The 121,896-nt window shown below is 50.3% G+C and overlaps 6 protein-coding genes across 10 annotated transcripts; 2 read left to right on the top strand and 4 right to left on the bottom strand.

The window, feature by feature from the left end:
* Positions 1-638: 638 nt before the first annotated feature.
* On the bottom strand, positions 639-4,647 carry LOC134558084 (uncharacterized). 3 transcript variants are annotated; one of them, XM_063411582.1, is made up of 3 exons: positions 4,540-4,647; positions 3,376-3,615; positions 639-3,269 (listed from the first exon to the last, which is right to left on the bottom strand). In XM_063411582.1, the coding sequence occupies exon 3, from the start codon at positions 3,046-3,048 to the stop codon at positions 2,140-2,142; it is 909 nt and encodes a 302-aa protein (XP_063267652.1). In that variant the 5' UTR covers positions 3,049-3,269; positions 3,376-3,615; positions 4,540-4,647; the 3' UTR covers positions 639-2,139. The 3 variants fall into 3 exon arrangements, with proteins under 3 accessions (XP_063267652.1, XP_063267655.1, XP_063267654.1); XM_063411585.1 differs by having other exon boundaries at positions 639-3,615; XM_063411584.1 differs by having other exon boundaries at positions 3,376-4,611.
* Positions 4,648-16,034: 11,387 nt separating this feature from the next.
* GLYCTK (glycerate kinase) lies at positions 16,035-33,352 on the bottom strand. 3 transcript variants are annotated; one of them, XM_063411467.1, is made up of 5 exons: positions 33,210-33,352; positions 22,454-22,849; positions 21,938-22,089; positions 19,943-20,118; positions 16,035-19,329 (listed from the first exon to the last, which is right to left on the bottom strand). In XM_063411467.1, the coding sequence occupies exons 2-5, from the start codon at positions 22,738-22,740 to the stop codon at positions 18,424-18,426; spliced, it is 1,521 nt and encodes a 506-aa protein (XP_063267537.1). In that variant the 5' UTR covers positions 22,741-22,849; positions 33,210-33,352; the 3' UTR covers positions 16,035-18,423. The 3 variants fall into 3 exon arrangements, with proteins under 3 accessions (XP_063267537.1, XP_063267539.1, XP_063267538.1); XM_063411469.1 differs by lacking the exon at positions 33,210-33,352 and adding an exon at positions 32,748-33,063; XM_063411468.1 differs by lacking the exon at positions 33,210-33,352 and adding an exon at positions 32,375-32,723.
* Positions 33,353-33,412: 60 nt separating this feature from the next.
* Positions 33,413-50,548, top strand: WDR82 (WD repeat domain 82). Its single transcript, XM_063411472.1, has 9 exons — positions 33,413-33,798; positions 38,631-38,728; positions 41,552-41,618; positions 41,808-41,907; positions 43,904-44,020; positions 44,771-44,926; positions 45,048-45,117; positions 46,831-46,973; positions 47,149-50,548. Exons 1-9 carry the CDS (start codon positions 33,638-33,640, stop codon positions 47,176-47,178), a joined length of 942 nt encoding a protein of 313 aa, XP_063267542.1. The 5' UTR covers positions 33,413-33,637; the 3' UTR covers positions 47,179-50,548.
* Positions 50,549-51,300: 752 nt separating this feature from the next.
* PPM1M (protein phosphatase, Mg2+/Mn2+ dependent 1M) lies at positions 51,301-58,956 on the bottom strand. Its single transcript, XM_063411470.1, has 10 exons — positions 58,696-58,956; positions 57,675-57,798; positions 56,794-57,048; positions 56,190-56,302; positions 55,110-55,194; positions 54,669-54,787; positions 54,196-54,259; positions 53,224-53,331; positions 52,867-53,015; positions 51,301-52,590 (listed from the first exon to the last, which is right to left on the bottom strand). The coding sequence occupies exons 1-10, from the start codon at positions 58,908-58,910 to the stop codon at positions 52,446-52,448; spliced, it is 1,377 nt and encodes a 458-aa protein (XP_063267540.1). The 5' UTR covers positions 58,911-58,956; the 3' UTR covers positions 51,301-52,445.
* Positions 58,946-88,721, top strand: TWF2 (twinfilin actin binding protein 2). Its single transcript, XM_063411471.1, has 9 exons — positions 58,946-59,099; positions 69,222-69,299; positions 78,772-78,950; positions 80,249-80,344; positions 81,088-81,192; positions 86,279-86,404; positions 86,498-86,648; positions 87,023-87,144; positions 87,308-88,721. Exons 1-9 carry the CDS (start codon positions 59,075-59,077, stop codon positions 87,473-87,475), a joined length of 1,050 nt encoding a protein of 349 aa, XP_063267541.1. The 5' UTR covers positions 58,946-59,074; the 3' UTR covers positions 87,476-88,721.
* A 4,351-nt stretch (positions 88,722-93,072) lies between these two features.
* On the bottom strand, positions 93,073-100,231 carry ALAS1 (5'-aminolevulinate synthase 1). Its single transcript, XM_063411531.1, has 10 exons — positions 99,940-100,231; positions 99,006-99,212; positions 97,888-98,037; positions 97,587-97,809; positions 96,948-97,132; positions 96,212-96,391; positions 95,878-96,042; positions 94,519-94,787; positions 93,872-94,034; positions 93,073-93,354 (listed from the first exon to the last, which is right to left on the bottom strand). The coding sequence occupies exons 1-10, from the start codon at positions 100,133-100,135 to the stop codon at positions 93,194-93,196; spliced, it is 1,899 nt and encodes a 632-aa protein (XP_063267601.1). The 5' UTR covers positions 100,136-100,231; the 3' UTR covers positions 93,073-93,193.
* Between the last annotated feature and the right edge of the window lie 21,665 nt (positions 100,232-121,896).

Genomic DNA, 121,896 nt, shown 5'->3' with positions numbered 1-121,896 from the left:
AGCCACGTGCCGGTTCGACGGCGGCTGGACAGCGTCTGGCTCATCCAGACAAACTGCTGTGGGAAAAGGTGGAATTCAGCCCCAGAAATAATGGTGGAGGAGGAATGCCCTCACCCTGAGCCCAACCGGCTGGATCCCACCTATAGGACCTGCCAGCAGGACCTGCTTTGTGGCCCTTAATTAGGCTGTAATTTAGGTGGTAGCTCCGTTTAGAGGAGCGAGGACAAATTTCCACCTTGTACAAATCGGTGGTGTAGGGCCGGTGCCAGCCCCCGCCTGTCCCCTCCTGCTCTCTCACGGGTGGTGCTCGGGGTGGGAGGCTGCTGTGCCAGCTCTGGGCTGGCTGAGCCGCGGGGCCAGCCCTGGCACTCAGGAATCTGCCGCCTCGTGGGGCTTCGACTAATGTGACTTGCATCTGTAATTTACTTTTAAAAGGGGATTCTTGCTTTCTCTCTCTCCACACTGCCTGCTGGCTGCTCCTGGATTTTCCAAGCAAAGGGAAGGGGAAGAGGGGTATGAATAAAATATCATCATGACAGCTTTTATATATATATACATGAACCCACTCTGTCAGGCTGCGAGCTTCATTTTTAAATAAGAAGCTCAGTTCCATTCCCAAGAGGCCGGGAGAACGCAGCGGGCTTTTAAGAGAAGGGACCAAAACAGAAGAGCATTTTCCTCTTCCATCACATCAGACTGGAGCTGGGTTAATTACGCTTCTCTGTCCTGATTTAAGCACGGGAGCTTATTCAGTACAACTGTTCCTTTATTAATGAATTGCAACCCAATTTTAACCGGAGGAAGCTGGCGAGGAGGAAAAAAAATTGGAAACCCTTTTGCCAGCATGCTCTGTTTGCCGCTGCCTTTCATTTACATAACTTCAAAGTGATGCATTTTTTAAACCAACCTATTTTCAGGTCTGGCTGGACTGCATGGGTGCATGGACATCCATGTGCATGTGGCATTTCTCTGTGTACGCCCACAGCTGCTGCAGGGTGCAACAGCTCCTGGGCAGGGCTGGGATCCACCATCCTGCTGGGCTGGGACATGGCTCTCCACACTCTGCTGCTGCCCGAGATGCTGTTGGCTCTGGGTGAAAGTCACCATGAGCTTATGGCCTGGTGCCAGCCAGTCCCTACAACGTATCCTGGGGTTCTGATCCTGCCCTGGCCCATCCTCCCTAGGGTGGACCAAGGGGTTCATGGAGGATGCCCCAGGGAGCAGGGATTCATGCTGCCCCAGTCCTGTGCTGGCCCTGCAGGGCGTCACTGGCACCCCGGGGTCCCTCTGTGCCTCCCCGCAGCTTCGGGGGAGTGGCGGGCATCGGCGCCGCCACCACGCGCCAGGGATCCAGGGACATATGCTGCTTTTTCACGCCGCAGAAACACCACCTGCTCGGCTTCCTGCTCAGCCCCAGGCAGGAAGGGAGGGGAGCCCATCACCCCGGTGCCCCCCGGTGTGTCCCCACAGCCTCCTGCACCCAGCAGGGCTTGGCCTCTCCCTCCTAGCTGTGGGCAACCATGAGTGGCCTGAGCTCTGGAGTGCCATGGGATGGTGCAGCTGATCCCCAATGCTCTGCAAGCAGAGAGAGCTGAGAGAGCTGAGAGAGCTGAGAGAGCTGAGAGAGCTTCCCAGCCCCGTGGTGTGCCAGGACCCAGCCCGGTGCCAGCACCCACCACTGACACCCTCCATCAGCTCACTCCACACATGGGAGAGGTGCTGGGGTAGGGGGGAGCCTCATGGATATTCATGAGCAGAGGGTTTGCTGATCAAAAGGCGCAATCCTGTTTTCCTTTATAATATATCTGGTTAATACAGACCTAATGAACAAATGAATAATAAATTAGACCAATTTTGTTTTCTTTCTTCTTGGAAAGGCGGACGCGAAGGGGGACTCAGTGCAGGTTTGATTGATAGCAGGGGCTTGCTGGGAGATCTGCTCCTCAAACCCTTATTAAATATGAAACAAATAATGGTGCAATTGGTTTAATCTTGTTGCAGCAGTGGATGCTGGCTGGGCAGGGAGAAGAGGAGGAGGGTGGGGAGGAAGAGGGATTTTCAACTGCCTTCACCCCACACCAAGGCAAGGTACAGGTCTCTGGGCAGGGTGCTGGGCACCTTAGTGGTGAGGTTGCACCACTAACCAGAGCACAGTGTGGGCACAAGCTGCAGGAAGCAGCCGGCACCGCACGGCACCGTCGTGGCACATGGCCCAGGGTGATGCAAAGGCATCGTGAGGGAATGGAGCAACAACATCATTGCAGCAGCTGAATCAACACAGGGTCTTCTGAGCTCAGCAGGGTGATGTCTGGGGAGCTGCCACCAGAAGGATGAGATGACAAGCTCCATCAGGGAGATGAGTTGTGGCCACCCCGTCACAGCTGCGAGCCTGGGATGGCAAGGGGCCGTGGGTCCCTGTGTGGCAGCACAGCTCCCTGAGCCAGCGCTGCCTCCGCTGGCACGGCTCACTGCAGCCTCTGGGGCCGTGTCACGCCCACCTCCCGATGTGAAGCACTGGAGGAGGTGTTGAGTCACGGGCCACTGGCGCATCCTCTGCCTGGTAGGACTGGTGGGAAGGCAGCTGCCCGGGGCAGCCCAGGGTGTTTCCCTAGGGAGCACTGGGGCTGACATGCAGGTCTCCAGAAGTACAAATCCCTTCAGAAACACCCTCCTGGCCTCCAATAGGTTCCAGGGTCTGGGCTTCATCCTGGTCTGTCTCCACAATGCCCCACTGAGATGCCTGAACCACCTGGACTTCCTGCAGAGCCACTGATGGGAGCATCCTCTTGCCCTAGGACCACAGCGTCCCCCTCTCCCTACACAAGGGTGCTGGGCCCCTTGCAGGGTGATGGATGTGGGTGTCATGGGTGGCTTTCCCATGCCCAGCACCCCTCTGTCCTGCCAGGAGAGCCAGGCAGTGAGTGACTCCAGGTGGGTGCCAGCACCCCAAACCACCCAGTGATGCCTGGGGGCACACAGCCTCCAGCAGTGCAGCAGGCACTTGTTGTGGAAGCTGCTCCTCTCCAGGTAGCTTCCCACTGCCATCATTTCAATAGAAAAAAGAGAAGGAATTCCCAGCTGCTGTGAGCTTAGCGCCGCTTCAGCTGCCTTGGCCCAGCCTTGCTGCTTTTCTTTGAGGCTCAGAGCCCCTCACTGGAGTCCCGGCCGTGATGGGAAGCTGGGCTGGCGATAAAAGTGCCGCTTACCTGCTTACTTCTGCTCCAGCGCCCAACGAGCAGCAACACATGGATTACCAAAAATAATTCCCCCTAGAAAAGGAGGGGGGAAAGGGAAGGGAAAGAAAAAAAAGAAGGAAAAAAACGAAAAGAAAGCCTGTGCTGTGGGAACAGCCAGCTAACCTCGAAAGCCTCTTACCTGGCCAGATTTAACTGCCTTTGTTGCTGCATCAGCCTGAAAAATCCCCTCTTGCATCGTGTCAGTGCTGCTGGCAGCTCCGAGCCGCTTCCCGGCCCTTTGTAATGAAAGGCAGCTCTGTGCAGCAGCCACGGCTCCGCTCTCCCCGCTCCGGCTCCTCTCCCGAGACACCCAGCTCATCTCTCACACTGCTTTTCTTTGCGGGCCTGTGCTCGGTGTGCACGGGGCTCCAGAAGTGGCCTGGGGAGGAATTGCCTGTATTAAACACTGGCACTGGCATTAACTTATCTTCTGCCTCCTTGAACCTGCTTATCGCTGTGATCCCAATTGCAGCACTTCAGCTTGCTCCAAAGTGGCATTTCTGAACCGTATCTCCAATCTATAATTAATGGCTTTATTAACACTAGAGGAATGGCACAGGTTACGACGGGGGGCATGAAGGGCACAGGAGCTTGGGTGAATCCAAAGTGCTAAGTTGGAGCCTGAAGCTGTCTGCAGGAGTTGGTACTGGTAGGACACAGCTCCCACACACACCCATCCCCTCCTTCTCCGGGGCAAGCCCCAAGGCCACCTCTGCCACCATGGCTCAGAGCCTGGCATCTGTGCCACGCTCCAGCCAGCAGCACTGTGGGGCTGGGAGTGAGCAGGGGATGAATGGGACCAAGCCTGGGTGCCATCTATGCTTTCCCCTTGTATTTTTCTGCCACCTTAGCACCAGCCCTCAGAGATGAAGAGGGAGCCAAATCAACTGTGAGGCATCAAAGGGGGACATGTGTATGTGGATAGTAACACCAGCCCTGATGTCCCCTTGGAGCTGGTGTCACCCACGATGGTGGGTGACAGCCACTTTGCTTAGGAGCACTGGGCAGAGGTGGCAGTACCCAGCTGGAGGACACAGAGGGGTGTTCGTATGTGTGTGGTTTGCGGGACCTGAGAGCACCTCAGGGCCCAGAGCTGCATCACCAGTGCAGCATGCACCTGCAGCACCCCATTGCCATGTGTGTGAGGACAGTCACAGCCTCTTCCCTGGACCTGCCACTGCTCAGTGGAAGTGAACGAGAAAGAGGACGGTGACGATGCTCCATCCTGCCAGGGCTGTTTTGGTCTGTCTCCCAGGGCGGGCATCCCTGTCCCGTGCTCCCTGTGCCTCCCAGGCCCACATACCGGCTGTGACCTCCATTGCGGGCTGTGTCCCCATCCCGGGCTGGGCTCCTCCCGTGCTCGGAGCGGCCCCGGGAGTGCGGGGTCCCGAGGGGATGTCGGGCGGTGGCGGGGGGGAGGGTAAGGCAGGGGAGGCTGCGGAGGGGGCGGGGAGCCCCGGCCGGACTGGGGGCCGGTGCCGGGCAGGGCCGGGGGCGGGGAGGGGGCGCTCGCCCCCCCTTCCCGCTGCCCGCCCCCGCGGCAGCGCGAGTCGGCGGCGGCTGCAGACGGGGACGGCGGCGCCGCGCAGGTAGGACCGACACCGGCAGCGGCACCGGCGGCGCGGCCGATCCGGGGGAGCTCAGCGCGGGGCAGGAGCGGGCGGCGGAGCAGGTGCGCCAGCCTCGGTTCGGCTGGAGCGGCGGGGAGCGGCCCCGGGGATGGGAGCGGCGGAGCCCGGGGCGGGGGTGTCCCCGCTGCTGCCGCTGGCCGGGGGCGCTGGGCCGGAGCTGGGGTTGGATCCTGCCGGGAGGGAGGCGGCTGCCCAGCCAGCCGAGGCGGAAGGGCTCCGGGATGGAGGATCGGTGTCCTGGGGGCCGCTCGGGGTGATGGGGCATCTCGGGTGCCCACGGAGAACGAGGCCGAGGGTGCCGGGGGCTGGCGTGGGCGTGGGTCGGGCGCCGGCTGCCTGGTGGCCGGTGGATCCGGGGGAAGGACACCTCGGGGGTCCCCTTGGCAGCTCGCTGTGGCCCCCGTTTACCCCGTGATCACTGCTCTGGCCACCTTGGTGGGGCCGGGGAGTCTGGGGGAGAGCCCACTCGAGCGGGGGGCACCCTGGGAGGCAGGAGTCATGTCCTGAGGGGCCGAGCCCTTGTCTCCTCTCCCCGCAGAGCCCCGGCCCGCGAGAGACTGACTCCCTGTAGGTTCACTGCATCGTCCCGGGTGGCCTCGGTGGGCTGTCGGGGTGGCCGGTGGCTCTCCGGGGATGTGATACATGTGACACGGCTGAGCTCCCTGCTCCGTTCCCGGCTGCCGCCTCTTCCCTCTGCAATTTTTTATCCTCCCATCTCTACGTCTACCTCTGCAGCCTCTGGTTTCTTTTTTATCCTTCCCTCTTGTTTCAAGATCCGTGGGTTTGTGTGGACTTTTTTTCCAGCCCACTCTTCCCCCCCCCCGCCTCCTGTTTTCTCATCCGTGCTCTCGCTCGCTCGAGCCTTCGTCTTTGTTTCAGCTGGGAAAAGAAAAAAAAAAAAAAAAAAAAAAGAAAGAAAGAAAAAAATTGCTTCCCTTGTAAAGTTGGCCCTAGCAGAGCGAGCCCCTGGAGAGCGATGCTGCCCGGGTGGCGCGGGAGCCAATGGCAGCCCCTGCCGCCCTCCAGCCGCGGTCCCCAGCGCGGGGGGACAGCCACTCGCCCCAATAAATACCTGTCACCTCCCAGGCAGGGCGGTGTTGGGATGGCCCGCGGTTGGGGCCACTAGCGGCCTGACACAGGTACCTCCACGGAGCTGCTTTCCCCAGGGTGGGTTTTTCTCCCGGCATGATTTTGGTCACGGGCCCCGTGTCTCGGTTTGGGCATCTCTGACACTCAGGTCTGTGTGTGGTGCTGGTCCCCGGCGGTCCCGTGGGGCTGGGGGGCCCTCAGCCTGGCCTGGGGTCTCAGGGGGCTTGGGATCTCAGGGGCTTGTGTTTCAGGTGTGTGCTGCTATGCCCAGGTCTGCCTTTGTTTGGAGCAGGGACGGGAATGAGGGACGGGGGGAGGCGGGGGGGAAGGTTGGTCTTTTATTTTCCCTTTTGCATGTGTCTTTGATACCGTCCCCAGGCGGGGATCCCATTTCCCCGAGCCGCCTTTGCTCTGCAGGCTCCTCCTGCGCTGCTGGGATTCACAGCAGCCCCAGGTAAACGGAGAAGCCGAGAGCGCTCTGTGCTCCCCGCTCCCCATCCCGCGGGCAGGCTGCCGGATCCCGGCGGCGATCCCTGCGTGGAGCCGCTTTGTGCCTGGGTTTGGCCTCGCTGGCTCGGGTATCGCCTGCCGGATGCTGGCGGCAGAATCTGGCCCCTTGTTTATAAGCGAGGGAGTAGTTTTGTCCTTATCTCCATCTGCTTCGGAGGCCGGAGCTAAAATTTCAGTGGGATGCCGTGGATCACCCCGGGCGGCAGCCGGCGTGGGTGCTGCGCCCAGGGGATGGGGTGCCCAGGGGAAGGTGCGGGCACCCCGAGGGGACAGAGCAGCGATGCGGTCTGTTGAGCCCAGAGCTGGGCTCTTAGGAGCACGGCTTTAGCCATGGATTTATTGTCTGGTGTCTGTGTCTCCCCTCTGCTCTGTCTGGTTCCTTCCTCATCGCTAGGCTGGCTCTGGAAGGCAGGGAAGAGGTGATGCTCGGGGTGGGCAGTTCACAGAAGGCGTGCGGGGTGTTTCGGGGGGCACGCACACAGGAGGGTCTACAGAACGCCCACTTCCTCGTCCCCAGGAAGTTGTTTTCACAGGATGCCCTTGTGGCTTTGGGCACCCGATGATTTTGATCAGCTAAACAAACCCGGCGGACGGGAGCGGGATGCGAGGGCACCGAGCCCGAGTGGAGCGCCGGCCGGGCCCCTCCGGCTCCCCGGTGCCGGTGCGGCAGCTCCAGGGGCTGTGTTTGGAGGAATGACGTGTGTGGTGACGGGAGGGAGGGACGGTGAGCAGGGGATGATCGGGAGCCCGAGCCTGGCCGCATCCTGGGGCTGGTGTGGACATCCACAGCAGGAACAGAGGGTCGGGGAGGGGGATGTAACAAGGGCTGGCGTCTTCCTCTGCGCTGCCCCTCCGCCTGTCTCCGCACTGCTGAGCCTCAGCACAGCCGCTGCGAGCCCCTGCTTGCCCCTGCCTGCCCTCTCGAAGCCGTTTGAACTCGGCCACAAGGAAAGAAGGCCGGGCGTAGGGTTTCCTCCCACCTCCCCCTGTTTTGTGTGTGCTTTTAGACATGAGACATTCCTGAGTGGACATTCGTTGCCGGGGCTGGGACACCTGCTGCCAGACAAAACTCGAGAATTAGGGGAACTGGTTTGGGTTTTTTTCTCGGGTGTTTGACCCTTTGAGTTTTTAAAAAGCCAGCTGCAGCTCAGCCCTGTACAGCGACTCCCATGTCTCCAGCCAGTCATTTTTGGTCTGTAGGTGGCTTGCAGAGAAGTCATTGTGAGTACAGGGGCAGCAGCTCACACTGTTGTGATTTCTGTGGCAGGTTACATGGTTTTGTCTCTATTTCCTCCCCTCCCTAGTTCAGATTTGTAATTATCAGAATCGTCAAAGTGTAAATTATAAAACAAAAAGCTGCTGTGACATAGCCATAACTCTGCTCTCAGTGAGGTCAGCCTTTGACGCTGGGAGGCCCAGAGGAGCACTCTGCCACTGTCTCGTCTCCTGGTCACTATCCCATCACCCACCTGCCCAGTGGCAGGGGGAGGAGAGGGGACATGCAGTTAGGCAGGCAGGGAGTGAGTGGGTGACCTTGTGAGGTCCCCTTCGTGCTGCTCTGCTCCACCACCTCTCCTTTTTGTCCGGGCACTCACTGTAGACATATCTGAAAGCTCTAATCTGCAAAGCCCTGGGGGGCTCCACACTTCGCTGGCTGCTATTATCCCCAAGACAAAGAGGGACAGGCAGGCAGATTACCTTGGCCTTTATTTTTTCAGCTGGCAGCAAAGAAAAACCTTAAATGAGCTTGCTGCTAGGGAGGGATTGATGGGACAGAGCCCCAAATGCCCTGCACTCCTTCCTCTCCCCAGATGCCGTGGGACCTCATTTCTCATCCCTCGAGCTGTCCTGTCACTCCCTGCCCTGCTGCAAAGCCCCAAGGCGAGGCAAGGTTTTGCCTCCAGGCTGGGCTCCACTGGGGCTCCCCTGCAGAACCCTCAGTGTCTCAGGCCGTGGTGCACCTGGGGCTGGTACGGCCAGAACAAACTGATGCTCACACCCATCTTGCATCCACCATCTCTGTACCTGGTGGTTACATTTCCCGGCTGGAGAGGTGATGGACTCCCCTGGTCTCATCCCGCACGGTTCAGGGGCTCCTCTCTGTGCCAGGGGCTGCATCCCATCCAGACCGGCCCTATGCCGAGACAGCACCGGCGCCGCCCCAGCGAGGGGCAGGTCCCCTCCATACGGTGCCCCTGGCCGGCTCCCAGCGCCGGGGCAGGTGCTCTTGTCGGGACTACACAAAACCCTATTGTCGGGGCCCGGAGGGCTTCCCTCCCCGGGCAGGGGCCCGCGCCAGCCTCCAGCACTGCCGGGCACACGGCTCAGCCTGGCCGGGCACGGCCACATCCTCCCCTGGGTGCCCTGCAGAGGATGCTCCCCACGCAGCCGGCGTCCCCCTGCTGTCCCCTCCGCCTGGTGCCCTCCCGAGCAGCCCCGCTGCCGACAGCCCGGGTGGGTGGGTTGTGTCACCCGGCCGCTGAGGCGCTGATGGTTTTATGCCTCGCACTTAATTATTCCCCCGATTGCCACCGCCATGTGCTGGCGAGCGGCGCTGGCTGTGACCCCGCCGAGCCTGCCGCCGCCGCTGCAGGCTGGGGAGCTAATGGCAGAAGCACACCACACGTGGAGTTTAATTATTGGCTTTCTTCCTTAACAGAGTACATTGGCTGACCTTAATGCAATTAATTAGTGCTTAATCAACTTCTGGTGGCTCAGCACAGCACACAGTGATGCCTGCCTTTCCAGGAGGGTTTATAAGAGGTTAAAGCGGTAGCAGGGGAGTGTGGTGCTGTTTGTGGGTTTTGTGAGGCTGTGCTGATGAGTTGAGTTAGTCAGGCGCTGGGGTGGCACTTGTGTCCTTCCAGGCTGGGCTTGTTGCTGGATGTGCTGGTAAAGGCAGGGAGAGGCGAGCTGGATTTGAAATCTGCACCTGAAGTGATGCTTCTGCACAGAAGTACTTGTGTTGCTTGTTTTTGGCGTCACACTGAGCTCAGGGTGGCTTGTGGTGGGACTGTGGTTGGGCTCTGCATTCAGCAGCTGCTGGTGGGTGGCTCTTAGGTTTGCACCCAGGGTACTGGAGGTGATATGTGGGGAGCTCCTTTGCCTCCCTGAGCAGCTGTCAGCCTTGGAGACAAGAAGTGTCAGTCACTGGCTATTCCTGAGCAACAGGGAGGCTCCTTCCCCTCCTTGCATAGAAGCATTTAATAATTAATAGTTGTCATTAATATTACAGAATGTATTCAGCACCCCTGGCATGGACCCTTGGCTCTGCACCCCATGACTCCTCTTGGTTTCCCTGCTGGCTGCCCTAAAAGCTTCTGAAGCCCCTAAAAAGGGGCTTAGACACAGATGTCCAGAATAAAGACATATTTGCACACCTTGTGTCTCCCGGTCTGAAGGTCTCCCAGCCAGCAGGCACCTGTTGGCATAGCTGGTGATGGAGTGCCCTGTCCTTGGGCTGCTGGCTTCACCTGGGGATGCAGTGACTCAACCTTGGCCTTGCAGAAAGCCCCTGGCAGGGGAGGTGGCCCTGTGCAAGTGGTGGCATGTCCTGGTGTCAGCTGTGGTGATGGTGGCTGAAACCATGGCATGTCCTGCTGCGTTTCTTCACATCCTGCACGCTTTGCATCCTCTCTGTGCCATCATCCCACAGCAGTCCCTGTCCCACAGTGGCACAGTGCCCCCCTCTGTTGCTGTTTCTTTGGGTCCCCATGTCCCTGAGTGTGCCACCAAGCGTCCTTGTGCCCGCTGCCCAGCGCTGGGACTGGGATGTGGCAGCAGGAGCTGTGCCAGGCACTGTTGCTGCCTTGTTTGCTTCAGAGCCAATTCATTAATATCAAAAAGCTAATTAGGTTTCCGCAGCTCTTCCCACCCAGCCCTGTCCTTTGGAGGCTGGAGGATACTTGTCTGCAGGATTTTGCTGCAGCCCTGTGTTCAAAGGACTCACCTCTGGTCTGTCCCATCCTGGTGCTTTGTGTCCCTCTCTCTGCTCCTGGCTAATGCATGTGGCTAAAGCCCCTCAAAGCCTGGCAAATGGGAAGTGATATTTGCCAATAATCCTGCTGCTCTCCTGGGCAGGCTTCTCATATTACAGGTTTATTAAAAAAAACAAAACCCAGGCAGCAATAACCGTGGCCCCAGGGAGAGCCCAAGCACGGATTGTTCCTGGTCAAACCCCACCTAACAGGAGGGCAGAGGCAGCACAAGTCCAGCCCCATCTCATGGAGCATCTCTAGGCAGAGCCCAGCCCCTCTTGCAAGCACAGAAGTAGTGAGCCACAATCCTCTTTCTCCCTAGGGAACAAGCAGGATTCCCATGAGTCACAGACTAAATCCAATTTCTGCCCTCAAAAGCTGTGGCATAAACCGTGGTATTGCTCACCAGGGCTCCCCATTCCGGTGCCACCACCCCCTGGCCTTGGCATCCTCCCCACTGCTGGGCTGGGCAGGAGCAGCTCCTGCACTGGCATCCTGCAGGGTCAGGACAGAGCCAGCACCACCTGCCCGGCACCTGCTAAGACCAACACAGACTCTACTGCTGATTTTTACCCTTTCTTTGCAAAGCTTTTGAGGAAACTTGCCCAGAATTAGGGATGCTGTTTGTTGTTTCTTCCAGGACAGGGTAGTGATGTTGCTCCATCCTTTACCCCTCTTGCCTCGTTGAGAATGGGTTTGTCCTGTGGGAAATTCAAATCACTAAATATGTGTAGTTGCAGATGGGTTTTTTAGGGTTTTTTTCTGTAAAAAATATCAATTTCCCCGCAAGGAGTCTCACTGCAGCTCGAAACATTTCATTGCATGGACTGGGGGTTTCCTTCTGGTTTAAAGTCAACATTTCCCCTCAAAATGTCACTCAGGGAAAGCTGCTTTTTTTTTTTACAGCAAAAGTCTGTGATGACATTTTAAGTGGAGAAGAAAATTGCTGCTTCGTTTCAAAATGTCAACTTTGAGTGGGGTGGGCTTAGAGTTTTGTGGTTTTGTTTGTTTTGTTTTTTTTTTCCTCACTCCAGTGTTTCCTAGGGGAAAAGCAAAATGGTTTCATTAGACTCAAGTAACTGTTGCCCCCCCATCATCTCAAAAATAAATGGTGGTGGGTTTTTGTTTTGTTTTGTTTTGTTTGTTTTCTTGTTTTGTTAACCTGTTTGCATTTTTGTAGCAGGGAAATTTTTGCCAAGAGAAGTTGTGCTCTGGTGGGATGCTGCCTTGGGAAACCTGAGCCCTCTCTGGCAAATTCTCTGCCACCAAACTGCAGTGAGGACCTGTGGAAGAGACTCCACTGCTGCCTGCTTCCCTTGGTTGCTGTGGGAAGGATTAACATCCAGGTTTTGAAGCTCTCCTCTTCCTGCTTTCCCTCTGTCTGGTGCTCCTGGTTTTATTTCATACAGCTCTCCTCGAAAATTGCTTGATCTAGATTAGGCTAGAGACTGGAGTTATCTTCCTTTTATTTATTAGGGTAATTATACCTAATGATTCACATGCTCGGGGAGAGTAATTGCTCCCAAATACAGCGCTGGCAGTGTTCTTACCTAGCCGGGGTGCAGTGATTCACAAACACATCTTTTCCTACAATTCATCAGCTGATGATCCCGTAATTGCTGACTTGGTTTGGAGGCAGTTGAGGAGCGATCGGAGCCGGCGTTGTGCTTACGGTGTCGGGTTCCCTCCGGTGGTGTGGTCACTTGGGAGTGTCCCCTCCCTGCCACCCTGATGCCCGGCACCATTTGCTTCCTGGGGGGGTTTCGCTGGGGATTTTGGTTGGGTCAAGCGCCTCAAACTGTGGGATTTGTGCCTTTTAAAGAGTCACGGTGCCTAATCTGGCAAATTCCGTGGCTGAGGGAAAGCCAGGGGTGTCCCCCTCGGCAGTGGGAGTGACCCCTGCGTCCTCCAAAAATGTGGCAGAGATGTGGTTTGAGGCTCACATCTTCACAGCTCTTGGAGCAGATGGGTGAGAGCCTTGGAAATACTGATGTGGAAAGTCAATCCCTCCAGGTTTTGCACTGAAAAAAGCTTCTGTGTGGATGGATTCCCCCTTCCTTGGGGGTCTGGCAGCCCCCTGCCTGCACTGCCCCAGGAAGGGCACATCTGGAGACCCCTGTCTCAGGACTCCTGCCTATCTACCATTCAGCATGGGCAGGGACATCCCACCAGGGATGATGTGCAGAGCCCACCCTTCTGCACAGCTCCAGCCCCTGGAGAAAGCTGGGCACTGGGGGTGGAGGAAGGCTTCTGGGAGTGTTTTGAAGTGGTGTTGTTCCCAGTCCTACCCTGTGGCATGGAAAAGCAGCCTGAGGCTTGAAATTCCTCCTGCTGGCTTAAGGGGAGCCCAGGGTGATGGCTCTGGGGTGGCTCAGCTCCTCTGGAGCTGCTTAAGACGACATTGTGGTGCTCAGCTGGGAGGCTGCTGGTTGGCTGTGCTGTCCTGGGCCAGCAAAAAGAGATTTTGGTGCTGTGTGGCAACCAGAGAGTATATTGCTACTTTGCTGTGGGGGGGTTTTGTTTGTTTTTTTGGGGGGGTGTGTGTGTGAGGAGGAGATTGTTTGTTTAGTTGGTTTGTTTGTTTTGCTTTGGTGGTGTTGGGTTTTTTTTAGCTGGAAGAGCCTTCCCTTCTCAGTCTGGGCTGCACTGCATGAGCCTGCACCCCACCACCCGTTCCCTCCTGCCCCGGGCACTGCTCCAGCTCTCCCATCCCATGGATGCCAGAGTCGCTGCCAGGATGTGAGCAGAAAGGCAGCAGGAGAGGAGGTGGCACAAACAGCCCTTTCTGCTGGCCACGTCTTGGCTTCATCCCCAGCGCTGCTTGGGTGGGCTCCCAGGGGAGCCTGCCCTGCTTGCCCCCCACCCCCAAACACAGGGTTGTGCCAGTGCTACTCCCTGAGTGTTCACTGGAGGAACAGCTCCCTGGTTTCCTTCCACCCACATCCACCTCCTTAGAGGAGGATCCACTCTTGTTCATGCTGGTGCCTGGCCCCCTGTCAAGAGCTCCTGCAGGCAGCCAGGAGTTGCTGCTAATGGCTGCCCGGGGATTTGGGTGCTGACAGCTCCCTGCAACTGCTTGCTCCAGCTGCTGGGCCCTCCTCTCCCTGGTCAGATGGAGAAGGATGCTCTGACCTCCACAGGAAGGAGGCTGGCTCCTTTTCCTCCCTTCCCCAGGAGTTTGTGATGGTGCTGGAGGGTTGTGGTACCCACTGCCTTGGTGGGGGTGCTAAAGCCTTGGGGAGCAGTGGTGCTACAAGCAGAGGGTTCCCAGGCTAGGGGAGCTCCTGCTGGGTGATGCTCCCAGATGGGTTTTGTGAGAGGGGAGGAGGTCTGGGTGTAGGACAGAGCAAGTCTTGTAACAGCTTCTGGCAGGGAGTTGGGATAGGAGGCCCTGGTTAGCTGGGAGAGCTGGGAGCAAGTGTTGACACCTTCTGGGGCTCACTCTCCAGCAGCTCCCGACCTTCCACGCTTTCTCCTGGCTGACACATCGCCTCTCTTCTCTGTTTGATGAAGGGCTCCTGTGTCTCCCCACAGACCCCATCCAGGGTCTGTGGGGAATCCTGGGGGCTCCCTGGGGTCCGGCTCCATCCCGGCGGGCGCCGTGGCAGCCACTGCAGAGGGACTGGCCCGTTGTCCTCCAGCATGGAGCATCTCACAGCCTCCCGTCTTGTATGGCTTTTTATTCCTATGTGATTATACATCCCACTTCATATAGGGATTGAAGCCGTGCAATACGCCGGGGTCCTACGGCGGAGAGCAGCCCGTGTGCCACAGGAGCCGGCCTCAGAGGAGCCACCAGAGCTGTGCCCTGGGGTGCTGGAGGAGGATTGCTGGCCTCAGCCTGGACTCCATCCTGCATCCCAGGCTCCTCAGCCCTCTTGGGATACAGTTGAGAGGTGCCAAGCTGCTTTGAGGTGAGGCCAGCACAAGCCCACTCCTTGCATTGCACCCCCTTGCAAGGGCTGGCCTGGTTCTGCACCACATTGGCTGTGGAGAGCCCAGGTGGCTGCACTGGTGGGCTCATCCCTGGGGAATCTGCTGCTTTGGTCTTGTCCCCAACTATCCTGGGACATGGGCGACAGCCTCTGGCAGCATCTGAGTGCAGGCACTGCCAGCAGCACAGGGGAGGAGGAAGAGGAAGAAGAGGAAAAAGATGCTGAGGAATGGCCACGACAGCAAGGGCTGCCCCAGGCACGATGCTCTTCAGGGTTTCTCAAGAGGCCTCAGCCACTCTTTCAAGGTTTGTGTTATATCTGTCACATTAGCGAAAATAGTGAAAATCATGGCTTGTGGAGGAGATGAAAAGGCAGCCCCTTACAACGCCTCCATAAAGGAAGGGTCCCATTAACACCTAGTGAATTATTGGCCATTAATCAGGCTCTGTGCAAAATAAAACCATCCACATTTATCATTATTGGATCCTTAATGAAGTGATAATGGGAATGCTGGGGAACTGTGATATTAATGTCTTCTAAGAGGCAAGAGCAGAGCCAAGGGCGGCAGCCAAGATTTTTAATTTACTGCCAAAAGCTCGTGCTGTTAATAACGCTGTTACTTCTCCTGGCCGTTAGCACTGTTTGGCTACGAGCTGCCGACTTCGGAGAGCAAATCAACCCTGAACATACCCAGACTTTGTTCACCTGCTCTCCCACCAAGCATCTGAGCACATTTTTCCCACCCACTGTCCCAGTGTCCCCTGCCCATGTGTAGGGATATGGCCTGGGAGCTGCTGCCCATCTTCACCCAACTCACACCTTCCTGAAGGCTGGCTGGTGTAGAAAGTTTTCTTTTCTAATAAAAAAGGAAGGGACTATAATCGTCAAGCCCCAGTGGCTCTTACTGTCCTCACTCTCTCTATGACTTTTCTCCTTAGGCACAAGCACCCCAGAGCCAGGGTGGCACGGAGCTGGTCCCAGCACAGCCTGCACACAGGGGCTGCTTGGTGTGACTGCAGCCACACTCTGGTTGTTTTATTTGCTTTACTCCCATGAGGCCAATATCCCATCCAGGACAGCACGGACAACTGCAAAGCCCTGCTCAGCTGTGGTGACTCACTTGAGTTCCCAGTGGGAAAGTCATTGCTCCTGCCAGGCCCTGCCAGCCCAGAGGCAAATCATTACTAGGCAGGTAAGCGATGCTCTCATGTCTTAAGATTTGTGTTATCTCACAAATCCGGCTAGACCTGACCAGTGTGGCCCAAATGTGTTGGCTCATGCGTGGGGCCTTTTTCCCTTTTGTGAAGGGACTGAAGGTCAGAGTGATCTGGCTTTGGGCTGCAGCAATAGCAGACAATTCCTGCTGAGCACGGTCCAGGGGAATAAGACGATGCTTGGCTATGAGGGCTGCGCACACTCCAATGCTCCTTTTGTCCCTAGGTAGAAGTTGCACAAGGTCCACCAAAGCAACCCCTTGGAAATGGAGCTTTGAACTATCGAGATAGAAGCATCAGAGAAGTATTTCTGTAGCCTGGGTGTTCTTGCTGAACCTCCCCCTGGCCTGTTATCTCCTCATTAGGAAAGAAAGGACAAGAACAAAATCCATATATGGCAGCCAAGCAAAGGTAGATGGGAAATGCACTTCAAACAGCTCCATCCTTTCAACAAACCTTTTATTAGACTTCTCTCCTCCCCAACACACATTCTTTAATCATTATGAAAAGCCACCATTCAGGAAGCAAGGACACTGCTCGGGCTACTTGGGGTAGGCATTTCCCAGAAGCCAGCCAGCACTAGCCCAAGGTCCTCTGAAACTGACTGGGAGGCAGCAACAAGCAACAGCTCCAAGTCCAGGGTGGTGCTCAGCAGTGTGGCAGAGCTGCGGGCAGGGGGTTATGGTGGCCCTTTGGCAGTGTGCCCAGGCTGGCACACTGGGCCACTGCTGAAGTGACCCTTGTACCAGGACCCCAGCCCGAAACCGGAGTCACTCCGCATTCCGCCGGAGCAGAACGGTCCAGGCAGCGTTCAGCACGCTGTGAGCCAGCTTTACCCAGTTATCCTGGCTGCAGCCCCTGCTTCTGGCTGTATCGCTGCCCCTGTTAGTGCCCCCGTGGAGTGCCCTGCTGGGCACGGAGCAGGCGACCCGCCAGCGACCTCCGGAGAAAAACACACAGCACAAAGCAGCTTCTCCTGCACCACCACCCCCTGACATTATGGGGGCACAGCGAGCTCTATAACGCTTGGCAGATTTTCCCCAGCAGATCTCAGAGCTGTTTGCCAGTGTGAGCAAGTTCAGGCATGTTACAGAAGACCTTCAGACTCCGAGGACAAATGAGATGCGTGGATGAGTTTAAACCACCGGGCAAGACTGGGGTTTTGAAATTCCCAGGGTTGTGCCTTATTCTGAGCCTGGACTGTAGCCCAGACAGTCCAGCTGCCAGCCTGGCATCGACACCAGGCCCCGTGATGGTCCTGCTGATATCCCTACTTGTTAGATATGGGCTTCAAAACCAAAATAGGAGGTTTTGCATCCTCCTCAGAACCCCACCCTCTGATCCACCTAGAAGTGGGGTGCAGAACGACTGACTGTTCAGTGAGACACCACAGGGTGTTGGCACAACGGTGTATTTATGTCACGAGATGAGATCAGCCACACGGAGTAGGTTGGTCTGTCTGGAAAGAGTCTGAGTCAAGCGTGTCCTATTACATTAGGGCTGGATTTTCAAAGGAGCTAGGCTCCCACTTGGGCTCTGTAACAAACAGACGGATATTCAAAAGGAGTTGGAGGTGCTGGGTTGTACTGGCTGCTGAGCTGAAGTCCTTTGAATATCCAGCCAAACTGTTGTGTGCCTGTTGCTGCAGGCAAAGCCCTCCTGAAATCCAGCCCCACTGTGAGCTCCATGTCCTGGGAAACCAAACTCAGCTCTGCTCTCTGCATATCACACCGCAGCAGGTGACAAAAAAGTGATAACCACCGTGTCCTCGTGCATGTGGGGGTAGAAGCTCCCTGTCAGAGCACAGCTCTGGCAGATTTGCCCTTTGATCAGCTCAGCAGCATGGGTCAGGAAAGCTGAGCATGAAGGTTTCCTTGCCTTTTGTTCTGTGGAATTAGCAGAGTTAATCAGAATGACAGCGACTTCTGCCTCAGTGCAGAGGAAAGGTCAGTGGTTCAGGCTGGATGCACCACAGTTTTCTAGACAGTTGGAAAACAACACCATGAAAGCTCACAGCATACATGCTGCTGGCACGGAGGCTCTCCCAACAGGGACCAGCGGGGAAGATGTTACTGTGGAGAGGAGGCTGGAGGAGGATTCCACACAGTCCAGCCAGACAGTGGCTTGGCACTGCACTTCATTCATCCCCATCCTTACACTGCACAGTGAAGGTACTCTATGTCACTGTGCACTGCTTATGTCACCCAGCCAGTGTCAAGAACTTCTCTCTGCCTACGTGCTTCCTAGCCACACTCCTGGGTGTGCAGCCTACTGGGCTTGGGGTCTTTGTCATCTCAGTACCCTGCTGTGGGAAGAGCTGTAAGGCACTGTGCTGGCATGGGGAGCGGGTGCTGGGTGTCCCTTCCCAGCACCTCCATGCTTCAGGTGAACAAGCCTTGCTGTTACTGCTTTTACATCCTTCAGCCACAGTCATTTGCTCCAGTGAACCCCTAAAACCCTGCTGCTGAGCTGCTCTTGAGCTGGGGGCACTGCAAGTGCAACAGTGCAGCAAGGGCTCTCCGTGGTAGCCCTGCCATGGCCTCAACTTGCCCAGATCTCTTAAATTAACTAGAGTTGAAGCAGTCACAAGTCTTAAATCCAGTTCCCTTGTCTGTAATGTGACCTCTTACCTTCCTCTGATCCCCCCAATTACAAGTGCTTATTTTTGCAGTGGACAGCCACTCATGTGTCTAATTAGTGGATTCTTTCTGTCAAAGACACTAGCTGCCTTGACAGTGAGCCTTAATTTGTTTGCATTTGTCCACAGCATTGGTGTTTTCATTTACTCCTGCTCCTAATTAAGTGGATCTGGATATCTGCAGAGGGAGCTCTCATGATCTCTCCATGGCTCTAATTAAAATGGCCTGGATGTCCATGACATTGGTGCCTGTCAAGCCTGTCACCAGCAGGTGATGCCCACCTTGGAACTGGCTGAAGAACGTGTAGGAGTCATTGTTCCTGAGAAAGGACTCCACATCCAGGCCTTCCTGAAGTGCCTCAACCACCAGCCCTGGGCTGCAGAAGGCTCCTGCTGCCTCCGTTGGCCCATCCTGCCCATCTGTTCCCCCACTGAGGAAGAGGATCTCACACCTCCCTTGGGGGCTGCTGGCTCCTGTGGCCTGAGCCTTGTGCATTCCCAGCCCCACACGCAGGGCCAGCTCCTGGTTTCTCCCTCCCTTGCCAGTTCCTTGGAGCTGGACTGTGGTTTCTCCCCCAGCCAGGATGCAGACTGGCCTGTCAGGCCCTAATCCTCTCAGGGCCTGTAGAAACTCATCCAGGTCCAAACCTGGGATCTGTAGCTCTGCTGCCAGCTGCAGGAGATTCCCCCTCAGCTCGTCACTCAGGGGCCCTTTTCCGAGGCTGGCCAAGCCCAGGCAGACCAGCTGGATCAGCTGGCAGTACAGAGTGGCAACACGGCCGACCTCCCCCTGGACTGCTGCACTCAGGACCAGAGCTGTGTAGCCCAGGCCCTCAGCCTGGCGTCTGGCCTCTTCCAAAGCCAGTGTGTTGGACCCAAGGATGAAGTTGGAAACATGGGAGTAGTTTTCCAGAGCCGTGGGCTTGGTGGGACAGCTGGAGAGGACCGTTTCCACGGACTTGGGCAGGTTGTGCAGCAGGTTGTACTTGGTGAGTATCTGAAGGCAGTCTTGGACACTGTGGGAGCTGGGAGCAGTGGGCCCGCTCGCTATGATGTCCAGGGGGTCACCTATCACATCAGACAGGATGAGACTCACCACCTATGGAAAGAAATGCCCACAGATTATCGCAGGAGGCAAAGACAGGTGACCACAAAAGAGCCCTGGCACAACCACTGCTCTGAGTGCCATCCCCACATCAAAGCAGATGGAAACAGGATAGGTCTGCCTGTTATTATTTTATGGACCTGAGTGTCATCTTGCCCTTCTCAAACCCACAGATTTACAGTCCCCTTTGAAGCTGGACTATCCTGTTGGAAGATGTAATCTGTGACATTGCACTTGTCAGGCCCAACCTACTGTGAGTTCAGCAATGGCACACGCTGAGAACAGCCCCCAGGGGAGCCAAGGGTAAGGGCCAGGCTTGAAAGCACTGTGCTGAAGCACCAACACTTGGAAGTGCCTGCTGGCTGTGGGCTGGGGTCTGCCGAGTGGCCTGATAGGATGGCTGATGTTTCCCAAGTCTGAATTTCCACTCTTCCATCTCTGTCTCCCTGAGAGTTTCGGTCCTCAGTGAAACGTCAGCCAGAGAGCCCCAAAACAGTGTGCAAAGTTGTTCACTTAGTATGGAAAAAAACCCTTGCAAGCTGATTAAACCTCTATTTTGAGGGTACATGGGTGATCTCTGGGCAAACAGGGGCTTTCCCTTGGTTACCCGTGCAGGATGTGCCAGCTGGGCCAGCCCTCCACCCTTCAGCATGGACAGAGTCTTCCGGACAATGTTCAGCTCCTGTATGGCAGCTCCTCGGGAAGCCAACATCTTTGTGAGTTTCTCCTTCTCCTTGAGGAGGATGGGAGGGATGGGAGCAGGCAGTAGGGCTGATCCACCCCCTAGGATGCAGAAGAGATGGCAAGGACATCAGGAGAGCAGGAAAAGGAGGACAAAGGAGAGCAAGGCTTTAGTCTTTTCCCTCACCAGTGTTTGCAGGGAAGGCAGAGGTGATTGGGGACCTAAGCTGACATCTCTGGAGAATTCAGTCATCTTCAACAATGGGTTTTAATCACTGCTGTCCTGCACTTCACCAAGGCAGTGTGAGCCTGGCTGGATGGGGGCACCACAAGCCTGCAGTATGGTGGGGATGACAGAAAAGGGACAACAACTTCCTTCACCTCTGCAGCGGGCTGCAAGTGGGTCCTCACACTGATATTCAAGGGTTACGTGGATGGGTGAGCAGGGAGCACGGCCTCCACAACTCACACAGCAGTCAGTGCTGTGCACATGTGGACACTGCCTGCTGTGGTGGCTCCATTTATTCAGGACAGTGTGTAAAAACACTGGTGAGGGATGCAGCAAGATTTGAAATGGCTGAACTGCACTCGTATAGGTCTGGGAGAAAAGAAAAAGGGGGACAGTAATGCAAAGGACAAAGCACACTCTGAGTCCAGGGTGATAGCTTCACTGATGAGAATTCTGTCTGATACAAGCAGGCATTGGAAGTGTGGAAAAGAAGGCAAGGTTCTGATGGAAAAGTGGAACGGATGGAAAATACAGAGGAGAAAAGAGCAAGGTCTGTGCAGAGAGTGAATATGCACAGAAGTACAGCTAAATGCTACTGTCAAAATGCAAAGCCTGCTCAGAGGTTTGAGACAAATCAGCATCAATAAAACATGATGAGCAAGAAAAACAAATGCAAATGCCTGTGTTTCAGTCAATAGCCAGGGATCTAGCTGAGAGGCAGGAGCAGTTGGGGACCGGCTGCTGTGTGGGAGTGCACATGCATAGGGAGTCACAGCCACAGGGAGATCCTGTACAGGCTCCCTGAAGGGCTGAGGAGTCTCTTGGAGATCCCTGCAGCCAAGACAGAAGGAAGCCCAGGGGAATCCCCAGAAAGCACAGCTAGCTTCCAGTCACTTGGGTGTTTGCCTAGTGGCACTGCTCTCTCTGTACTGGATCAGGCTTCAGTATGCACAGAGGAATAAACACTGAGCAGAGGAGACCACAGCCCTTCTGCAGAGCTGCTCCAAGCCCCTACATGCTTTTGCCCTGTGACACGCACTGGGCTCAGAATGAGGTGACATCACTGCTGCAGTCTGATGCATCTTCTTATGCAGTCCTGGATATGGGGACAGTCTGGGGGCCACCAGCCAGGCCCTGGGGGTGTGCAGGGCTGCCCCTGCAAGGCATGCAGCTTACTGTGTGGTACCTGGAGGCCTCATTTCCACTAGCTGGGAAGGAGCTAGTGACTCTGGGAAAGGTCAGTCCCAAATCTCAGCTTTCAGACTCACACTCTGCACAAGTGCAGAGAATGCAAGTCTACCAAGTGCTTGTTTCTCCAAGTTTGCATCCCCAAATGTAAGGAGGGAGCAAGAAGAAACTGTCTCCTTGCCAAGAGGTGAGAACAGCTGCCAGGCTGTGTCCAGAGGTGCCACTTCACTGTGGCAGCACAACCACAGGACCCAGCCTGTGCAGCACAGCCTCCTTCCAGTGCTGCGAGGCAGAGTATCCACTGCAGCAGCAGGAAGTCCTGTGCTCTCCCTTGCTGCATCCCTGGAGAAAGGACGGCAGAAGGGAGAGGAAAAATGAGAGGTGCAAGTGTCCATGCTGAAGGGGCTGGCACAGCACAGCCCAGCACTCCCTCACTGCATGTCAGGGGTAGGCAGACAGCTGGGGGCCCTCAGCCATTCCCATTCCCTGGGATCCCCACACTACCTGAGATGAGCACAAGGAGCAGGTCATCAGCAGTCAGACCCTCAGCCAGCTCCTGGATGGCAACTGCTCCCTTCAGAGCCTCCTCATCTGGGAGGTTGTTCTTGGCGCCTTCGATGACCTGGATTTTGCTGTGTGGCTTCAGCAGCATCTCCCTGTTGAGGTAAGAGGCAATTACAGCACGGATCTGTGCACCCACACAGGCAGCCAGGCTGTCACCTGCAGGTGCCTGGTGTACCACTGGCATACAGTGAGTGACCAGGACAGGCAGATGGCCTTTGCTGAATGTCTCTTCCCCACAGCTGGAGAGCACATCCAGCACAAGAGGTGGGCAGTGTCACTGGTGTCACTGGGATGTGATGGTTGAAGATGAGAGTGGTTGGGTCGATAGGCTGGGCAACAGAGCAAGGGCAGCTCAAAAGGACTTAAGGTGTTCACAGCAACATCCCACAGAGGACAAATCTGGCAGCCTACACCCCTCCTTCCTGCTCCCCAAAATTGTCCAGAAACAGTCCTTACTGCATTCCTGCTCGCTGCAAGCTCTCCTGGATCCCTAGCGGCACATTGATAATTCCCCGAGTGAGGTGGTCTCCCAGGATCTCTTCTGCTGCTGCGGCCATCCCCAGCACAGCTTTTCCAAAACCCACCAGGTACAGGTCCCTCTTCAGTGGAAAGGCCTGGCCTTTCACCAGCAGCTGAGGGCACCCATCCCCCTGGAGCTTCAGAGCCCTCTTCAGCATGGGAGCCGGGCGGACGGTGCCCACAGCACCACGGAACAGGGACAGCGCGTGCTCACGGAGGGACATGGTGCACAGGCTGGCAGGGCTGAGCCACTCTGCGTGCTGGGGTGGGCTGGTGCACTCTCTGCCAGCACTGGCAAGGCCTCAAGGGCTGAAACATCCAGCAGCCTCTGACCTGCAAGGGAAAGTGAACATTTTTGCTAGTAGAAGAGACAGGGCTGTCACAGAAAGAACAGAGAGGTCAAAACATGAACCGTGGAAGTCTAGCTCCTGTTTCCCCTAGATTAAGGTGCCATACGAGCAGCATTTTCTAACTTTACCCCAGGCAGGAAGAAGGGAAGGACAGTGTCACATTCAAACTATCTGTCAGCTTGTGATTCCCTTGCAATCTCATCACCTCCTGCAGGGAAGGTGAGCTCTGCCAGCCAGCTTCTCCATCACTGTAGATTTGCCACTGGCAAGCCATCATTTCTATTTGCTTAGTGTTTGACACCTTTCCAAACTGTGGAAGCTGCTCTCTGTCCTGGAGAGAGCAGGGCATCTGGGTGGAACATCTTTTCACTACATTAACTCCCTTCCTCATGCTAGCCAAAAGCTGATCTCATCCTCTGGCTGTGCATTGCCCCATGTTGTCCCTGCTGCACCTGACACGGACTGAGGAGAAACAACAGCCTTGCTGGCTGCCTCATCCCTTGCTGCTGGTGGCCACAGGGAGACCAGTAATGAGGATTCCTCACCAAACAGCAAATTCACACAAGGCTTCACTTACCTTTCTCTTTTAGTCCTCATTATCTGTCAAAATCACATCTAGAGCCCAAATAAGACTCATATCCAGGCAAAGTTGCCAGCTGTGTCTGTGAAAGCCCATTTGAGCTGCTCTCCACTGAGCATTAGCATTATATGCAACAGATCTGTGCATGGACTGCAAGATCTCAGCTGCTCAAGGGCAGATACTTGTCTTGACAGAGGAAAGGTGGCCCCTGACAGCACACACACATCTATTCCCTCCCAGCATTTCTCCTTCCTTCTGTTAACTGGCAGCAAGTTCACTGCTGGCTGCTGAGGATCAAAGATCCTTGTGATCTGCATCTCTCCTGCTCATGGCATTTAAGGCAGGGTGCCAGGAGGCTGAAGCAGCCAAGGCAACACACTTGATCACAGACCCATTGCAATTACCTGAGACAGTTAATCCTCTCTCTAGTAAGTGGATGTGTTTTGTGCAAGGGCTTCTTTTTGGAGAGCTCAGGAGTCCAGAGGTCTCTTTGTCCTAACACTCCCATAGCATTGCAAGGTGTTAATCATTAAGCTGGACAAGCTTTTCAACAGCTTCTCTCAGTCTAAATCTACCTTATTTTGCTGCAGGGACCCAAAGGATCTACAGAAAAAAGCTCTACACACCTTCTCAGGCACTGAAATTTGGGCACACACTGAAGTCTGGGGACAAGGGACTTATAGGTAAGGCTATATGGAGAATCAAAGTTTGTCAGAGAAAGAACCCCAGGAAGTGGGAAAAGACCCTTAAGAACAAGGCTAACAGTAAACGATTTATTGCTTAGGAGAAGCGATTTTAAAGCCAAAAGCCAAGGCAGATTAACTACCTATGTGTACTCCCTTTAGGTGCTGGTCAGAAGGACTGGCTTTTCAACCATGAGGAGACAGGAGAACAAAAGACAGGGTGCCCTGACCACTTTGTTACTAGACTCTTAAACTTCATGGCACTTGATGCTGCCAGCACTTTAAACCACTGACCTCACTTCAGTGAGGGCCAGAGTAACTGTGCTGACTGCAGTGTGTCAGCTGTGCGCCTCTCAGGAACTGAGATAAGCATCTCTGCTCCCAGCAGGTCTCTGATTCACCTGTGGGCACAGTGCAATCAGAGGAAGGTGCTACAAAGCAGAGGTGCATCACACCCCAGGTCACGTCCTCTGAGCTGCAATACAGGGTTTGCAGGAATGGCTGGAGAAGAAAAGCTTAAAGGGAGCCAGGGGAGTTTAAGAAAATAAAGTTCAAAGTTTTTAACTGGCTTTGTCTCTGCCTTGATGTTTCTGTGCACGGCTGACCCTGAAGCCCGGGGAAATTGAGCACAACCAGACCTGCAACTGTGGCTCCTGTCACACGTGCCCTCCTGGCAGCCCCACTCAGCTCCAGCTCCAGACATGACACAGCAGGCATGAGTTCTTTAGAAGCAATCTTCTCCTACTGGAGGTGGAAAAACTAAATACCAGCTTAATTCATCTGGCACTTGTGTACATATTGCTAATGCTTACTCTGGAAAGCACTTCAGGACAAAAGCAGGCATAAAATCTGTTTTCTGCACTCTGAACTCAGATTATATTTTAACCATCGAGGCCTGACTCAGAGCCTGTGGAAGTCAGCAGGCGCTGTTCTGTTGTGTCTCAGGATTTTGGGGTCCACTGCCTGACACTGATCTCACAGCACAGGTAAAGACAGAGTAAACACAGTGTGAAACCCCCTTGCAATCAGAGGTTATCCAACTTTATACCAGTGCACCAGAGGGCTGAATTTGGCACAGATCCATTTGCTTTGGATGTCTCAGTGCGTGACTCTGCTCCTTGTCAGCTCCGATTAGACACACAGGCTCACTGGAGTTTCCCCTTGGAATGGGGGTGCTGCTAATGATACCACAAATCTGTTTTTATGTTGTTTATTTATACAGTCTCAGGCACTGGGTACTAAATGTCATCAGGGAACAGCTATAAATCAGTGCTATGAAATCCACTGTAGATATTAACAAAAAATAAAACTCCTACTCATTTTACTAAGGCTTTAAAAACAAGATCAAGAGAACTGAATATCACCCCAAAACACAAGCAGTTGTGGAAGGAAAAATAACCCAAATGGCAGCTCTCAGGCTCCCTCCCCAGATGGTGGGTTTAGAAGTGGTGTAATTGCCTGTTAACTGCTACATATTGCACGAGGGGAAATTACACCCTCACATCCCTGTGTTTTCCTCTTCCCACTGCTGGCTGTGAGGAATCTGGGCTGGGAGAAGGGGCTGATGTTGTGACTCATATTACTTGATGCACTAATCTTAGTTTCCCAGTTTCTCATGAAAATCACTTAAGGATGAATGAGCCTTCTTGTATATTGATATAAGATGACAAGCTATAGGCACGAGAGAGGTTCAGGTGTCACACCTTCCCTTTGTCCCTGGTTGGGATAATTTGGAGTTGGGATATAGACAGTCTTTTGAAAAGTTTCCTGTAAGTTCGCACTAAGCTTAGGATGAAAATGATGCTAAGAATTGCCTGTTCCAAAGAGAGCTGGAGGATTGTAAGGGGTTTAGATTAATCCCCTTTAAATGAAAACTTCCTTAGCTTTCATTCATTTCAATCTACGCACTTATAATAATCTACACACACCATTATAAGCCCTTTCTTCAGAGGGCTTCTCCTAAGCCTGTAGAAATTTCCACTGTTAGCTCTCACACCAAAAAACCAGCAAAACCCCAGCTTCTCATTTTCACCTTCTCTGGGAAAGAGGGAGGGGAAGGAGCTGGACTGTGATAAAATACAGGCAAAACGCTCGTTTGCATTACCTTTCATTAACTTTTTAATTAAAGCAATTCTGCAGGCAAGGACCCAAAGTCAGAGGGAGACAGAAACAATGCAGCAGTAGGGGCAGAAATGTGGTAAAGCTGCCAAGAAAATTGGATGGTGGCAAGAGACCAAAAGCATGGACATAGCGGGGCAGCATCTGAGCCATAAACTTGGAGGCACACTGGGGAAGAAAACAGTGAACAAATGAGCTGGTCATGCCCATGCAGTGAGAAAAATGAGCCACACCTCACTCCGTGGCAGGTACTTGAAAGCCAGAAAAATACTCCTTTCCAGGGGCCAGTCTGCCATCACTGGGCAGAACTGAGTTGTTCCTGGTGCTGTGGTTGGGGGTTTGCTCAAGGATTTGCATCTTGGGCTTGTGGTTCTTTTGAAGTCGGGACAATTGAGCTTGTTGCAGACCAACCCAACCACACACACATCCTGAGCATTTCAGGTGCTCTTAGATCAGAGGATGCTGTGCCAGAATGTCTGATTTAACTGAGAACTTCAGGGACCTAAGTTACTTCATCTTCAGTGCTGTTAGGATGCCTCTGGATTTCCTCCAGGACTGATGACTGGCCCACCTTGTACAGAGTCGACCTCAAAATCCCTGAGGGGCTAGGAAAATATTTGAGATAGCACTGGATAAAACCCCAGTTGTTCAAGGATAATTTTGAGCTCAAGCTCTGAGACAGATTACAGTAGTAAACTCCCAGACACAGTAAGTTTTAGCAGTGTCTCTTGCTCCTCGTTTTTCTTGCTGTGTGACTTTTTTCTGGCCTTTCGGCATGTAAATTACTGACAGACTCACCAAGGCTCCCCGCTTCCATTTCTCCTGCATCACCAGGGGAATTTACCTATGCAGTACAACAGAGTGGAGATTTTACTGCCTAAACTCCCCCGTTCCCACTTACTGGCACATCTCCTCTATCGTTTGATATATCACCTTTAATTCGCCTGCTGAGCCCTGCTCAAACCCAAGCTTGCTGCTCCACATGGTCCCAAAAGCATTTCAAGAAATTTTTCCAGGAGATGCACTGAACCCAGGAGGGAAACAATGCAGTGAAGGCTTGTTCCAAGTGACTATTCTGGGAGGATTAGATGGGGGATTTTTCAAGACTAATCTCTTTAAATGAAAATTTCAGAATTTGATTAATTTTTTAATCTGCACATGGATTTGCATAAAATTACTGCACTGCTTCATTCACATTTGGCAAAAGAGAAAATGTCTGCAGCAAGGATGGGCAGCTATGAAGAGTCTGGTGCACAAGAGGGTGTGCAGGAACAGGGTGAGGGGTCCTTTGCCCCTCTCACTGCAGTGCTCCTGCATCCATAAGTGGGGAAAAGGATGAGGATGGTCAGCAGCAGTACAATGAGACCAGAGGGTTTGCCAGATAGGCAAGGGAGAAAGTAGGATGGAGCCTGGATACCTTTGTTTAAGAATATGCTGAGCTCTGGGAAACCCAGGAGTCCTAGTTTCCAGTACATGGCTTTCTATATGTTGCTTGGAAAAGAAATATGTTGCTCTCATGACTGATTTACTCACCAGGAAAGTGTCAACAGGGCCTTTTTGCCTTTGATGGGAAATGTGGCTTAAGGCCAAATACAGGGAAGATAAGTGTTCTATTCAGCATTTTATATATATAGATCAGTATCATTAACAAAAAAAAATTAACTGGATTTGACATATGCATCTTACTAGTTTTTCTAGGTCACACTCCCTTCACTCCCTATATACCTTTTGGAAATCATTTTCCCATGCTCTGGGGATTGCAAGGAAGAAAAACTTTGCACTAAAAATTCTTCTGTAGCTCAACACAGAACACTACTACCCTGAAGCCAAGCCCATGCCACGTCTACTTCCTTTCATGCTGTAATTTCTCAAACTCCCTATTCTGAGTCAACTTGCCATCAAAGATGAGAGTCATTTAAAATACAGGGAAAGATCACAGTATTCTAGAGAAGATGAAAAGCTGCGAGGCTGGAGGAGTGGAATAGTAGAAAGGAGTTGAAAATCAGTGCTGTGAAATACAAGGTCATGGTCTTTGGGATTAATAGCAGAAAATTATGAGCTCCTCAGCTGGAAATAACATAAGAGGAGAAAGAGCCAGGAATCTTAATCAGTCACAGGATGACAATTACAGCTGCCCTCTGGGCTGAGACAAGAGGCTGTGGGGAACATGGAAAGCAGCAGATGTGAACTGCCTGGACTTTGCTGAGGTTTTTGACATCATTTCTGTGAGCACGCTGGAGGGTGGGCTGGGCAATCACAGCCAGCCCCGCTGGAAACCAGCCTGGCCACTGGGCTCAGAGGGCACAGAGCAGTGGCCAGGGGTCCAGCTGCCATCTGGTAACCAACAGGGACTCCGCTGGGGTTTGTACCATCCCATGGCTTCATTAGTGACCCAGAGAGTAGAACAGAGTGCTTAATTTGGGGGAACTGCTGATGGAGGCGCCTTCCAGAGGAACCGTGATAAACTCAAGGTCAGGGCCCACAGAAACCTCAGGGCACTCAGTAGGGAGAAGTGTGAATTTTTGCTGCTGAGCAAGCACAAGTCCCTGTATTGTGCAGGTTCCAGTGGTATCTAATACAGAAATGCATAGGTAGAATAACTGCATTTGATCGATATTACTCAAACAGCAATTAAACGTTTTTTCCATTAACTAATTTTGCAGGGGCATTATCCATAATTCCTACTTAATATGACATTTTTCTAGGAGATCCAATTACCCTGCCAGCTAAATTCCAGCTTGGTATAAACTGACAAACTAAGTTCCAACGATTAGGAAGAAAGGCAGAAGAATAAAAAGGAAGTGACAAAATATCAAATCAACAACCCACGGTGTTATACAACTCTAAAACTTAGCTAAGTATTGTAGGTGTTTTGAAGTAAATTGTCTTATGATGTTATTGGTGAGTCACCTCTGGGGCCTGCAGGAGATAATCCAGGCTTTGATCCTGCAATTTAGAGTGTGCAGGAGGCAGAGGTTCCGAGCTTTTCTAAAACCTCCCACCACATGAAAATCAATTGTGGGTTTTGAACCGGCCTAACAAAGGGGCAGCTGACCCCGAGACCCTCAGGAGGAATTAGGGCATGTTTTGGTATCCCTGGACTCCAGTGTAAAAGTCTTGACTTTGTTTCAAAATAAAAAAGGTAAATTATTCTGAGGAGCCAATCCCACCGCAGCGTGAAAGGATGAGCCGGCTGAGATCTCTAAAGATGTGACACGGAGCTCCAGCAAGCAAACAGCAAGGGCAAGGACTCTGGGAAAAGAAATACTGAACTAAATCAGACACGCACACAAAATAATTCAGCCTGCTTGAAGGATGTGCAGAGCTTTAGCAGTCCCTGGACTTGCTGAGGTTTGACCACAGGAGGGCAACAGGATGCAAAAGGAAAATCAAACTATTCTGGACACTTTGGAAGGAAATGCAATTAACGTTCAGGAAGGCATCTACAGTTAATTTTTTTTCTTTTGATTGAGTTTCTGGGGGACCGAAGTGACAAGATCTACGAGTTTCTAAATTTAAAACAGCAGAAAACTTCATGGGGTGAGATTCTCACAGCTACTCTTATACTCCCAAGAACAGCTTTTTAAGGTAAGAAATACACAAAAACATGCACACTGAGCCTGTCATCAGGATTTGCAATAGAAAAAAGCAGTTGCAAGGTGTGTGTAGTGGAGCAGCATCCTCAAAAGCCATGGTGTGTTTCTCAAAGGCTTAAGTGTGTGCTGCCCACCTTTACCTGAGAGCTGATGTGGTGTAGAAGCACGGTGCTACAGCTGTGGTGTTGCTGTTGTTGCAAACAAGTTTTTAAAGGAATAAAAATTACTGGGAAATAAAAATGTGCAATAGCTGGACTGAAAGTAGGAAGGGAAGGGTGATGTAATAAATGTAGCGGGTTAATTCATGTTTTTTGGGGATAATAAGATAATAAAATCATGGTTTGGTAAAATATAAAATGAATTGTAACTTAAATTCCAGCCAGCCATGGAATTAGAATTCCTAGGCGGCACCACCCAGTAACTACCATTCAGGGGGATAGGGAACTGGAGATGAGAAGATTGGCATCTGAAAGAAGGACACATTAAGATAAGCAATCAGTTCTCCTCCCGTGGGCAGCAGAGCCATCAGTGCCCCATCATCACCCGATCCCCGGAGAAGAACGCCCTTCCATTCATAAACTTCAGTTTCCATTCACCCACGGGACGCCCGGAATTGACACCTCGCAGTACCGGAGGAAAATCTTTTCAGCCGACCCGGAGACGCCCATGAGTTCGAATAACCGGTCCCGGGAACAAAGAGACTGTGGGGAAATCTTGTGCCGGGGGCAAAATAAAGTGTATAAAACCTGAGCCCCAACGAGGCAAATGTGTTAACTTTGGGGGGCAGCAGTGTGCCAGACACTGCGTCCCAGTTCTCCCTTTGACGATCTCCCGGGTCATCGTCAACGTAACTCCGCTGGGGGGGGGGGGGTGGGTTTACCGAAATTCTGTCATTTGATCTTTTAATAAACTAAATTATATTTTAATTGGACTATTGGATTGGCATTTATAACAGGTGAGAAAGTCATCACAGTGTATTTCAAAGGCGGGGGAGTTTGCTGCTCCCTGGTCACGCTAGGCTGCCCAGAGGCTGTTCCTGCTGGGCTCTGCCAAGATGCCAGCACAGCACATGCACCCCATAAACGATTTCACACAAGCACAGAATCAACTGTGTTGGAAAAAAACCCTGAGACATCGAGTCCAACCTATGACCCAACACCACAGACCACGGCACCGAGTGCCACATCCAGCCTTTCTCTGAACACCCCCAGGGACAGTGACTCCACACCTCCCTGAACTGTCCATTCCAATGTCTAAGCACCCTTGCTGTGAATAAACTCTTCCGGATTGTGACAAATAACATGGATAATTTGTGTTTATTGTATATATAAAATATAAAATAAGAAATGTTCTGTAAAATAAATGAGAAAGTCAGTCGGGCTTGGGGCAGAGGGATTTTTAGGATGGACAACTGCCTCTGCGAGGAATTTGGGATGAACAATACCTCCCTCGAGAAAGTGGGAAATACAAAATTAGCAGAAGAAAAGAAGGTGGACCCGGAGAAAGATGTGAAACTGTGAACGGTCCAGCTATCAGGACTGATAAGGATCTCGCTTCTCCATTGGAGAATGCCTCTCCATTCACGATTCTGAGAAATGAATTAATATTCATTCTCCCTTGGAAAAACCCATTCAACAGACAGAAGAAACAGGCAGAAAGAAACTCCTATGAATATGAAGGAAAAGATGAAAGACAAAGAAGATGTGGGGAAATACTCTGCCCCTGCTAAATAAACTGTATATAAGGAAGCCCTGAGAAGACTGGACTTGTGAACGGGGAGAGTTACGGGTAGCTAAGGTTCACCCAGTGCCGATCCCGGGACTCGACACTGAACTTCCGATTCTTGGCTTATTCTAAATTTTGTTAATTCCTGATAATTAATACAAGTATTTATTAATTTGGAATTGGCTTAACGTTTATAACATGATGTCCAACCTAAACCTCCCGGGGCACAGCTTGAGGCTCCATCCTCTTGTCCTGTCAGTGGTTAGCCGGCCAAGTCCCACCAGGCTACTGAGACACTAATTTTGAAGCTTTGAGAAAAGCTAAGGTTACAGTTAACAATAGATGTTGTTGATTTAGCTGAAATGAATGGATAAGATTTGCTGAAATCAGTTAAAAGTTAGAGGATGGTTAAAAGAAAACAGATTTAAGATAAGCTACCCCGGATTTAATAACTCATTGCTTGTCAAACAGAGAAACTAATCAATACAACACCAGACCTCCTGTTTCCAGAAACCCACTGAAATAGTCCTGCAAAAGTGGAAACAGGGAGTTCTACCATCCATCAATCACATCTGCATTGAAAAGGTTGAAAGTTTAGAACAAGGAAGACTCATTTTACTTCCTCCTTTTGGTGACCACTCCTCACAAAAGGACCACCGACCCATTTCGGGGAACAAACTACGCATGCTTAATAGCCTTTGTGTCAATTAGCACACGAAGTGGAGAAGAGGAAGAGACAGGGGTATGAACATGCATTTGTACTTTGTATATTCCACATTTTTGTAAATAAAAGGCTTTGTAATTACCTGTGATCTTTGCAGTGCACATTAGGGCGCTATCCCACGCGCTGCCCGGCGCCGCAATAAACATACACTTTCTAACTTTAACTGTTAGAGAGTCTTTTGTCCGTCACAGTTGAATATTGATATAAGATCAACATTCATATTTTAATAAATCACTACAACCTCCTTTCAGGGAGTTGTAGAGAGTGCTAAGGTCATCCCTGAGCCTCCTTTTCTCCAGCGTAAATCCCCGCAGCTGCCTCAGCCGCTCCTCACACGACTTGTGCTCCAGACCCTTCCCCAGCCCTGATGCCCTTCTTTGCCCTGCTCCAGTATTTCCATATGCTTCCTGAACTGAGGGGCCCAGATCTGGGCACAGCACTAAGTGTGGCCTCACCAGTGCTGAGCACAAGGGGACAATCAGCGTCCTAGCCCTGCCGGCCACACTATTGCTGATACAAGCCAGCTACCACTGGCCCTCTTGGCCACCAGGGCACGCCTGGGCTCATGTTCAGCCAGCTGCCGACCAGTGCATTTCTCCCTAGTTTCCATTGTAAACTCCGAAAATCGCCTTAAATCGACATAATATGCGGAATACCCCGCGCGGGGTGAGGCTGTCCCGGGGTTCCCGCGGCCCCTCACGGCCCGGGGTATCGCCAGGGCGCCCGCCCTGCCTAGCACCGGAAGTGACGCACTCCCGCCGGCACGAAGCCATTGCCCGCTCTACGGGATGACGTCATACCCTCAACTCGGCCCCCCACTGCTCACTTGGGACGGACGGGTGGGTGGGTAATGAACTCGTAATGAATCCCCGCCCCGCCACAGCCGCCTGGCCCCGCCCTGCACCGCCCCTTCCCACCTCGGGCCCCGGGAGTGGTCGGGACGGTGATAGACGCTGACAATCACGGCGGGCCGGGAGCGCGCAGGCCTTTCTGCCATTCCTGCCACACTCTCTATGGCCGCCGAACACCCCGCCCTCCTCCGTCCCAGCAGCCCGCGCGCGCGCCCCCCTCACCACTCCGCCCGTTCCCAGAGTGCCCCGCGCGGCCCCGCCGGAGCCGCAAGATGGCGGACACAATGAGGGGGAGCCGCCTCTCCGCGGCCTGACCGCGCCAAGCCCGCCGAGCCCACCGCCCTCCGCCGCTCCGCCCGGCCCCTCACTGTCCCTCGCCGCCCCTCACCGTTCCGCCCCGCCCCGCCCGGTCCGGCCGTTCCCGCCACGGCCCGGAGCCCCGCCCGGCTGTCCTCAGCGCCGCCGCCCTCGCTCGGCGCGGCCCGGCGGGCGGGATGAAGCTGACGGACAACGTGCTGCGGAGCTTCCGCGTGGCCAAGGTCTTCCGCGAGAACTCGGACAAGATCAACTGCTTCGACTTCAGCCCCAACGGCGAGACTGTCATTTCCAGCAGCGACGATGACTCCATCGTTCTCTATGACTGTCAGGAGGGCAAGTGAGTGGCGGGGCTGGGGGCTACGGCCTCCGGGGACTGGGGCAGTGTCTGGAGCACGGAGGTGTGAGGGGCCTTTGGGGGCAAGCTGTGCTCACGGATCTGGCCAGGGAGCTTTAGCTTGAGCTTGTCTGCTGTAGTTTTTTAGCACAGGCTTGTGAACAGAATCCCAGCGGCAGACATGGCAGCAGCGTGGGTTTACCTGTTCTACGGGTGTACTTGTTATCTGGGTAGGCTGGATACTGGTGATCATTTCCTAAATGTAAGCGAAAGTTCACTTCTTTGAGAGCTACACATTTGTTAAAGCCTAAAAGGTTCGGTCTGGTCACATTTCCAAATCTGGGGATTGCTGCAGGTATGGAACTGACTTCTCGGGCTTCTCTGGGCTCAGGTCTCGCTAATTAAAGGAGAAGTGCTTGTAAGCAATGTGAAGATCTGCGCTTTTAGCGCCTCATTTGAGTTTAACTTCTTGGCTAAATGCTTTAAGCCAAAACGTGCAGATGGTGTGGCACGTATCACTCTTAACTTCTCAAAACCTCTTGGTGTTTTCCGTAAAACCCAGTTGCTAAGTGTTGTCTTGGGTCGCCGCAGGCAAATGTGGTCCTCTTTGTTTTAAATAATTTTCTCTAGTTGTGGCCTTATCTGTAAAGCACAGCTAAAAGACGTGTGATTTGCCTGTGTCTTCAAACATTGCCTTTGTTTAGATATAATCAATGCAGGTGTTGATTGACTTTTGTTACCCAGCAGTAATGACTTGAGGGTGTGTGTCTGTTTCTCATTTAACTGTCCGGTTTTATCTTTCTTTCACCATTGATCACACGGTGCTTATCTTGTTTTTTGGATAAACTCTCAGAAATTTGCAGAGCACTTGAGATCTGGTGCTCCTTTTCAGAAGATGGAAACCTGCACCGAGGGCGTTTGTAGTCCATGGGAGTTGGAACAATTTGAGCCAAATGGTGTCATTATGACATTAACGTCTTTCTCCGTGCGTTTGTTTGCTTTAAATTCCTTCAGGTTTCGTGTTTTACATGTGCTCATTGGTGTAAAGATGTAGTTCTGAGATTGTTGGTTGTTTTTGGATTTTTTGTAAAGTCAGGCCTGGGAAACATGACAGCCACACAGAATGTGAAAGGAAGACAAATGTCTGTATTGTAGGACAGGGAATAGAAAGGACAGGATAATGTGGGAATGAAAAAGAAGTGGCTCGGGAGTGTCAAGATGGAGATATATCAGTGTTGTATATATTTTCTAGTAAACCAGGTATTCCTAAGGCTCCTGCTTTTCCAAGCAAGCCAAGACTTCACACTTGCTGGGAGGAAAGAATGCCTCCTGCATATTCTCTTAATTCTGTGGCACACCTATTAGATATTATTTTAGACTTCTGTGCAGTGTGATTGCTTTGCACATTAAAGTTTTTGGTGTTCCCCATCTACTGGAATGAACTCTGATGTGAAAATATTTAATTTTTATTTATATAAGAGTAGGTAATTCTACATATGGAGTGTGCCATGGATTGAATCCCAGATCTTAATTATATTAACAGGGCTAATTATATACAGTAATTATAATTATATACAGTAGTAGCAGGGCTGAGAGGTGTTAATGCAGATAGTATTGATTGCTCTTCCCTTTTCAAACTTGTAAGGAATAGTTTGGTGTGTTGGGAGGCATTTGGCCCTTTCATTTCAATCCCCATCTAATCCTAATGTGCTTTATATATCAGAGAGTTTGCTTTAATTGAGTTAAATGTAGATCAGTGGTCCTTAACTGCAGTGCTGCAGGGCAATGAGAGTAGTTTCAAAGTGACTTCTGTGTCAGGATGCAGTTCTCTAGTGGTTAAAAATTTTAAAATTCTTTGAAAGCTTCTCATGCACTGTCAACTGGCTTAAAAGTGTAGCTGTGATTTTTAGGGGTAGCTAGGGGTGCAGGTCACACTTGTTCTCTAACTTGGAAAGTTTTGCTTTGAATTACTTTATCACTGGAAATTCATGTGAAGATGATATTTCAGGTCTCTGAGTAATCATTGTTGTGGCAGTTTCAGGCTTGTAGTTGGTTTATTTTTCCTTATAAATCACAATTTCAGGAGCCTGGAACTCTCACCTGCTTGGATATAATGTCCAGGAGGAAATGAAATGTCCTGCTTACTGGGGTTCAATGTAGCATACCCTACTTCATCAAATGGCCTGAAAATTAATGCCTTTCCCTGTGTAAAAGTGGGAAAATTTGGTGTGGATCTTCTATCTGCTGGTAGAATTAAAATACAGCTGTTTGGTTGTACTTTAGGAGTATCCTCACCTAGTTTGTTTTGCCACACCAAAATGAATTGGACAGCTCTGTGAGAGTGTGTCCAATCCCATTTGGTGATCTTCAGCTTCTGACAGTGTCAGGGCACTTGTAACAGTGCTGCGTAGCCAAGGGCTGACAGGACAAGATTATCTTCTTATCATGTTCTTCTGGGCTTAGGCAGCTGACATGAACATCCAATAACTTTGGTCCCGATACTCCACTTCTGTTTCAAAGTGTGAAAGCAACTGAATTATTATTAATATTTTAACCCATCCTGCATCACCAAATCCCTCCACAGTAGGCTGGCTCGGAAGCACAACTGAGAGGCTTGCTGGAGTCTGTTCGGACTTACGGAGGGATTGTGAACACTTGTGGAACAGTTGTGTGTTGGGATGTGCAGCAATCCCCGCGGCTGCAAACAGCCTGGCTGCACACTGGTGACCCTGCTATGACAGAATAGTGCTCTAGTAAAGGTTTCACTTGTATTGTAGTGTACATCAGTTGTGTTATTGTTACAAATAAAGTGATGGGTCTGGACTCCTGCTTGGTTGTGGTGTTTGCTGGGCACACTCACGTTCCTGGCTGTGGGTGATGCTTAACCCATAGCAGCAGTGCTTCAAGGCATGGATGATATTGCAAACCTTGCCTGTGTTTTGTTTCATCTTGCAGCAGATTTGACTGAGATCTTGTATTTTTCATTGTCAATATTTCTTTATTTATCGATGAGCTGGATAGATTGACCTTGACCTTGGAATTGTTTAGTGATTGTGATTTGTTGTTAAAAAGTACTTAGCTTTCTTGTTTGTGTTTAAAATAGTTGAGTGGCAACAGGTCTTATGTACAGTGACACACTTCTGTTTGTATCAGCTTAGATGAAAACTTCATCTTTTGTAGAACACAGAACACTTTTTCCTTCTTTTTGGTAAATGGGCTTTTGTCTGTCTGTTGATCTGTATTGTCTCTGTCTGTATTAATTTATTCTAAATAGATCTTCTAAGGTTTAAACTTGTAATAGAAAAGGAAAAGCCAAACTAGGAGAATATAATATATATAATATATTTTGCGATTGTGGTTTTTTACTCGGTTTGTTGTTGGGTTTTATTCCCACCAGATTGGTCAAAAGCATAGCTGAGGTAGCTTCAGAAAACACTATGGGCAAATATATCATGCATAATGTTAGTGTCAAAATTTAAATTAGGTGTATTTTATCAGTGTGTGGCATGTTTGGGTCTGAAGAGCGATTTTAAAAACTGCTGGAGGAACTGGGGAAGAATCAGTCGAGATTTGGTCTGTGGTACAGGTCGCGTGTGGCTTTTCACTGCACTTGCTGTGTTGGGTTTCACTTCGTGGGAATTTGTTCCCAGCAAGTTTGTTTGAAGTCAAAGCCCTATGGCTTCTGCTGTTTGAGAATTGACATTTAAGACTGAATGTCTGGGTTTTTTCTGATATGAAAAGTCTCTGACTTGTGCTCTTGTTTGGGTGTGTCAGGTTGAGGCTAATGACGAGGAAAAAGTCCAGCATAATAGGACTGTCTTGTCTGAGGGTGTAGTCTGACAAACTTTTCTCTTGGCAGCAGTATTGGTTTCGACTGCTCCTGCTGTTTGTTTCCATTCCCATGCTGTTGTCTTTGGTTGTGTGGGTAAAATATTTTGTGGGCCTGTGTAATAACCAGAGTTATGAATTTCTGGATTAAAAATAACTCCCAGAAGAGATGGTATTTCTGGTGTTGATCAGTGCCCTTGCTGCTCCACTGCCCAGCTCTAAAACCTTTGTGCTCCCTCAGTTGTGGATGAAAGGGGAAGGAGGGTGGTGGAGACCTCGCACTGCTCAAACAGGCACTGCTGCTGTGAAATACCCTTATTAGCCAGCTGCTTCTAAGCTTACTCTGCAGTTTGAATTTCTAGTACTGCAGTGCACTGCCTGCTTACCAGACCCCCAAATCTGTAGATTGTGTTTGCTCTCACTAGAGTGTTTTTCATTCTGTTGCAAAATGTTAAATTTGAGTTTCCTGCTTTAAGGCTGGATACCAGCATAACTCTGCAGTGGTTTGGGAAAGTCTCTATGTTACTGTGTTTGTTATAGATGACTGGTATAGATGTGTTTGGGTTAATACCCCCTGAACAAGACACCCTGTTCTAGGCTTGAAGTAACAGAGAACAAAGACAAATTATACTCTGTCTAAAATAAGCAGCAGATGAATGGGAGATTTGAATGGGCAAGGGCACAGTAAGGCAGTGCTGCTTGCTGTGCTCACTATGTTAGCTCCCGCTTTTCTTTTTGCAGTAGACATCATAGGAAAAGGAATTTTTGGATGAGACACCTGCATTTTGCAGGTGTTACAGAGAGCTCCTGAAGCCTAGGGATAGTCTTGGAGAAACATCAAGATCCTTGCTTGAAAATCAAGTACAAAACCTTCTCTTTCTTTGTATAAAAACATCTGACTTCTTGAAACAATGATGTAATGCATCAGTGGGAACAGGCCTTGTTGATGTGAGTTTTGTTTTGAGATTTTTGTTGCAGAGTGCAATTATTTCTGCTTCTCCTGACAGACCAAAGAGGACCCTGTACAGTAAGAAGTATGGAGTGGACCTCATCAGATACACACATGCTGCCAACACAGTCGTGTACAGCTCCAACAAAATAGATGGTAAGTGATCCACTGGAGTGGAGCATATTAATCTGCTTACACTACATGCCTGGATAATTAGCACTAAAGATTTGGGGAAAAGGTGTAACAACTCTTCAGTGTTGAGAACTCTGTCAGGGGCAGAGGAGGGAATTAATGTCCAACACTAATGCACAGCTTGGTGCTAATCCCTTGAGCCTCTTTACATGTTTCATTCACTGCTGCAGTAACTGAGGGGTTAAACATTGTTAGGAGATCAAACCTGGGTTCTCCATTGTGCTGTTCAGTTGGTGTTGGTACCAGCGCTGTCATCGGCCTCTGCACCTTCGTTTCCTGCTTGTGAGGTGCAAGGAGCAGCTGGGTCAAACGCCACAGCTCTGCCTGGTGCACAGAGCTGCAGAGGAAGGGAGGGAGGAGCTTCAGGTAACTCAGCAGATCACCAGCCAAGCCTGGAGGAGGTCCCAGAGCTCCGTCATGCTTTTGTTTGCTGTAGTCAATGTCTAAGAATTTTGCAAGTCTCTTAGCACAGCACTTTACAAAAGGATTTTAGCATTGTACTTGTAGACTCACAATTGCTGTAGTAGAGGTTTTGGTTTGGTTTTTCCTTTGCAGAGATGAAAGCAGTAGAGATGCTGGTGCCTTGTGATGTGTGCTGGGCTACTAAAGGAGTTGCAAAGGCTGGGAATTTAGAGAAGATGTAAGTTAAGAGTTAGGAAGTCAGGTTGAACTAGAACAAGCTGGGCCTGAAACTACAGGAACAAGGAAGTCTCCACCAGAAGTGGATTTAATGGTGTAAAAGGATTAAAAATGTCACAGGAAGCACATGCCTTTTTAGTCTGTTTCAGAACCTACTTATTTTCTTAATGCTATTACTATATGTAACATTTTTTATTTGGCAGTTATTTAATTTACAATAACTAATAATTAACAATCTAATGAAGCGTTTTAATGCCATTTGGAGTACTGAGTTTTTGTTTATAAGCACTGGTAAGACTCAAGTCTTTCTGCCTCAGGGTAGCATTATGGTGAACACTTAATTAGAAGAAAAGAAAAGAGACAATGGGAGAATGTTTGTTGCTGTTACAAATTGTGACTTTAATAAAACCATCAGTGTGTTCTGTAGGAGTCCAGGTACTCTGGAGTCCCTAATGCATGTGGTCATGGGCAAGGTGCATTGTATTAACCTGTTTTGCAGGTATTGGGAGGGAAAATTACCTCAGGAACATGCCATAGGAATGCTGGTATTTGTTTCCAGGCATTTTTTTTTTCTGTTGAGTTGCTACCAATCTACTTGTGAAGATTTCCTCAAGACCTCTGGACTTATTTCCCGTTGCCTGATTCCAGGCTGAGGTAGTAGTTTGTACAGTTTGAGGGTCTATGATACCACCCGGTACAGGAGATAACTGTACAGGCCACTGCCTTGCCTGGGACAGAGCTCTGCCAGCAGTGAGGATCAGACAGGAGCACAATCCCCAGGGCTTCCTCTTTAGCAAAGGAAGATGGAATTCTGCATGGATACTTCCAAGATCAGGTAATGACAATTATTGCAGGAAAAACTAGAGATGAGTCTTAACAGCAGGTTTGAAGCATGTTGGTTCTATCCAATGTGGGATGTGACACTGGTGTTAGGGGTTTATATTTTGGATAATCACTTAAAGCCTTTAAGGTCACTTAAAGCCTTTCAGAACTGTCTGTACCAGTACCACACTTCTAGCTTGTTCAATCAGCTTCAGTTTGCTTGTCAAATACTGGAGAGTGGTTTAGACCTCTGATCTCAGCTTGATGAGCAACCTCAGGCAAAAATGGGAATTCGATAATTTTTTCACTTTTGCTGAATGAGCCTTTCCAAACATTCTGAACACAGTAGCCCCTCTGACTGTCAAAACATCCAGTACATGTTGCATCCTCTTGGCACATGTTCTTCTGAGTCAAAAGTAAAAACGTCTGAGGCTCAGTAGGATTTGTTGTTCCAGCAGTAGAGAGTATGGACATAAAGATTAAAAAGTGGCTTCTGTCTTTTAATAATTGTTTCCTCTTAGAAGGATTTATTTTAATTTTGGGGAGGAAGTCTCAACAGAATCTTCCAAAATTGTGGGTTACTCTTGGAATGTTCACCTAGACTCAGGATTAAATTGGCACTTGAGAAATGTGCTGCTGCTCTCATCCATTCAATTTATGTTTAAGTTTGCTTGAAGTGCACTAAGTTTTAGATTACCCTGTCCTCTTCTTAGAGCTTAGCTGCTGTAAGTGCAGAGAAAGTGTGAAGCTGTCGATTGTCAGATTAAACAAAAAAAGAGAGATTTGCTAGTTTTTAATGGTCTTGTCCTGGCTTTGAAGTTTTTGTTTTATCTTTAGCTGAGTGCCAGAATTTGTACATTTCCTGTGTGTACTGCTTAGGTGGAGATTTGTTTGCTGAATGTGTATGTAGGAAAGAGAGCAAGATTTGTGCTGCAAAGGATTACAAAGTGGTAGCATCAACTCTGTAAATTTGGTACTCTCCATTTTCTGAGAGCAATGGAATAAAATCTGCTGCTACTTAAATTTTAGCACCTTTGAAATTACCTTGCATAAATCACATGACAGTTGTTTTTAAAATGTAACATAGCTTCAGACTAGGGGAAGTATCTTTTCCTGTTGCCTGATTTTCAGTTCTGCTTAAGAACTGAATTGGTTGATGTCTGTATCTTAACTTGATTCTCTGTCAAAATCTTACTTGAAATTAAATGACCAGACTTCAGCACTGTGGTGAGATTACTATTGCTGTGGGGAGCAACTAACTGTGATCACTTTCAGATAACCTTGGGCTGGTGGTGTAATAAAGCTGATGGTTTGTTTCTGTTTCAGACACAATCCGATACCTCTCCCTGCATGACAACAAATACATTCGCTATTTCCCGGGGCACACAAAAAGGTGAGATGTGGCTTGGGAACAAACAGAGAAATTGAAATGAGGATGGTAATGGGCTTGAGTTCCATTACACTTGGTTCATGCTGCTTTTTGCCATGTTCAGTTATGGCTCTGTACACAACTGTTGGGGTGGGTGTTGCTCCATTCACTTTTTTGGTTTGTCTCTGATGCATGTGTGTTTCTGTATTGCAGAGTGGTTGCTCTTTCAATGTCTCCAGTGGATGATACCTTTATTTCTGGATCTCTGGATAAAACCATTCGACTTTGGGATCTCCGCTCTCCGAATTGCCAGGTAGGTTATGAAATTCATGTGCACAATGTGCTGAATTTCCAGTTGGCAGGATAAAAAAGGATGTGTGTTTGTAACAAACTAAAAATACTGCCAGAAGTGTGTGCTGCTGGTTTAGTGTTGATATTCCTGAAGGAGCCTGGATCAGGAATCTCTGTGCAGTGTGTGTCTGTCACATTGTGTAACACCACTTGCTCTCACCTGTGTCTCTGCTGGAGAGGCACTGGGGAGGGCAAGAAATAACACCCACAGCTGATGAAACAGGAGAAGGGCTGGGTATCATCAGCTTGTTCATCAGGCTGCTACCTTATGCAGAGGGTGTTCTCAGAGCTGGCATCCCTCCTGTGTTGTGAATTCATCTTATCTGAGTGCTTGTAGTGTGTGTCTAAAGTTGGTGCCTTGATGCAATTAAATTTGATGAAGAAACTGGTGATCTAAAGTAACACAGCAGCCATATGGTCTGCCAGCTCCTTGCATCACCTCTGCTGTTCATCAGAACTGTTGGTGAACAGATTTGACTTGATAGCAAGACAGAACCCTATTTGTTTTTGTTTACTTATTTTGCTGGAATACTTTACTTTTTTTAGTGGAAGCAGGCTTGTCAGGGCTGAGAAAAATACAAGAACTGGTAGCAGTGGCAGGAATGAAAGGTTGGAAGTAGAATCTCTACCTTTAGTGGTCCTGAGTTGTTTTGTGCTGGTATCTGGATACATAGTGTTGTGCTCTCATATTTCCCCATCTCTCCAGGACCATTTTGCTCATGAGAGAGGGCTCTTTGCTTATTCCAGATGATGGAACTGTAAACTAAAGAGAAAGAAAAAAGTTAATTTCTTACAAAATGTTTTTATCCTTCTTCAAACCAAGCCTTTTCTGGCAGATCTTAATTCTGCTTTTTTTGGAGAGTATGCCTTTTAACTACAGTGTGTAGGTTTCCCTTGGGATGAATATCCATCTCCAAGTTGCTGCAGATAAGATAGGGTTGTAAGCACAGTAGCAATTCTATGATTTATGCTAATGCCTGAACTTGTAAGAATGGTAAAATTAGGATTTGTAACAGGAAGCTGCATCCAGCCAAGTTTGGGAAACAGGTTGAAGAAGTGTTACTTGTAGTTTGGTCCGTGAGATGGCAGCCTGGAAATATTCCCAGGAAGCCAGAGCTGGCTCACTCACCAGGGCCCTGAGCACTGGCTGAGCTCACTGCCTTACCTTCAGAGACCACAGGGAAAACTGACCTGCAAGGGAAGGAAGAGAAGTAGTAAAATCTCTAGGCTTTATCTAGAGAGGAATGCAGAAAGAAAGAAAAACACAGAAACTTGTTAAATGTGTAACGGACCTAATCAAAGATGTATTCTTGTTCATGTGCATACATTTAATAAAAATGTTTGACTAACATGCACAAACTCTTAGTCAGGATACAGAAAATGACATATTTTGTTGGGTTTTACCAAATTTTCTCAAATGTTTTCTACTGTGTGACTTAAGGAAAAGGTAATATTAATAATAAGCACTTGTAGTAACCTGTCAATTTTAATATGTATGGTCTGTTGGCTTCCAGAAGGTATGAGATTTCATTAAACAGGCATTTAACACTCAGCAGTGATACTCCCTTGCTTTCAGAATACTTTTTTTTTTCCTTCTTGTGTAGCCATAAGTGGTAGAGCATTGCTGTTGATGCCAGCAGCAGTGTTTTGTGGTGCTGCCTGGTTTGGTTATTAACACAGCCATAGGAGCCTCCCTTCTCTGGGGACTTTTGGAGTGCGTGACACCTTGAAGGAGGTTTTGATTTGTTTTGGTGTAAACTTTGTCACTGAAGCAAATTGGAAGCTCTTTATGATGGCCTGAAGTTGAGAAAGCTGAGTTCTGAACCTTTGTAAAACCTCAGTATTTACAATTGAAATTAGTTTGTTCCACCCCTAGTGTGGTCACAGTGGACTCAAAGGGTGGTGGTAGAAATGGAGCATCAGTCTTGCAAAATAATTCTGGCTATTTCTATTTCTAGGGTTTAATGCATCTCCAAGGGAAGCCAGTGTGTTCTTTTGACCCAGAAGGGTTGATTTTTGCTGCTGGAGTCAATTCTGAAATGGTGAAGCTTTATGATCTCCGTTCTTTTGACAAGGTGAGGTATCCTAACTTCCCTTCTTACAGCTTTTATCTTGCAAGAAATAATCTAAACTCAGTGCTCAGAGGTTACATTTGTGTATTGGAGCTTACTGTCTGGGATGCCTCCTTGGCATCCAGGGAGTTCTCAGGCACACATCTCATGGACTGTAAGAGATACAAATCCTGAGGTTCACTCTTAACCAGTGTTAAAGTGCTAACTCTTGAACCTGCTCCAAACCCCAGCTGAGGCTCTTTGTTGTGCAGTTTTGGCCTTTCTTTCCTTGCTGCTTATTCTGGAAGAACACTAGCAGAGTTGAGCCAGGACTGTCAGAAAGGATGGAAATTTCAAAGGAAACTGTACTGATATGGGCAGCTGAACTGAATTAGCACTGAGCATAGTTAGGTCCATGGTTTTCAAAACTCTGGTGATGATTACACTGGCTCAAACTCTCTCTCTAACTTCATTTAGCAACTTTGTTCAAAAATTTATTCCTACCTTAATTTGATTTGTGCTGTTGATTGTGGTAGAGTATGAAATGGTTGGATTGAAACAGCCTATTGCACTCTTTTTTTGTTTTGGAAACTGGATTCATATGTTGAAACTTACACGTGCAGTGACATGTTTGCCTTGACACTCTTTTTGGTATCTTAGGGCTAAGGATTTTCTTTCAAAAAATTTGAACTGTTTCCTATGCTAAGGTTAAAAGCAGATTCCTGTTAACAGCAAAGCACAGTCTTGCTCACATTTCCCCTTTGCTCTCTGCAGGGGCCGTTTGCGACGTTTAAGATGCAGTATGACCGAACGTGTGAGTGGACAGGCCTGAAGTTCAGCAACGACGGGAAACTCATCCTCATCTCGACCAACGGCGGCTTCATTCGGCTCATCGATGCCTTCAAAGGAGCTGTCCTGCACACGTTTGGGGTGAGCCTGCTCCCTCAGGGCCTTGCTGGAAAACCTGCTGTTACTCGGGGACAGTCCCCTTTGGTTGTGGGATTGCTGTGGACACACTCTCTATTACATATTCTCCTGTTCTGTGCCACAGGGTTACAACAATAGTAAGGCTGTCACGCTGGAGGCATCATTCACACCAGACTCTCAGTTCATCATGATAGGTAAGATAATTTTGGCAAGAATTTCAGTGCTCTGAAGTAAGCGTGTTATGTAGGGCTAAAGCTGTGTCTGTTGGGAAACAGAATGTATTTAAATAATACAATACAGCTGTAAGCTTTCTTTGCACTGACAGTATTCTGTTTTGTTAGATTGCTCAGTGTTGTCTAGACTGAAATACAAAAAAGCCTGCAAGAAGTCTTTTGTTTTGTTATATATAAGTGCTGTTCCAAAATAGATAAGAAATCAGGAAACTATTGTAGTGTGGGAACACTGGTCACACAGCATGCTAGTGGTCCTCTCCCTGTGGCTAGGATGCCCTCATGTGTTGCCTCACAGCATTTTGTGGCTGTGTTGTGGCCATCCCCTGTTTCCTGATGACAAAGCATATGTTTGTGCTTGGGTGAATGGTCTCAGAGCTTGGTGCATTTGTACACCCCCAGGGGTGTTCTGCACTGGTGACATTCTGGGGCAGCTGCAGTTTGTTCATGTGGCTCTGTAAATCCCCATGTCTGTGGAACAAGCTCTTAACCCTTGATAGTAGCTGTAGCCATCAGCCTCCTGGCTCCCAGTGTATGATTCCCCTGGCCTCTGCAAGATGGACTCCTGAGGGAAGCAGGGGGCAAAAAATCAGCTTGAAACTCCTGTACAGCCTAGTGCAAGTCAGATGAGTCTGTGTGGTGCTGCCCCTTCCTAGAACTTTATTTTTTGTTCTTAATTTTGTGGCTGATATATCAAATATGTTTAACTTTGTGGTAATTTGGTATCCAGATACTCATTTTTCCTGTATGAGTGATGGTCTTGGCAAAACTTCTTTTCTTTTGTTCTGGCTGAGAACTTCCTGATTGCAGAGAAGAGGGGTGGGGTTTTTGTTTCGTTTGTCTCTGGAGAGCACTTTATTGCACATATTTACCTTCCTGTTGTGCTCATGCAAATTAAAACAGTAGTAGAAGTTCCAAACCACTTATTCCTGTTCAGTTTTTACATATGGTTAAGTTGCAACTTGTGCTTCTTGGTTTTTTTTCCCTGAAAGGCTACAGGCATAAATACAGAAGCAGAAGAAAATGCTTTGCATTTTTATTAAGAATCCTATTTAAAATTAGTCTAAAGCAGAACTGAGTTTAAAAAATATAAAATTCTCAGCCTCAGAGTTTGGAAAATGTCATTTTAAAGTGAAAAACTTGTCCCATTATAGTAATGTGGAGAGTAGATACCTCCAGGGGAGCTTCTGGTATTTGGCTTGGTGCATTGAAATGTGGTTACCTTTCATGGTAAAGGCTTTGGTTTGGTTCTGTGCCCACTGAGTGAGACATTTACCTGTGTCTGAACTGAGAACTTGTGTGAACAATGACTCTTTCCCAGCACTTGGCCTCTGCATGTTGGTGCAGGTTGGCCAGGGTCTCTCCTCCACAGCTGGAGGTGTCAGCTCTCCTGTCCTACTGGGTGACAACAGTTAACATCTTTGCCTGAACAGTGTTACCCTGTTGTATATTTGAGTCTCTGCAGTGCAAAGGTGCAAACCTGCTGTTTGGATATAGATGTTTTAACTCTATGATGTTTTGTACATGCCCTTGTGACACTTAGAGAACTCTAAAGGTTGTATTATGAGGTTGAGACCTGCCTGTTCCTAAATTTCCCCCAGAAAAAAATGTTCTTCCATTCCTCTGCTGACCTCCCCAGTGCATCTTGCATATCTTGTTTTCCTCTCCTACCTTCAGGTTCGGAGGATGGGAAGATCCATGTTTGGAATGGAGAAAGTGGGATGAAGGTGGCTGTCCTAGATGGAAAACACACGGGTCCTATAACCTGTCTGCAGTTCAATCCAAAATTCATGACTTTCGCTAGTGCATGTTCCAATATGGTAAGGAAATGGGCTTTAAGTTCCTCAGAGCTCCATGAGGTACTGACCCTCCCAGAGATTAATCTGGGAAGACTCAGTGCCTCTCATGTGTGCTTACAGAAGGTGGCAGCTCCTACAGGGTGTTGTAGGAGAGATTTGTGTTCTGCTATGAAAAGATGTTTTCTGTTCTCTGCAGGCCTTTTGGTTGCCCACTATCGACGATTAATTCCTACGCTGCAGCTGCTGTTGGATGGCTCCCGTACTGCTGACAGCAGCACGTCATTGCAAGCATAGCTTTGGAATTGCCTACATCTCCTAGACTGTGTTCCTGTTCCTGCATATTTTCCATGTCTTACCTTTATCTACAGCATTCCGTTGTGAGGACTGCTCCTTGGCCTCCTGGCACGCTCAAGAAGCAGCATGCTACAAGTTCTTACTTCCAGTCCATGCCCGGCAGGCTTTAGCCCAAGATGGAACTGACACTGTTATTTCTTAGAGCCGTGAAGTCTGTTTTATTTACAAAATGTTTGTGGCATTTTTTAAAGCTCTAATTATGTGTTTTCCTGCTGTAAGTGCACAAGGCTGTTGATGTTCCAACGTGGAACGTGCAGTTCCTTTCCATAAGTGCATGTTTTTAACGTCTGGAATCTCTGGTTTCACTGCAGTGCACAGATGCAAATACTTCTGTGCCAAATGTGAACACTGACAGTTTTCAACGGCAGATGCTGGATTCTCTTGCAGTGGAACATGCACCAGAAGCGTGGGTAGCTGTGAACATACCTCATACATCGTCATCCTTTTTTTTTGGCAATTTAGTGTGCAACTGCACAGGTTTCATCCACTGTCAGAGGTTGCCAAAACCTCCCTGCTGTTCACTGTGTCAACGTCCTGGAGGCGCAGACAGCATTGCTGAGGTCCAGCCAGTGTCCCGAGCAATAAAGGAGTCTGTCAGCAGGAAGACAGAGAAACCACACAGAGACTGAAAGCACAGTCTGCCTGTGTATCTTTGTTATGTACCATCTTGGCTGATCTTACTTGTAAATATCACGGGGTGGGTGGGCAGTGGGAATGGGCCATATTTTTTTACTTTTAGATATAAAAGAATACGATGTGGGCCAGTAATGTGAGATGTCTAGGCTGTTTACTTTCACCGATGCAGTTTTCCGCCCCCTGGTCTGTAAATAAGCTCCACAAAATTCACCCCACACCAGGCTTAGACCGGTATCCCTTTGTTAAAGGGTAAAACTGATACGTGCGTGGTCCATCACACAGTTTGGTACCAGGCTGCAGGTTTCCAGTGATAGCTCCGAAACAGCAATGTGTTCTTTGTCAGATGCTGTCTTTAAAATCTTAGGCATGACTGTGCTGACTCTGCTTTGCTGTGGCCCTGCTCCAAGGAGTGCCCCTGCACAGAGATGGGGAGGGACATGCTCTCCTGCCTCAGGGGCTTGTAGCAAAGAAAAGCTGGCAGGCTGGTCTTCAAGCCCAGTTCCAGTTTCTTTTTCCTGAAATACTGCTTCAATGGAATGCATCCGCCAGCTGGAACAGGCCTGGCGAAAATGTAGTGTTCACTGTGTTCTTGCCTTTCCAAACACACTTGGGTTTGTGCTGGGTCACAGCTTGGGAAGTCTGTTCTTTCCCTTGCCCAGTCACATGTGCTTCCCTGCTCATAAATAGGAAAAGCTGGCAAGGTGACAAGGCAGTGATGGGCATGTTCTGTCTGCTCTCCAGTGCCACACCATACTGGCAAACCATGCTGGAGCGTTTTCCTTAGGTCAGTTGTCCTGATGTTCCCCTGTTACAGCAGAGTTCATCTCAGCTGTATACAGTTCACATCTTGACTCCCTGGAAAAGTAAATGCCTTGTAGAACAGCTGTTTCTGTTTTGCTTTTTCTTGCCTTTTTTTCCCCCTCCCAGTCCTTGTCAATGGAAAGGTGCTGTGCTAAGGGCTGGGGATGGGCACTAAGCATTTCTGCTCTGCTGGGTTTGGTTCAGGTGGCAGTGTTTGCCTGTGGCAGTGCAGGAGCTCTGCCCACACGGGGCAGGCTCACACCGTGGGGCTCCATCTGTGTTGTGGTTGTGGCTCTGCTGCCTCACGGGGCATTTCTAACCGCAGGTCTTTGATGTGAGTTTGCCATCCTCCAGCAGGGTGGTGGATGCTTTCCCTCTGCCACACAGGCCTGCTGCTGGAAGTGCAGATGAGAGGTTCATGCCACCCCTCTTCCTGTGCTGACCCACCATTGCCTATAAATAAAACTACCCCGTGCAGGAGGTGGTTTTCTCGGGCCTCAGTCACTGTAACTCAGCCGTGTTGCATTTCAGGCTGCTTGGTGCTATTTTACCTTTGTTGGTATTTACAGTGCTTTGTAAAATACAGAAATTTGGGGGTCGTAATGTGTTATAACAGTCAAACTTCAGCGTCCAGTAGTAAATTACCTTTGAAATTTTTCAAGTCTTTGGCCTGAGGAAGTGAACAGATAGCCTCTGGCCATATTCCTGTTACTTTTCACAGGGAAGCATTTAGAAGTCTTTTATTCTATAAAAGCTCTTTGTTAATGTGGTTTTGAGCACTTGTCTAGAGGTTGTTGTTCAGCTCTCTTCTGCTTGCAGTGTTGTAAAACATGGTATGTTGTGGCATGGAATGTTGAAGGAAAAGGGAACCAGAGGAGTGGTTTAGGAGGATACACACACAAGCACATCAGTGGCTTTTTGGAGTGAAGAGGGATGTTCAAGCTCATGCACAACAGCACTAGTTCTCTGTTCAGGGTGACAGCTGAGCGCCCTCCCAGGGCCCATTGCCACCTACACAGGCAGACATCTCTGTTGATGTAGCATGGAGTGCTTTCCATCTGGCTTTAGAAGAGGGGACTGTGCCAAGTGTTGTCAGGAAACTTGAGGATTGTGTATTTCAGCCAGTTGGACAGGAAAGGTGAAAAAAGCTTTTAGCTTTCAGCTTCTGTGTGCTTCTCTAGGAGCTTCAGGGTTGCAATTCCTGTAGTTAGGGCTGCCAGCTAATGAGAAACAGATCTGATGAAAACCAGCCTTCCCAGGTCTGTGAGTAGCCAAGCAGTAAAGAGCATTCCCCCTCCAAATCTGACATGTAAATCCCCCCCATGTTCTTTGGGATGAAATAAAGACCTTTTTTCAAAACAAGGGGGAAATGAGACTCAAGAGGCCACCTTTAGGTAAGCAGTGTGGTGGCTGAGCACATCTGCTTTCAAGTCAGGCTTGAAAGAATTTTACTTCTTTATTGAAGCTCCCAGGTCCTGGATTCATGCCCCAATCTCTGCTTTGGAGGGTGCAGGAGCAATTGAGTGACAAATTTGGAAGCAGCAGGGCATCTTTTCCAATGCCTCTTGGCTGCATTAGCACTTTAAGAGACTTCACCTTGGGTTTGGGTCAGGGGCAGGAACCTGGTGAACCTTTCAGAAACTGGTCTCTGTGGTCGTGAGCTGCTATAGGGAGTTGGACTCCTCGGTGGTATTTGCCAGTGAGTGTAAATACATAAAGTCAAATAATGCTATGTCACAAAATACTACATTTGTGGAGAATTCAATGTTGTGGCTGTGACCAATAAATATTTTGTAGAGAGACCACTTGAGTGCTGTAAATTCTGCATTTGTCCAGTGTGATACAACTTGCTGGTTTCTTAGAGGGGGAATGTTAAATTTATCCATTTTTTTAAATCTCCCTTTGTTTTGGAGCATCAGAAATTCTGTAGTGGAAGTCGTGATTCTTTGAAGTTACCCCTCCATAAATTGCCCATTTGAAGAGGTTGGTGGGTTTTTTGCCTATGAATGTATCAGGATAGGGAAGCCTTGTGACAGCTACTTACAGAGCTGTGGTGCCCTAGGTAAAAAGGTGTTCACAGTAGCCTGTGGTCTGGATGGAAAAGCTGAGCTCTTTCTCAGGAAGAAGGGGAGAAAATAACTTACTGGGTTTGAGTAACAGGAATCTTGGATCATTACAATTAATGTCTATAAATGTGTTACAGCTACTGAAGGGAGGACAGCAGCCAGTATCATTACCATGGGTGATCCTCGTGTGCATTGTTTTCAGGTCAAACTTAAGAAGATGGGGGGAAAGTGAAGCTGGAAAGAAATGGTTTTTATTCTACCCTTGCTTATACCATGAGCAGATAGCTGAGAAGGCTGCCCCATTCCTGGGGGGGAATTCCCTCCCACTGTAGGAAATAATCTTTTGACACCAAGCCCTTGCAGCAGTTCTGAGAATGGGATGCTTCTGGTGACAAAGACAAATTAAAAGCAAAAACTGCCCTGTGATTTTCTGTTTTTCTCCAGCCCAGGTCTGATTAAAATCCCCAGCAGGAATACACCACAGTAAGATGCATGGGGAAAAAAACAAAGTACTTTTATTTGGACTTCCATCCTTGTGGAACTTAAACACACACTGGGGTTTGGCTGCTTCTCTCGGGAATCCTGGAACCTGTGTTATGAATAATGAAAACCAAAGTGGGGACTCGGGGAGATGGGAAGCTTGTCCAGACCTGAATATGCCTGGCTAATAAACAGGTTGGGAAGCAGATCCTGAGAGTTTAAGACAACTCTGGCCTGTCTGCTGCACTGTGTTTCTGCTGGAATAAGTGCTTGAGATTCAGCACTGCAGACAAATTGCAACAAACCGGTTTTATTTTACTTGGAGCTCTCCTACTGAATCAGCTTGGTTCTCACCAGTGCTGCTGCTCCAAAACCTGCTTTGCTGTCAGAAATGACTGAATACACAAAGTGTCAGCAAGTGTGGATTAAGATTTGTTAGAAGTCTGTACACTGTGTTACTGATACACTTCAGTGTTCTTAAATAAGAGTAAGGCACATACCTACACAGCAGGCTTCTGTACAGCACTGTGAGGCTTCACCTGGCTACACCCTCTGGGTTTGAGGTGGTGCTGCCTACAAATGGCAACTGTCTCGAGAGGTCTGGGCTACTGCTCCAGCATTCCCATGCCACAGGCATGGCTGTGCCCAGTGCTGCCTTGGCAGCAGCTCCCAGGTTCTCAGCACATCTCATGTTACAGCAAACGGATACGAGAGATTCTTTAGCTTATGCATCCAGTTCAGCTTAGTTGAAGTCTGATTAAAAGCCAGCTCTTCAGACTGGCTGGAACTCAATTGATTCTTATTGTTCAATATTAAAAAGGGAGAGGGATCAGTAGAAATATGGATTTGAGTGACTGTACCACAAAGATCTTAGAAAAAGTGCCCTTTGGCTTGCATGGCCCCCTTTGCAGGTTCTCCTTGGTCCAACAATGAGAAAGGGGAGTGATTTGTTGCCCGCTGTGCTTCTCTTGCATGTTGTTAAGGAGCTAATCTTGTCCATCCTGTGCCAAGTGCTGCTGTGCATTTCAGGTTCCACTGCAAATGGTTTTGCTGGAAGAGAACACACACATGTGCAGCAGAAATCCCTCAGTCTCAGGCTGATGCTGAATGGCACCACAGTAAGGGAACTCAGAGATGCTGTGTGTCATCCTAACAGTCAGTCCTCTTCCCTGTTGTGTAGTGGGATGACAAATACAGAGATGTCATCGTAGGATGCCTCGTGGCTGTCATCCAGCATCCACTGGTGGCCTCTCTTTTTTCCCCTTGCTCTGCATACCAAGCACTTGGCCAGTTCTGAAAACCTGTGGGTAGGAAAATGCAAGGCTTGGGCTAATATAGCAACTATTCCCCTTAAGTACAATGTTGAGATGTGGTTTTATGTTGTCAAAATAACAAGGTTTTTTAAGACATCAGCTTTATAATTGTTACTTTAGGATGGGGACAGATTAGCAGGCAGTTTCCCAAGTCACAGAAAAGAGTGGTCATGCCAGAGCTGACCTGGAAGCAGTGGCATCTCTGCTTGCTTTAGGTCTGACCAGGTTCTTTGGAAGGGATAACAAAGGCAAAGCTGGTTTTACCTTTGAGGATCTGTCCTGTTTTCTGCAAGGAAGCTCCTGACCACATGGGCCACCTCATCATTGCACAGAACATCCCAAAGGCCATCAGTTGCCATGATGAGGACATCATCTTCCTTAATGTCATGCAGAGCAAAGTCAAATACATTCACCTGGAAAGCAGAGGGGTAAATAAATCTGTGACAATTCCTGCAATGTAATTGCAGGGGGTCAGGAAGATGAGATTTCCCCTGAGACATGACACACTGCGACCAGGGTGCTTGGTGAAATGCTAAGACTTGCCAAGTCTGTAAAAGGTGGATCCTACAGAGGAGCAGCTTGTTTAATTCCACCCTAAAATTCCCATGTGCTGTGACTGACCTTAGGAATGCAGGAGAGGAAGGGTTTGACTTCAATGTTGGTGTCGATGACCTTGAGCTGATGATCCCCTAGGCCTCGAGAGACAGCCAAGGTCCCCAGCAGGCGAGCCTGGCCCCAAACAAAGGAAAACAGGATTGAAATGTCGGAGTGTGGTGCCTTTAAAGGCTGATGAGTGGCTTGTCCTGACTATCTATGTGTTGCTTTAGGACCTTTCTCCAAACATCATCCAGAACAGCCTCTGGAGACTTTGGAAATGGAGGAGTGATCAGAAGCAGAGGCCTGATGGGATTGTAGAAACAGCCTGACTGTGAATGGCTCCATGCGGCCCATGGTGTGCTCTGGATAATGCTACAGGCCTCAGGAAACCCATGGTGCCATCTGCTCTTAGTTCGAGGTAGCAAGGAAGACAATTGGGTTGGTTTGGGGGCTGTCTGTCTGTCCTGGCAAAGGAGGTTCTGCACTGACTCGGTAAACGGGGTGGCGTGTGGCCTGTAGTGCTGGGGGAGGTGATGGGACATTCTGCTCAACCCCAGCAGGCAGATGCTGATGGCTGCAGTCACTGCTTCTCCCTACCTCCTCCTTCCCTCTCCAGGCTCATTTCTCAGCCTTTCCTCGAGAACAGTTTGTGGGAAAGGCACTAAAGCTCAAGGAGACAGTCCCAAGTGGGAGCTGATGAAGTTCTTGTCTGAATTGAATTCTTGTACACAAGGAGAGCTGAGGAAAGGGCAGGGTCCCTCAGGGCTGCTGTCTGCTCTGCTGTGCTCTGGAGGAGGGTGCTCCAGAGGGCTCTGGGTTACACCAGCCAGGCAGCAAAGGAAGCTGCTGTATCTGGGCTGTGGGACCGTGCTGTGCTGGAGAACACAGAGCTCCAGGCCTGCTGTAGTGCCCCAGAGTGTGACATGAGTGACAGGGACACTGAGGACCCCCAGAAGAGTTGCCTGTGCCTTCCCAGTGTGTAAAGCATTAAGCTACCTGCTTCCCGTGACCATGGACAAGAGGATACTTGAGGTCAGCTTTCTCCACTGTCTTGTACCCCCTGGAACAGAGAATTCACTGTTGATTTGGGACTTGTCTGACTTGATAGAACAACCCAGCCAGAGCATTTTGACTCTGAACCCTGTGGTGTCCCCATGCACAGGCAGCTCACTGAGGATGGGGCAAGGTGATCCTCACTCCCACTCCTCCCCAACTTGTACCTGCACCAGCTTGGGACTCCCTGCACCAGCCCCACTGCCATGGGTACCAGAAGGACCATCCTGACTGTTTTCTACCCACCCTGTCAGAGCCCTGGTCCTTTGGAGGGAGCTGCTCACAGCATCCTTCCCTGCCATCGTGCTGCTGCTCTCACTAGCAGGATGTGCCCCCTCTCCCTTCGCTTCCCCCTTGGTGTGAGCAGGTAAAGCTGCCCTGTGCTGCAGCCCTGCCCTCAGGCAGAAGGGACTCACCAGCCCTCCATGAAGTAATCCCGGTACAGGACTTTCTGGCCCACGTCATCTCCCTTCAGCCGCCGTGGAAACTCAAAGCGGGTGAACTCACCATCCAGGAGCTTGGGGAAAAGGAAAGCCTGGAGGAGGGAATGGAGGGGTGAGCATGGACAGGTTCTGCTTCAGTGGAGTAGGGCACCAGAGCTGCTTCTGCCTCAGGACTGTACTCCCAGCAGCAGAACAGAGAGCAGAATTGGGAAAGCGTGTTCAATGAGGACATGAGCATCTCCCATACTAAAGACTGTTGGCTGAATTTCTACCTCAGCTCTCCCTAGTGCCAGCTGACATTATGGCCACACAGTGGCCTTCAAGGAAAGCTGGAGCTCCTCTTGCTGCCAGCCCTCTCTGGCCCAGTGGGATGCTTGCAGCTGGATTGTCTGATGTGTGGAAGGAGTCACTCACCAAGTGCTGGATTCGCTGCCTCTCTGACTCGGGGGTGAACTCGCTGCTCATGGGCACAATGTTGTCCTTCAGCACAAGAATTGCCCTACAAGGGGGAAGAGGCAAAGCTCAGCCAGAGAATAGCTGTGCACCCCAAACTCTTAAAAAACTGTAAAAAAATTACTGTATGTCAAGTAACTCCCTTGCAATTGCACTGTTGCAGCAGAGGACTGTGCTTGCCTGGTTTGACAGTGGTTGAGCTCACTGTTAGAGGAATCTGGGGGCCACAGCCAAGTGAGGGAAATCACCCTTCACTTTTAAACCCCTGCCAGGCTGAGTGTATTGCTGCATTACCACCCCAGTGCTGTGTCTGGGCAGCTTTAGTCCCTTAAAATCCCCAGACTGTTCCAGAAGGCATGAGAGCACCCTTCTTCCAACAGATCCTGTGCCAGGCAGGGGGATGGCTGGGCTGCACATTTACTGTCTGTAGGATTAAATCACAGTTGTGGTTTAACCTGGCAGCTAAACACCACACAGCCACTCACTCACTCCCCACCCAACCAGTGAGGCAGATAACTGGGAAAAAGGAAAGTAAAATCTGTAGGTTAAGAGAAAGAAAGTTTATTAGGACAGGAATGAAGGGAAAATCATAATGAGAAATAAATAGAAATATAATACAAATAGAAATTACAATATAGAATTAGAATATAGAAAATGACTGATGCACAGTGCACTTGTTCACCACCTGCTGACTGATGCCCAGCCACTTCCCCAGCAGTGGCCCCAGGCTACCTTTCCCCTCAGTTCACACACTGAGCATGGTGCCACGTGGTCTGGAACATGCCTTGTGTCACTTGGGGTCACTGTCCTAGCTGTGTCCCCTCCCAGCTTCTTGTACCCCCAAATCTTGCTGGTGGAGTGAGAAGCTGAAAAGTCCCTGACTGTAGCTGGGCAGTGCTTGCACAACTTAAATATCAGTGAGTTTTCAACAGTGTTCTCTAGAACTCTGTCCCAGCTGAAACCAGCACAGTAAGATGCTGGAAACCTTGTTTAACTCTGAGCTCTCACCCTCAGCAACTTACCCCGTTTATTATGACTCACCTGCTGTCCCCAGCATTGGCCACATACAGCTTTCCCTGGAAATAAAGGGCAGCCAGAGCAGTGCAACCTCCTGTCTGGTTCGTAGCTTCCATCTCCTGCCCAATGACTTCATCCTGTTGGTTTCAAGTTTGGAGACTGGCGTGATCTGGGCTGCTGCTTTCTACATGCTGTCTCATCCCTCCCAGCAGAAATCCAGAAACAAAACTGACTGTGGATGGGCCACAGGAAACAACAAAGTAACAGATAATGTTGCTTCTGTACAGCCTACACAGCTGCTGCTCCTGGACTATGGATGCTTTAGGAGGAGGATGGGGAGAGCTCAGACCTGTACATGCTGTGTGAGTGTGACCACGGCCACCTTCCTGCCCTACAGGATTGTACAGAGCTGCTGTAGCTTTGATCTGGGTCAGCACTGCCAACAAACAACTCTGAGGCAGGCCTTGGGGTCTGACCCAGTGTGATCTCAGCACCCTGAGAGGTTTGGCCCCATGTCCCAGCCTACTCAGCAAGCAGCAGAACTGCAGACCCTGCCCTTCCAGGGCCCAGGGAGGGACAGACTGGCTGCCTGGGCCAGCAGGACTGGTGCCCTGCACCGGGTACTCACACATTCCTGGAAGGCATTCTCCAGGGCTCCCACCACCAAGTCTGCTGTGTGGATGTGCTTCTCCTCCACGAACTGGGGGTCACTGTCACAAACGCAGCGTCCGCTGAGGTGCATGGGGGGCTGGGCCTCGGTGATGCCTCCCACAATCTCCTCCAGCTTCTGCTTGATGCAGTAGTGCAAATAGTTGGAGGCGATGATGGCAGCGTCTGGGCCACCGTGGCCATCAAAGAGCGCCCAGTAGTGACCAGTTAGAAACTGCCGTGAGGAAGAGGGACAAGAGAGGGGCTGAAGAGGTTGTACAGATGGCAGGCCCCTAGCCAGGATGCCACTGTATGTGTTTTGCCTGACTTTTCCACCCCAGCTACCCTTCCCTGCCACTGGTAAATCTCCTGTGCAGCAAAAACTCAAGTGATGCCCATGTGCTGCTCTGCCAGACCCTCATCTGAGCTCTGAGCATCTGGATTTGCACCACACACCTCATGTGCTGCATTAGGGGAGATGGGGTCATTTCACAAGAACTGAGGCAGAGTCTGGTGAGAGCATCCTGTGTGCCCAGCTCACGCTGCTGCCCAAACGACAGCAAGACACACTGGCCTTTGAAAGCACAGGGAGGACAGGAAAGGTGAGGGCACCGAGGGCTTGGATGACCTCAAATGCTGCCAAGTCATGGGCCACGGAAGTAGAAATGGCATTTACAGACACAGCTATGTATTTGCCAGCCATGGGGTACACAGGTCCCCTAAACACATCCAAGGAAGGGTTTCAGCACGTGGGCACGTAGGACTGATGGAGCAATCCCATCAGTGTTCCCTGAACCCGTGCCCTTGGGTGGCAGCAAAAGGCTGGCAGCAAGGTGAGCACAGCCTGCCTGGGGGCAGTACCTGCGTGGAGCACAGGATCAGCCATTCCTCATCCTCCTCTAGGCCTGGCTCTCTCCTCCGGACAGAGATCTGACAGCAGGCTGCCTGGTCCTCATTGAACTCTGACTTCTCAGCATTGATAACCCTGCAAACACGCCAGGTAAGGTGTGGGGACACACTGCAACAGCTGCACCTTGCCCCTCCTTTTCGGCCCCAGCTTCCCAGCTCCCTTTTCAAACTCAAGGATCTCTTTGCTGATGACTGAAATAGTCAGTCATTTATGTGCAGCAGGGACAAGCCCAGCTGGGGACACAGAGACCTGCACCCTGGCCTCAGGCAAGCCCTCGTCAGCAGCCCATCCCGTGGCATTTCCTTGTTGACACAGTGCATTGCAGAGCCACCACCCTTGCTTTTCCTTCCAGCCTTGGTAATGTTTGTCCCTGAATGGGAGTGTGCTCTCCTTGCATTTCGTGCTGTGCCATCCCAACACCATGGGGTCACGATGTGGTCTGGCCAGGACGTGGGGACAGCTCCTGGCTAGAGTTCTGCCTGATCCACCCCCTCTGCCATTTAAAACGGCAAACCAAGAGATTTCTAAAAACGTGCTCTTCCCCTTCCTTTGTTTTAAAGACACTTTGTTAAGAGCGGTGCTGCCCTCGGGGCTGCCCCGGCCACTTGTCACAGCCCTGGTGCCGCCGCCGGCAGGGACGGAGAGGGGCAGGAGCATTCACCGCCACGCCGAACCTCCTCTGGACAGAGCCGCTGTCCCCTCGCCCGCAGGTGCTGCAGGAGGGCGAGCTGTGCCTGCGGGCGGCCGCTCCGGGCAGCAGCGGCTGCAGCCGCGGGGCGCACCAAGGGCAGGTGGGATGCGACCACCCCGGCACCCCGCCAGGAGTCCCCGAACCCACCCCCGAACCCTCCACACCCCCTAAACCCGCACTGTTCCCCGGTATCAGCACCCGGGAGCTCCCCTAACCCCGCCCGGGCCCCGGGGGCTCTACCGGAGCCACTCCGGAGCGGCCCCGCTGCCGGCCCCACTCACTCGGCGTATCCCGCGCCCCAGGGCAGCGCCCGCTCGGGCCCGGCGCCCCGCACGGCCCGCCCGCCCCGCGGGGCCTCCTCGGCGCCGCCGGGCAGGAACTTGGGCCGGCGGTAGCGCAGGGCGGGGGGCGGCGGGCCCGGCCCCGCTGCCGGGGCTCCGCCGGGCCGCTCCGCGGGGCCGCCCCGCCGCCACCGCCGCAGCCACTCGCCCGACATGGCGGGGCAGGTGCGGCTCCTCCCGGCGCCGGCCGCGGTCCCGCCCCGGGGCGGTGCGGAGCGGAGCGGCCCCGCGCTCCGGAACGGGCGGTGCTGCCTGCCCAGCCGTTTCCTGCACGGGTCGCGGCGGAGCGGAGCCGAGCGGAGCGGAGCCCACGGGAGCCATGACTCACCAGACCGGCATCCACGGTGAGCGGCGCCCGCCGAGCGCCCGCGTCCCCCCGGCCCGTGGCGGGCGCTGTCCCCGCCGCTCGGCCCCCGCCCCGGGCAGGGCTGCCCCGCTGCCCCCCGCCCCCATCGGCGCCCCCGGGCCGCGCCCCGCGCACCCCCGGCCCCGCCGCGGCGGGCTGCGGGCGGCGCCGCCACAGCGGCGGCGGTGGGGGCGATCAGATGAAGCTTCCCGAAGGAGCCGGCAGATTTCCTGCGGTTAGCGGGGGAGGGGGACCCTGAGTCAGGCTCGGAGCGTTTGGGTGCCGGGAGGAGGTGCGGGAGGGGGTCTGGCCCCGGGGTGCCGCCGGTGCGGGGCTCTCCCCCATCCTTTGTCTGGGCTGATGCTCAGCACCCGCCGCGGCGTGCTCGGACAGATGTGTCACGCACATCTGCCTGGCCGCAGCCCCGGCCGCCGCTCCCTTGCCTACGGGGATGCTCGGCCCCAGCTGCTCCCCAGCCCAGGGGAGCTGCGGAGAGCCCGACTGAATTCTTGCTTCCCGGTTTCTCCACCCGCTCCACGCGGGACCCAGGCAGCACCCCGACACTACGGCTTCTGCATTTCTGAGTGTGCTTGGTGCATGACTGACTGTGTGTCCTCACGGTATTCCCCTCCTGCCCCCCGCCTTGCCAGCTCAATTAGCAATATTAATCAGGAGTAGAGGTGCTGCATAATTTATGTAACCGAATCAATATGCGAGCAGGGATGTGAGAGCAGCTGCCCCCGGAGCCCTGCTCTGTGCGGTGGGGTGTGAATCCAGCCCGCAGCGTATCCCGGGAGGGAGCTGGGACATTGGCCTCACAGCTCGCTCCGGTTAGCTCCTCTGAGCCGGGAATTTGTGCCTGCTGGTCCTTCATGGCATGAGCATCCTTGTTCCTTCAGCATGGTCGAGAACATCCTTCCCCTCCAGCTGCTTCTGGAGGGGCTGTAGCTGAGAAGTGGCCGGCGATGATGCTCAGATGTTTCTCCTGCTTTTGCTCAAGAGAGCTGGTGGTTGTTGATGGTGTTTGGGTTGAGGTTCATTGCTTCTGGCTTAGGCTGACATCCTGAGTTTCAGGCGCTAATTGAATCTTCCTTGTTTTGTAAAAATATGACAATAATTTAAAAAGTGAAGAATCAGCAGGATGGAGTCCTGCACCCACCTGAGCCGTGGGCATGCTGGCCCCGCTCTGCAGAGCTGTCCATGGGGTTTGGGCAGGCAGGGCCTGTTGCTCTGTGTCTGGAGGTGCTGCCTGTTGCTCACTGGCCATGCCTGGCTGTCCCTGTGCTGCTGGTGCTCCTTCCCAGCACCCTGCAGTGCCAGGGAGGGAGATGTGCCAGCCTGGCTCTGTCTGAGAGCACTGACCTTCGCTGACCTTGGTTGCCCACTGCTTGGCAAGTGCAGGAAGTCACCGTGGGGCACCCCTGTAGGACGTGACGTGCCCTGTCAGCGTGAAAGGGGAAAAGGGACTCCACTTCCCCTGAGGAGCTGCAGCGGTGCAGGGTGGGGATGGACCTGATGACTCTGCCCTGGCAGCAGATTCCTGGGCTGGGGGTGGTGTAAAAACCTCTCTGTGCCGTGGGAAACAGTCTGTGGTGGGTGGTCTTGCTGTCACAGCGCCTTGGACATCTCTGGGTTCTCTCTCTGTGCCCTGTTGCGCTGTCTCTCTTCCGGGGAGCTGCTGTTTCCTCTCTGAATGCAAATCTGCCCCTCCAACACCTGTGATGCACAACTGGGGTGCTCCAGGCTTTAAGATAACACCCTGCCACCCCCCGAGGTGGGATTGGGATATTTCAGTCTGCCCCACCCCATCATGGTGATTGAATTATTCTGTTTGCTCAGCAAAGAGCAGATTCCATACTGAATGAGGAACAGCAATCCCACTGCTGCTTTCAGCCCCTCTGCTGAGGTGCTGAGGTCTGTTGTTTGCAGAGGAGGAGGGATTATTCACCTCTTCCTGCTTATCTTTGTGTGCACGCAGTGTTTTCTGTTTTTTTCACTCCCATTTCTCCCATATTTTCAGGAAGACATCTGCTCCCAGAGGAATTATGATCAGATTCCACGGCTGGCTTGGGGGAGGTTGCAGACAAGCTGGCGAGGGATTTTGCTTGGCACTGTGCTAGATCTGTGTGAGGCAGGGTGAGGTGGTGGTGGGGAACTCCCGGAGCAGCCCCCTGCTGCGGTACTCCCACGTCATCCCAGTTTTTGGGGAGAAACAGGTGGGAGGGAAGCAATGGCAGTGAGAGCTGGGGGGTCAGGGAGTGCAGTCAGGCCTGAGCTTTTTATACAGGGGTAAGAGGCTAATTATTGGTTTTTTTGCTATGCCAGGCAGCTCTCTTGAAGGTGCTGGCAAGAAAACCAGGCTGCCATGGAGACTGCCAGGCTGGGGAGGCGGTTGGAAGCTATCAAAGGGTGTTGTGGGCTTCCTGGGACTGGAAACCTGCTTTTTAACTACAGCTGGGAGGATTCATGGAGTGTTTTTGCAGTCCCTGTTTTGCTCTGAGTGGCATTAGATGGGAACAGCATTTTCTGCCTAAGCTTAGAACCTCAGGAAGGCAATGCTGAACCAGGGCTTTGATGCTGGTGGGAGGTCATCTGCTTTCAGTCACTTCTGGGATCTCTTTCAAGACCACTGGATAAAGAGAAAAAGTCTCTTAGAGGGTATTTTTCCATCTAAGAAGTAGAGAAATCAAATGCATTTTGTTTGTTCCACCCAAAAATAGAGTTTGGTACATGCTCTTTCTTGAGGAGGCAGCAAGATCTGGGGATAGGGGAGGACCTTTGCTCCCATCCACAGCTCAGCTGCCACTTTGCCTCAGGTCTGGATCTTGCTTTGGGAATGCATCTGGTAGGAATGGATGTTTGCGTCAGGAGAAGCATAACCATGGTGCACATGGGCAGGAATGCTGTCAGGTGGGTAATAAAAGAGCAGTGAGGTGGGACCCAGGAGCTGCTGGGTCTGCAAAAGTCTTCATGGAAAGCAGGCGCCTTCCTGGCTCTCAAGTGAGGAGAAAGAAGGAATTTCTCTGCCCATCCACCACATCATTAACCCCTCTCCTCTGGCTGTGCTGGGAGGCAGCACTGGCTCCTGAGGCACCTGGATGCACAAATTTGGAGGGCAGCTTTGGAGTGCTGGAGGCATTAACCAGAGACATGTCACAAGGTGCTATCAGCGAAGGAGAAGGGGAAGGAGAAGGGGAAGGGGAAGGAGAAGGAGAAGGAGAAGGAGAAGGAGAAGGAGAAGGAGAAGGAGAAGGAGAAGGAGAAGGAGAAGGAGAAGGAGAAGGAGAAGGAGAAGGAGAAGGAGAAGGAGAAGGAGAAGGAGAAGGAGAAGGAGAAGGAGAAGGAGAAGGAGAAGGAGAAGGAGAAGGAGAAGGAGAAGAGAAGGAGAAGGGATGGTTGGTTTATTGGCCCCTTTTACTCTTGGGGAACAGAGAGCACTGGGCTGCTGGAAGGATATTTTTGAGGAACCAGACCCAGTCTTTTGTCTGGGGCCTCCTTGGAGGTTGATGTCTACTGGCAGTATGGCCCATATCCAAGTGGAGGGCACATCAGGAGACCAGAGCAGCAGCGCCAGTGGAGGACCAGATAAATGCTCTGAGAGGTCAAACTCCTTGAAGTCAAGCACCTAAAGTGGTAGGATAGAGGAGATCCTTAGGAAAATGTGCAGTGAGAGACTAAATGCAGTGAGATTGTGGCCTGGGTCTGTCCCTGGGTGCCCAATGCACAAACCAGTGCTCTGCTGGTGGCTTTACTGGTGGAGAAAAGGAACAGCAAGCAACAGCTTCTGCAGGCAAGGAAGGACCAACCATGTGTGCTGCAGCACCACTCTGCCTCAGGATCCAAGTGATGCTGCCTGCAGGTCAGTGCTGCCTACCCTGGAGCAAGGGAAGGGACCAATAACTCCAATCCAAGGTGGCAAAGTGCAGACAAGACAGGTCCTGGGAACACGTGGAAAACCAGGTGTTGAGAAGCAAACGTCTGCTGTCAGGCAGGTGGCTGAAAGTCTCTGGGCAGGATTTGCAGTAAGGACCAGGAGCTGTCCGTGTGAAATCCTTCAGGAATACAGTCTAGCCTCACAGAAAATTGGGAGAAAAACTTTGCCTTTCTCTTCTCTTGCTCCTTTTTCCCCCCACCCCGCTCCCTTCTTTCTATTTTCTTCTGACATCTGTAGCTTTTTTCCTTAGAAGAGATTCCCTGCAAGGACATGTTTATTTTTTCCATGGTGAGAAATAAAATCCTCTTACTGCTTAAACTGGCCAGCTGTATCCATTGGCAGAAAAGCTCCTCTGCAGCAAGTAAGCTGAGCAGCACTGCGTGAAGGAGTTAAACTGGGATAGACTGAAAAGGAATTTTAGCCGCAGCAAAAGCTATTTTGTGCCTGTTGCACTTGTATCCTTTCCTGCACGCCCAGATCAGGAGCTGGGCAGAGCTGCCTGGGCAGAAAAAGTGTGAGTAATGCAGGTGTAATCACGTTTGATTCATCACCAACTTGACTTCTGTCCGGCCAAGCATCCCTGGAACTTGGACAAGTTTTGCCTGTGTTTGTGGCTGGATTTTTGGGTGAGTTTCCCTGTTGCACCCCAGGCACGCTGTGGCCCGGACAGTGAAAGGGAAGCAGCCGCTTTCAGTCGCATCGAGTTGAAGATTACGTCCCGGCAATGAAAGATTGATGGCCGGAGGCTCGGGTTTCCCGTCGGGCGGGCAGGGTGACTTGGTGTATCGGGAGAGGCATCTGTTTCGGCGGGCATGCATTATTGATCTGCGAGCGGGGCGCTGCGTGGGGCCACGGGGAAGGCTCAAACACGCAAAAGCCTCTTGCTGTCCTAACCAGTGGGCGAGAGGCCGGAGGAGGGGACGCACAGGGAGGCCGCCGTGGCTGTCTCTGCCGTGGCTGTCCCCCCGTGGCTGTCTCTGCCGTGGCTGTCGCCCCCGTGGCTTTCTCTGCCATGGCTGTCCCCCTGTGGCTGTCCCCCCCTGTGGCTGTCCCCCCCGTGGCTGTCCCCCCGTGGCTGTCCCCCCCGTGGCTGTCCCCCTCCTGGCTGTCCCCCCGTGGCTGTCCCCCCGTGGCTGTCCCCCCCGTGGCTGTCCCCCCGTGGCTGTCCCCCCGTGGCTGTCCCCCCCGTGGCTGTCTCTGCCGTGGCTGTCCCCCCCCTGGCTGTCCCCCCGTGGCTGTCGCTCCCGTGGCTGTCTCTGCCGTGGCTGTCCCCCCGTGGCTGTCCCCCCGTGGCTGTCCCCCCGTGGCTGTCTCTGCCGTGGCTGTCCCCCCCCTGGCTGTCCCCCCGTGGCTGTCCCCCCGTGGCTGTCCCCCCGTGGCTGTCCCCCCGTGGCTGTTGCCCCCGTGGCTGTCCCCCCGTGGCTGTCCCCCCGTGGCTGTCTCTGCCGTGGCTGTCCCCCCCTGGCTGTCCCCCCGGGGCTGTCCCCCCGTGGCTGTCCCCCCGTGGCTGTTGCCCCGTGCCCGCTCCGCGGCACTTCCCGGGGATTGCGTGGGCGGCTCCGCGGCATCCCCGGGGACACAGCAGTGGACACCCCTTGCTGTGGCAAGGGGTCGCTGCCTCTCTCCCCCTGCGGGCTCTGCCCAGAGAAGCTAACTGGGGCTGTAAACAGCGGGAAAAGGCTCCGTTTGGGAGCACTCTTTGGCAGGGTGGTACCCGCGAGCACCAGCGTTCAGCAGATTAAACAGGAGCTGTGCTCCGAGCCCGGCACTGACATCTCCTGGGGGCTGAGCCAAACATCCCAGCACAGGGCAGTCCTCTGGCTGCAAGCAGCGTGTCTGTCAGTAGGTACAAGGATCTGGCTGCCCTGCTGCTCCCTGGGCTGGGGAAATTCAGGCTTTGGTCTGCTCCTTTTGGTCAGCGCTGCCAGAGGGGAGGCACCATCCTGTCCTCGTCCTCCCCCACTAGCTCCAGTTCTCTGGCTGTCTGTGGGGTCAGGGCCACCTGAAGGCCCTGCTGGCCAGCCATCACCTCCCTGCCACTCTGTGAGCTGCCAGCCTGGGTGCCCTGGTGCCATCAGCTGGCTCTGCTCAGCCCTGCATCCCAAATGGGTGGCAGGTGCCACTGGGCTGGGAGGCTGTGTGGGACAAGGGGACCTGGGACATGCTCTTATCAGGCTTCTAAGTGCAGGTTGCTCATGAACAGGGGACAGCTCATCTGCGGCCTACAAACAAGTGGGAGAGGGAGGTGCTGCAGGACTCAGTGGCTGAAGGCGATTTTGGGCGGGTGGGTGGCTGAGGAGGCACGAGTGCATGTGCCTACCAGGTCTGCCAGGAGGGTCAACAGCAGAGCTGTCTTGTAGAAAGGCCAGAAGGTTCCTCAGATGCCACTGAGCTCATGCTGCCTCAAAGCAGCAACATCCTGAGCAGCAACATCCATTTTTCACAACAGGGATAGAGGCATGTTTTCCTTCCCAGGGTTTGGTCACCTCAGCAGGAGATTTCCCAAATGCCAACCTGGGTCTTGATGTTTCTGGCTGGAAAACCAGTACAAGCTGTTAGGATTTTTCTTCTCTTCCCTGGGCTGACCAGCTGCAGTTCCTTTGGTGGCTCCTGCACGCTGTGCCCTCTGGCACAGGTGCTGTCTGTGCTGTGCCTTGCTCCTTGCACGATGCTGAGCCTGGGTGTGCTGTTCGTGCTGTGCCTGCAGCCTTGTCAGCACCAGATAACATGGTCGTGCTCTTGTTCATGCCTTCTCAAATGACTTTGCCTGCAGCAGTGGGAAGTGACTAACCTGGACTTGGCTTGTGACCCACCTCTCTTCTCTGGAGCTGCTGGACCCTGCCCTGTCTGGTCCTTTCCCCAGTTGAGATACATTGCTTCCTATTGAGTTTCATCCTATTTCTTTCTTTCTCAGCCCATTTCTCCAGTCTCCTGAGAGAACGGTGAATTTTTCTCCAGTGCACACTTGCATCTCCTCTAGCTTCCCACCTTACAGCTGCAGGAAGCACTGCTGCAGCTGCCAGAAGTGTTCATGGAAATGTGGATAAACCTGGACCCACCAGAGGTGCCCAGGACACCTTGCTCAATCCCACCTCTGATACCTCCCTGAGTGAGTTATCCGTGCTGTTTTGTGTCCATGCCACGGAGGTTCACCACCACCAGGTTCCCAAGCTGGCATCTGACACTTGGAGACACTGAGAAGCTGAGCTGAGAGCCCTGAAGCCCTCAGGTCTCTGGCTCTGCAGGAGGAAGCATGAGGGATCTCATGCATCTTGGCCTCAGTAGATCCACACTGGCTGTAGCCCAGCTTGGATTTGTTTCTGGATTATTTGTTTCAGGATTTACCAGGAACCCATGTCTAGAGGGTGAGTTGGATGTGTGGGTCCCTTTCTGCCCTGTTGCTCCTCCCTCTCCCTTGGTTTTTATGGTTCCCTCACACATGGGTTTTTCAGTTCTTGAGTTGTATCCTGGAGACTTCCTGGCAGGGGATGCCATGAGGCACCATCTCCAGGGTGAGGTCTCCTCTAGCTCTTCCTCCAGAGCTGACTGTGGGCTTCTCTGTTAATATTTCAGGCACGCAAGCCATCTCGTCAAGTCTGCTGTGCCAATTAAGTTGTAATCATGCCGTAATGAAGCAGTTGCTGAGCTCGTGCTCAAACCTTCCCTGGTTTATTCCTCTCCCTCCTCACTGACTCTTGGCTCTGCGTTGTGAGAAGCAGAAGGGGATGCTGGAGACACTCTGGTGATTTTGTTTAAATGAAAATTGCTTTAAAAAAAATTCAGTAGAATTAAATCTGCTCCCTCTAGCCTCCTCTGAAGTTTTTTTGAAAGCTTTGCTGCTGTCTCCTCTGGAAATAGCCTCCCTCCATGGAAGACCTTGTGGTATTTCCTATGGTGCACTTGTCTTCTCTGGCAGCATCCAGGCTTTTCCTCATCCCCTTCAACCCCTCAGTACCTACACAGACCCCAGTGCTTGGCTGTCACTTGTCAGCCACTCAACTGCCACTCATCCTGGCTGTTCATCTTCAGGGCACTCCCAGCATTTCCAAGTGGGCTACAGGGTTGCATTTGCCCAGACTGCCGATTTTCCAGACCCCCCACCTACTTTGGGTTCTGGGGAGGATGGGGTCAGACTGAAGGGATTTGCAAGCTGGTTAGTGCTGCAGAGCTTTCCTATTTCTTCCCTGAACTTGATGCTATAGAAGCATCCAAGAGCAATGTTATTCTCTCATAGCAGTGTAATAGGAATCGGTGAAATTTAATGCTTATTAAGAGCTTTTGTCTCCTGCATGAAGTTTCCTGGGTGTATAAATGTCTTTTTCTCTTCCTCTTCCGCCTTGTGTGTGTGCAATAACCACAAATGCTGCCAGAAGGAAACAGCCGCTCTCAACAGGGAAGGGGGCTAAAAATATCAGAGTATCCTTGGCTGGGCACAGCAGGAGCGGGCTGAGCTCCCAGCTGGCACTAGGAGGGGGTGAATGTCTGCTCTGGGAACTGGGAGAGCTGCATGCCTTGATGCTGTTAGAGGGGGCATGCTTGTGGTGGGATTACCCCAGCAAACCTTCTGTTTGTCCCCTAAGATGCCATTGAGGAGTGGTGTGCCTTTGCTGGAGTGTCTGTGTGCCCATTGCTGCAGGGTGCTGTCGGGATGGCATCCCTGGGTTTGTATGGGAGCTGCTGCCTGCAGGGAGCCAGCCTGGGAGCTCTTCCTCATGTGTGCCTCTTCTCTCTGTGGCAGGAGGAGCCACCCAGACCTCTGATCAGGGCAGGCTTTGAGCTGCTGGAGCAGGTGCATTGCAGAGGTGTCACTTGTGGGGGGCAGGCAGGAGTTTCCTGGGAGCTCCCCAGGATTTCTCCTCCCTCGGGGCTGGGGGAGCTGCAGGCAGTGCCCCAGCCCAGGATCTGCTTCCAGGGGACTGAGGGCACCACTGAGTGAAACTCGGTGGCCGCCCATGTCCCTTGTGCAGATGCCAGGTAACATTGAGACTCCTGCTGGGGCTGTGCTGAGGGTGGTACCCAGTGCTGGAGGGACTGCAGGGAATGGATGTGGCCCCTGTAGGGATGGCTTCCCTTGCCAAGTGCCTTAGCCTGAGTGGATGCTCTCAGGCTCCAGGCTCCTTCCTGCTGCTGGCTCTTTTGGCACAGCAAAGCACTGGGAGTTGAGGGGCTGCTGATGGAGATTCCAAGCACAGATCCTGGTGTGGGCTAAGGGGCCTCTGCCCAGATCTCTAATCTTTGCAACAGCAGTTTCTTGAGTATTCCTAACAAGCACAGCAGCTTTGAACTCACAGGGCCCCCTTTGCTGCCCTGCTGCATCCAGGAAGGGGCTTGGGTGGCTTTAGGGCGAGCCAGGCCAGGAGGTGATTCTTGTCAAGAATCAGCCCCTCGGAGCCACTTTTCCTGAGCTTTGCCTTCACACGGAGCATGTCCCGGCTGGCACGGGGAGCTCTGTGCCAGTGATGCTTCCAGGGTGGGCTGATGAAGCCTCCAGTGCTGGCTGTGGGCTGCTCCTGCAATATCCAGTGCCTCCAGCTGCCTCCTGGTAGGATGCTGAAGATTGTTGTCGTTGCCTGGTGCTCAGAGAGCGGGGTGAGGAGGAATGCTCCCCAAAAAGCCTTCTGCAATCCACACCCTGCCAGCTCCAGAGCAAAACCCTGGGGCTGTTGCCTTTCCGTTCCCCACGGGCTCAGCTTCAAACCAGCTCCTTCAGTTTGGAGCTGTGCTGGTTCCCAGCCTCTCGGGAGCAGCATCCTGCCGTGTGTCACAGGCCAGGACACTGCAGCCTGTCAGGACATCCTCCAGCCACCCCGACTATGCCAACCCCACCACTCTGTAAAGCCAATCAACTTGTCACTTGAGCTCTCCCTGCCTGCACTGGCCAAGCCATCATCTAAATTTGGGTGATTATGTTCACCCAGGCCAAGTATCAGGTTCTCTGGATCACATGTGCTCACAGCTGCTATTTAACTCTGACGCCTCAGGGAGACGCAGCTCTTCCCTCCCAGCTTTTTGGGTTTTGTATTATTGTTATTTTTTATTAGATTTTTTTTGGCACCAGAGATTTTTTTTTTTTTAAAGTTTTAAAGTTCTATCCTGCCAAGTTGGTCCTGTTTCTGGTCAGTCACTGAGCAACCCAGCACCTGCTTTGATTGCTAAATCTGATCACGATGTTTTTGGTTCTTTCAGCCACCACAGAATTAAGGGACTTTTTTGCCAAAGCCCGAAATGGTTCAGTTCGGCTCATCAAGGTCATCATTGAGGACGGTAAGTCCCATTTTGAAGTGCTTTGATTTACACTCTGTCTGTTCTCTGTTTCCTCTCCTCCTTTCTTCTTCACCACTGCGGTACTAGCTTGTGTTTTTGGAAACCTCAAGGAAAACGCTCTTGGGGCTTCAGGGCATGTGGCAACCCAGACCTGAAATACAAGCCCAAACTTTGGGTGTGCTGGTGAGCAGCTCTTGGAGCCCCAGGGCAGCTCAGTGGGGAGCAGTGACTTTGCCAGCAGAGCAATACCAGTGTGGGATCAGTGCTCTCTGGGGGCTTTTGCTGCTGCTGTGTCATATTTTATTATGGAATCCCTGTGACAGGCTGCTGCAGGGACCCTGGGACCTTTGGGGGTGATGCACAGGCATCTTCTTCCTCAGATGTGTCATCCCACACCTGGCAAGGAGATGCTCAGGGCAGGGGGTGCTGTGTGGCTCAAGGCCCAGCACAGGCCCTCAGTGGCATCCTGTGAGGAATGCCACCCTCTGAGACCCATCCCATGCCATGGGGCTGTGCCTAGCCCAGGATACAGGCTGGCACCAACCTTGCCCGTGTTTGTCCCATAACAGGTCCTTTGGGTGTCCTCTGCATCTGTCAAGCAAGTGAGCAGAGCTGAGCACTGATTGAATGTCCCAGGGGCGGGGACCTGCCCTGGTGTAGGTTTTCCACCACCTCGGCCTCATACAATTGCATATGAATGACTTGTTTCTCACGGCAGCAGGGACATTACTGCCCTGCCAAGCTGCTGTCACCACCTCCCCTGGGTGGGCCACCAGTGCAAACACCAAGGTGGATGTGGTTGTGAGGAGCCTGTGGTCATAAGGAGCCCCCCGACCTTTGGAGAGGCCACAATGTCCTGTTCAGAAGAGCAGCGTGACTGGAAATGCATGGGACACATCAGTGCAACTGCAGCAAGGCTCGGTACTGTTGGCTCTGTCCTTGGCAAGGTCCCCATTGTTGGGGGGGTGAAACATCCACATTGTTTCTTTGGAGTGTCTTTGACAACAATTTTGCGCTCTCTTTAAAAGTAAAGCTTCTTTTGCTTTTAAAAAGTGGGAATCAGGTTTGTGTTAGGATAAGTCATGCCTGTCCCTAAGCCTGGACTTGGAATGCTTAGGGCTTGTGCCACTGGTTTTAGGTTGTGGCTGCTGATGCCAGCGAGGGAGACTTTTTATCACCAATGGAAAATATTTGCCACCATCTCTGCTCTGGCTGAATGGGATTTGTTTATCTGTCCATTGTCAGCAGCAGGGCCACCACTCCTTTGTCACACAGGGGACATCAGCCTGCTGGTACCCAGCAGTGAAGGACCTTTGGGCACTAAGGAGTGGCCAGGCAGATGTCACAGCCAGAGAGGTGGATGCTCACCGTGGAACAGAGTGTCCAGATCTGCCTGGGAAGGACATACCAGCTCCCCTGCCTGAGCAGGGATGTGGAAGAGGAGCATCCCTCTCTGCTGGATGGCTTGCAGCACCTTTTGTCCTACAGAGGATTTGTCTTGGGGCATTTTGAAGCAGGCAACAGTGAGTAGAAGGAGAGGAAGATGGTGCAAGGAGCCTTATGGCAGATGCTCTCTGTTCAGGCATCTCCAACACCACCATTGTGGCTGAGTGACCCTTTGGGAGAAATTAGAGAGGTCATTTTGCCTTTGGAGAGCTACTGGGAAGAGCTGAGATTGGATGGAGGAGGGTGTAGGGGAGCAGGATGTGCTCCAGGACTCAGCAGCAGTTTCCTGGCATGAGAGCAGCTTGTGCTCCAGCATGTTTTTAGATGAAGCTCTGCTCCTCACTGTCAGCAGGACTTGGGACAAGACTGGCTTTGTGGATTTCCCTGTTGGATGCATTTCTTTACTCATGGGTGGTGGTCTGCACTGAGTTTTGCAGATTGGCACCCACCAGAGCTGTGGGCAGGGCAGCCTTGTAGAGGCATTTCAGGGCAAGGCAGGGAGTGCTGGGGGCACCTCGAGGGCCAGAAACACTCCCAGCTCTGCTTCTCCAGCAGCAGCTCCTGGTACAAACAGAGCCTGATACAGCCAGTGCTGTATAACTTTTGCTGAAGGGCGTCTGCTCTGAGTTTCCCCTTTCTGACACTTCCCAAGGAAGAAAATCTGTCCCTGAATGGATTGAGCAGAACTGCAAAGAGCTCAGGGGAAAGTTGAAGGCTGCCAGCTTACAGCAGCACGGCTGGGGTCCGGCTGAGTCACAGCCCGGGAATAGCCTGGGGTGACTCAGCACTGATTGCTTTGTGCTAAGGTGTTGGTTTGTTTTGCAGACAGGGATAACCTCCAGCTGCCAGTGGGTTTGGCCCTGCAAAATTCCTGCAGTTTCTTCAGGATCTCAGACCTTTGTGATGCACAAATCCATTCACAGAGCTTTGTGTTTATTTTAGGAATACACAGAAGTTTATGTGCTTGCCTTTATTGAAACGGGTAGTTTTGCCGAAGGTAAAGCATTTCAAGCACCTTGTTCTCTGCTGTCCTTGTTACTGAACCAGCAACTTGTGCCACCCATTCATAAATAACTGGATTCAGTAGTGGTGGCAGATGCCAGGGCAGTGCCGGGCAGGGCAGTGCTGTGCTGCTGTCACAGGGGATGTCCTGCCTGGGTGGGAAGAAGAAGTAAGGAATTCCTCCCAAACCCTTCATTCCTCAACTATTTTCCTTAAAAGCTTTCCTGCCACGAGATTTGGACCTGCTAAGCTGAATGGGTTGGGAGGGAGAGGGTGGTGCCCCAGCCAATGGGGGGGACTCCCAGTGGGGCTGTGGGCAGAGGTCCTGGCAGGGCATGTGCCTGGCAAAGTGTGCCCTCAAGTGCTAATTGTCCAAGGCCCCAAAACATTTTGCTTTGGCACCTCCAGAATTTCCTACATCTTGTTCTGAGTCTCATAATCTCCCCCCAGACCTTTCTGCCTCTACGAATATTAAATTATGGTCATAGGTTGGAGACAGATACATGACAGGACTCACAAAGATCAGGCCACAAAACAGCCCAGATTTATTGTGGCCATCCCCTTTTATAGCGGTTCAAAATTCCTGTGCCTGAACACCTGATTGTTCGGGGTCTCAGCACTGCCCAGCTCCCTGGACAGTGACCTGTCTGCATTCAGGGTGAATGGGATTGGCTGGGGCCCCTGTTTGAGTTCAAATCCATCTTACCATTGCTCACCAGGGACTTGTTTACTTTTCTATATTGAACTAGGGTAGCCAGATTGGGTTTCTGTTATGGCCAGATTTATTTGTCCAGCTACAGACCAGCTGTGCTGTGACAATTCCCCCTTTCTGTTTTATTAAAAAAATGCAAAGTGTTCTTTGTTACTCTTCCTGCAAGGGCCCTTTGCAGACAGGGTGACAAAGACATCGTGAGCTTAGTTTGAATGAGGCTTTCTACCCAGCTGGACAAACCTAGCTCTCCCTAGCCAGTGATGTATCTTACGTACTACTGGAGCTGCAGCACTCACATCCAGGAGCTGTCAGGTGAGATCACCAGTAACACAATCCTTTAGGCTGGCATGTCACAGGCTAACTGCTTAGAAGTTACAATTTACAATTTAGCACTGCAACAAGAAACCATTCAACTTTCAGAAAAACTAATTAGCAGAAGAAACAATTTGTAAACAAATAAAATCCTTATATAAACTGTCACTTCCAGAGTCCCTGATTTCCACGAGCGAGGTGCACAAGTTGTTTCAATCACTGCTCCACACAGGGCTCTGCGATGTCTGTTCAGCGTCTGGTAGGAGGGTGTTGCTTGTGTTCCTGAGCAGGACCTAGTGCAGGGACACCTCTGGCAGGTATCTGTCCTGTTCTGGTATCCATGGAGACACAAGCATATCTCTGCCCCTAGGTAATAAGATCCTAAGGACCTTCCCGTGATAAGGTGGCGATAAGGTCTTGCACCATTACCTTGGGTTTGGGTGACTGGGCATCACTGGATGATTGTAATGATAAAAAGTGATTTAAAATGACTGGGTTCTGGGAATTTTCTAATGCTGTCAAATGACAGTGTATAGATAGCTTTAGCTATTCTACTCTGTGGAGTCTTACCATGCATTCCTTCCTTCTGTTTATCAAGTGTATGTTTTAAAGTTCCTTGTGCACGTTCCATGATGGCCTGTCTTCTTGCTGAGTGGGGAACACTAGTGTGGTGTGACACACCCCAGAGCTGTAGGAATTGTATTTTGTGAAATGTATGTAGGGCCATTGTCTGTTTTAATGGTATGGGGGATACCTAAGCAGCAAAGGCTGATCCCCAGTGTGCAATGGTATCCCGACTCTTTTCTCTTGTGTGTACTGAAGCCCATATAGATGATGAAAAGGTATCAATTGAGACATGTACGTATTTTAAATGGCTAAATTCAGGGATCTGTGTGACATCAGTTTGCCAGATTTGCAAAGCATGCAGTCCATGAGGGTTTACCCCCATCTCCAGGGGTGCAGTGTGGCCTTGGCAGGCAGCACAGGTATTAACTATATTACAAACCTCTGTGTTTGACAGCTGGAATTGTCACTGTAGGGCTCAAACACCTTGGTGGAAAAAATATGTGATGCCTTTGCTTGTGCAAGCAAGTCTGATTGTGGTGCTGTCCAAGCAGGGCCAGCTAGTCAGCCTTCCTGAGCATTGCCCTCTGCAATGAAACCTGGAAAATTTGTGTGACTTCTGATATGTAAGATGTAATAAGGGCAAGTTTTGTCTTGGATGGTGTGGCACAGAGTTTTTAGTAAGTCAATAAGTGGTGCATTGCCAATTTCTCTTAATAGTGCCGATCCAATCTCTTTGTAATATCAGCTGCATAGGCAGAGTCAGTCACAACATTTAGGGGAATATGAGGAAAATGTTGGAAAACCACATAGCTCTACTAACTGCGGTGATCTCCTCTCACAATCCTCCAACATTTGCCACCCACCTTCTTCTTTCCATGTTACAATGGCTTTTCCCATTTTTATAGAACTACTGGTGAATACTGTAACACATTTTAGGGGTGTGTGGCTGTTCAGAAGTTTTAGAGACAGTGCAGTTTCCCCACTTAACTGCAGTAATTTATGACTTGGTAGGTGGTAACTTGTCCTGAGAAATTTTGCAAGGCACTTTGTAAAGCTGTGCTGTTGGCAAAGCACTGCTCAAATTGTTCTTGTATCACATTGTTCTTGTATCAATAATTTTTGAAGGATCTCTAGCATTCAGTTGCAAACAGCTCTGGCAGCATTTGATAATTAATTGTGCAATCAGCTCAAAGATGGTAGGTGTTGTCTTTTTTTGGTTGATGAGGTAGAAACATCCACTCTGGAATCTACAAAGGATTGGGCCAGTGAGTATCCTGCTGTCTCATAATACCAGTGGGGTGAAAATCAACAGTGAGAATAAATACAGTAATGCATATGTCTGGGCATATCCAGTGGAGTTGTCTGTTTGTTATGGCTTGCTGTACTGTTTCAAGAGCAGCTTTTGCATCTCAAGTCAATTTGCTGGGGGAAGTTAGCTCAGGATTACCTTTTAGGAGGTTAAATAAGGGTGATAATAGTGAGTTGGTGAATCCTAGATAGGATCTGAGCCGATTTATGGCTGAACCATAAGTTCTAAGCCAGAAGTTTTTGTGCATCATTTAGAGTTTGAATTTTGGTTGAAAGTTGAACTGTTTGTGGCTGAATGGTTTGATCTATTGTTTTGAGGCTTAGTTATTTCCAGGGTGATGCTGCTGCACCTTTTCTGGTGCTACTTGCGACCTAAATGTTTTGAATGCTTGCAACAGGCTTGGTGAATCTGTGAGAGTTCTTTTATGGTTTGGGGTTGCTATTAAGATATCGTCTATGTCATGATAACAGTACGCCCCTGGAAGTTGTTCTCTCACTGATGAAGAGTGCCTGTGCAACATACCATTGACAAATTGTGGGGCTCTTTCTCATCCCCTACAGTAAAACTTCCATTGATAACATTCCACTGATGCAGCATTGTTAATGGATGGCACTGTGAAAGTAAACTTTGGGGTACCATCTGGGTGTAATGGAATAGTCAAAAAATAATATTTCAAGTCCATGATCAGAATGTCCCAGGTGGCAGGTATCAGTAATTTTGCGATTTGCCTCATGTCAAAGGGAGTTAATTCACTGGCAGTTATAAATTGAAGCATATTTGCAACTGCAGGCAATCCCAGCCTGTGTTTAGCAGCTAATTGGCATAGCTCAGAGAGGAATTGCCAATTAAAAGGTACATGTTTAGCAGGACAGCTCCCATTAGCTAGCTAAAGTGGGAATGCTGCAGCTGTGCAGCATTGCTTGACCTCTGCTGGCAGTCCTCTGATGATGGTGAAGACATGGGCAGAGAATTTCGCTCAGCCCCCTCTATATCCCCACTGACAGCTGCCGTTCTCTTTTCCTCTTTCCAAAAGCTCACTGGGTTTCTGGTGGGGATGGCATCCGATGGGAACAGCGATGGAGCTGGAGCTGGTACGGGCAGTGTTGTGAGCGCTTCCTCTCCAGGGCTGGCGGTAGAGTGGTGACTGCGGTTCTCTCTGTGGGGGTCTCGTGTATCCGTCTGCTCTGTGGGATGCTCGGGCTGTTCCCGCCTCGGCTGCCAGCACGGCAGGGTAGTGGGAGCGGGGTTTGGCATCGCAGTGCTGGCATTTCTTGGTTCCGGTGCCGTTCTGGGTGTGACGTTGCCTCAACATCTGGGCATCCGTAGTGACATCTCCTCGGGGCCTGCCCATGAATTGCAGCGACAAGTGGGCATGACCAATGTAGAGGGGACCATAGGCACAGCTTGGAGCCAAGCCAGTCGGCTTCAGGTAGAGGCAGTCCAAGCATTTCCGTGGCTATGAGTGGCGTGTGCAGCTCCAGTGTGAGCGACTTGGCTGCCCGCGCGGGCGTGCTTGGTGCAGGCGGCGGGGAAGAAGAAAAAAGAGGAAAAAAAAGAAAAAAAAGAGTAAAGGAGGTCAGATACCTGATAACGAGAGAGAGGGAGGAGTGTTCAACTGACTACTTGTATCTGTGAAGGGCAAGGAATAAGGCTTGAGGCAAGTTATGGTCCTGAAGTTACAACCAGTGGCACAAAAAAACAAGTTGGGCTTCGAGGGCTAGAGGGAAAGTATGTGCTTGAAGACAGTAACTTAAAGCATAACTGATGTTGAGTAGCTCGGTTCTCATGAGAAATACAATCAATAGATAACCAGGTTCTCTGGCTTGGGAGTACCTGAAAGTTGTAGGTAAAGGGCTTGTTGAAGGAGATGCATGAATTTTATGACCTTGAGAATTCAAAGGACTACTGGGACATTCCTCGTGTCCGGGATTGGGTCTGTAAGTATATGGAAATATCCTTGATCTTGTGTGATGCCTGTGGTTGGGCTGTAGGTAGGATCAGTTTGGTTTATGGTATCTGAAACAAGGATGTGACTGGAGGTGGAACTGTCTGCACATTATCTCCCGGCTGTGTGGAACTGAGGTGTGGCTGCGGGGCACCCGCCCACCACGGTGTCGTGATCTGGTGCGCCACAACAGTTTGGGCAGCCCGGCGCAGCTCAACATCTCGGCGTGCTCCGCCGTCCGCCAGGATTTTGCCACTCGCCGGGGCTGTGCCTCCTGCCTGGGCACCGCCAGCCCCCGGGCACTGCCTGGTGGTGGATCTGCACTGCCCACCGGGATTCCCCAATCCGGCATGGCAGGGCTCGGTGCCGGCGCAGGGCGCCCGCTCAGCGCAGCGCGGCACCCGTTTCATCGACCGCTCCTTCCGTGCGCTTGCAGGGGAGCCCACACCTCCCACTGCCTCGACTGGCACCCAGTCCTCACCACACATCTTGGTTTTTATCTGCCTCAACAAGTACAAAATAAGTTTCCAGGGCTTTATAACTCCTATGGCACTTTTGTCGCCTTTGAAGCTGTTTCTATTATAAATCTCCCAGTCTGCGCCCAAATATTTATATCGAGAGCTGCTTCTTTAGTCATGTCCAACCCTGTGGTTCTTAGCCCAAGTTAGCAAGTCTAATAAAGCCTGTTTTTTTGCAGCTTTTTCGCTGTAGTAAGGCTCTCCTTGCCTCTGTTTTTAGAGCTTTTTTGCTGTAGTAAAACTCTACTTGCCTCTGTTTTTGCAGCTTTTTTGCTGCTTGGAGGCTCTCCTTGCTTGCTGTCTCCCCTGCTCTACGCAGGGAATATGTGTGGATCATGTTGAGAATTCACCACGTATTACATTACAGTCTTAGGTTGGAGACAGACACACAACAGGACTCATGAAGATCAAGCCACAAAACAGCCCAGATTTATTGTGGCCATCCCCTTTTATAGGGGTTCAAAATTCCCGTGCCTGAACACCTGATTGTTGGGGGTCTTAGCACTGCCCAGCTCCCTGGGCAATGATCTGTCTGCATTCAGGGTGAATGGGATTGGCTGGGGCCCCTGTTTGAGTTCAAATCCATCCTATCATTGCCCACCCAGGGCCCTGTTTACTTCTTTTCTATATTGAACTAGGCTAGCTGGATTTGGTTTCTGTTATGGCCAGATTTATTTGATTTATTTGTCCAGCTACAGACCAGCTGTGCTGTGACAAATGGACAAATGGAGTAAAAATACATAAAAATGTAGCATAGAAAACAGCAGCATAAAAATGCTGGCTGTTTTCCAGCAACCTACACTGGTACCCCCAGCACCGCCACTTTTCCACCCAGCCGTCCCAAAGCTTGACTTAGCCCTTGCAAGGGTGTGGATTCGTGTCTGTAGGATGCCTGAACCAGTCTTTAAATCCCAGCTGAGCAGTGCCCAGCTCACAGGGCTCCCAGTCCCACTGCCACTTGTGTAGCAGCTGAAAATAATGGCTTGAGGTATGTGTGAAATACTCAGGTTACTTCCAGAGGCTGGGACTCTCCTGGCAGCATGGTCCTCCTCCAGGCTGGGGACTGTTGGACATCCCTGCTGCCCACAGACACGGGCTTTGGGTATCAGCTCTGATTCTGACCCCTCTGAGGCTACAGGGAATCCAGTGAGAGTAGCTTTGGCTCATCATCCTGGATTTTGCTGAGACCATTACTTTTCTCAGCACCCAAAATGTTGGTGGTTCTCCATGTCCTTGGTGAGGTGTTCTAGTGACCCTAGGGCTTGTCCAAGTGGGATGGGGGAGGTCTTGTGTTCTCCTGTGACCAGGGAGGGGTGGCTGGGGACTGCAGAGGGGGTGGGAGCAGAATAGAAGGAAGTCACAGGTGATCACCAGAGAGGAGACTTTGCTGGTGAGAAACACAAGAGGGGAAGAGATGGTTGACAGGAGGCCGGCAGAAAACCAGCCCTCCACAGCAGCCACAGCCCCATGTTCTCTCCTGGAGGGGTCATCCCTGGGAATGTACACTCGTGCATGTGACTCAAGGTCATAATTTCTTCTTCTGCAGTACAGCATCACTGTTGGTGGCAGAGCTGCAGTGAACCCTGAATGAGCCGCCACCTGGTCCTGCAAGATGAGCCTTGCTTTCATCTAACACCTCCTGTCCTGTCTTCTCCTTCCAGAGCAGCTCGTGCTGGGAGCCCACAAAGAGCTGTCCCGGCGCTGGGACGCTGACTATGACGCCTTTGTGCTGCCCTTGCTGGATGAGCAGCAGCCCTGCTACGTCCTGTACCGCCTGGACAGCCAGAACGCGCAGGGCTTCGAGTGGCTCTTCATCTCCTGGTCCCCCGACAGCTCCCCGGTGAGCTCCAGCCCGGGCACCCACCCCGGGGACAGGCAGTGCTGGGGAGTGCAGGGGGAGGAGGTGCTGGCCCGGGGGACTTTGCACAGGGGCTGAGGAGGAGCGTGCACACCCTCGGTCATGGTGCCTGGGTTGAGAAATGGAGTCTGATGTGGTGATGGGGAATTTTTTAAGACACAAAGAGATACACTGGGACCGTGTCTCTGTCCTGTTTCAGTGCTAGGTGAGGGGGTGGAGGAGCTGGGATGTAGAGGGGGAGTGGTGTGGACCATGAGGCCAGAACGGAGACATCCCACCATGGCTCTGGCCATTGCTGGGAAGGGCTGGCACTGGCACTGATTTGCCTCCAGCCTGGCCCTGCTCTGCTTGAGGCTGATGCAGAGTGTCTGCCAGCCCTTGTGCAGGCCTTGCTCCAAAATCAGCTACTGGAGAGTGGGCACAAGAGGGCTGGTTGGATGGGAAGCAGGTTTAGATGTCAGTGGTACAGCTTGGAAAATGCCGTCCTGTTGAGCACATCTCTGTAATGGGTCTGAGATTTACTGATGTGTGCTTGTCTTCTATTTACATATTTATGCGTATATATATATGTGTATGTGTACATTTATATCCCTATGTATATATTTGTTATATATTTATATCTTATATTTATATCTTAATATTTATAGTCTATAAGTTAGATTTACTGTCATGTTAATACATGCACTGGTCACATATATAAAAATATTTATACAAGTGATACGTATGTAATTTTATATGCATGTGTATATTTGTGCTGGTGTACATGTACATATACACATGTATGTGTAATAATATGTATTTCAAATATGTATATCTTTCAACAAACCACAGAGGCTCTTACTGCAGAAGCACAACGTGCCCAGGAGCACTTGTCAAAGCTCTTCCCTGCATTCTGCAGAGTGATGCAATACAAGTGCCAAAGGCAAAAGTGACTTTTAAGTGGCTCTGTGGTATTTGTGCCTCCTCTAACCCAGGTGCTGGTGAGAAATGGTGCTCTGGAGCTCAGGGACTAGAAAGCAAAGCATGGAGTAAGCTGATGGATTGTGGGCAGCACTTGGCAAGGCTGCAACCACAGAAATAGTGCTGGTGGGTTTTCCCAGCTGATCTCTGCCTAGAGATGCTGCCATTAAAAATCAGACTGAGCTAGAAACTCGGTGGGTGCTCCCAGGAGAGGCTGAGCTGTGTGGAGCCTGTGGTGGGATGGTGGCTGTGAGCACTGGGCACCTCTCTGGCCCCCGGTGCCCCCCTGTGTGACAGCAGTGCCACCCCTGTCCCGGCAGGTCCGGCTGAAGATGCTGTACGCTGCCACCAGGGCCACCGTGAAGAAGGAGTTTGGTGGGGGGCACATAAAGGACGAGATGTTTGGCACAGTGAAGGTATGGTGGTGGGTTCTGGGCAGCCTTTTGGCTCTGACCCTGAGCTTCAGCAGCCTGTCCAGAGCTCCATTTGGGGGTGGTGGGATGTGGGGTGGTGGTGTTTGGTGAGGGAACAGCCAGGTGTTGGTCCTCCACGCTGCTCCCTGCATGGCCAGTGCTGCTTTCTCCTGCCAGCATGGCTGGGGTCTGTGACAGAGAGTGTGGAAGGGGTGGGAGGAAGGCTGCAAGATGTGGAGCTTTACGCTGAGTGGGAGGAGAAGTGCCAGGTGGTGGCAGTGTCACTCCAGCAGCGAGAGCTGCCTCCACACCAGGGTTATCTGCTGCCTTGTGTGGAGGTTTCTCCTTCTCTTCTCTGGGCAGGAGCTGCACAGCCAAGGCCTCCTGGACCTCAGTCCTGCTGGGGCCTCTGGTACTGGTGGAAGCCAGGGAGCATTCCTGCTCTTCTGCAAGGTCCCTCTGCTGCTCCTGGGCTATGGGCTCTGCCTTTCACTTCATGAGCTTCATGAAAGAGCCAGAGGAGCCCACTGCCACAGCCATGGGTGACTGGGGAGGGGCAGAGTGGTCAGAACAGACAAATCGAGTGTGGGGTTTGCACGGAGCAATCCAAGAGCCTTAAGGTTGATCCTCCTGGTCAAGAGGGAGCCCGAGACTGGCTGGGTTGCTCAGACTCACCTCAAGGCTGGGGGTACACGGGCCCTGCAGCGCTGACCTCGGGTGACGCTTGCCCTGTGCCTTGCCTGCAGGAGGACGTGTCCCTGAGCGGTTACCAGAAGCACGTGTCCTCCTGCTCTGCCCCCGCCCCGCTGACCGCCGCCGAGCAGGAGCTCCAGCAGATCCGCATCAACGAGGTGGGTGCCCAGCACAGGTGGGTGTCCCACAGCCCTGGGAGAGGAGTCTGAGGCCCTCTGGGCACAGAGGGAAGTGAGCATTCAGCTAAAAGGGATGGCTCATCTTCACTTCGCTCTCTGCCGTTTAAACCATTCCTATCCTTCTCGAGGTGGATGAGCACCCTCACAGTCAAATGGCAGCATAAAGAGGAATTTACACTTCTCTTTTTTCCCCCTTGCTTGGACATGAGCTCAGGACTGTGTTTTGCTGACAGTCAGAAGATGGTTTGGGGATGAAAGCAGGTCTCTAACCTGTGGGTATTGGAGCAAAAGCCAGAGCTGAGTTTGAAGATAGGGAAGAATTCAGGCTTATCTTTGGACTGCAGTGACATCCTCTCCCATACGCTTCCTTTATGTCTATAAATATGAGGGATGCTGTCCCAAGAAATACAGATCTTAGCCTGTATTTGGGGGCTTATGTGCTGGAAAGGATGTGGAAGTGGCGCAGGGGCACACAAGGCTGTGTCACCGTTGTTCCCTGCTGGCCTTTCACAGCCTCTGTGGTGCTGTGACACACTGAAGAGAAAAGGAGGTGTGCTCACTGTGTGGGAAGGCCACTTGGAAACAGTATTTTTGGGGGGGAATGTGGGAATTCCCTTATGCATGGAAAGCTTTCCTCTCTAGAGGAGCAACCTTCTCTTCTGCCTGTGCTGTTGCTGTGGCGCTCATGGATGGATCAGGACATGTGTGGGGGATGTGAAGCCAATCAGCCTCATGGCATTAATTAATAGCACAGATGAGGCAGGAAGTTTCTACCTGTTGAAGCAGGTCTGGGGGTGATTTCCACCTGCCAATGCAGGTCTGCACGTGGCAAAGTTGAGGGACATTTGGGAGATGCTATCAAGGGGTGGACCCCACCAGGTGGGTCTCAGGGAAGTGATCCCAGCTCCTGGAGGCTCCCTGGAGGGCCTGAGCAGAATTTGTTCTGGAGGATCCAAGGAGATGCCCATGTTTGGAGAAGAGAGAGGTGCTGATGGTGACTGTGTGGCTTGTTTAGCACCTTGGGATGTCTGGACTTGATGATCCTTGAGGGTCCATTTTGACTCAGCTGATTCTGTGATCTGATTCCACCACTCTGTGTGGCGTGTGCTGCAGGATTAAGCAGTTTTGGCTGTTGGGGTGTGTCTTACATGGTTGTATGGCCTAGGTAAGTGGTGCTTGTGATGCTCGTTGATCTGCCTCATTCTCCCTCTCACCCGCCCTTGCCTTTGTGGGGTGCAGCTCCTGGATAGAGACACTGCTGCTGTTTGGTTTTTGGGGGTTATTTTAAGGGTAGATACTCCCCTCTATCAGCCTGGGCCACAGGGAGGAATCAGTGACATTAAGAAAGAGATAAAGATGAATATATTTTTGCCTGTGGATTTAAAGGTGGGAAGCAGCAAAGTGCTGGGTGTGCTAAAGTGTCTCTGTGTTGGTGTTGCAGCTGCTCAGCCTGGGACACGGAGCAGAAGGCAGTGGGAGCCATTATTTTGGTGCTTGGTGCTGTTCTGGCCTCCCCAAAGTGGGAAATCTCAGGACTTCCAGTAAATGCAGCTTTGAGGCAGTTTCTGGAGCCCCACAAAGCAGATGGCTGTGATTGAGGGGAGCGTACGGGAGCAGCTCATGGCCTGCAGCTCCCTGCTCAGTGCAGTGATGCCTCCAGCCTTGCTCCTTGCCTGCAGCTTGCAGGGTCCCTTCTGCACAGGCTGTGGGGGCCTGGAGTGTGCTTGCACATGGCCGTTGAGTTTGGAGGAGCAGATCCAGTGTGTGGGAGTGATGGTGAGGGCCAGCACTGACCTGGGAATCGGCCCTGGGGCAAGCCCTGACCTCAGCACTTGTGTGTGTCTGCCCAGGCCCTGCAAGGTCCAGGACCAGTGCACAAGGTCCAGGACCCTGTGCATCACCCTGTGTTCAACCAATCCATTAGGATTTCAGAAGTGACACAAGGGACATGGTTTCTTGAAAAGCCACCAGCCCACAGGTGCTTTGCTGTGCCCCTCGCCTGGAGCTGCTGCTGAGTCCCACTCCCCTCCCCTCTCATGCTGTTGATTCAGAGACTGGCCAGACCTGCAGCCTTCATCGCACACTTGGCTGTGTTTCTGGTCAGGCAGAAGCTGCCTGGGATCCTCCCCAGCCACCAGATGAGTGTGGAGAGGGGATGGGAAGAGAGGGGCAGGGTGGCCCAAAGGGACAGGTGGGGTTGCAGGGCAGCAGCATCAGGGCCAGCACAGCAGCCTCTGACCCTGAGCAAGGAAGGACTCGGGTTTGCACATCCCCCAGGGAGCTGCCCAGCCCTTGGGAAAGCAGGTTTTAGGCTGTGGTTTGAGGATGGGATAGACAGAGGTGATGTCATGAGTTAACCCCCTTTTGGTAGCTGGAGCTCATGGAAATTTGCCACCTGCTTTATATATATATATCTCTATATATATTTTAATAGCTGGGAAATGCCACCTTTACTGAGCTGATAGTTGTCAGCAGACCGTGGGCTGAGATACAGCTTTGAATTTGGCGTTGAGCTCAACACCCACGACTGGGGAGTCGTCGTAGAAGTGTTGCAGGTTCAGAAACATGGGTGGAGGGGGAGCTGGACATATCCTGTGGCAGGCCCGTGGGGCAGAGGAGGGCAGCCTTGGAGCTGGGAGGGGAGGCAGGAGAATTGAGGAGAAACAAAGATGGGGGTGCCATGGCAGTGTGTAAGGGAGTGTCCTTCACAGCTGCCCCACAGTGTTGGTGGTGCTTTACCAGGACCCTCCCATGAGGGTTTTGCCATAAGACAGAGAAATGCTCCTTGAGCAGGGTCAGCACCACACCTGGAGGGACGAAAGAGGAGGAGAAAATCTAACCTAAAGAGAAGGAGATAAAATAACCTCCCAGGCAAGCTTGCTGCTGGCAAGGTTGGGAGGCTGGGATGTGGCACGTGCTCAGATGTTCCATGCACTGCTCCCAGGCTCTGTCCTGGGGAGTGTTTCAGGCAGACAGTTTTTAATGTTTTTGAAAAGGGAAAGGGTAGAAAATACAGAGATATATGGGGAAGTTGATGCTGCTGGGAGAATTTTCCATCTCTTGGGTGTTTTTGGACTTCAGTGTGCTTTTTGTTGGAGCTAAAGTCTCTACAGTTCCACTGTAACTCTCCTGGTCTTCTTGCATTTATGGGAGAGAAAGCTGGGGTTCTGGAGTGTTGGCAGTGGTTATGTCCTTGTGCTGCACCTCTCCACAGGGTGAGACCAGGTGGACTTGTGTGTCCTGAATCCCTGGGCACCTGCCCTCAGGCCCGTGCAGCACCCTGGGGGATAGTAGGACAGCAGAGCTGGAGGTCAGCTGGACTTTGTGCCCACCTGAGCAATTATATCCCTTTCCCAAGAGCTGCACATCAACATCCTGCTCATCTTCCAGGATGCTTGGCATGGATAAATGCTTGGGCATTTTTTTCCTCACAAACCTTCCATATATGCTCCTTGGTGGAGGCTAGCCCAAAAGCTATTGCTGCAAGTGCTAGAACTCCTCCAGACCCTGGGTGGGGCCACGCTGACTCGGCACCCAGGAGGGGATGGGGCAGGGATGGGCTCTGCACAGGAATGTTGGTGGAGACCCTGCATACCCAGGCCCAGGCTCTCCCTCCCACTCCTCCCCAGCACCGGCATCTCCTGTGTCATTTTTTGCTGCTCTCCCTGCCCACATCGCCAGGATCAGCCTTCCCTGTCCTCCAGCAGGGAGGTGGTGCAGCTCCCTCCCCCTGGCACACCCGTGTGTCCCCCAGCCCTTCTCCTGTCACACAGACCCCCCTCCCTCTCCGGGTGCCATTGACAGTGTGTCTCCTCTCCCCACGCTCGCAGGACTCCTGTTCCCAGGACTCGAGCACTGAGATGGTAGGCTGCTCTGCCTGCTTGATGCCCGGTTTTTCCTGCTCCTGGCAGTGTTTTCCTGCATGCTGTGCTCTGGGCATCGTCTCCCCAGAGTGTGGGTACTGCGTGGGGCTGCTGTAACAAAGGGCAGCCTGCAAAGAGACCCACTTTGGTGCTGCCCAGTGGTTTTGAGATGTCAGCTCAAACTCTTGTGTTTCTCTTGGCATGCCTTGACTTTTCTTCCTTTTCTCTATCAGGGGGAGGGAAATGAAGAAAGAAAAAAAAACAACCCATAAAGGTTGGACTTTATCCAAAATCCCCAAAACCGATCCCAAAAGAAAGGGACCCACGCTCACTGCAGAGCACCTGGGATAGTGTTGCTGGAGTGTTTCCCTGGGAGGGGGTCTGGAGGTGGGAGGGCTCCTCTGCCATCGGGGTGACACGGTCTCCCTGTATTCTGTGGCAGATGGTGGGGGGCTGTTGCTGCTGCCCATCGCTGGTAGAGTACCCCGACCCCGAGGAGGTATGGTGTGTGCCCGCCGCTTCCTGCCCGCCCCGCAGCCCCAGCAGGGCCCTGCTGCGCCTGGCTGGAGGCTCCTGGAGCGATCTGATGTCTGTGCAGCCTCTTTCTCTCCCCTCTTTGCACTGGGGTTTGGTCTCCTGGACTCTAGGGGGTTTGCTCGGGATGTGGCTGGCAGCCTCTGCCTTGTAGGGGTTGTGGGGAAAACGGCAGCTGGGATCTTTCTGAGCTGTGGATCTCCATTCCGCAGCCCCAGCGTTGGAGGGAATGTCTGTCTGCTGCAGTTAAACCCACTGAGGAGGGTGGGGTGCCTGGCTGAGTGCTGTGATTTCAGGGCTTCCCTGTCACCCACAGGTTGCAGTCAGAGGTGATCGGAGAGGACACGTGCCAGTGCTGGTCACAGCATCCCTGCCAGGGATTCACTGGGAGGCATTGGTTTTGAGCTGGTCTTTGCTGAGAGTGAAGTAGGAGGTGTGGGGGTGCATGGCTGGGGCCAGGTGATGTCCTGGAGAGGTGGGATGGTGACAGGCACCACCATCCTGAGCCTGGCTGACTCTGTGGTTTAATGTTGTGATCCCTGTGGGGCAGGTGTCAGACAGCTCCTTGGATGAGAAGTCTCTAGCCGCAGAACCAGCTGGTTTCCTATTTCTCCCTTCCCCACCCTTTCCCACTCTGCCCTGACGCTCGAGGTGGTCTCCATCCCCAGGTGAAGACGGAGATCAGCGTGGAGAGCAAGCACCAGACGCTGCAGGGCCTGGCCTTCCCCCTGCAGCTGGATGCCCAGCAAGCCATCCAGGCCCTCAAGCAGAAGAAAATCAACTACATCCAGCTGGTAGGTCCCTCACATGGCTTCTCTGTGCCCTACTCCCCACATGCTGCTGCTGTCTCTCACTTTCATCTGCCCCCTGTCCCCTCTGTCCTTCAGAAGCTGGATCTGGAGCGGGAGACCATCGACCTGGTGCACACGAGCCCCACGGAGATCACTGACCTGCCCAAGAGGATCCCCCAAGACTCTGCTCGCTACCATTTCTTCCTGTACAAGCACTCACACGAGGGAGATTACCTGGAGTCTGTTGGTGAGAGCCTCAGCACTGGGACAGGCCAGCTGTGCCAATCCCTGTTTTCTCTGGACCTTTGGTTGCATGGGGAGCAAGCAGGGATAGGGATGGTGCAACAGGGAGCCTTGAGTCAGTTCCTCCTGTGGTGGGAGTGGCAAACCCTTTGGTGCCATGTGCAGTGCAGGTCTCTGGGTGCTGCCACAGAGGATTTGGTGGTGGGTGGTTTGGTTTCCTCTGGTGTTCCAGGAGCACCAGGGGAGATTTGGGAGGGGTGATGGATGGGATGCTCACCCTCTGTTGCTGGCTGTTATCTGGGACTCTGGGCTGGAGAAGCCGTGAGCAGGGTGGGATGCAGCCCGGGCAGGGACACAAACCCTGCTCTCTTTTTGCAGTCTTCATCTACTCCATGCCTGGGTACAAGTGCAGCATCAAGGAGCGCATGCTCTACTCCAGCTGCAAGAGCCGGTTGCTGGACACTGTGGAGCAGGAGTTTTGCCTGGAGATAGCCAAGAAGGTGAGTACCAGCCCCCCAGAGGGGATGGAGCTGGACACTGCCAAGGGACTGCACTGCAGCCTTGCTCCAGCCCCTCTGATGGGCTTGGGGGGAGCTGGGTGCCCCCAGGGTGGGCGTCAGACCCCAGGGGAGCCGCTCAGCCGCCGTTTCCCGTTGCGGGCAGATCGAGATCGACGACGGCGCGGAGCTGACGGCGGAGTTCCTGTACGAGGAGGTGCACCCCAAGCAGCACGCCTTCAAGCAGGCCTTCGCCAAGCCCAAGGGGCCCGTGGGCAAGCGGGGACACAAGCGGCTGATCAAGGGGCCGGGCGAGAACGGCGAGGACAGTTAGATCCCGCGGGGCCAGCGGTGAACGGACACCATCCCTGCGGCACTTCCCGCCTTCCTCTCCGCTGACCTGGGGATCTTTCCCTCCATCTCAGCCTTTTTTTTTTTGTTTTCTTACCTTTTTTTTTTCCTGTTTCATTCCTTTTTTAAACATCTGGATGGCTTGTTGCACCCGGGGGCAGAGCGATGGGGAGGGTTCAGGGTTGTTGCTGTTTCTTTTCCTCTGTCCTTGTGCAAGCCCCGGGGTTGCAGGGGGAGGATGGGAGCAGCAGAGCCGTGTCCCCAGCCTTGCTCCTGTCCCCCTCAGGATCACAGCCACTGCTCTCGGTGTCCCTGGGCGACTGAAAGACACACTCACCTGAAAGCTGCTCTATGCAAAGGACAGGGGGTAATGCTGGGGATTCCTGTTTGAACAGAGAAAATCCTTCTTTCCCTGTCCCCCAGCCTCCAGACTTTGCTCCCCTGTCCCACTCTTGGTGTGCATGGCCCCTCTGCCCCAGGCCTGGAGCGATCCCGCACCCCCTCAGGGTGCGGGCAGGACCCCCTGTGGGGTGGGCTTTGCTCCCTGTGGGATGGGAGTTTCTCCCTGCACAGAGCCAGGCAGCAGGAGGTGGAAGTTCCCCACTGGGTCCTGAGCTCAGCCTGGACCTGGAGAAAGGTCACTCTGCCTTTGGGTGATGTTTGCATCCCCTTTTTGAGCTACCCCAGTAAGGTTTTCCCCCTCAGAAGGAGCTCTGACAGCCCTGACTCAGCCCTGTCCCTGTTCAGGATGGGAGCTGAAGGGTTCCTGAGCCCTGGTCCCCTACTCTCCATTCCCCAGCCCCCACCATTACCTTACCCCCCAGGTTCTCAGCTGGGTCTCTGGGCTGGGGCAGCCCCATGTCTCAATAATCCCATGGGCTACCCCAAAGCCTTGTGTGGGGGAGCATGACAGCCCTGTGTGCCCCCGGGGATGTCCCCCGCCACCAAGGGCCATCAGTGGCTCCACAGTTCGAGCCTGGCACTGTGATTTGGGCTGCACTGGGGGCCTGGGGGGAGAGCACCTTGCTGCTGGGTACCAGCAAGGGCTCGAGAGCCACCTGCCTCCCTGAGAGGATGGAAAAGGGGTCAGTGAAACCTGCCCTCTGCTTTCCAGCTGTGGCGGTGAACGTCCCAATGTTGCCTTGACTTCGGCGGAGTCAGGGGGTTGAAGCTGGGGGGAGCAGAGCACACTGTACTGAACGCTGTATTTTCTAAAGAATAAAGTATTTTTAAAACAGTCTGATGCTCTTTGGAGATCCCCTGGGTTCCCCATGTTTGGGCATTTAGCAGCTGTGGGCTCCGGAGCTGCAAAGCAAAATCACTTGGACATCCCGAGCCAGGAGCCAGCAACTCTCACAGCCTGCCTGCCCTGGCTGAGTCCAGCCCTCACCACCCTGGGGGACAGCCACACTTCAGTCCAGGGGTCTGGCACAACCACAGTGCCTGGCAGAGATTTTTACACTGAGTCACTCCAGCAATGCCCAGAGCTCGAGCCGGCTGCAGGAGGCAGCATCCCTGCTCAGCCCAGCTTTCCTTGTGTTAATGGCTGGGGATTTTTGCAAGGCTGTGAAGAGGTTCTGGGGGCTGTTCCCTTGGCTGGAGTCAATTCCTGCCTGGCCATGGGGAAGGAAAGCAGGAGGGTGCAGAGCCAAGAGAAGAATTGGATGTGCAATGGGGTCTGCCTGCATCCTATCCTCCAAATCCTCCTGCTCCTCACCCAGGTCAGGGCATTGCCAGGTCTTGCCTTTACCTTCCATGGCCAGGATGAGATGGAAGATTTGCAAAGCTGGCTGTCAAACGTTTTAAAAAAAAAGGTTTAATGCAAAAAAAATTCCAACCCTGAATCAGTTTTCCTTTGACATGGAGGAGAAGGAAGATGCTGCTCTGCAGGAAGCAGCCTTCGTGCAGGCAAGGTCCCTCTGTATATAAATGCTAATAAGCCTGGCTGACGCCACCAGAGTCATTTGACAAGCTGAGTCACCCTTCTCCTTCGGATCTTACTCCCCTCCTGTGCTCAGTAATTTTTAACTTTCCCAAACACTGAGGGGGAGTGAGGGCTGTGCCCCTTTTCCCACCTGTCCCACTCACTGCCCCCACCCCCTGCCAGTGCAGCCATTCTGGGTGACAGTGCCCCTGTGCCTATGGCCCATGGTCATGGGAGAGACAGCCTGGAGCAGCCCAAAGGCTGGGCACCCTTCCCATCCTATCTCATCCCATCTCCTGTCCCATCCCATCCTATTCTGTGTCCTAGCCTATCCTCCAGCCCATTCTCCATCTTCCATCCCTTCCTATTCTGTTATCACCTGTCCCCTCACATCCCATCTCATGTCCCTCATCTCTTTCCACCTCATGCCTTCCTTTCCTGTCCCAGCTTCTCCTCAAGGTTTGAGTTAAAGTCTCTGCTGATGCCTTGGGATGAGCTCAGGGTTTTTAAGACTCACAAAGATTCACTGCCTCCACAGCAAACAAGCTGCAGAGCAAATGATGGGACTATGATGCTTTTCCTTATAGGACTCCCAAGTGGGAAAGGTCCAAATCTTAGAGGATCTAACTCCTTTGGCTTCCACTCCCCTGAGATCTGAAGCAGAGGCGCTGCAAAAGAGTTACACCTGGTTCTAAGCTGAATGTGTGAATTAGGAGTCAGTTGTGGGAAGGGGAGACCAGCCCTTGCCCTCTCTGAGCTCTGTGCCCTCCCTGCAATCCTTGGGGAATGGCAGGGAGCAGGTAGGAGTAGCAGGGAGTGAAAGGCTGTTTACCTGTGGGGGTAAGGATATCTGGGATCATCCCCCTGGGACTGTGCAAGGTTGGGGGTCTGGGTAGAGAGGAGGGTGCCTAACCTAACCTGGGAATGATGAGGGTTTGGGATCAAGCTGGAGGGTGGCTGGGGCACAGAATGTCCTAAATAACCAGGAGTCCAGCCGTGCTGGGGCTGGGCTAGCAGCTCTGGGCCAGGGTCACCTTGCATTAGGCTTTTGGTGCTTTGTGCCAGCGTGTGCCCCAACAAGAGCAGTTTGTGGTGAGTCCATGCTTACATCCCCCATCCCAGCCGCTGGCAGCAGGCCAGGGTGCAGTGCAAGGGCTGTGTCCCAGAATAAATGTGTGCAAAGCATCAGGGATACCAGGGCTGTGGATTTGGTGGTGTTAATAATGCCCCTGGCCATGGTAGGAAGGGAACTCCCTGCAGCCTCCTCCCAGCAATGGGGAACACATGGTCCTGCTTGCACTTGGGTTTTGCTGCTCCTATGGCACCTGGGGTTTCTCCATTGTGTAAATAGGTTGGGAAATGGAGGAGGGCATGAGTTTAGGGCTATACAACATTTAACTAGATGGATTATTTGGCCCCATGACAAATGTTAGCCATGACTTTATGGCAGCATTCTTGCTTCCTCACTTTGCCACTGCCATTGTCTGACTTTAAACATATTTTACTGATTACTTCCTCTGTTATTTTTCCCAGGAACCAAACTAAAGTTTGCATAACTTATCCCTACTTATACAACCCCCCATTCAATTTTTATTTGCTGGGAAACAATATGTGTTTATTTTTTCTTTCTTTGTCCATTTCATCAGAGAGAATTTATCCTTTCAATGTACCATTGGATTTGTTTTTCTTTTGCAGTTAAGTGATGGACATCTGCTGGCCTCTTGCTGTGCCCTGGTTCTGCTTCACACTCTTGCTTGCCTACACTCGTGCTAGAGGTAATTTGTCACAGCTGATGTTATGAGGTGTGGAGGTACTGGCTGCCACGTGCTGAGGATATTCGTGTTCCTGTCATTTCAAAGGTTGCCAGCCTTGAGTGCTGGGGTTTGGTTCTCTCCTGTGATTAATTTAGAGGAACTTTGGAGATTTCTGTTAGTTGGTACCTTTCTATGTCTTAATTCTTCTCCTTGGTAGTACAAAACATTGAGTTGCTGTTGGAAAAACTAGGAAGCAAAACTGAGCTTATTAACTGGTTTGTAAAATAGACTGGGCCAATTCTGAAAGCTCTCAGTGAAAAAACTAGAAATGCAAGTGGCCTGGTACTGTCAGAATATGGCCATATGTGAGTCAGCCTGTGTTATCTCCCACACACAGATTGCTTACAGCTGTTCTCTGATTGTTGCCAGTTTGCAATGGCATTGTTGGCACGTTATTGGTGCTGGGGACAAGGTCCTAGGGAGAGGTTGATGGGGGAGCTGTGGCTTGTTACTTTGTGTCTCCAGTTAATGCAGTAATATAACCTAAAAGATAATGAGAAGAGCTCTGTAACAGATGCATATGCATTGAGTCTTGGGCCACAAATGGTTCAAAAAGGCCAGGCCAGGTCACATCCTCCCTTCTACAGCAAACCTGTGCGTGGCAGAGGCAGCAGCAGCCCCTTGGCTGGCTGGCAAAGGGCTTTTTCAAAGTAACTTGACTGCTTGGAAAGTCAAATGTTTTATAAAAACTCTTATGAAAAGAGCAGGGTGCTTCAGTACACACTTAAACAACTGGTAACTTCCAGCTGATGGAGCTGATGATTTTGCTTTAATTTGGGATTCTATCTCCGCCACACATGGCTATTTGTGATATTAGAATGGCTCCCTAGTGGGAGGGTGCCTCACAGCACACGTGAGTGTGACAGCAGGGGAAGTGCCAGGTTGGCTCCTTACAGCCAGAAAACAAGAGTCCCTGGGAGAGAGGGGCTGTTCAGGGGCTCGTGAAAGCCACTGTAGCAGTTCCTGGACGTGCCTGCACCTGCAAGGAGCAGTTCAGTGCTCTGCTTGACTCCATGCCAGTACTGACCTCTCAGCACATGTGCTCTGAGTACATGTGCTCACCCAGTACATGTACTTGCCCCTGTTCAAAACAGGCCTTTGCTATTCACCAAAGCATGAAAAAAGATGGCAAATGGGTATTACAGGCCTAAGGTTTCAGAAAGGTTGTAAAGGCAGTACTGATGCTCTGCTGTAATGACTCCTCTCAGAGACCTGAACTGTTATATATTCCTTGCTGAGTTTTCACACCAGTCTGGCTGCGGGCACGAACAGAATGTCATGCAGCTCTGCAGAGACACAGGCAGCCACAGCCAGCCTGCACTGAGCACCTGCAGTGGTGAACGTGCCTTCCTTTTCCAGCCCCTGCCACACCACCACCCATTTTCTGTCAAGTAGTCAGAAAATACCACTTAATTCCACTAGCACCTTTTCCCTCAGTGCAGTAAATGCCAGAAGGGGAATGCTTGTGCACAAAACTACAAAGGAAGAAGAGGGTAAGCAGAGGGAGACCGTGTCCAGCATGCCTGCCTCCCAAACCATGGGTGCAAGCTGCTCAGAGAAGGTGCTGAAGTGTTAGTGGGCATGTAGAACCACCCCTGCATGTTTTCAAGGGCTTTCAGGAAGATGCCCCAGAGCAGCTATTTTCTCTTTTTGTAATAAATAAACCCCATGCAGGAAGCACGACTGAAGTTCTTCGGGCACAGCCATGGGACAGGCAGGAGCTCAGCTGAGGGGCATTAAGGTGTAGAGCACTGTTTTACCCCATCATGCCCCCTCCAGCCCCTGACACTTCAGTTCCAGTTATGGAAGGGACACAGAAAAGCACACAAACACAACTGGGCATCCTGGCTCTAGAAATTTATTTTCAGAGCGTAGTGCTTTAACTACAATTAAAATAATTAAGCAATTAAAAAAATGCTACTGACTCCATACCAGAGCTGGACAACAACAAACACTGTTACTTTCATGCACTGACAGATACTAGTTTGCTCATGCCACTGAAGTAGGCTCTTTCTCTTTCACTCATCCCTTCAAAATGCAGGGGTCGATTACAGAAGTTGCATTCAGCTGTGGAGTGTGGTTTCAGCTCCAGACCAACCTCCTTCCACGTAGCCAGCAGTTTTTCTGTTAAGAAAAGTTTATCAAGATCAAAGTTTAAGACTGGATTGCTTTAGAGAAGTATCAGAAGTGTCAGCATATTTATTATCCTAACAAGTGAGCAGGGATAATAGGATTTCACTCTGACACAATCTACCTCTTGAAACAACTGGGCTGCAACCAAGTCTCAGATATCCTCATATCACCTCTCCTGACAGGATCAAGAGGGATCTACTTTCCCTGGACAGATCCATGTTTAAAACAAGTTAGCAGCTCAGCTGAGGACAGCTGAGTTTGGGATCCACATAAAACGAGAAGATCGGTTTGGACAATGCCTGAGCAGAGTTCTGGCAGCGTGTAGGTCTGGACTGGCCTTGCACATCTCACACTCCAAGCAGGGAAGTGTGCAGAATGTGCTGCAGCAGTGGGAAGACACTGTCCAGCTCACGACATCTAAAACTTAAGCGCTTCCCAGTCTCATCTTTAGTACAAAGGCTGCACAGACAGGCAGAATCTTCACTGCACTGATGCAGAGTCCACTCACCAATAAAATAATTCATCATCTGAGGGGTGTGGTGAGGCGTGGGGGCAATTCGGAGCATCTCCTCTCCACGGGGAACCGTTGGGTAGTTGATGGCTTGGACATAGATGCTGTGCTGGCTCATCAGCTTGTCAGAGAGCTCTGTATTTTTAGCAGCATCTGCAACCTGAAGTTCAAAATTGAAAGTTACAGGATCAACCAAAACATGTGAGTTGGTAAAACTGTCAGCCCAACTTAGCAAGCTCTAAGAATCCAATAGGGCTGGTGAGTGACATCTAAGTCAGAAAAAAAGGCTAAAAGTCTGTGCTGCAGAGCACTCTGGGCATAAGAACACCACTGCAGTGTAAGCAGGTAGCTGTTTACAACCCAAATCTTTTTACTAGCTGTTAGCAGTTTCCTTATTTTCTGTACACTATTAGTATATGAAACCCACAATCTTTCTCCCTCTATTTTATATTTACACCAGGCTTAAGCTTAAGCCAGGCTCCTGGCACATCATTGCTGAGCAACAGGGCAAGTTTGAACTTTGTGAAGGCAGTAGCAAGTTTGAATTTTGCAAAGGCAGCAGCTAACACCTGATGCTGTAACGTGCTCACAGACAGCAAAACCGGCACCACAGCCCTGTGCTGCCGGCACCCCAAAGTCCTCACCCTTATGGGAATGATGTGGCTGGGGCAGTGCACCACGGGCAGCCCCACGTCCATCAGCATCTGCCTCATGAGCTTGACGCTGCGCTGGTGCTGGCGCCGCAGCGCCTGCCCCTCGGCGCCCTTCAGCGTCCGCACGGACTCCAGGGCCCCCGCCAGCAGCATGGGCGGCAGCGACGTGGTGAAGATGAAGCCGGCGGCGTACGAGCGCACCGTGTCTATCAGGGAGCTGGTGCTGGAGATGTAGCCTCCCACACAGCCAAACGCTTTGCCTGAAGGGAAAAAAAAGAAATAAAAAGGTAACTGGGTTTATTCTTCCCACCTGTTGGAATGACCTGAAGTACTGGAGCTTTCCACTTGGAGGGATGGGTTATTCTGACCACACACATGATGTAGTCATGGTGTGTTCCAGCCCTGCTTGGTAATCTTGTGTTTACTCAGCACATGGTACAGCTCTGTTTTTAAGCCAATCTTGATAACATGGATCTAGTTACTGCACAGCAAGGACAGTTCATGCCTCTCTCAAATACACAAGTTTTGATTTTGGGGAAGACCTTACAAGCCCAATCATCAAGCAGGGACTTCAACAGTTACCCCAAGCGATCAACACTAAGTCTCTCAGCAGATTTAAAATAATCTGTTTCAGAGATGCTAGAAATAGCCCGTGCTCCTAAGGAGCACAGGAGGCTGTTACTGTGATTGTGCAGTTGTATACTAGCCCTCCTTTCCAAATGTTTGGAATGCAGAACACAGCCACAGAACTAGGGTGTCTAGTGAACACTTTTGTTAGTGTTAGGCAATAACCCAGGACTTTAAGTTCCAAAGGGCATGAACCTTCCTAGTAAATTTTATTTATGTTTTGAAATCTGTTTAAACAACCTTCCAATTTGCGGCAGTAAACTTACTCCTGAGCCTGCATTCTACTCAGATAATAGCAGTTGCTTCAGTACTTGCCAAATCTCTTTACATAACTCCCCATCTCAGGTTTCTAGATTAGGATCACTCCATTTCACATAAAGGAACTAAGTACTACTAAATATAGAGAACTGCTCTACTAGCATTCTCACCTGAATTTCTTCTTGAGTTGTATAACATGCCACTGGAGGACTTTTTGCTAGCTTGCTTGAAGAAAAATCCTATACAAAGCTACCATAATTATTTCTAAGGCAGTGTAAGTAGCTTAACAGAAGCTTTTCAAACTGTAGGGCACACTTAAATCCCTTGGGCTTTTTGAAGAATCCTAGGCTCCAGCAGCCCTTAACAAGTTCATTTAACTAGACTGATTTTGAGCTAACCCACTTAATTTGGCTGCTCAGCAGCTTTGCTGCCTCAGCTCCTGCAGGAGTGCCAGGCTGTGCATACCAAGCGTTCCAGAGATGATGTCCATCTTGTGCATGATCCCTTCCCGGTCTCCTATGCCACCTCCCTGGGCTCCGTACAGCCCCACAGCGTGCACTTCATCCACAAAGGTGATGGCCCCGTGCTCGTGGGCCACGTCACACAGCTCCTCCAAAGGACAAACAGCACCTAGGGACCAAAGCAGTGACTGGCATTGTAGGATTTTCTGTATGACTGGATAAACCCCAGAAGCACCCCTCGACAACCCCTACAGCACTGCACACTTTGAGGCCTAAACCACAGATGGGTTTGAGGACTAATTGTCCTAGAAGCAGAGGAGGCTTTGATGTCAGCTTACCATCCATTGAGTGAACAGTTTCAAATGCAACAATTTTAGGGGTGGATGGGTCAGACTTTTCCAACAGCTCTCGGAGATGGTTGACATCATTATGGCGAAATATGTGTTTTGGCACCCTGCTGTTACGGATCCCGTGGATCATGGAAGCGTGGTTTCCAGAATCAGAGTAGATCTCACAGCCTGAGGAAACAGCCCAGTTACTTTTAAGTATAGAAAGCATTCCTAGCATTGCATTATGTATAGGAAAATCTCAGGAAACAAGGGTAGCTTGTTCTTGAAAGTAATGCTCTTGATCAAAAGAGCAAGTTACAGATCATGAAGCAAGAATAATATTTGAGGTTTATTTTAGGTGTTCAAACTAACACAAATGAGAGCTGGAGAGAATAGTTATCTAACTCTCCAAACTCCTGAAGTGACAGAGCAGTTCACCCCTTCCAGTGGGAGGACACCAAATTCCCACTGTCTCATTTTCAGGCAGACTTTAAAAGCAAGAAGAGAAACCTCTTCTTGTCCAATTCCTCCAGCAGTTTTCTGCTCATTGATCTCAGTCTCAGCAGGTTGGTATTGTCATTTGTATTGACCATAACTTGAATATGGTATTCAAACCAGCAAACCATACTCTGCTGATGGATTAGGGTGAATCCTCACTTAGGACAGCTATTTGCAAAACATACTCCTAACAGCTTGGGGCAAAGCTGTGTTTTTGTGGCAACAAAGGTGCAGTTTGAGATCTTACCTGGCAGCATTTTAGCTAGAGTGAAGAGAGTGGAGTCATTGGCTACAAAGCAGGATGAGAACAACAGTGCTGCATCTTTCCCATGAAGATCAGCTAGCTCTTTTTCCAAGTCAACATGGAATTTACTTGTTCCTGATATGTTTCTTGTGCCTCCTGCTCCAGCACCATGTTGTTTCAGTGTTTCCCTAGAAAGGGCCCAAGAGAGGCATTAGCATTGGTGTGGGACACACAGAAGAGTAAAGGATCACTGCTGAAAACATTCTGGTACATAATCAGGACTGTTCTGAAAAAGAACTGGCAGCAAAAAGCAGCTGTTGGGTCTTTGGGCAACCTGTACACCCAGGAGTCCAGTAAGGTCAGAAATCAGTGACCAAGTACAGCTGCATTATACCATCCAGTTTATCTGGTAACATCTGGAGGCCTCTAAGGAAGCTCCAAGGAGCACAGTCAGTGACCAGTACACAGAGTGCAGCCCTGGATCTGAACACTAAGCAACCCACTCCAGCTCAAGAAACAAGTGTGACCTTAACTGCACACCAAGAATCACATCAGAAGCAACTGACGTACCACAGTACAGAAATCAGATTTTCAGAAGCCTTCCCACAACATACAGCTTGAAAATGCCTCTTAAGAACTCACATCACTGCTCCACAGACACGGGGGTGCCGGCTCATGCCGAGGTAGTCGTTGCTGCACCAGACAGACACCTCCTTTTTGCTGATCAGGGAATCGCTGTAGTCGTCTGCCATGGGGAAGATGTGCGCCTTCCTGTTCACCGTCTTGAACACGCGGTAGGTGTGGTCCTTCTTCTTCTCATCTATCTTCTTCTCAAAGAACTGATCATACTGGAAGGTGGATACAGCTGAAAGGAGACACAGACTTCAGCACACAGGAAATAATCACAGACCAGGCCTCTGGGGGTTTTGTCAGACATTCTTACATTTTGGCAAGTTATCCTGAAGCAGATGAGAGACACTTTCTGGTCTTTGCTTCAGCATAATATCCTTAAACTTCTTCAGCAAGCCGCTCTGCTCTTCACTCTCAATCTTTCTCACTGTGGAAGTACTTGGTATTTTGGCAAATTCTGTACCTACAGACAACGTAATAAATTCCAGTGAGTTTGATTTGAAACAGAGTGAAGTAAATTGAATTCAGCAAAGCAAACATTTCAAGTAAAACCTGCATTTCAATCTTTAGGAAGGACATACCCCAAACCCTATGTTGATCCTCCTAGGATCAACCACTTTATTTGCTTACAAATTAGCATTGGACGAGACAGAAGGATTAGCGTTTTTAATCGTTCACAATACAACAGGCAATTTCCTTACAACATATTTGGTTCATCGTGACTCAGAACCACACTATACAGCTAAAGCATTTATCTGAAAGGATTGGTACACACCTAACTGAAGGCAGAATTCTAGTCAGCTGCTTCCTTTTTGTTCTGTTAGCACAGGTTTATTTTTTTAACAGCTATGCCACAGAAGGCAAACAGAAACGTAAAATAAGCCTCCTGAGACAGGCAGCAAGGCTTCACTGATACTGCTGAAAAGTTCCTTCCTTTGAAGGACAGCCCTTCCGCACTACCACTGCAAGCCAGCCAACAACACCCTTTAGTTCCATAAACACAAGAAACACCCCAAAACCATTTGCCTGCTTTCAAGCTTGGACTTGTGCTGGTACTTGCCTGGTGTCTCGATACTTTCCTCCATTTTTGGATATAAAACCTTTGTCTAAGCCAGCATCTGGGCAAAGCTCTCTTCAGATCTAAGCATCTGCTTGGGTGCCAGTGTAACAGCTTGACTCACATCTAGAGCCAGCCAGCATATCAAAATACAGCTCACGGTATTCCCACATCAAAATTACCCCGGGAAACCCTGCACAACGTCACAGCTATGTCATTAACACCTCTATTCTCCAGCAGCTTTTCCCTGCAGTCTCCCATAATCCCAGCTGCATCATTTCAGTGGTGCCTGTCAGACCCGGCGTGCTCCAGAGCCAACTCAGGCATCAGAAGCTCTCGGGAGGAGTCACCACTTCAGTGCACAGAGAACGTACCTTTCCTGTCTGCCTGCATTTCCTGCACATCCTCCTGCAGCTCCAGGCTGGCTTTGCAGAAAACGTTGCTGTTCTTGTGATTCATCTCAGCTGCCAGGAACGGGCACTTGGTAGCCGTACTCTGGCTAGCGCTGGCAGGTGGGTGGCCAGCAGGAGGCTGGGCTCCATCTGCATTCTGCTGGGCCACCTCTTTGACATTTTTGGCCTCTGAGATGGGGACAGAAAAGAGAAAACACTTCAGCTTGAACATTTCAATACTCTGACTTCAGTTTGTTGATCCATTACTTATGCAATTAATTTGGCAAGACCCCTTCAGAACTACTTAACTGAGCAGTCACATTTTATTTATACAATCATAAAATCCCAGGAACACTCAAGGGACATCTGATTTAAGATGCTAGAACTAGCACCACATTTTGAGGGGTAAAAATATCTTTCACTCCCAATGGGAATATTTAAGGAAAGACTGGATGTGGCACTAAGTGCCATGGTTTAATTGATGTGGTGGTGGTGGCTGGACTCGACCTCAGAGGTTTTTTCTAACCTAACTGTGATTCTCTGATCTTCTTCCGAGGACCTCAGAGATTTTTCAGCCATGCAGCTTCCTCTGCTGCCAGCCTCAGTTCCTTTCCCTGAAGAATTCCCCAAGGAATGTTCCCGGGTGGGGAAGGGCCGCTGTACCGTGAGAAACACCGCTCCGAGATCCAGGACCCCGGATCCCCACCGGGGCTCGCCGCAGGACGCCCCAAAGGCCGGTCCCCGATTCATCCCACGGTCACAGGTTTCGTTACCGCGGACATTTCAAGGATTAAGCAATTCCTGCCTCAGAGCTGCCTATTCCAGAAGTTTCCTCCCTCGACATGCGATGTCTGTGTTATTTCCCTCCCCTTGGGGGGCCCGTGTGCCCCCCGGCCCGCTCCCCGGCCGTACTCACCGCGGCGGCCCGCGGGGGTCTCCTCCGCCTGCTGCCCGCGGGCGGCGGACGTGGCGAGGGCGCGGGCGCCCGCCGGAGCCGCCTCCATCATGCGCGGGCACTGCTGGGCGTACAGCAGCAGCGACGGCCCAGCCTTCTGCAGGAACGCCTGGGACACACGGGCCAGGAACGGGCAGCGCCGCACCACCGCTTCCATCCTTGCTGCCGGACAGGACACCGGAGGTGACGGCAACGCGACACCGGCGGCGGGGGAGGCGACAGCGGACTCTGCTCCGGCTCTGCCGGCTTTATGGTCCCGGCAGAGGGGCGCGGCACAGGCGCGGCGCAGCTGCGCAGGCGCGGGGAGGCACCGCGGGCGGGGTGGTCTGAGGGGCTGGGGGTGTCCTGAGGGTGTGGAGGGCATGGCTCGGACGGGAAGTGCTGCTCTGGGTTTCCCCAGGGCCCCAGGCTGTGCAGTGCTTGTTTCGCAGAAGGTCTGGGGTCCCTTTCCCCCAGGACAGGAGATTGGGGCTCACCCCAGCGCGCCCGTTCGTGGGAAAAGGCGAGCTCTGAGTCAGCTGTGCTGGGGGAAGTCCAGCGCTGCTCGGAAGCGTCTCGGTGTCTGCTTCCTAAGTGCACCTGTAATTCCCTGCAGAGCCCATGCCCGGGGCTCAGGTGGTGGTGGTGGGATCCTGTACTCCTCTTACTTTTCCTATACATGGTATGAGTCTAACAGCTCCTCTGTCGGTGATGCTCAGACTTTCACCCTTGCATTTTTTTGCCGGTTTTTGAAGGAAAGAACAAGAGCAACAAATAAAATCGAACTCTTCGTTCTCTGGTTTGCAATGGACATTAAAGCTTGTTTACTTGCAAGAGATTTGGTGTATGGGGGGGTAATTGTAAAAGGAATTCTCCTTTGTGACCATTCAAACCACAGTAGTGCCACTTCCTGTAACCACTTACTGCTCAAGTGTGAAAAGAATGGAGAAGAAAAAATGACAACACATTTTTTCCCTCATCTTGTGAAACAATTTCATGGAAGACAGGATTTGGATGGAGAGCCAAGACCAATTGTATTGGACGTTTTGGGGCAGGAGTGGGTGTTGTAACCGGTGTGGAGTTTGGAGGAGAGCTTTCTTCAAGGTGGCTCTTGGCTCTTGCCTTGCATGAAGTCACATTGTGGAGTTACTAGAAGGCGCTCCATGTAGCGTGACTAGAGAAATACAAAGCCTGTGTAGGACTGTGGTTGCTGAACACAAGTTTGGCTATAAAATCATGTCTAAAAGTGTTGGTTAGCATTTAGATATCGCAGATTAATCTTTAGACAACTCCTCTGTCAGAGGGAGTTATCTTGGGGACAACCAGCAAGATATTTGCCTGATCCTTTTATTCACCACTGACTTGATTTGAGGATGCTGCATGCAGTTTGTTAGCTTTGAGATCTGAATAAGTTGGTCAGGAGGAAAACCTCATTGTCAAATGTCAGATTTGATATCAGCTCCAATATGTTACTAAGCTCTGAGGCAGGAAATGGGACAGAGTTCTGCCCTCATGTACTACTCACAAAGCCCTGAAAATGTTAGCTGGGGCTTTACAAGGTGGAGTATGGGATTTGGGTTTTAGTAGGACTTTAGTAGGTGTGTTTTAAGCACAGTTCCCTTCTTGCTTATTAGAATTTTAAGACAGTATTATTTAAGAAGTCTCAGTGCTCAGATCTTATTTGTCAATGTAATGTATCATGGGCATCATTAAACCAGGTATGTGCTAGTTTTAATTTGTTCTGTAGATAAACGATAAAGTAGGGCAGTGGTATTTGACCTCAGCCTCTGTAGCAGTTATGAAAGTAGGAGTCCTGGTTATTTGGTACTGCCAGGGTAGTGTTTTGAATTATTAGTTCAGTTGCTCATGAAGAATTTATTTTTGGGTTTTTTTCCGCCACAACTGGGTTTTGGCTAGTGTTAGGTGCCTCAAGTATTTAGCAAAATAATAGTCAATTATTACTTGAAGTTTAAAAACATCTGATCTGTATTTCAGATTACTGCTGTCCCCATTCCCTGGAACATCAGCATTTGACTCTCTACCCTGAAGCTTTGTGTCACATCAGTTACTCTAAAAATTGAGGGAACATCATGGCATTCTAACTTGTGGATACCTGACAAATCCTTAGAGCATAGCTAAAGTGTCTGGGCCTAAGGGATCACTCATGTGCTCCTGAGGTTAACTGCAGTTTTAGCAACAGGAATCAAGTCCAATAAGCTTGATTTATAGTATGTTGAGAGTGTTTTTCTTTCTCCTCCTGTTTTCTTTCTCTCTCCTGTTTTCCCTTAACAATTGTCTATGATACTTAGCTCAGGGGGAATGTGTGTTTTATTGTAAGAGGCACCAGAGAAAGGTGTTGTGCAAATGAGCACAAATCTGCTGCAAGAGGCTGCAGAGCTTGTCTGCCTGGACACCTGCCACAGCAGGTTAGATCCCTCAGAAATCTGATAATCCTTCTTTATCCTGGTAATCTGAACAGCATCTTGCCATGTTGTAGGGCTGAGGGATGAAGTACATCAGTCTGCTTGGTTGCTGGAATTCAGAGACTTGTGGGTTTGTATTCAGAAGTGCATGTGAAGCCTGAAGAGCATCTGCTTTTTACACAAACGTCACTCAAGGCTGGCAGCTGAGACACGGTGACCTTGGCTGCGATATGGGGATCTCCAAATGGAGCAGAACTCTTGGCTTTCCTGTCAGACTCCCCTCCAATCTGTGCTGTTAATCAAACACTACAATAACACTTCTTATGAGCTCAATTTTGATGAATTTATTTGACCTTGTACATGACAGGAATTGCGCAGAGCGATTGGGGTGACATTAACTTGACCCTGATCTTGGAGGCTGCTGAAGGCACTGTCCTTGTCAGTGCACAGAGCCGGCTGCGAGCTCCGGGAGCAACAGAGCAGGGAAAGGCTGGGAAAAGGGTGTCTGGTCAACTGCTCTGCCAGTGTCCTCCCTTTGGAAACACTGCCAGAGCTTACGTGCTGAAGGTGAAGTAAATACTAATAAAGCTGCTGTTAATTAAAAATTCTTAGGGCTTCAGTGGATTAATTAAACGGTGTTTAAGGATGTTAATTGTGGCAATGTATTACCGCCATCCTACAGGGCTCAGGAGAAATTGGCATGAGGTGCCACACAACTGCTGTTTGTCACACTGCAGGAGGAGGACAGTCTGCAGCAGGGCGAGTGGCAGCCCAGGAGGGAGCAGGGAGCTCATCCTGAGAGAGAAAAAGGCTTAGACTGGAGAGAGGCAGCAGGTACAGCAGGCAGGGGGGAGGAATGGCTGCTTGGCAGTACAGAAAGGACAGAGTAATGTGTAATAAGGGAGGAAAAGGGTTTAAGCAATGGGGATAGCACTGGTGTGAGAACAAATTTATTCAGCTCTCCCTAACAAAATTTGGGTCAGAAGGTGAGTAGTTCCTTACTGTACCTGTGTTTTGGAGAAGGCTTTGGAGCTGATCCCTGAGATCAGGTGGATTGAGCAGAGGAAGCTCAATCTGCCTGAAAGGCCCATGTGTTGCAGTGGCAGAGGAAGAGAAAGGAAGACTCAGCTATCCTGAGATCCTCTGCTGATTTTAGTTTTCTAAAGCCCATTCTCTTCTTGTAAATTTCTAAGCTAAATAAAGGTTAAGGAGAAACAAGGGTAAATTCCAGAAGTTTCGGTGGTCAGTAAGAAGCCACAGAAAGCGCTTCTTTCTTTCAATTTCTCAATAGAGAAATTGAAAGGGGAAAAAAATCCCCTGTCACAAGATCAAGTTGATGTCTGCAGATGTCTATGAAGAGCTGCTGGTGAAGAGGGTCTCTTTCCATGTTGCTGGTTTACCATGTGGGGCCAGGTGTAAGTGACCTCGAATGCTTTCCTCCCATCCCTCTTCTCTCAAGCATGTTTGCCCAAATATTCCTGGAAACAGAACGTGGTGCACAGGTTTGTAGCGTTCATCTGCCATTGCATTTGTGTGCAGGTAGCTCCTTTCATAGAATTTTCATGAATTTTATGCTTTGAAGAGAACATTTAGATACTTAGCAGAAAAGCAAGGGTCAGAGTCCCTCTTCATTCAGCCTGCTCAAATGAAAGGCTATAACTGCACCATAATTAGTAACATCTAATCCCTTTTGCCCACTTCTGAAGTCAGGGCTGTGCAGATTCCTAATTTTTTCCCATCTAGTCAGTGTCAGAGAGGGCAAGCCAGAAAAACAATTCCCCCTCCCCATGCACAAACCCCTGTCTATATTGAGATCTGAATTTTCTGAGGGAGTGGGTGTGATCCTGACATCTGGATTTAATCCAGACTCAGATTCCAGGCTTCATCTGAGAACTTCCACCTCCGGTCCTGAGACCAGCAGTTCTTAGAGAGGATTTAGTTTATTTACCTTTTAAGGCAAAATTGGAGGCTTTTTATAGCAGCTACATAGTGACAGTTCTTCCAGTCCTGAATTTCTGTAACATATTTCCTGATTTGGAGCCAGTGTCTTCTTTACATGACAGAACAGGAAATCTCATTTCTCCCTAGGACCCTCTAAGCAGCAGAGAATTGGAGTGAGCTGGAGGAGCTGCTGGATGCTGAGGCTCGTGTTGCAGAGTGGCTGAGCAGCAGCCCTGTCTCACCGACACAGGCCGGGCAAGATCCGGACCCATCTCATACAAACAAGTGTGAGTTGTTTTGTTCCCTACTGTAATGGATCTCTTCATGGACTGTTGGTGGGTCATCACAGGGCGGCTGGGTCAGGACACTTCTCCTGTCTGGCATGCCCCAGGAACTGCCCATTGATGTGGAGGAGTTTGGTTTCCTGGCAAAATCCCATCACAGGGGCGTGAGTCAGGGTCAGTCTGGGCAGTGGAAGCTGTTGCCACCCTCATACAGGGTACCTTGCTGTCCCACTGAAGGACACCACCCCACACTGCTGCTGCAGTCCACAGCCCTGGAACAGGAACACATCCAGCAGTGGCTTATCCTAAGTCTAGAATATCCCCCTGATATCTCTCCAGTTGCTTCAGATATGGAAAACCACATAATAACCTTTTTTTTCATCTTGCATTGTTGAGTTTGTCTTGGTTTGTGCAGCAGATGGCAGGAAATGATACACTAATTCTTCTAGCTACTATGAGCTACATTTTCATGACTTGCCTCCACACCCTCATTTCCTTCTCTCTTACGCAGTTCTCCTCTTCTTAGGAAGAGCCAGTAGACCCCAACCAGCACACTTTCAGTTACGATTATCGACGCTATTCAGCCTGTCATTTTTCTTGTGTATCTCAGCCCTCACTTCTCCTCATGAGGTACTCAGGCAGAGACAGCACCTTCTACATCCAGTTTAGGAGCTTGAAGTCTACTCAAAAGAGAGCAGAAATACCTTAGAATATGCAAATTCAAGTACTTCCAGTATTGAATGTGTGTGAGAGGGTGGGGAAAGGAATTGAATCTTTAGTCAGAGCTCTCTATATTAATCTAGAACTGGGGTTTCCAGAAAGGATTTAAGGAGATGGTCTGCTCCTCTCTATGTAGGAAGGTCAGCTGTCAGAGGAAAAAGTGTGTGTCTCTCCTTTGAATTTAAATGCTTTAGGCCCAGAAAGACATTCAAGTCATGCTTATGTAGTAAAGCATCTTTGATCTACCAGGTATCTCTAGTGAGAGCCTCTAGTCTCAGGTTGTTGTTTCCCTGAGATTCTCCTTGGGGTTCCTGTTCCCCAAGGTGATAAGGGTTCCCCCAAGGTTGCTGTTCCCTGGGAGTTTTCCCCTGGGTTGCTGTTCCCAGGGATAATAAGGTTTTTTGTCTTCTCTTTGCCCTGGGTGTTTCACACCGAAGCCAGAGACGACAAGTTGAGTCCAGCAGCTCGTGTTATCAAGGCTGTTTATTCTTAATTATCTCTCAGTTCTTGTCCAGCTTTGCAAGGCGTCCCCAGCAAAGCAAGACACGCGGCTGGACTGGGCGGATCAGAAAGTCCCGCACCTTAAGTACGGTATCTTTGACCCAACCACCGTCCGAAATGCATTTTTTATTTACAAAATTTTGCCAATGCCCACTACCTATACTAACATGTCAGTCCCACTCTAAGCCAATCTCTAAAACCCAACTCAGCACAAAATGGGGGAAGAGAGCAAGAACAAGGAGGACAAGGGCCACTCCCCAATTCCTCCATCTTGCCTCTTCAGCCCCATATACTAAGAATTCTAATTTCTATATTTAAACTCTACAACAAACCATCCACTACTTATTCCAAATTCCCAGGATTCGTGACTCTTCCTGCATGCGAGTGCTCACTCCCATGGACAGGAATCAGAGTCAGTGTCCTCCTGGGATCCCCATGGGTCCAACTGACCCCCCTGGACAGACCCCAGACCCCCCTGGACAGACCCCAAATCCTCCAGGGCGGCCAGAGGAATATCCTGGACTCCAACACTCTAGTGCTGCTCATACCTGTGCTACTGTGGGCTTTGGCAGGAAGGTGGGAGTAAAAGCAGAAGGGGGATTGTCCAAGTCCTTGAAAACAAGAATCAACCCATAGCAGTGAAAAATGCTGCGCTGGAGCCTACAGGCTCTCTCCCTTAAAGCAATGTCAATGTTCAGAGTTTTCTGCCAAGAGGATTGCTAGAAAGCACGAAGCATACCTTGTTCTCTTCCTCTTGTCCTCTAAAAATGTGCTGGTTTTGACTGGGATAGAGTTAGTTTTCTTCATAGCATCTTGTATAGTCTGTGCTTTGGATTTCTGATGATAACAGCAATGATAACAGATGGATGTTTTCGTCGTTGCTGAACAGTGCTTGTGCAGTGTCAAGGGCTTTTCTGTTTCTCACACTGCTCTGCCAACAAGTAGGCTGGGGGTGCATAAGAACTTGTGAGGGGACAACCCCAGCTGAGCAGAGGGATATTCCACACCATATAACATCAAAATCAGCAGTTAAACTGGGAGGGTGGAGGTTGGCTGGGGCTCTCACAGCTCAGGGTTTGGCAGGACATCAGTCAAATGGTGGTAAGCAATAGTTTTCCTATGCATCACTTGTTTTCTCTCTGTTACTTTTGTCCTCTCTTTTAGTTATTAAACTGACTTTTTCTCAACCCACAAGCTTTTACACTTTCACCCTTCTGATTATCTCACCCATCCAACAGAGAGTGGGGACTGAGTAGGGGCTCTGTGGGGATTTGGTGCCTACTGGTGTTAAATCACAACCAAAAATAATCTCTCTGGCTTGTCCACCTGTCCCATGGGCCTGCCATGCACACTTGAGAAGGCAGTAGCATAATAGAACTGCCCTCAATTCTTCCCAGCCACCACAGACCCAGATTCATACAGGAAGAGAAATCCTTTGTATAAATTGGTGTCCTTTTTTTTAATCAAAATGAAGACACCCTGACTGGATAGTTTTTTCATCAGTACTATTTCCTGCAGCCTTTCCATGCTGCCTTTCTGTTCCCAGGTGTAGCAATACAAGGAAGATTGCCTTTTCAGCCTGGGAATAGGGGTAAAGGGATCCAGTGAAGTCCTAATAGTCACAGTACACTTACTAGTAAGGCTTGTTGTTGTGGTTTGTCTCAGCAAAGGCTTGTTCTTTTATGCATCTGGTAATATAATTTCTTTTGCAAAGATCAGTGAAGTAAGGAGTAGCATTTCAGAGTGAAATAACTGCTGATGACGTGAGAAGGTGGGGAAAATCCTGCTTTCAACTAGAGCTGAGCTGGGCTTTTCTGTGTAGGTGTTATCCCATGAATGAGTACCCAGTGAGGCAACAGAACTCTTCTTACCTGGGTGGCTTTTCTCCTTATCCAGTTATTCCATAGCATTAGATATTGCTGGTTGTGAGACAGTTTTAAGAGTTGTCTTGGAGAAAGCAAGCAGTAACAGAGTAAAGTGTAAAGCAGTTTTGATCTGTCATTGTTTCCATCAATGGCCAGGAAAACTTTACAGTTTTAGAATTAGTTGTTATAGGTAATATTAGATGCTATAGTTGTAAAGTCAGAATTAGCTCCTTGCATGAAATAATCCAAAGGGTTGAGGGGAAGTGATGGAGCAGTAGAGCAGAAGGATGCCTCACATTTAAGCAGAGGTTTTCTAGGCATGAAAATAGCATGAAAATGTGTGGTAACATGGTATATAAAACCTCATAGAGCCAAAATCTCCTGTGAGTGGAAAAGTCTGTGTAACACCACAGCCTGTGTATACACCAGAAAGGTGGAAGGATAAGCTTGCAGCCTTCTTGGGGTCCCACTCCAAATGCTCCCACCTCGCAGTGTGCATTCTGCCCATGGTGTTTGCTGTGCTGTTTTGCAATGGCTCTTGTTGCTTAACCTTGCATCTGTGAGATGCAAGACATACTACTCCTCCTTATTCACTGAAGATTACAGACGAAGTTAGAGGTGATAAGGTATTAAAATGAGAAGAGTGTCAGCTATAGGGAAGAAGGGGCCTTGTGCTGAAACAATAAGGGAGGAAACTAGTACACCATATCTCCAAATCTGAACTTGAAAGCTGCAGATCAGAGAAACTCTCTGACGTATTGAGATTATTGGAGTATGCAAGGCTTCCATTCCTTGTTTGCTTTTGTACTGAGCTCTGCCCAAAGCTGCCAGGTGCTCTGTGTGCCCTGTCTTACAAACAGCCTCAGTCATGCAAAGCTCTTTACTCTGAAGGCTTCCAGGCCGCTCTGCCTGCCAGGCAGCACAGGTGGTGCCAGGAGCAGCGCGAGTGAGGATGCCAGGGCAGCTGGACTGGGAGGTTTCCTAGGGTACTGTGACCCTGCTGGCAGCCTTGTCTGCATTGCTTTATTAGACCTGATGGTTCTGCAGGGCTTTGAACGTCATTCACGCTGAGATCAATGGGACTAGAGGAGTCAAAGGAGTGAGCTGTCTCTGGCTTGATGTGCTGAGCAGACCTAGCTCTGTTGTCTTGGCTTGGGGTAATGGTAGTGGTGGGAAAATGTGTTGCTCTTGTGTCTCCAGGAGATGTGGTAAAGAACTCAGAGCTCTTAAGGTCTACTTTTCAGGAATTTAGCTGCTAAACTGGGGGTGAGGCATGTATTCTCTCTTGGAAATCCATCTTCTCCCAGCCCTGGGCAAATAAAATCAAAATTGATTCCAGAGAATGTCCTAAAAAGAAATGGAAGTGCAAACATTACATAACATAACAAAAAGGTTGAGAGGGATCAGCTGAGATATTACTGACACAAGACTGAAATGGCAAAAATAGAAACCCAAGGTTAAGTCATTCTCTTTACTTCTGTGCCTGGTTTTTCATGTCACACTGACTGTAAGAGCAAACCAAGGGAGAGTGGGGTATTATTGCTGGCTTAGCACTAGTGATGGATCAAGTGATTGACCTGTGTGCTATGGTTTTATAGAGAGCTCTGATAATCTTATGGAGCTTTTATATACATTAGCTAATCTAGTCTCTTCAGACTTGCAACCCCAAAATTCCTGCAGACATCCCACAAGCTTTTAGGAAAACTGGGGTGTAGTTCTGATGATCCCATTTTGTACTTCTTTATCTAAGACCTCTGGTCTTCAAAAGTCTTTGCTTCAAAGTTTAACTTCAAAAAGTTAATTCAGAATTCATGTTCTCAAAAAGATACATTGTATTTTCACTGTGGAATTTAATAATGCGTTAATTAATACAAAATAAAAATAATTCCATGTTACTCGAGGTGACCTGTTGTTGGACACCCCCTCTAGGCACTGGTAAGGATGATTGATCACATAGGGAGGAGGTGAGAGCCCTGTGAGAGTGAGGTCTGGTGGCTCTGTGTGGAGAGGGAACTCGGGGCAAAGGATAACTGATGGTTCTCCAGACATCAGTAGCACCAGAAAATCTTCAAATTAGTTCCACTGCACAAGGCTCTTGCTGGAAGTGGCTGAACTGTTTCCCCAAAAGCCCTGATGGCAGTTTTGTATTTCTTTGTAGTTCTTTGGCACTTTGAAGTCTGCAAATACAGCACAGATAATATATTATTGCAGTGTTTAACAAGTAGAGGGGTGGTTGGGTAGCTTTGCAATGCTGTTCCATAGCCCATCACTACTTAAAGGTTAATTCTTCTGCCCCTGATGGAGTGTTCTGAACAATCTATGTGTCCAGATGAGTGTGAGGTCAGGTTTTGTTGTCACGCTGAATTTTGAGATGCAACAGTATCTTGCAAAAAGTAATTTTGGGAGGAGATGCCATGCTGGGCAATGCACACTTTTGGCCAGGCTCTGATATGGAGCAGAGGTTCATCCTCTCCAACCTGCAGCAAAAATGAGCCACTGTAGTGGAGGGTGGGGTGCCTGAGAAGGGGACAGCCACCATTTCAACAGAACAGAAGCCAACAATTCTGGTGAGTGAAGATGTGCAGCCCTTCTGGATCTTTGTGCTCTCTAGTGCTGAGATCCAGAAGGATCTTCTGGGCTTGCACTTTGATTGGAGGAGGTAGAGAGGAGGCTGGTGGCTTGGCACAGCAAACAGCTGTGCTGTTCTTTGGGGGGGTGTGATGGGGGCAAGCTCTGAGTTCACTTGTGAGCCTTTGGGACCATGGATTGCTCTGTGAGGCCTGTGCTCTATGTATTTCTGTCTTGGAAAGGTGCCTATCTTTACTGTGTTTATTTCAGCTTCGTTTCCAAAAGTGCCTGTCTCCTCCACAGTAAAAACCCTGGATTATTTACCATGAAGAACACTGAGATTTTGAGCAGGTAATTGACATTTAAAGCTCTAATTACAAGAGCAAATAAACTAGAGATGCTTCCTAAGCTCGTATTTTAATTAGAAGAAGTGATTTCAGTGCATCCTTTCCAAAGTCCTGGCACTATCTCTTGGGTTTGATAGCCAGTGACCCAGTTTTCATGGAATGATCTCACAGTAGTGCAGTCCCTCACCCAGCTGCACTTGGATGAGGAAGAACAGTGCATGTCTACAGTGATGGTGCATATGCTGTGAATTTGATTGCTCTGCTTTTCAAAGTTTCCTTGGGTAAAAATACTGTTTTATGTTTACTTGGCAGCTTTTCTCCTTTCTACTTGTCCTGGTTTAATTGTGTCTGTTTCCTGGCATGCTGTCAGTTGTGCATGTTGGGGAATACAATGCCTTTGGGGGAGGTAGTGAGCACAACTGACACCTTAATAAGGGTCCCCAGAGACATGGATTTCATATTAAGCTGCCCCCATCTCCAAATAGTTGTCAGTGTAGGGCTTATTAGTCACCCATTTTTCCTCTGAAACAACTATTTTTAGTGCTCCTGCTCTGTGCTGAGTCCTCAGAAGCTCTGTACTGAGGACTCTGTACTGGTGTTGCTGTTTTTGCTGACAGTGGCAGCTTTTTAATTGTTCAGATAGCAGAAGCAGGGCTTGAAAACTCAATCAACATTATCTCACCTTATCTCCCTGTCACCAGTGGATTTAAGCAGATCAAGACATTCATATGGGTCATGTGTAGAAGCAAAACACAACCAACTCTAGAGGCCAGGGCAGATGACATTTACCCAGGCTGCTCTCCCCAGTGCCAGCCGTCCCTGCCCTTGCCCTCAGTCAGTCTCTACTGTTGGTAGAAGGGCTCTCCACTGGTCAGGGCCAGCTCTTTCTGCCAAGTGAACAACCTGGCTTTGCCAGCATGTGACCTCTCCTAGCATCAGCTGCAGTGTCAGGCCCTTCACTCCACTGGCCTTGATGCCCCTTTGCAGCACCCAGGGCTGTGAGCGCCTCAAGCTGAGGCAGCCCTAGTAGAGAAACTGGTATCTCTTAGCTTCTCCCAGAGGAGTTGTGGGAAGAAGAGACTTGGGATAGCACACCCCATCCAGCACAGGGACTTTTAGAGGAGAAAAGCAGGGTTGCAGGTGAAGCACAGGGATCCAGGGTTCAGCTGTCCATCAGGATTTGGTACAGCTCCTGTGCTGGAGCCTCATGTCTGCCTGCCCTGGTCTGTTTTCAATCACATCTTTCTCCTCTGTCATGGATTATGTCAGTGTGGCTTGGGCAGGGGCTTGTGAACAGACTCCGGGTTGCTGTCGCGTCCTCAGGGGAGATGGGGAGAGCCTGGTGTGTCTGCTGGCTAAAAGCTTGGCAGGGAGCAGGCTGGGCAAAGAGCTGCTGCTTGGCTGGGATCTGGCATTACCCCCGGCCTGCTTCTGTACTTAATGTCATGTTCCCTGTGGCAGATGGGGTCTCTTCAGGATTAATTAAGGATCATAACTGTGACCTAGTTACCAGACTTGCACTGTTGTCACTGGAGCTCTCTGAGCCATCAGGCTGTTTGAGAGAGTTCTTACCCTTGCCTGCTCTGGTTACTCGCTCTGTGTATCCTTCTGGGACTGACTCTGAGCCCCAGCAGGATCACATTACATTAATTTCTCTAATAGATCCCTGCTTTACCCGTGGGTGGGTAACTCGCTGCTTCCTGCTTGCAGTGCCACAGTGGGTGCTGGATTGGATATGCTGAGGCTGACCTTTCACAGGGTTGTCTCCTGTTCAGGAGCAGGGGAGAGATCAGCTGCAAGATGAGGGAGGGTGGTGCTGGAGACAATATTCTGAGACAGTCCAGTTCCATGCTGCCATACCTTAAACCCTATGGATACTGAAAGGTTTTTCCAGGGCCTCTCTTCTCTTGGCTACTCAAGTCTTTCTCATTTCTAGTTTGTGCTTTATTGTGGCAAGCCCTTAGGGATGCTCCCCATAAAGAAGCAGCAATGGTGACTAGAGCTTGAGAAGTAAATTGAGTTCAGGCTCTTCTAACCCTGCTTTTCACCTGCCAGATTTTCAGGTCAAGCACTGTTCCAGCTGGCAATGTCTCAGTCCTGTGTTCCTGTGCTCTGCAGACCAGCTACAATCCAATTCTTCCTTCTGCTGGGGAGCAGTTTGTACCACAGGGATCTCCTTGCTCTCTCCTGCCCTCCGGTTGCTGCTGGTTTGGTGGGAGCTTGCCTTGCCCACAGGATGCAGTCCCACGCAGCCAGGCCATTGCACGAGCTCCCAGCCTCGTGCACAGGGATTGAACATGGCCTGTGTACTGTTCATGTGAGGGAGGTTTGTGTTCCTGCATCTCCTCTCAGTCCCCCATGGAGCTTTAACCGGCCTGATGTTCTGCTCAGGGTCTGTCCATATCCCCAGTGGGATCCCAGCAGCTCCTGCTGGTTTTGGACAGAGGAAAATGAAGGAGGCTGCAGAGAGGGACCCCAGGGAAGCAGCACTTTGTCCTCAGAAGCCCGTGTGGAGGGGAAGCTGCCTGGCTTTTCTCCTCTGCCTCGAAAAACATCTCTCATGTTCCAGTGACCTGCTTATTATGTAGGTCAGCATCAACTGGCAAAAAGAAACAATTTCAAAAGTAGGAGAAATACAGTGTGAATCCTCCACACAGCAGCTCTTTCTGGAAAAGCAAGGAAAGTTTTCCTGGGGGAGGTGGCAGGAAGCGTGGCTTGTTCTTCCACTCAACCTGGGCAGAGCAGTTGGAGAGGGGAAGCTCTGAGGCTGTAGGGATATGTGATACCCTGAAAGCAAGCACAGCATGCCCTGTGATGGGGGAACAGTGCATTAAGTCAGGCAATAGAAACTTGACTTGAGTGGTTGGGGATTGTTTGTCCTTTATTGACTTCCTTGGGCTCGGTTTTGGTAAAGAGGAGGTGGTTTCTGCTGGTCTTTACCTTGGTCATGTGTGTGCACAGCAGAGACTGGTGCCATGGTGCTGGAGGAGCAGTCCCTGCTGGGACACAGCTGTTCTGCCGGGGTGAAAAGAGGACACAGAGCAAGCAAATGCCTTTGCATTCTGACAGTAAAGCTGGGAGGACCTCAGCCAGATTTCATCTCAGTGTTGTGCTGGTGCCATTACCCTGGGGCTGCTCCACTATGCTTGCAGCAGAGCTGACACCTTGTGATAGCCACTGAGAAAAGAGAAAGCCCTCAGCATGAACTCCTGACTGTAACCTAAGCAAGGGAGAAGTTGCTCTGTGCACAAGAGGTTTGGTGCAGTCCAACTTTATTTGTACTTGCCTCTGATGCAGTAAATCTTAGTATCCCTCAGTATGCTCACTTCTCTCCCAAATCATCCACTAAATATCAGCTCGGTGGGAGACACCCTGTGCCCTGCTAATTCTCGCTTGGGAAATTGTGTGTGTCAGTGCATGCTGGCCAGCCAGCAGGCAGATGAGAGCTGCAGCTTTTTCTTGGCAGGAGCAGGAATGCAGCTCCCCTCTCTCCCTGCTCATTAGGGAATTTCCCTTCAAACACGTAGGAACACCATGTTTTTGAAACAGCCGGGTTTGACAGGAGAAGCTAAAATCACTCGAAGGCTTCACTCATAATCAAGGTGAGGCAACACAATCTCCTAATTGTAAAATGAGATTTCAGTGTGCTGTATTTTTGGCAATGAAAGGGTGTGTGAGGAGGTGGAATGTGCAGTGAGGAGAGACTCTGCCTGCATCTGCCTTGCTGTTTGCTGGGTCACCCCCCCATTCACCCAGTCTAGAGCTGAGTGTCTGAAGCCTCTCCAGCTGCAGGAGGCTCCTGGCACCACCTCTTGTGCTTGAAGGTGCACTGACTTTGTCCCAGATCACAGGTTCTTGAAGAGCTGCTCACTCTGTTTCAGATACAGCCTCCTGCAGCCTTTGCTCCTTGCTTTATACCAGCATGCACTGTGCTGGCTTGATAAAGCATATCTGTCTGTGACTGGACTGTCCTTCCTCTTTGGTGTCCTGATCTTGGTGGTTTCTCATTAATTTTGAAGCGCTCTCTGCAGATCCCAGCTCTCCCACTGTTTCACCCGAGGGTAGGCAGTCCTTGCCTCATCACACCACGGTAGTCTGGAGAAGACAATGCAGACAGCAACACAGCAATGAAATTTTGAGCAGAATGACATTTTTTCACCTGCTGTGACAGGACATCTCCCGTGCTTTGTGAACTCACATGGAGCAGAGCATTAAGGAAGCAGGCAGCAGGCATGTGTCTTAGCTGGAGGCACTGCCACGTGATCTGCCAGTGTACTGCACACAGCTTGGAAGGCTCAGTCAAGATGTAGGATTAGGGCACATTCCTAGCACAAGATTTCCTGAGTTAGCAGGGGATGGGTGCCCTGAGGCTGGGATTGTCACACTGGCTTGGTGGGTCCTTGCACAATGAGGCTGCTGTGTGTTGGAGACAGCAGCGTGCTAGAGCTGTCATGTACGTGTGGTGAGAGTGTTGAGGATGGCTTGTTATCTGTACTTGGAAGAAGGATTTGATTAGAAACTGTCTTATAAATGTGTGGTTATTGAATGAGTAGCTCTTTTAGTATGCGTGAGCCATCTCCACATATGTGACAAGTGCATCTGTCCTGGGCAGGCAGCTGCTATAAAGGAAAGCAGATGAGCTTTCCTCATCACAAGCTTTTCCTCATCAAGCTTTTTCTAAACTGCTCCCTGCATGGAGCAATTCTACAACAATATTAAACAAAGCAGCAGGGGTGAGTCAAGCAAATCTTGTCAACGCTGCCCTATTTTTTCTCTTTTTGGTTTTATTATAAATTGAATCCACTGTGCCACAGGGAATAGTGCTGTTCTCAGCAGGATTGTGGCAACAAATAGCCACCCAGGAAAAATATGTATTGTGTGGTAACTGGGAAGAACCTCCTGTTCCCAACATCTTCAGCCTATCTGGAGCTTGTTGCCATGAAATTGTAGAGTTTAAGTAAAGGATGATTGGTCTGTGAGAAAATCCTTTGAGCCACTGGTTAACTGAACTTACTTGTGTGTGTCTCATTGTCTTCAGAAGTTGGTGACCATAAATTTAACCATAAATTTAGCAAGATGGTGTGTCCAGCTCAGGTTCTTAAATGGAAAACAAAGCAACCTGGTGTTGGAATCAACAGGGATGCTTTCCTGAGGGAAACTTGGGTGTTACTGTCCAGACATAAACCAGTCCTGAGGTGCTGGAAGCCAGGTCAGGACCTATGCAGGCAATCTGGGGTTCTTGCACCTCTTTGGGAAGTGTCTTGTGTTGGTCTGGATAAGAGATGAGGTTAGGAGGCCCTTGGACTTGACCCCTTGGCGTGGAGGCCTTGGCAGCAGTCTGCCTGGCCTGGGGCTCTGCAAACCTTTCTGTGGGAGACCACATCTCCCATTTGCTCAACTTTGCTTTGATAATATCAAGATAAGTTTTGGTATTGTTCAATGTAGGTTTTTTGCCCAAACCACGAACAGTTTAAGAGTTACTGTAGCCTCAGATGTTGTAAAACTTGTGGGCAGTGGGTGAACTGTCCTGGAACATGGAGAGTCTTTGAAGGAAACACCAGCCTGAGTCTTGGATAACGATTTGGGCTGCTAGCAAGTAGTTCTCCCACCAGTTACTTGTCTTGGAAGCTTCAGTTGTCCTGTGGATGAAACAACTACTAATTTGAATTAATGTCAAAGTAAAGGGTGCTTGAAGAAATAAACCATCTTGGCTGTTTATGTTGCAGTGAGCTCTGCAGCCTGGGGTTGTACTTTCCTGCACACCTCCAACCTGCCACCAATGCTCAGATCTTCCACCTCTGGGTGGGTGCAGTGGCCTCAGCACAGACCTGGCCTGCCCAGGGCAGGAATGAGTGAGGAGCACAACTGGGCCCTGCTGGGCAAGAGGGAGGACTTGGAGATGGCTGTGCACCTCTGGATGCAGGTTGAGGGAGGTAAGAAGGCAAGATGAGGCCACTGGAACCTCAATGTGATGGTCTTGGCATGTTTCTGCTCTTTCTGCAGCCTGCAGAGTAGGCTCTTGCAGCCTCTGTCTCTGTCCCTGCACAGCCTTGCCCAGACACTGCTGGGTAAAGCAGGCAGGACACCCTCCCTAGGAGGTGACTTAATTACAACCAGACAAAGCCTCAAGGATCACAGCCTTCAAGTAAGCCTCTGACATCTCTGGTTGCTCAGGCCAGTAGGGTGGGACTGTGCAAGGAACTGCTTTCACAGTTCTCTTGTGCTGGGTGAGATCGTGCTGGGGGGGACAGAAAATAGCCCAGTGTCCCAACATGAATCAGCCATCCATTCATGTCCAGCTTCTCCAGCAGTACCAGGCAGTCCTGCACGCTGATGGGATGCAGGGATAAAGGACTGACTCTCATCTTGTCACAGGAGGGTTTATGCCAGGCAGTTGTGGCTGGCTACTGTTGGTGATAGGAAAAGGAGACTTGGCCTGAAGAGCTTCCCTACGCTCTGGGTGTTCAGGGCTGGAGATCCAGGCACTAGATCAGGACTGTTCAAGTTCTTTGGTTTGGAGGTTCAGGCTACATCTCTAAGAATTGAGGAGACAAGCCTACAAACAACAATCTTCTGATTCAGTGCCTTTTCAGATTTAGTTTTGCAATTCTTTTGTGTTTTAAAGGATTTTTGCTAGGCTAGGCTGTGATTTGCTCTTGGCTTCCTTTTCCATTTGTTTCAAGCTGAACTCCATGAGGGCACACTGTTGTACTGTGTTTGTGCTGACTGCCTGCCAGCGGCTTTGAACGTGGTGGCCATGCTTCAGTTCAGTGAAAAGCTCAAAGAACAGTAAAGCTTTTAAAGGTTCCTAAGAGATCTCTGAAACCACAAAGCCAGTTGATAGAGATCTTGCCATCCACTGACCAAGAAACAGGCTGTAGCGGACTTGAACCGTGGCAGTGATGAGGAAAAAAACCCAAACCAGATACTAATTATGCAAATACTAAATCCATGAGGGACCTGGTTTCCTTAGGTCTGCTATTGATGGAGCTCTTCTCATGGCAGAGGAAACAAAATTGCTCACCACGTAGAAGCTAAATGAGTGGAAAAAAATTTCTGGATTGCTTGCAGCTATTTGCCAGTAGTGTAAGGCAGCAAAAGGTTAAACATTAATTTCTATCTATCTCTTCTGTACTTTTTTTCACTTGCCCAGTGCTAATTCAGTGTAGCAATCTGGAGGATGGAGGGCACACACAGTGCTGGGGAAAGAGGTGTTTTTGGGTGAGGATAGAGTGTGAATGGCCACCTTTGGGGGACATCCTGCCAGGCCAGGGCTGCTGTTGCCAATTAGGCCAAATGTCACTGAGCTGTTGGAGCGAGGGTTTGGCCTTGGCAGCGAGAGTTGCTGGCACTGTGGTGTTACCCTGCTGCAGCCAGGCCCATTCTGTGTGTGCCTGGACAGATGAGAGGGTGATGGCTTAGCCTGTGCTATGGCCCCCACCCTGGGTTTCTCCAAGCCGGCCACTTGTGAGTCACTATTTGTTTATTTATAGAGTGCACGTAAGTGATATCAATACCGAGTCAGGCTGTTACAGACACTGCTGTTAGGACATCAGGCTGTGTTTGCAGAGCAGAGGCAGAGCAGTTGCACAATCAGTGTAAGTAGTCACCCATTCCTAAGAAAACCACTCCTAAGATATCTGAGGGTATCTACCTCATCAATTGCTTGAGTCTGATGACCTGACTTCTTGGATTTTTTCTGAGAAATATGGATTTGGAGTCCTTTTTCCTTTGAATGTCTGTGCCAGAAGCAGAAGGAAGACTCAGAAGTCGCCAGCTCAGGTTTTTCAAGGTTGTTTATTGTCCTTTATCTCTAGATTTGTTCTGTGCCCAGCAAAGCTCCTTGCTGCGACAAGAGCACGCGGCGACTCCCCCCAGGTCGGGCACGCTGGACCTTTTGTACCCTTTCTCTGACCCAACCATCGTCCACAACGTATTCTGTATCTACAATCTATCACCAATACCTACTGCCTATACTAAACATGTCACTTCTGTTCTACACCAATCCCTTGTGACCCACCACAGCAGAAGATGGGAGACAGGGACAAGAAAGAAAAAGACTGGGCCACACCCTGATTCCTCCATCTTGCCTTCCCCACTAGCACCCAGTGATAAACTAACTACTATTTACGTTAAACTCTTGGGGTCTACAGATCTTTGTGTAATGCTGGTAATTTTTCCCATGGACTCAGATCAAAGACAGTGTCACTTTGGGTCCTGTGCCAGGGTCCCAAACCCCCTTGTTGTGGTCCCAGACCCCTCTGCCAGTGTCTTAGACCATCCAGGGCAGCCAGAGGGATACCCTGGACTCTGACACTGACTCTCTGCTTTCTTTTACGATGTAGAAGGTTTGATTTTCCTGCTGCAAAGGTGTTTTACCAAGTGTGGGCTTTGTGTCATCTTTCCACCTCCCCTACTGCATAAAAGTATTAGGTCAAAATCTGTAAGAGCACATCCATACAGCAACATTTCCCTTGGAAAGGACAGGGGTTGCATAAAATATTTGTTAAATTAATGCGGTTACTCATGATTTTATTTTTTAATGCTAAAGCTTCCTCTCCACAGTCTAAGCCCAGAACGCCATTGTGAATGCTGGTTTCACCAGCACAGCAGAGACCACAGCTCAGCTCAAGGCAGAGTTTTGTACCACACTGAACAAGGCATAAGAGCTTATGGTGGGGTTGGCACCTCTTGGCCTTTACCTTATAATTATGACATCTGGAGGTGATATGAGGGTACCTCTTTATAGTGGCAAGGAAATGTTTCTGTTACTGTTTGAGAAATGCATGTTCAGCAGTAACAGTAAAACAATGCTTTTGCTGTTAAAATTGTAAGATCAAGGCAACCCACTCCAAGTATGTGGCAGAAAATCTGCTCTAGCATAGTCCTCAGCTAAGATAACAGGCCACAGGTAGCTGCTAGTTGTTTGGCCTAGCTTAAGAGAGCTGGGAATCTCTGTTTATAATTAGAGTAAATCAGCCCTGATGGAAATTTGTCATCCTCCTCTTCTTTAGGTCATTTTTATCCATGACACCCATGATTGCGACATCAGTGTGATTGTTTCCATGGAAGAGATTGATCTAAAACGTCTTCTCAGCGAGACCATTTGCTTGCACAGTGTTGCAATACTTTACAAACAAGAAGCAGAGAAGCCCTGTGTCTGCCCTCCTTGGGGACGGTGGTCTGTCTTTTCAGGCTCACAGGAGACAGAAGGAGGAACTGAGCACTCTGAGAAGACACTTCGAGAAATGAGCCTGTGAAATCCCACACTGCCAAATGAGGCTTTGTTTTGTACAAACAACACTGAGCCTTGAATACTTCAGTCTTGGCTGACTGTATGTCAGAGCAAATGTCCATCCAGCTAGCAGCAGACTCTAAGTGAAGATGCTGGTATGCACTGTGCTCCTAGCAATCCCCTGAGCCAGAAGATATAGACCAAGAATACTTAAAAAGGGAAAAAAAAAGTGTTAATCATTAAAAGAATAAAAGTTCTGGTGAACTCTGCTGCAGGAGTTCAAGAATGGGACATCATGACATGATCAATATGATCAAGTGAAGCCATTTATTACATAGTTCCACGCATCTTTAGATGTTTTTAAGGCACTGATCACGCGTGACATGCTGTTTGCAATTGGTCAAACCCTAAAAGCACGTGTCTTTCTGTTTGCAGTGATTGGTTTAACATTTACTGCTCACACAGTGGTTTTGCAAATTTCTATATGTTACTTTTTATCCAGTTATGGATCTGGGAGTTATTTTCTCATCACTTCTTCCTTTGTCATGGCCTTGCAAGTTCTTGGTCCAACTGCTAACTTATCCAAATATGCTGATTCTGTCACGTAGGCTGGAGTTGGATTGCTCATGTTCACATGTCCTTGCTCTTCCAGAAAACTCTCCTCTACAATTCCTCCTTTTCTTTGAGCAATCCAGACTCACTTAACAGTATTCTCAGCCAAATTAACCACACACTTCAAAATACAAGGAATAATAGTCAACACTACTAAAATTACTACAAGCACTATAATACCTAATTTCAACCATTCAAGGAGCCATCCTCGTATTCCCATATCTTCCAGCCATGAGAAATAAAGATCTGTCAAGTGTTAATTTTTTCATGTTCCCCTGTAACTGACTTGAGCTTTTGCAAATTGACTCAGAATGGTCAGAAAGATTCATACAACACATTCGTTCAAAATCCTCTCATCCATGTCCTTGAGCCAATAACAAGAAATCAATAGCTGCAATAGGTTTTGTAAAACTGCATGTCTAATGCTTGCCTACATCAGTGGTCAATTCACGTAAAATTCATGATGTGATATTTATTTGTTTCCCTGACCAACAAGCTGATCTTTTCAATTGTGTTAAAGCTGGAGATGAGGCTATACCAGGAGTAAAAATATGCTATGATTACTGCAGGTAGATCCCATAATTCTCTTTTATCTCAGCAGTCCGGACCTAACTGTTCTATATTTCTCTTCCTTCTTGTTCAAGTTGAATTTCTTTTAATAGCCAATAGTTGTTGTAAACTGGGTTTGAACATGGTAAGTTTCCCTAAGTAACGTGGCCCACCAAAGGCATTGCTAGCAATTGCAGGCCATACATAGTCTCCACAGATCAAAAAGATTCTTGGTTGGGAGCATTCTAACAGTTTTGTTTGATCCACTAAGCCCATTTCTTACCTTTCCAATTGGAGCAATATGCGGTTATGTTGTTATACCAAGGTGAAGTAGGATTAACAACCACACCCCGTTGATCTTGGAGATTCAAATAATTAAAAGAGACAATAACTGGCAGATACTGATCCTAACAAATCCAATTCCTGAGGTTCCGTTCCTGTCCTGTTCAAATACTTCACAATCATGGATGCTCTAGAACCCTCACCATTATATCGTATTTGATTGTTCCCATCACAGATGATAACTGTGTGGGAGCCAGCCTTGATGACACACCATTCATTTTCTGCCTGACTATTACTAAACCTCACATATTTTTCTCCTTCCTGTCCAACTCATCCCACAAAGTCTGCAAAATTTATTAGGGGAACACCCATCAAACGGGTACGAAAGGGATCATTTGGCGATGCCATAGATGAGCAAAAAGACTGTTCTCCCGTAACATTGGCCAAGGTCAGCCACGTGTTTTGCTGATGATTAATGTGTAAGGCTGCGTCGGAAAGGACGAGTATAAAATATGCCATCAACGTGATCGCTGTTGCCAATGCTTTTCCTTGTGTTTCCATCTTGTCCATTGATCAGGAGTCACTTGCCAACTGCGTGGTATTTGCACATTA

Source organism: Prinia subflava, chromosome 14, assembly GCF_021018805.1.
Source record: "Prinia subflava isolate CZ2003 ecotype Zambia chromosome 14, Cam_Psub_1.2, whole genome shotgun sequence".
Lineage (NCBI taxonomy): Eukaryota > Metazoa > Chordata > Aves > Passeriformes > Cisticolidae > Prinia > Prinia subflava.
This window is presented reverse-complemented; position numbering and strand designations above follow the sequence as displayed.

Coding starts and splice junctions, on each gene's coding strand:
- LOC134558084 (XM_063411585.1), bottom strand. CDS start 3,048: ATGATGGCAGTGGGAAGCTACCTGGAGAGGAGCAGCTTCCACAACAAG.
- GLYCTK (XM_063411467.1), bottom strand. CDS start 22,740: ATGTCCCTCCGTGAGCACGCGCTGTCCCTGTTCCGTGGTGCTGTGGGC. Junction 22,090..22,453: donor TTGCAGCGAGCAGGAATGCA/GTAAGGACTGTT, acceptor TTACCTCAACAG/GGAGATGCTGCTGAAGCCAC. Junction 19,330..19,942: donor AGCTGGCACATCCTGCACGG/GTAACCAAGGGA, acceptor TTCTTTCCATAG/GTGGTGAGTCTCATCCTGTC.
- WDR82 (XM_063411472.1), top strand. CDS start 33,638: ATGAAGCTGACGGACAACGTGCTGCGGAGCTTCCGCGTGGCCAAGGTC. Junction 41,619..41,807: donor TTCCCGGGGCACACAAAAAG/GTGAGATGTGGC, acceptor TCTGTATTGCAG/AGTGGTTGCTCTTTCAATGT. Junction 46,974..47,148: donor CTAGTGCATGTTCCAATATG/GTAAGGAAATGG, acceptor TGTTCTCTGCAG/GCCTTTTGGTTGCCCACTAT.
- PPM1M (XM_063411470.1), bottom strand. CDS start 58,910: ATGTCGGGCGAGTGGCTGCGGCGGTGGCGGCGGGGCGGCCCCGCGGAG. Junction 54,788..55,109: donor GGCAGCGAATCCAGCACTTG/GTGAGTGACTCC, acceptor TCCCTCCTCCAG/GCTTTCCTTTTCCCCAAGCT. Junction 53,332..54,195: donor TCCATGGTCACGGGAAGCAG/GTAGCTTAATGC, acceptor GTTTGGGGCCAG/GCTCGCCTGCTGGGGACCTT.
- TWF2 (XM_063411471.1), top strand. CDS start 59,075: ATGACTCACCAGACCGGCATCCACG. Junction 78,951..80,248: donor GGTCCCCCGACAGCTCCCCG/GTGAGCTCCAGC, acceptor CTGTCCCGGCAG/GTCCGGCTGAAGATGCTGTA. Junction 81,193..86,278: donor AGCAGATCCGCATCAACGAG/GTGGGTGCCCAG, acceptor CTCCATCCCCAG/GTGAAGACGGAGATCAGCGT.
- ALAS1 (XM_063411531.1), bottom strand. CDS start 100,135: ATGGAAGCGGTGGTGCGGCGCTGCCCGTTCCTGGCCCGTGTGTCCCAG. Junction 96,392..96,947: donor TCTAGCTAAAATGCTGCCAG/GTAAGATCTCAA, acceptor CTGTTTCCTCAG/GCTGTGAGATCTACTCTGAT. Junction 93,355..93,871: donor GATGATGAATTATTTTATTG/GTGAGTGGACTC, acceptor TTTTCTTAACAG/AAAAACTGCTGGCTACGTGG.